The 133514-nt window shown below is 41.9% G+C and overlaps 6 protein-coding genes across 9 annotated transcripts; 5 read left to right on the top strand and 1 right to left on the bottom strand.

The window, feature by feature from the left end:
- Positions 1-16313: 16313 nt before the first annotated feature.
- On the top strand, positions 16314-25015 carry IL12B (interleukin 12B). The gene is made up of 6 exons (XM_039485888.1): positions 16314-16395; positions 18737-19021; positions 20092-20212; positions 21162-21367; positions 22620-22765; positions 24893-25015. The coding sequence occupies exons 1-6, from the start codon at positions 16314-16316 to the stop codon at positions 25013-25015; spliced, it is 963 nt and encodes a 320-aa protein (XP_039341822.1).
- Positions 25016-35464: 10449 nt separating this feature from the next.
- LOC120370754 (serine protease inhibitor Kazal-type 6-like) lies at positions 35465-42355 on the top strand. The gene is made up of 4 exons (XM_039485889.1): positions 35465-35680; positions 37880-37905; positions 40942-41069; positions 42204-42355. Exons 1-4 carry the CDS (start codon positions 35626-35628, stop codon positions 42247-42249), a joined length of 255 nt encoding a protein of 84 aa, XP_039341823.1. The 5' UTR covers positions 35465-35625; the 3' UTR covers positions 42250-42355.
- A 7327-nt stretch (positions 42356-49682) lies between these two features.
- On the bottom strand, positions 49683-56730 carry LOC120369882 (serine protease inhibitor Kazal-type 6-like). Its single transcript, XM_039483640.1, has 4 exons — positions 56620-56730; positions 55703-55725; positions 53674-53792; positions 49683-50013 (listed from the first exon to the last, which is right to left on the bottom strand). The coding sequence occupies exons 1-4, from the start codon at positions 56672-56674 to the stop codon at positions 49950-49952; spliced, it is 261 nt and encodes an 86-aa protein (XP_039339574.1). The 5' UTR covers positions 56675-56730; the 3' UTR covers positions 49683-49949.
- A 21997-nt stretch (positions 56731-78727) lies between these two features.
- LOC120369704 (ovomucoid-like) lies at positions 78728-88066 on the top strand. Of its 2 annotated transcripts, XM_039483281.1 has the most exons (9): positions 78728-78875; positions 79953-79978; positions 82613-82740; positions 83238-83286; positions 84046-84173; positions 85728-85776; positions 86783-86910; positions 87324-87375; positions 87893-88066. In XM_039483281.1, exons 1-9 carry the CDS (start codon positions 78818-78820, stop codon positions 87899-87901), a joined length of 627 nt encoding a protein of 208 aa, XP_039339215.1. In that variant the 5' UTR covers positions 78728-78817; the 3' UTR covers positions 87902-88066. The 2 variants fall into 2 exon arrangements, with proteins under 2 accessions (XP_039339215.1, XP_039339216.1); XM_039483282.1 differs by lacking the exons at positions 78728-78875; positions 79953-79978 and adding an exon at positions 81062-81195.
- A 5963-nt stretch (positions 88067-94029) lies between these two features.
- On the top strand, positions 94030-97539 carry LOC120371008 (serine protease inhibitor Kazal-type 1-like). Its single transcript, XM_039486454.1, has 5 exons — positions 94030-94274; positions 95613-95638; positions 96332-96459; positions 97209-97261; positions 97411-97539. The coding sequence occupies exons 1-4, from the start codon at positions 94217-94219 to the stop codon at positions 97252-97254; spliced, it is 258 nt and encodes an 85-aa protein (XP_039342388.1). The 5' UTR covers positions 94030-94216; the 3' UTR covers positions 97255-97261; positions 97411-97539.
- A 1513-nt stretch (positions 97540-99052) lies between these two features.
- Positions 99053-133038, top strand: FBXO38 (F-box protein 38). Of its 3 annotated transcripts, none has more exons than XM_039485490.1 (22): positions 99053-99161; positions 103916-104104; positions 105421-105554; positions 106760-106923; positions 107408-107573; positions 109267-109404; positions 109919-110056; positions 111061-111154; positions 111687-111817; positions 112160-112330; positions 113271-113413; positions 114527-114749; positions 115497-115616; positions 116858-117037; positions 119074-119796; positions 124500-124600; positions 126806-126908; positions 127996-128162; positions 129499-129644; positions 130463-130566; positions 131021-131134; positions 132381-133038. In XM_039485490.1, the coding sequence occupies exons 2-22, from the start codon at positions 103977-103979 to the stop codon at positions 132557-132559; spliced, it is 3567 nt and encodes a 1188-aa protein (XP_039341424.1). In that variant the 5' UTR covers positions 99053-99161; positions 103916-103976; the 3' UTR covers positions 132560-133038. The 3 variants fall into 3 exon arrangements, with proteins under 3 accessions (XP_039341424.1, XP_039341422.1, XP_039341423.1); XM_039485488.1 differs by having other exon boundaries at positions 119071-119796; XM_039485489.1 differs by lacking the exon at positions 99053-99161 and adding an exon at positions 99369-99668 and having other exon boundaries at positions 119071-119796.
- The last annotated feature ends 476 nt before the right edge of the window (positions 133039-133514 follow it).

Raw genomic sequence — 133514 nt, 5'->3', positions numbered from 1 at the left:
ATTCATCCTTTGTAATTTGACCTGGGACTTTTTGTAGGACTCTTTTTTGAATTTCAAAAAAGCCAGGGTGGTCTCTTGCCATAGTTCCTATCTTTCCTATGAATGGGATAGTTTGCTCTTATACCCTTAATAATATCTCTGAAAAACTGCCAACTTTCTTGAACTGTTTTTTCCCTTACACTTGTTTTCCATGGGATCTTACCTACCAACTTCCTGAGTTTGCTAAATCTGCCTTCTTGAAATCCATTATCTTGATTGTGCTGTTTTCCCTACTACCATTCCTTAGAATCATGAGTTCTACCATTTCATGATCACTTTCACCCAAGCTGCCTTCCACTTTTCTTCCCCTGCCAGGCCAGGCACTGGCTTCAGGTGTAACAGGGAAAAGATAACTGGGCCCAAAGCCTCTCTTTAACCTCTTCCGTGCTGGCAGGCAGTTTCTCCACTTCATCACAGCTCCAGTAAAGATAAGTGGAATAAAATTGAAAAACCTTATTTTTTTCCAAAATGGCTGATGGCACAAAAATGCACATGTTCAAGAACAGGGGACAAAACAGAAAGGAGGTGTGAAAAGCTATCCAAAAACATATGATGAGTAAAGGTATAGATGTATAATTACTGTTGTTTTTCTTAAAGCCCCTGTGACAGTCAGGATCCCGACCTCCCAGGAGGAGAACAGGGTGACCGAATCCTAAAGAATAAGCAATTGAATCAGTTGATTATATACAATGTTATTGTACTACAAAAGTGTATTGAGTAAGGTCTTATGAAAGCCAGTGACACACTGGTGATTAATATCATTGTGTGCTCTATGAACAGGTATGTATGTCTGGTGGTAATATGTATTTAAAAGATGTTGTGGAGGGAGCAGATCAACAAGTTTGCCCTATACAAAGGAATGTTGTTTTGCCCGTATCTCCATTGTGAAATGAGCAAGGTGATGACAGCAACAATGCAAGTTCATTTGCATCTAAGTTCACAGGAGCAACAAATTTAGAGAAAGGTGAGGAAGGCAGGATGGCATAAGCAGCAAGGGAGAAAAACCTTCATCTGGGGATTCACTTCAAAAGAATACACGTCAAACAGGGGCAGCAGGTTTGTATCATTTTCGGCGGTACCCAGAACGGGTCCAAGTCCCCCCCCCCCACGCACACGCACACCTGCCTAACGTTCTGGGAGGGAGTTTGGGTGTGGGAGGGATGCGGGTCTGGGAGGGAGTTTGGGTTCAGGCTCTGGCCTGGGGCAGGGGTTTGGGGTGTAAGAGGGGGTGCAGGCTCTTGTTACGCTTATAAGAAGCACACGGGATCTTTTTCAGGGGAAAAGGGAATATGCCGCGTTTAATGAAGATGCAACAATTAGCATATGCATTCAGTCACACCCCGCCCCCACACACACACATTGTCCCATGTGCCTGTCCCTACCTGTCACCACAAAACCATTTGGCAAAAATACATCATTGAAAACATGTGTGTAAAACAAACTAAAAAATGTAACGCGTGTTTTGTACAACGAACAATGTGTATATGTTACATCCTAAAAAACAGTATTTTAAAAAATGCAATTATTAGCCAACCCCAGTAAATAAATGTAAATGTAATACCCGGGCATTATATATTAGCACATACTATTTACCAAAAATTTAAAAAAAGCACAAAGCACTATACCGCCACGCCGGTTAATTCCTCTGTTACCCTTAGCCTAAATTGGCACAATCTAATGAATCACTTGTTGTCAAAAACAAAGGCAACTCAGTTTTTACAACAAACACAAAGGAATATACAGAAGCGTGTATTCAAATATTACATGCAAATAAAAACATATTAAAAGTCGCTAATTCTAGAAAAAAAATAGCATGTATTAACTGTATTGGTGTATAATTTATTCATATCCTGCCGCCACCCTTTTTAAATAGCTAAAAGGAATGGCCTAATGGGCCATTGGTAAAAATACATCAGCCAAAATTTGAGTCTGTGCTAATTTCAAGGCAGTAACAAACCTTGAGGTCACCAATTTGTTATAGGTTTAGCATTTTAAAATAAGCAAAAAAAATGTCATAATTGTTTTCTTTTGCATTACAACTTAATGATCCTATTCAAAATGTTCTGTGTAAATAAATTTTGTTTTGTGTGCAAATAAAAAATGTGCATGTTAAAAAAATAAGTGTACAGGCCATTGCTAAACCAGGTGGTCTAGGGAGGAACTGGAGACAGACGCAAGGGCACCAGGCGGCTGCAACACGCCCCTGTTGAAATGTCAGAGGAGGGCAGATTAACGACTCTAAAAATGAGACAGGCACCTATCAATGGGGACAAAATAACTGTAATTAAAACCAGGATGTAATAACTCCCTAAAAAAATTAATAAAAAAAGAAAAGAAAAAAATGAGAACAATTTTAAAAAGCAAGCACTCGTCAAACAACAATTGATTACAGCATGACGGTGCAAAACTCATTGGTCCCAATGAAGGAAAATCACTATATAAACAGGGTGCCTTGCCATGAACTTTGGATTCATCCTGCCAAGACTTCCCTGGGGCATCGTGTCACAACTGACAGAACCTGGCTACCCCCTACCTGTGATCAACCTAGCTGGCCACTAGGTTGATCTGGACTCTGGACTGGTAAGTATAACATCGACTGGCAGGACAGTGTGAGTGTGTGTATTGTGATTGAATGCATATGCTAATTGTTGTATCTTCAATAAAAGCAGCATATTGTCTTTTCCTCTGAAAAAGATCCGGTGTGCTTCTTATAAGCATAACACTCTGGGAGGGAGTTTGGGTGTGGGAGGGGGTTTGGTGTGAGGGCTCTGGGCTGGGGCAGGGTGGTGGTGTGGGGGACAGGGTGCGGGGTCTGGGAAGGAGTTGGGGTGCGGGGTCTGGGCTGTGGCAGGGGGTTGGGGTGCAGGAGAGGGTGAAGGGCAGCTCCCGAAAGCGACCCACACACCCCTCTGGCAGCAGTTCCTAGGCGGGGCGGCCGGGGGTGTGTCTGTGTGCTGCTGCCCACAGGCACTGCCCACGCAGCTCCCATTGGCCGGGAACTGTAGCCAATGGGAGCTGTGGAGTCGGTGCTCGGAAACACCCTCCCCCCTGGGGCCGCAGGGGTGTGCCAGCCACTTCCGGAAGTGGTGCGGAGTGAGGGTGGGCAGGAAGACGCCTTATCCTCACTGTGCTGCCGGTGGTGGCGGTGGCAGCCAGGGGCCCCTGGGCCCTTTTAAATCACCAGGGGGTGACAGGCAGGGCCGGGAGACACTCTGGGGGAGGTGCACAGGGACAGCAGGTGGGGCCGGGTAGAGACTTGGCCCCGAACAGTGGTAGATCCGGGCCCCTGGGCCCTGAATATTCCTGGAGCACGGGCATCATGGGCCCATATAACTCGCTGGCCCCGACTTCAAAGGTTTACTGGCCTATAAAAATACTGGATATTCTTTCTTGCCTGGAGGGCTGGAAATGCTAGTAACTTGATGTAAATAAGGAAGCTGCTTAGACAAAGATTCCAACTTGCTAAAGTTAAGTTTCAGTGTTACTTTTGTTTTATTTGTAACCATTTCTGTCTCTGTTACTCTTGCTTAGTATCACTTAAATCTATGTTCATTACTAATAAACTTATTCTTAGTTTTACTATAAACCATCTCAGTGCTGTTTTATTGAAGTAAAACATGAGTCCTCAGCCAAACTAACAGGCTGGTGTGTTCATTGTCTCTCTGGAGACAGCTAACTTAATTTCTGCGAGAGTCCAGTGACAGGGATTGGACACTGTAGAGAGACGGGAACTGGGGTTCACTAAATGTCATCTGCAAGGCAAGGTTAAGACTGACAGTCTTGAGAAATTTCCTGGTGAGGCGAACAGACTGGTGTTGCAAGACTGACAAACAGGTGAAGCTCCAGCAAAGGTGTCTCTTGCTGAGACAGAGGGGTAGAACAGTGGCTTACAGATCTGGATGCCCTTAGGAGAACATCACAGCTCATCTCCTAGATTCATAGAATTAAGTGCGAGTCTCAGCTTTCATTTGTAAAAAGTAAACTTTTAAGTCCTGATGGCTGCAGAGAAAAGCTTAAAAATGTGACCAAGTGCATCCTAAAGTCTAAAAACAAAACAGAAGACAAACAAAAGTGAGCCACTTTAAAAAAAAAACCTCATGATTTTTGAAGAAATCTCACAATTTTTAGGCCTGCCCCATGAGTTTCGATTACTTGGAGTTGGCAACACTCTAATCCCACTCATGACAACATCTTTAATAAAGCAAGCATTCAAAGCAATTGCACATGATAAAGTCATATCATTACAGAAATTATAATCTCTGGTATGTGCCAATGGTTTGTATGTAAAACATCTTGGCTTGCAAAATAGACTTTGCATCACCTCTTTCATTGTCATGTACCAAGGGGTGTTAACATTTTTGTTACACAGTAGAAAATGCCTTTAGCATTTTTAATGCTATTGGAATTTTCTGATTGCTTGTAAATGATGCAATACAATGCCTAGATAGATTGGTAATATTTTCATGGCAGGAACTGTTGTCACAGTTCAGGGAAACTGCACCTCTATTCCTCCTCTTTCTTCCTCAAGGACACCCACTTTAGGCTCATCCATCACCTCTTTTGGGTGGAGATCCATGTCTCTTTCCCTCCTGACTGGGTGTTTTCCCAGGCTGCATAGTTCCCTGCCTAATACTGTGATATCCCTGGCAAACTGGACTGCTTAAACCAGACTACACTTTGTTTTCTCGTCAAAGGCTATGAAAATGTAATAACCAGCAGTTATAAATTACCACAAAGCTCTTTCTAAGCAAGCACATTTCTTATTAAATTGAAAGCATTCCAGAGAAAGCACATTAAACATAATAAAAGAACATACATGAATGCTAAAAGCTTACCAGAGATCACTCATCAGCGTTATGGGGCCTCAGTAGGCCAAAGTCCTTCCAACACTCCCCAGGAAGGATTGGGGCCTCCTTGTACAGAAGGTCCTGTCTTTTTGCTGGATTAGAAAGAAGACTTTGAGTCAGTTTAAACTCCGGCTATTTATCCAAAAGTCCTTTCTTTGTCTGTTGGTCTCCAGGGAATCCAGTTGGAACCAGTATATGCTAGGCTCTCCAGGTGGTGTTGCATCTCTAAGGTGTTAGAGCCTAAGTGAATTTCTCTAATCACTGTTCTTAACTTCTGGTGGACCTGTGGTCACCATCCCCCAGGGAATTACATACAGTCCTTGTCCCACAGTGATTCTTAATACAATAAGTTCTCACAAAGATAACTGCAAGAATTTGCTAAATCTGTCACACTTACTACAGATTTGTACAGCCCCTAGCACACTGAAGTTCTGATCTTGGTTAGAACTTCTAGACACTACTGTAATATCAATAATAATAATGATAATATTGCATTTCCCTCCCCACATTCTCTTCTATCTCTGATTTTCTTATTTCTTATTTAGTTTCAAAATACCAATAAGACACAGAACGGATGTGCATTTGTGCCTTCCTCAGACTCAATTTTGCACACCTGCTTTCTAACAACCCACCAGAAATAATCACTGTACTTTGCATTGACAGCCATGCCTTACCAATGGGACTACCTGAAGTCCATAAGCACCATGATTCATTGTGTTTTCAGGATAGTGCCCTTATTGCTTGGTCATAAGGTGGTATGATGAAATTGGCTTCCATCGAGATGAAATTATTATACGCTGGGTGCAAAACTACTGTACTCAAAGACTAGTTAACAATGGTTTGTTGTCAAAACTGGGAGGTTCTGTCTTTGGTCTGGTTATTTTTGTGAATGATTCAGATAATGGAGTAGACAGTATGCTTATAGTATTTATGGATGACGCCAAACTGGGAGGGGATGCAAGCACTGTGGAGGACAGGATTAGAATTCAAAACAACATTGACTAACTGGAGAGTTGGTCTGAAATCAACAAGATGATTTTCAGTAAAGACAAGTGCAAAGTACTATACTTAGGAAGAAAAAAATCAAATGCACAACTACAAAATAGGGAAAAAACAGGCAGGATCTGGGGGTTATCCTGGATCACAAATTGAATGAGAGTCAACAATGCGATGCAGTTGTGAAAATGGCTAATTTTCTGGGGTGTATTAACAGGCATGTCATATGTAAAACATGGGAGGTAATTGTAATTGTCCCACTCTATTTGGCTCTGGTGAGGCCTCAGCTGCAATTCTGAGCACCACACTTTAAAAAATTGGAGAGGGGTGCAACAAAAATGATAGACGGTTTAGAAAACCTGACCCATGAGGACAGCTTTAAAAAACTGGGCATGTTTAGTCTTGAGAAAAGGTGACTGAGGAGCAGGGCCAGTGCGTCCACTAGGCGACCCTAGGCAGTCGCCTAGGGTGGCAGGATTTGCAGGGCGGCATTTTGCCGCCCTCAGCGGAACTTCGGCGATGGGGGGGTCCTTCCACTCCAAGTCTTCGGCGGAAATTCGGCAGCAGGCCCTTCACTCGCTCCAGGACCCACCGCCCCGAAGTGCCCCGAAGATGCGGAGCGGAAGGCGCCCCCCCCCCACCGCCGAATGCTCAGAGGAGGAGCACTGCCACCTAGGGCGGCAAAAACCCTGGCGCCGCTTCTGCTGAGGGAACTGATAACAGACTTCTAATATGTTAAGGGCTGTTACAAAGAAGACTGTGATGAATTGTGCTCCATGTCCACTGCCGGTAGAGGACAAGCAGTAACAGGCTTAATCTGAAGCAAGAGAGATTTAGGTTAGATACTAGGAAAATCTTTCTAACTATAAGGATAATTAAGCTCTGGAACAGGCTTCCAAGGGAAGTTGTGGAATCCCCATCATTGGAGGTTTTTAAGGACAGGTTGGACAAACACCTGCCAGGAATGGTCTAGGTTTATTTAATCCTGCCTCAGCTCAGAGGACTGGACTAAAATGACTTCTCAAGGTCCCTTCATGCCCTACATTTTTATGACTCTATGTATTTTATCCTCTCCGACCTCTCTATTTCCTGTCCATACATAAGAGACAATGTTGGAGCAAATGAAGTGCAGTGTCTATTTGAGCTCCTGCAGCTGTACATTACCTGCAGACTATCTTGCTTGTGATAAAGTAGCTAGTGCGTAAAAAGCTACTTGACTGAAAAAGGGGGTTCTAAAAGATTGTAGCTTCAGAAAAAAATGCAACAACCACATAAACAGAAAAAAAGAAAAAACTACACTGTGGTGTGAAATGCATACAGCTAAGAATGAGTCAATTTTTCCCCCTTCTGTATTCGCATCATCTAAAAAAATCTAACTTTAAAAAAAACACTATTTAAGCACCATTTTCATAAGTGAATGCTCTGCTGCATACAGGCCTAATGTGGACATTATAACTTGGACCTCAGCAACATGTCTAAGGAAGTCTGTGGCTGAGCGAAGAACAGAACCCAGTCCAATACCTTAACTACAAAACCACCCTTCCCTTTTGTGCTCTCATAATGACTCCAATCCAAGAAAGCAATCAAGCACGTGCTTAATTTTTAGCATGCAAATATTTCCAGTGATTTCAATGGGACCTACTTAAAATGAAGCACCAGTTTTTGTGCTTTCCTGGAGTGGGTTGATATTTCCAAAAGCAGAAACAGGCAAAACAAGAAATCTTGTGAGATTACCAGCTGAATTTTACAGATCCAAGACATCTGGGAATGCAATGGATTTCTGCGTGTTTCTTTGAAACTTTTTACATTTTCCCATCACCAGTTCTATGGCCTTTCTTGTAAATATCAGGCAGTAACACACACTTGCTTGTGGACCACACTTGAAGAAGAAACTCCTCTTACAAGTCCAAGGATCCACCTCTGCTTCTCAAAGTGAGGTTTTCCTTGAATCTGTAGACAACTCTGTCACTAAGAAATAAGAGAATTTGAGTCCGCTCATATAAACCATTTGTGGCCTTGGGTACTCCATTCATGGTGACAAATAAGATCCAACATGTGGAATAAATCAGGATTTACTCTGGGGAACCTGACGAAAGAAACCATGGAGGTTGAAGTAGTTGGCTTAACCTGCTTAGTTCTCGCCTACTGTGAGTTAAGGTTCTCTTTTGTCCATGATCAGAGGACAGATTGAATGTTAAGTTTTGCTAACTGTTAAATATTGACAGTGAAACAAACTATTATTAGTCACAAAGCCAGATCTAATCTATTATTTATCACCAAATTGCTATTGCAGTGATATCTACCCAAACATGTACAGAAATCTTAGAAAGACACTTGAAGTTTTAGAAAGTTTGGTATTATGAGCTTAAAATGACTAATACAGTGTCATAAAGTGAGTGTGATGACCGTTTTAAATTTCTCAAGAACTTTTTATTCTAACAGAAACCTCAGCAAATTGTCACAGCCAATCTGTTTTATTACATTCAAAGCTATTCTGCATTACCCCACTATTCCCATCATAACAGTTACCTTCTTTCTGCCCAAGATGAGCTGAGCTTGTCTTTCTTTACATCCTGTCAATGTGGCTTCTCAACTGGGTGAAGAATCACTGCACACCAATGAAACAGCATTGGAGGAATCCCCAGTCCATACAAATCACCCCATATGTTTCTAATTAGTCCATCTATGAACTCTCTAAATTAAAATAACATCCATATTGAATGGCTCTGTTACATCAAGGTCAATGGTCTCTTGTGGCAGCTGGTTTCTTGTAAAGATGTGCCTTTTTCAAATGACATTCTTGCATGAATCAAAATATTCTTAACCTTTTTGAATGACTGTATCTAGTAGTTTGCCCTTCCTTTTGTCCTCTCATCTTATAGATTCCACATGCAGCAGTGTGGAGGACTGCACTATCTTTTGTCTTCTACTTCACTCGCTCCCAGGAAGATCTGGAATATCCATACCCATTTCTCCCAGTCCTCTATCACATGGCATAATTCAGGGTTATAAAAGGTTATGTGATTCCATTACATATCAGTGGCTAAAACCCACTGATTCCAGGGGCTGCTATTACATACATCAGCTCTTAAATGAGCTTGAATTCCTATTATTCACAGAGAACTGTTTATACAACAAGTATTGCACTTGGTTCCCTGGATATAGGGCCAGCTGTTTAAGTTGTTCACCAAACTATTTGTTCCTGCATACTCCTGTTCTACTGGCATCCACTTTTAAAAGAATTTGTATACACTGCTCTCAGGAAGTGAACAGAAATCAGGGGTCAGGTGGACTTATCCTAAAAAGCTTTCTGAGAAACAAGAAATTACTACTTGACCCTTCAATTAAAAGGGTTAGTTCTGGGTTTTTCCCCGGTACTTTCAGTTTGATAAGGTTTTTTTTCTTTTTTGTTGTTTTTCTTCATATCCTGGTTTAAACCATTTTAACTGTTCATTTTAAATGGTTGTCATGTTACACCCTGGAAATTACTGCAGCCCACTGGTGGATGAAATTCTTACAGTAAGCAAGCCACATAAAGGTCTTAGAACTGAGAATCAAGGTGAATAGCGCAACATATCATATTTATCAAATGAGAACAGGGTCGCCCAGAGGATTGCTGCCGGAGACCCGGCACTTCAGCGGTGGGTCCCAGGGTGGAAGGACCCGCCCACTGCAGGTCTTCAGTGCACTTCGGTAGCGGGTCCCAGAGCAGAAGAAGCTCCAGGGGCCCGGGCCCCGCGAGAGTTTTCCGGGGCCCCTGGAGCAAATGAAGGACCCTGCTCCAGGGGCTCCGAAAAACTCTGGTGGGGGCCTGGGGCAAATTGCTCCACTTGCTCCCCGTCCCAGGCAGCCTTGAACGAGAATGAAAATCACAGAAAGATATTGTAGGAAAAAATGCGCTCCTTGTCCAGTAAGTTACTAACCCCTGTTCAGATGAAAAAAAGCATACTATAGATGAAGCATTTTCATGCTTCCTTCCAACACAAGAAGACTGGTGTTGTCACTAAAACTCTTCACTTGGTCCCAGCAGATCTGGGTCCAATTCCCATCTCCACCACATATTGCTTGTGGGGCCTTGGACAAGTCACTTAAGGAAAAATTTCCAGAAGTGTTTAATTGACTTAGGAGCCTCAGTCCCATTTACTTTCAATGAGATTTAGGTTCCCAAGTGCCTAGGTCACTTTTGAAAATGAGACTTGGCTCCTAAGTCTCTTAAGAGACTTTGAAAATTGTACTCCCTTTTCCTCAGTTCCTATCCATAAAATCTGGCTAACAATACTTCCTCTTTCCCATTATTGTCTGTTTACATGTAATTTATTTGGGATGGGGATTATTTCTTACTATATATGGACACATCATTTAGTACAGTGAGGTCTTGACCTTGGTTGGGCCCTCTATGCTACCATAATACTAATCAGCCTTTCTGTTTGTATACCTCAGCTTTTAATTTTGTCTTTATAAAGCACTTTGGGATCTTTTGGCAGGAAAAGGCCAATCTATATGTAGGCTAATCATACTATTTTATTCTTTACTGTAATTAGATGTTTGTTTGAAGGTTTGACCTTGGTTAAATAATGACATATTGCACTGAAGTTCAATGATACATTAAAGTAAGCACTATTTCCTGGTGGAAGCAGGGGCGGCTCTAGACACCAGCGCGCCAAGCAGGCGCTTGGGGCGGCCGTTTCCCGGGGGGGCGGCATTTGGCTCCGGTGGAGCTCCCGCCGGCATGCCTGCGGCAGGTCCACCGGAGCCCGGGACGAGCGGACCTGCCGCAGGCATGACTGCGGCGGGTCCCGTCTTCCCGCGGCGCCGGGTGAGCGCCCGCAGGCATGACTGCGGCAGGTCCGCGCGTCCCGGGCTCCGGTGGACCTGCCGCAGGCCTGCCGGCAGGAGCTCAACCGGAGCCGCGGGAAGAGGGGACCCGCCGCGGGACCGGGGAAGGGCGGCGCAGCGCTCCGCGCTGCTTGGGGCAGCCCGATTTCTAGAGCCGCCCCTGGGTGGAAGGGAGAAATTAGTGTTCAATAAATTATATAAAACGGACAAGAGTTCCTTTTTCCTCATTGTTGTATTGAGAAAAAAATGTTGTATTGATATCATCTTATCTTTGGCATTAATCCCTGAGTTGCTGGCAGTGCACCTCTAAACCAGGTATCGAAGGAAATTCCAGAAGAGGAACCCTAGTGATTCTACTGTTTACACAAGCCTCTCAGCATGTGAATGTAGCAGGAAGAGACTGAAGTGGCAAGGTACATGTTTGTATGCCATACCTGTGTGTGCCCATGTGGCACAGGTGTGCACCACAGTTGCCAACTTTCACACAGTAAATAAGCACCCTGACTTTCACAATAAGCCCAAAATCAAGCTGGGTCCATTTCAAAACAAGGCCAAAACATGCCAATCCCTAAGAACCCCAACACTCTATGTGACTAGATCCCCCCCGGCGTGCAGTCTGGGACTGCGGTGGGCCCACTGTGCACCCCTGACGCTCTCCCCCTCCCTAGCCCCTGATTGCCCCCCCTCTTGCCCCTGCTTGCTGGGAGCCGATCCAAAAAAAAAAGAAGCAACAAGCTACAACAAGCAACAAGCTACAAGCAACAAACCAAAAACTAGCCAACAAGCAACTCACAAGCCAATTAAGCCAAAAACAAGCCCAATTTCTGCATTTTTTTCCACAGATTTGGCATGTCTGGTGTGCACAGAGCTGTTCAGAAAACAGAATTTTCATCCTGAGGAAAGTTTCACTACACCTTTCTGTTCTGAATTGGATTTGTAAGTCCAAATATTCAAAAATATAGTGGAACGAAAATTCCAAAAAGTTTTTAATCAGAGAAGTTGAAACCAAATAATTGTGACTTTTTGATCAGAATGAAACGAAAATTGTTCTTTCAAACTGACATTACAACATTAACTGTTGCTTTGCTTAGTTCTTTTTAAACCAAAAATCTGGAATGAAATGACATTTTATGGCGAAACAAAAAGAAAACTGTCATTTCATTTCAAAATGCTGATTCAAAACATACATTTTTGTTTTGACGTTTCTTGCTGGAAAACTGAAATTCATCGGAATTGAGATTTTCCTGTGAAAAGTTTCTGTTTTGATGAAGCCATATTTTTCAGTGAGTAATTTTCTGTATGGAACATTTTAGCCAGCTTTATGTATGTGTTTGTGAGCACATACTGTGTGCAGATGATCCTCTTATTATGTAATACTGATGCCCCTGATATCCTATACAGGACTGATGTACATGTTTTCTAAAGGACGGATATCCTCTCTGCTTTATGAGCTATACCCCAGTTGTCAATTATTGTTGCCATGTTAGGAGATGGCTAATAGATTGAACAGATAAATTTGGAGCATTGTTTTGCTGTTTTTTTAATCTATTATTTCTTTATGCATCTAACAATTGTGATATCTTTGAAGAATCAGACAATGTGATCTGCTGAACAGTCAGACATTGGTGAAAAGGGAAATCACGTGTAAAAGAAGAATTTTAAAGCAATCTACTTGTGTCACTGAGGGAAACTTATCAGAAAGTAACCACACAGCACCTGTCTGATGACAACATAAACCCCTGACGAAGTGGGTATTCACCCACGAAAGCTTATGCTCCGATATGTCTGTTAGTCTATAAGGTGCCACAGGACTCTTTGCTGCTTTTTACAGATCCAGGCTAACATGGCTACTCTGAAACATAAACCCCTGTTCCCCTTCACATGGCTCTCTTTTTGGTGTGGTATTTAATCATCTTATTAATGTTACGTAATTTTTTTTCCCTTTTGAGTCTTAGTAAAATGCCTGCTTCACCCCATTAAGGATTAGACAAAGCAAAAGTCCTCCCTTGTAAAGGAAATAATTTTCCAATCAGCTGGTTATTTTTAATAGAAAGAGGTATGTCTGGAATATTCCTAATTGTGGAATGATCATATTTTATCGGGCTTTACTGGAAAGCAAAATAGACTAACTTACAGCTTCCACCTCCCTCTCTCTCTCTCTCTCTTTCAGTGTCATAGAGGAAGTGAATAAAATGGTGGGACCAAATGCTCTCCTCTAAATTCCCCTTAAGAATATATGAGATCATAATGGAAAAACAGACTGACATCAAGAGATATTTTCACAATAACTATGGTTTGATATTTAAAAATTCCACTCTGATGGATCACAGAAGACTATCTAGGCATGGAAGTTCCACACAGATGTATCTGTGCTTCATGACTGCGATCCAGGATTCTTGACACACCTTGGTCACTATATTTTACTATTTGTTCTGTGTTTGGAATTAACCTAGAGCATGAGTGTATTATACACATTTATGCACACATTGTACATTCTATAAACATGTACATATTTACTGTTAATACTAATTATTATTATTATTATTAGGCTCGTGCCCAAAATCCAGAACCAGGCTAGGCTGCATTGTATTAGGTGCTATATGTATAATATTTGATCGTCTCTGCCCTCCAAAATGTTAGGTAAAAAATAAATATATGATGTGCAAATCTTTAGCGGGTCAGTGGCAGTGATCCCCTGCCCAGACATTATCAGATTGCTGTATGTATTACAGCAGAAAAGGCTGTTGAGGCGAGACTGGAATGAGTACAAAATGATGCATTTACAGATTTTGACTGAGAGCTTTTTTTACTTGTCAAGGAAGGTCGGGGAGAACATGCTAAAGTGCTTGTTGGAGAAGTGGAGAAATGGATGATGGAGGCTGGTGTCACTGGTGAAGTGAAGTCCAGAGTTGACTTTGCTCAAGATATAGGTTAAATAGATAGAGCTACTTTGCCACTTGACAAGCATTGTTAAAAATTAATCCACAAAGCCAAGACATTATCCTCCTTCAAATCTGTCCTTCAACTCAGCCCTGCCACGATGCTTATAAAGCATGTGATGATGAATTGACAGTTCAAACACAGTTGATGTGCTGTAACTGCTGGTCTTTATGTTAATCATCGCTGTCCCCCAGCGACTTTGTGCTGTTCCTGCCTATTTGCTGTATTCACCTGTTGTTTTATCATGTTTTTTTGGGCATCAAACCAGCAACCAATTGCACATGGGTGCATTGCTGCCCCTGAATGGAGCCCCACTGACGTGTGCTCATGTGCTGTCAATTGCAGGATCAAGACCATCATTTGCAACAATTTGCAGCACCAGGTATCTTTTTTTTTATTATATGTATGTCCACAATATGGTTTCAGTCCCTGCTTGGGGCCTCTAGGTATAATAATTAATAAATAATAATCATATTATTAACAACTCCATGTGAGTATACAGTATATAGATGCATCACTTATTCATTTCTAGATTTTTAAGTTAACTGGAAAACAAAAAGTTTCTTTCCTTAAATGATGTATATATTGGTTCTCATGTTTTTAAATATTACAATCATTCAGGTTTTGAATTTGTTTTGGTAATAGAGCTTTTATTTCACATTGTTATCATCCCTTTAATATTAACAGCTAATAAAAGACTAAGTGCATTAACTTTCTCTCTCTTTCATAATATAAAAAATTCCAGGTCAAACAACATTGGAAGTTTATTTACTGTGCATTTTCCCCATCACATAAAACAGATTGTATATGAAAGACAGACAGAGAATGACAGCAGGAAAGGAAATGCCTCTGGCATGGAATAAAAGGTCATTGAAATAATCCTATTTCCTCTTCAAAGATTACCTGGGACTCCCAAACTTTTTCTTTTTTTCTTGTTTTACGGCTATCACTGTGTAAAAAAGGAACTTACTCCACGTGTTGCAATTCTGTGGTATTGCGGTGAAACAATGTATCTCTTTACTTTCAGAGTTTACAAATATAAAGGCAACCAGCGCCTAGCTGTTGTCAGATCCACAGAACGACCACTTCCAGCAGCATCACCGAACAAGCTCCACTGGAAAAGGTAAGAAATCCTTCTTATTGCTCTATGGTGGAGTATCTCTATACTGGGGCATCAGAGAGCCAGTAAGAGATGAAGTCAAAGGATGCTAGTTATATAAAATACACCAATGCAAAAAAAAAAAGATAAAAGCTGAAAAACTTTCAGTTTACATTCTTGCTAAAGTAAAATACCCTAGAAAGTATGTTTAAATAGAGCCAGTTGTTATTACATTTTTCTGAAGACAGGGCGGTTTAATATACTTATACATATTGAGGTATGTATACACTGTATAGATTTAAATATTTACAGTTAATAGAATTGAAATATGTATTATATATTATCAACATTTATGTTTTTGTGTATGAATTACACAAACATACAGATGACATGGCCAGATCCTTAACTGATATAAATGAAGTGAATGAAGATATGCCAATTTACACCAACTGGCCCATAAGATATACATGTTGTTCATACACCCCTAATCACAAGGGAGGTGTTCAGACTGTGATTAGAACTGATCAGAAAATGGGTTTTCTTTCTGCTGAAAATGTAGATGAAAATGAAAAAAAAAAAGAAAACAAAAAAACAGCAATGGTTTTCCATGGAAATTTTTGACTTTTCATCAAAAACACCCAAACCCAAACTCTTCTCTTCTGAAAACAGGGAAAACTTTGCAGTTTGGGTTTTTGTTTGACAAAAATTCAAAATTTTCCACAAAAACTAGACACTTCTAATGAAAAATGTAGTTTAGTTCAATACTTGATTACTCAAAACAACAGTTCTGATGGAAAAATTTCAACCAGTCTTAAAAGTGATGGGTACCAATATAAGAACCTAGGGCTTGTCTACACTGCCATCTAGCTCAAACTAGAGGGAGTGTGAATAGCAGTACACACCATAGTGCTGCATTGTAATGCCCCTGCATGGATGCTGCAGGTGCAAACATAAAAGTCCAGAGCTCAGGACTACAATAGTGTATTAGTTTCACCCTGTCTATTAAAATTACAGTACAGAGGAATGTATACAGTGTGAATCTATGTATTCAAGGTGTCTCAATGGACACACATGCTCAGGCCACTTTTGCAAATATAGTTATTAACAATTATGTGTCATTCACTTTGGTAGGATTTTTGCCTGAGGAAATGCCAAATATAATACTGATCCAGCAAAACTCTTAAGCATATGCTTAATTTTAAGCACATAAGTAGTCTCATTGGCTTTAAATGGAATTACTCACGTGCTTAAAGTTAAGAGTGTGCTTAAATGCTTTCCATGATCTGGGTTTAAATCCCAAAGGCCAAATCCTACACACTTTATTCCTGCTAGGAGCCACATTTCTGCCAGTGGGACTCCTCTCATGAGGAAGGACTCCTGACATGACTGAGTGTGCTCAGAATGGGGTCTCTTGACTGTAAACTCCTTGGGGCATGTACTGTGTCTTCCTCATACTGTCTAATGCTGAGCATACTAATAACTCTCAATCAATAATACCAATTACTAGCCTTTTTCCAAGCAGGCTTATTAATTGTTCTTTCCCCTACCCTCCACAGATGTCTCATCTACTCTTGGTCCTACTTTCGTTATTTTCCCTTGCAATCCCTCTGGAAGCGAAGTGGAAACTGAGGGAGAATGGTAAACAGTCTTCATTTACTGAAAACTATCACTGGTTGAATAGTTAAAAACAAATGTACTAACAAATATGTTTGTGAATAAAAGCAGAGTTGCGTTCACTACAATTCATGGGTTCATATTCTGAATTTTTCATGAGTATTTGGATAATTGCTGGGTGTTCATGAAAAGATTCAGGAGTCCGAAAAGTTTCATGAAGTTTAGCAACATGATTATTCATCTGCGAATTCACACCAGAAACTGCCTTATTCCCTATTCACTGTTCTCCCGTTTCAAGAGTTTCAGTCATGCAATCAGGAAGCAGAAACTGCATCTTGTGACTTAGGTGACAACCCACAAACAAGTAATGAAGAGCAAATTGTCAAAGTGAACATTTCACAAAAAAAACGAGGCCTGAAAATATTTCATCCAGACTATTCAGAGCAAATAACTCTGAATATGAATTTATTCAAAGAAACGCAGAATCAGTGAACAAATTATTCACTCACAGAAAATGGAGCCAAATTCAAGTGGTCATATTTAATCCCTTTACTCACATTGACCAGCACCTTAGTCCACAAGTATCCCCATTGATTTCAGTGGGACTTCACAGGGTGGAAGCTGGTATTCAACATGAGTAAGAGGATCACTGTCTTGCCCATAAAGAATATTATTTGTAATGAATATTTCAACCACGTCTGTTGATAGCTTTAGGTTATAAGACTATGCTGTGGTTTCCCTAACCAACATTAGGGGCACTTGAAACTAGAAGTGTTTCTGCCACAGCATAAAAATGACACCTTTGTGTCTTTGGGTACCTCTCTGGCATTTCCTGGTGCCTCTGCTTCTCGATACTCACAGGCTGATTGGCAAGCCTCTAGCTTCATGTATTTGCACATTCATGACTTTAATAAGCAGTCTCCACTGTCCGATGTGATGAGATTCAGTGACCTATTATTAGCAATGTTATTTGGCTTAAAGCCATCCGTTTGGTAATGAAAGCACCTGCCGAGAAGCTCTCTTGGCTCATTGCTGGAATTGGTGCTTTCTTCCAGCCTGTGTGGTGCACTTCTAAGTTCAATTGTGGTGCTTCCTAAACCTCCAGTAAATGTACTCTGTGTCCACTTGCAGCGAAAAACACAAACCCAGAGGACACTAATGACAACAGGGGCTCATGTGTCAGTGGTAGAAGAGAAAGGGTGGATAGGTTACGTGGGGCAATGGCTGTATTTGGGGAACTGGTGTCAGTGAAAGGGCAGATGGAGGTTCTTGACCCTGGCAAGAATGAAGTGGATTCTTGAGTTCTACTCCTCATTCTGCCCCTGATTGGCTGTATGAATTTAAGCAATTCATTTACACATATCTTTGGCCTTAATTGCTGCTCCCCACCACCTGGAAAAATCTAGCAAGAGAAGGCTGTAAGGAAGAAAAATCCACAAAGATTGCTTAATGAAGTTTTCCTAAATTGTTTCATGAAGGGGAGTTTCTCCCAGTCTGGAGCAAAGGGCTCCACAGAGTGACTGAGGAGTATTCAGAGGGTCGTGACTACCTGTTGGAGGCCCTGTACCTCTGCTTTGGGACCATCTCTCCCCTAGCAGCCACTTCATTGGTACCATGCTGAAAGGGCAACCAGATTTTCTGCAGGAAAAAATAATGCCGCATCAGGCTGTGGGGCTTTAGAAGGAGGTGGCTTTCCCTTTGCCCACCTGCCCACTCCCCAATCACAGATCCCTCACACTGCAGAGAGCTTTCCATGGAATCCATGGGAGTACAAGGCTACAGAGGTGCTTCACTCCTCGTTCTGTGAGCAAAGACTGAGATCCAGTAGTCCTTAGTCATCAGAGGAGTCCCACTGAAATCAGTGGGGCTCCTTGCAGGAATAAAGTGAGTAGGATTTGGCCTTTGGGTTCTAAACCTGGATTATGGAAAACATTTAAGCATGTTCTTAACTTTAAAAACATGTGTAGTCATGTTTAAAGCCAATTAGACTATTTGTGTGCTTAAAGTTAAGCATATGCAGGGAATTACTGGGCCTTCTCTGCCTTGATTTACCTCTCTGTGAAATGGGGATAATGACATTACCTGCTTTGCAGGGCTGCGACTATGTCAAATTCTTTGAGACTCGGGAATGAAAATGACTTCTAAAGTGAAAATAACTCGGATTGCTCATGATGGTTTGGATGCATTTCATATTTACATTTAAAACTTGGAAATCTTGCCAAAAGACAACTGGGCCTTACTGTTGTTATTCATGCCAGTGGGGTTTTGCCAATAGTTTCAAGGACAGCAGTGCTGGGCCTAAGATGTAGTTTGATTTTACCAGCACTTTAAACTTGACTAACACCCAACATTTATTTCCCTATAGTTTATGTCATAGAGTCAGAGTGGACTCAGGAGGCACCAGCTGAAGAAGTGGAGCTCACCTGCAATTTATCTGAAGACCAACCTATGTCAGTCTACTGGATGAAGGATAAGGAACAAATAGGAACTGACAAAACATTAGTCATTTCAGTCAAGGAATTTCCAGATGCTGGCAACTACACCTGTCACAAAAGTGATACCCATGAGATTTTAAGCTACTATTTTTTCCTTATTACTAAAAAAGACTCAAGTAGGGAAATATCTAAGTGGATTCTAAAAAGTTTTAAAGGTAAGTTAATGGGGCAATATGATGTTGTTTTCATGTACAGTATGCACCCTAACATTGCAAAGGAAAAAGGAACTTATTGGAAAGAACCACTGTAAATGACTAATGAGGTGGATTATAATCTTTAGCATGGTACATCTTCGAAGTGTTGTTCAGGCATTAAGGGGCAAATAATGCTCTCTTCTACATGGGTGCAGAGGTCCCCATGTGCAGCAGAACCAGGGAGCAGGATCTGGGGAGTCCAGCTGTGTATGGGGTTCCTATATGCTGTCACAAAGGATGAGTTGGGACCATGACAAGAATCTTCTGATCCTTCCCATATGGAGTGGGGGAGTAGAGGAATGCTAAAGCTACTCTAGCCTCTAGGCTGGAGCAGCAACCATGGAACAGCTTCACAACATGTGGGGGGATGACTGTTCTTCCCCTTTGCCCTCGCAGCTCTTATCAGTGCCTAGATAAGTCGTTCAAACCGCTTGCTGAGGAGAGCATTTGCCCCTAACTAATTCATCTTCATAAAGCAGAGGTTACATGTCTTAGCCTAAAACTGCTGCTGAGCCAGGATTAAAACCCAGTAGTTTGGGTTCCTAGGCTCATGGTTAACACACTGGACAAAGATACATCTCCCAGAGCAAGATATCCATCTTCTTGTCTTCCGCTTGGACCACTAAACATTGTTAGAAGGGTGGAAACTCTTCATTTATAGACATTATTCCTATCCTCAGCATGATAAAACCATCTTTGAAATGTGTCGCAAATAGCACGGTGAGCAATCAGAGAAATGAAATCATTTATTGAAGATATTGGGTTTAAGACAATTTTTTAATAGATGGGAAATATCCTATAAAAGAAGTGAACGATCTCTGGGAAAAACAATGGCAACATAATCTCTAAGGGTCACTTTTAGACACCAGCAAACTTCCAGCCACTATTCAGCTGACGTGTATATTGTGCATTGTTTTCCTGGGAACAAAATCAATACCTGCCAGCAGGATTTTGTAGAGTTACTGTTTTATCTTACTGATCAAACAATTATTTTTATAAAATATAATTTTTTTCTCCGTCTTTCAATCTAGAGCCAAACAACATGACATTTTTAAAATGTGAGGCAAAGAATTACTCAGGGATTTTCATATGCTCATGGAAGACAGAAAATGAGAGTCCAAATGTGAAGTTCACAATCAAAAATCTAAAAGGGTAAGAGCTTGTACTTTCCTCAGCCACTTCATTAGGATAATAAGTCCGGAATACCCCTCTTTGTCAGCATGTGGAAGGGATACTACAAAAATAGTTGTCCACCTATCACATGAACTGGACCGGGGGAAGGCCACTTTCATCATTTGAGGATGTGGACCAGCACATTGGATATCCTCTATAGGACAGTCCCTTCTAGGCCCACCAAATTACTGCATGGAAATCTGGTCAGGAATTAATATAGCTTAGAAGTGTAAGAATGCCTGTTGGATCTTCTCTGCAAATGCTGTAATGTAGCTGCAGAGTGATTCAGGCAGTAGAACTGCAGGCGAGGAGAGGAATTTCAACCAGACATAGAAGCAAGTCATCTTGCAGAGTCCTTCTCTCCAGATCCACTGGCTGTATGGAGTTGGGAGGTCAAACACTATATGCCCATAGCATTCTCCCTGTCAAGGACCCTGAGGGGAATACTAGGAGAGAAACCTCTTGGGGATTTCCTACCTCCCACTCCCCTCCTATGGGGTTCTCCAAGGCAGGGAGTGCTCTGGCCCAGTGTTATTTTTATTTGTTAAAAGGGGAAATAAGCACAAAGCATAATTTGCTGGATGCAAAAATACAGTCAAATTCTGGTAGTATTGTGTGGTGTTATTTCTTATGGAAACATACTCAACTTCACTGTTGCCTTCAACTGGGTTTGGGAAAGGGGCTGAAGAGTGAAGTTAGATATTAGGCCCTCCACACTAGTCAATAAATAGTGGCATTAAAGAAGAGACTGTGTTTAATTTATGCCCAGAACTCCTATTGACATGGGAGTCTCATGTACCGAGACATGCTATTTATGACACAGCAACACTATCTTGTCCAGTGACATGGTGTCATTGAAGTATCCATAAGCAGCACTTTTTTCAGCGCTCTCCAGCGTTTCCATTATCACTCTCTGCTTTAAATTCAGAACTCAAGAGGATGCGTCTGGAAGTGTAATCTGTGGAAGCCCTGTGCCTCAACGCCAAGAACTAGAGACAACGTACACAGTCAGTTGTCAGAAAACCAACCACTGCCCATTTGCCGAGGAACACCAGCCCATTGAGATGTTCCTGGAAGTTATTGATGAGACTCAATATGACAACTGCACCAGCAGCTTCTTCATCCGAGATATCAGTGAGTGGATCAGAAATCAGCTTTTATTTTTAAGTGTATAAAGCTTGTAGTGAATTCAGTGATCCTGAGGGACAATAGTACTGATTAATGACTTAACTGCTCTAACAGTAACTGCTTCCCCACACTACCTCTATGTCACCAGTGTTTCTCCGACCTCACCTGACCTGAGGGGGATTAATGCTGTAGCCCATGATAACTGTATTCTAGGCTGTAGGCTTCCCTCCCCTTACCGGAGTAAAGAACAAAACCTGGCAGAAACCAGGAAGAGGTTGCGGCACAGGTGCCGACTGTTGGTGCTCTGTGGCTCAAGCACCCACTGAAAAAAAATAGGAGGGTCTCGGCACCCATGAGCCACAGCAAAGGCGGCAGGTATAAGAGGTTTGAAACGGGGCAAGAAATGCTGGATGGGGCACACCGCCCCTTGGATGCCCACAGCATTTGGAGTGCTGCTGCTGCCAGAAGCTCCTGTCAAGTCGGGGAGCCACCAGCACCCGGACTGTGGCCCCTCCTATGCTCCACCCTGAGGCCCTGCCGCCACTCAGCCTCTTTCCCCCGCCCATGCTGCACCTCTTCCCCCCCCCCCCGAGGCCCTGCCCCCACTCCAAAAACACCCACAGGAGCCCCTCTAGTCCTTTGCATGAATTGGGAGTGCCACAGTACTAGAAGGGCCAGGCTGGGGAAGGCAGAGAACAGAGCCAGAAAGCAATCACTCTCTGTGGCAGGCTCCCCTCTGAAAAGTGCAGATTTCCAAGTGAATATCTGCATGGGTGCTTGGAACATCACAAACCACAGACATCTACTCCTGCATATCACTGCCCCAAAGGGGAGGAGGATCTTGGGTACACCGAGATAGGCAGATCAACGGGAAAGTTGCTGCTGAGCTCGTCATGCTGTCATGGGAGAAAGGGAGGTTGTCCAGCACTCTGGAGAAACAGACACTCTGCCAAATTAACACTTTCCTTCCCTGTGCATTCTAAAGGTCAGCAGAGTTTGAGGCTGGGTCCCTTCCCTTTGTCTTCTGCAGCCCTCTAAATCCCTTCATCCTTGAGGGGTCTTATAAGGGGAGCTCTGTGAATGTATCCCTCTTCCACAGGAGGGTACAATATAGTCCCTAAACCTCAAGCACATTCTTGGCCCTAATTTACTGCGGTTTCCAACAGCTGTTTAACTGAATAATTGGTACTAATAAAGCACAAAGAGCTGATACTACCTAGCTAATGAATGCTAATGCAGTCTTTATTTTCTCTTGCAGTAAAACCTGACCCACCCGCGTGTGTGCATGTGGTCAAAAATGGCACAGTGACTTGGAAATACCCCAGAACATGGAGCACACCGGAGTCTTATTTCCCTTTGACATTTAAGGTCAATGCCGAAGAGACAAACCCCAGCAAAACCAAGGTATTTTTAATGAGGAGTTCTCATTACTCTTAATGTGTGTATGATGCGGCCTTTTAAGAACTTGACCCATTCCCATTTCATCTACACAGTAGCATCCAAGTAACATGGATTCAAACACTGTGAAGACAAATCAGTCTCAACATTTCAATAGCAGGTTCAGTGATTCCTCTATGTATCTGATCTAACCCTGTTGTCCTAACTCAAATTACCTAGTGATTTCAGTAAGGAACTTTGTCAGAGTAGGATTGGAGGGTTTGTAGTTTGGATAATGCTTTGGGATCCACTGCAATGAAAAGTACTCTGTTAATGTAGGATATTATTAGTATTTAGTGATGTTTTTCCACTGAAACACCCCAATGGCCTTTAATTACCCATCTCAGTCATGTGCCTGTAGCCTAGATGTTTTATGATATAACTCTCTAAGCCATCCTGTTATCTCTATTATGCTTTCCTCTTTTACCCTTCTTGCCCAACCAATTGTTTGCTTCACCCAGCTGTTAACTTGTAAGATCTCTGGGGCAAGGTCTCTCATAAACATCCATGCAATGTCTCTGGGGCTCTAACCTAGTTGAGGTCTCTAGATGCTAACCTAATATAAATACATAAATCTGCTATTGACATATTTTCCAAAGAGCACCATAGAAGTCCTCTACCCCAATATGACCTATCTCTACATATGAAAGACAATTATTTGTATTATGACTTTGCTATTTGCCCAAACTTCAGGTCTCATAGTCAAGGATCTTTCTGACTATGAGACACAGTCAAAGTGAGTGCTCTACTTCAGGATTGTGCCAAAATGACATGTCTACTATCCAGCACTGGAGAAAGGGAGATCTTGGTATTGAGGTGGAGGGAGGAGCGAAAAACAATGTCACACCCAGCATTGGACCGTCATGTTAACATGAGAAAAAAGTATCTGTTGACTTAGGATTATTAGGCTTTGTGGATCCTGAGCTAGGGAAAATCCACAACCTTTTCCTACATCAAGGACAAAGGCAGTCTAAGTTTTGCCACACTGAGTTGCATGTAGTTTGGTTGCACGTACACAGTTCAAATTTGCACAGAAGAGCTCTTGCTAATAGAGTGAAAATCCAGTGATTCATGCTCTCACACTACCCAAGAGGCCGGAGGATACTTTAGTCTTTGCCAACTGCTTCCCAATTTCCAGCAGCATGTTATTAAGCAATACTAATTTTTAGGGAGGCATAAAATAGATTTGTTTGCATTGCTAATGCACCCGTGCGGGTTAAACACAACAACTACTACGTGGCAACTTGCCCACAGGGTAACACCAAAAATCAGTGGCATAGCTAGGAAAAGGACTTGCCATCTTCTGTCTCCCAATCCTGGGCCTTGACCACAGAGATATACACTTGTAGGCATGAATTCACTTAAGAATAATTCATCAGGAAATACACACAAAGCTATAATATAGAAGTATTAAATAAAATCCAATTATATAAAATATTCAAAGAAATAAAAATTGAATATTAAAATTAAAGTATATGGTCAATCAATAAACTAAGGGCCCGTTCCCACATTCCCATTAACTTCACTTACAACAGAACCCTAAGTGCAAAGATTAATAACAAGATAATATCCATGGGGGGCTGTGAGTATGAGTCTACACTATGGCTTTTATCCCGACATTCTGACTTATAAGCTTATAAGAGAAAATAAAGCAACCTAAATGATGCTCATTCCACTTCATGAACAGACCTAACAGGTTAAAAGATTACTTTGTTAAGTAAAAAATGAAGAAAGTGTATACCAGCAGATGGAGCCATCGCCTTAGTTATGGTTCTTGGTACTGAGGAAAGGCCTCACGAAAAATATAAAGATACATGCTAGCTTTACAAGAGCTCTTTATAGAAGCTGCATGTCCACCAATGGTAATCACACTATGTAAGGACATGCCAGGGTATTTCAGACCAGTTTGATTCTACTTGTAATATTTTCCTTTCTGCAAAAACTTCCTCTTTGCTCTGATACAGCAGCGATAACTAATATGAGCACATTTTCATTTTTGTCACAAGATCAACTAGATAACTTTAACTTGATGTTTGAGTAACTTCTGCTTGACCACTTACCAATCCATTGACTGAACTATGTTTTTGTTCACAGTCTTATGATACTGATGAACAGTTCATTCACTTGGCAACGACAAGCAAGCTAGAGAAGATTTACGTCCAGGCCAGAGATCGGTATTACAATTCATCTTGGAGTGACTGGAAACTCTGCAGGTAAAACTCTCGGCACCATTTATCACAGTAGTAGATGTGACTTTTGACATGGAAGTAGTGGAGCTATGCTAGCTTATTTTTCTCAGATATTGGGGGTTTTTTTACCCCCTTACTACTGCCAGGGGCAGCTCTAGCCATTTCGCCGCCCCAAGCACGGCAGCACGCCGCGGGGGGCGCTCTGCCGGTCGCCAGTCCCACGGCTCCGGTGGACCTCCCGCAGACGTGCCTGCGGAGGGTCCGCTGGTTCCGCGGCTCTGGTGGACCTCCCGCAGGCGTGCCTGCGGATGCTCCAGCGAAGCTGCGGGATCAGCGGACCCTCCGCAGAGACGCCTGCGGGAGGTCCACCGGAGCCGCCTGCCGCCCTCCCAGTTACCGGCAGAGCGCCCCCCGCAGCATGCCGCCCCAAGCACGTGCTTGGTGTGCTGGGGCCTGGAGCCGCCCCTGACTACTGCCCTATTAGTAGTCCTGAATGAAAGAAGTTGTTTCTTGAAATATCTTTGAGGGAACAAGAGTCTATATAAATATGTGACTACAATGTCCAATACAGGCTATCATTATCTTCCTTCAAAAGCCCTGGAGAAATAATTAGAATTCATTTACACTAGACAGGAAACATGTATCTAGGGTTCACCTGAAACAGTTAATGATTAAAAGTACTCTCTGCCTAGCTAGGTATTTGTACTGTGTCCTTCAATGAAGTATCTGAGTATATGACTGCTGCTAATGCACTGCCAGAACATTGATCTTTTGTCTCCCTCTACTGACTGGTCTATATAAGAGTGTAAGAGACTGCACTTGTGAACTTAGCAGGATCAAGTTACATTAGTAAAGTGAACTGGTGTGAGACAGATACAAGCTGCCTCAGTCTAGTTCTTTTGGGTTAATCAATGATAGTTTTCCAGTAGTAACAGTCCTAAGGAGACCCTGAAGTAGAGTTTCTTGTCTGTTCTAGGGGGATTCTAGTTCTAATTATTTCCCCAGATAATACCCTTTGTTTTGCTGAAAATGGAAGGCAACACTGTTGTCTTTTCTGAGGCAGGACAAAGACATGGGAGTGATGGCTCCCTCAATGGACAAATAGAACAGGCTGGGGAAAAAATGGGAAAACCCTTTTCCTATTTTTAATTGAAAAACACCAGGACTTCAAGGTGTTTAGGCCCACACTTCTGCATCACATGTAAGCACTTGTGTAACTTTGGTCACATGAGTAATTCCACTTAAATTAAATAAATAAAACTACACTGGTCACGAGCCAGATTTTCAAAGGTATTTAAGCACCTTAAGATACAGATAGGCACTTCTGAAAATGTCACCAAGCACCGAAGCAAGTTAAGTGCCTAACTTAAATTGAAATCAATTAAATTAATGGGAGATAGGTGCCTTGCCTACTTAGGCACATTGAAAAATCCTACTAGGCATCTACCTGCATCTTTCAGCACCCTAAATACCTTTGAAAATCTGGCTCTATCTTGCAGAATTGGGGCCTTGGTGTTTCAGCAGCTGAGCCAGACTGGCATAAATTTAATGGGAAGTGGACTGAAAACATATGCCTGGGGAATGTTAAGATAATTTTTGTCTCAATTTTCTTTGTCTTACTTTGTAGTAACCAGTAAGAGATTTCAGGGAAATGACAGAGGGAAAGCCCCCAAGAAGAAAATGAAACAGACAAAAGACAAGAAGTTAAATACGAATGGGAGGAAAAACTGCATCTGAACATTATTAGGAAGCCAAGACGCATATATATACATATATTGTATTAGATTAATATGATGACAATGATTGACCCAGCTCTTTTATGGAACACACCAAGTCAAATTAAAATGTACATTTATAATTTTTTTTAATATATTGAAATACTGTCAGCTACAATGCTTTTTTACATATTATAATATTGCATCTATATATTTATTTATGTATTTATTTATTTATTTGCTCAATATGAAATGTAATTTCAGATGATGGTATTTATTAGCTGAATATTTTTGTGTATTAATTTATACAGAAGGTGACTTACTGTGAGGACAATTTTTGTTATTTAAGTATTTATTATTTATAAAATCTATTATTTAAATTAAAAATGCTTTAGCATGGAAATCATTGGCTGCATGAAGCAGCTGTGTATTATTATATTTCATGGCCATATCCATCATCCAAGCTGATGGCACATATTTTAGCTTACAGTCCTTGAAATATTAGCTGCTGCATTTAGTCAGTTGTATTACATGTTCCCTTACATCATATTGGTGTTCCGCTGGAGAGCATGGTAAATGCTGATGATGTTAATACTGTCAGAGTAGTAACCTTAGAGCCTGATCCAACTCTGACTGGAGGCAACGACTTCATTTGGCATTGGATCAGCCCTGACCAATCGGTGTTTGATTATAAAGAGTACTGCTATTGTCTCTCATGGATGGAAATGTGAGTTTTGTACGCTATACTGCCTGCCCCAATAGTCCCACCTCTGCTGAATACAATAATTTTCAATTATGCTTTGCTGGACAGCCAATGTATCATTTTGAATAGTACTTTTTTGATGGCAGCATTCATTCAGATTTACCACATAGTAGACAATTAACCACAGGGCACGTGGCTAAGAATCTGCAATCAAAATGGATGTCAAAATAGAATATTTAAACATTTAATTATGATGCATCTGATATTTCAGAAAGTTACTGCTAACAGATTTTATATGCAGCTATTAAGTGTTTGACTAATATTTGGAGATTTGTAGAATAGTATTTTACAATATTTTTATTTTTCATCTTACCAGCATCCCAAGGTGTGCTAGGCTTCTTCACAGAACCCAAGGGAAAATCTGATCCCTGTCCCTAATTACTTACTGTGTAAGCCCCAAATTCAGGAAAGAATATAAGCACATACTATATTCATCCCATTTAAGGCTTCTTTGAAAGCCTGTTGAAGTCCTAGAAAGGACTCCGTTTGTGCACATGCTTAATTTTTGTCTGTGTTTGAAATGAGTGGTGATTTAAAATATTTAAACATTGAAATGGGGGGTATCTGATATTTCAGAAATCAGTTTCTAACAGTTTCAGGTACAATATTTACTGATGTTGAGGGTATATATTTTGCTTTTGTTACTAATATTATTGATTTTAAGGTCTGCTTGTAAATTTTTGTCCTACAAATGAATTAAAATGCATTTGAAAAAAATCTTGGTTTATTTGTGGTCTTATAGTATAAATGGTTAACACCATACTTACCATCCTAACACAAAATACAATTTGTTTAAAACAAACAAAAGGAAGTACTACTTCACACAACGCACAGTCACCCTGTGGAATTTGTTGCCAGAGGAGGTTGTGAAAGTCAAAACTGTAACTTGGCTGAAAAAATAACTAGATGTGTTCCTGGAGGACAGGTCCATCAATGGCTATTAGCCAAGATGTTCAGGGATGCAGCCCCATGCTCTGGGTGTCCTAAGCCTCTAACAGCCAGCAGCTGTGAGTGGACAACAGGGAATGGATCAACTCAATAATTGTCTTGTTCTGTTCATTCCCTCTGAAGCATCTGGCATTGGCCACTGTTGGAAGATAAGTATACTGGGCTGGATGGACCATTGGACTGATGGAGTATGGCCGTTCTTACATTATGTTCATTCACTACCAGTGCCTCCAAAACAGCTTTTGTTATTTTACTGCATCAAAGACCCCATTCATAGCCTACAAGTTTCCACAAGACTCCACAGTACAGTGACTGCTGGTAGTTAGCAGTCTGCTCGAGGACCTGTTCTGCAGATTGAAAAATTACTTCTGAATCTGTCTCTGAAGTTCATAGGCCTCTCTGGTCAGATTTGTGACTGAAACCAGGTTGATATAGATCTCGAGGTTTCTCTTGTTACACTACTGTAGTGTTCCAGCTTGACTTGACCTTTGTTCAGCAGATAGCAGGGATAAAACTCTGGCCCCATTGAAGTGAATGGGAGTTTTTCCATTAACTTCACTGCAGCCAGTATTTCACATATGGAGATTAAGGGCTTGATCCCAGGAGGGCCCAGACAAAGGTTATGATACTGTACCACTGAGCTGGTGAGCATCCAGAGTTATGATCCAATAGGGTGAATTAAACTGAGGGGTCAGGCAGTCTAGGATGCTCCTGTCCCAGCTTATGCCACAGAAGAGTGAATAGCTGGTTGTGAGGAATATCATTCAAATGCAGTTATGTCCGTGACTGTTCATCACAAGGCTCTTAAGCACAACTTGAATATGCCACTGCTTCTGGATATAACTAAAAATTCTAAAATGGTTGCTGTGAATATAATGGACCTTATTTTCAGAAATAACTGAGTAACCCTATCATGTTGAAGTCACCGGGCAGGGTATGTATTCAGTACCTCCGGATATCAGCTCTATAATTAGTACCATGGTCACTGATGACTCATCGATAGGGTGACTATACGTCACATTTTGGCCGGGACGGTCCCTTTTTTAAGCCTTGTCCTGGCCGTCCTGACTTTTTTGGCAAAAAACTGTGCATGAGGCGATGACTCACCGACGCAGTGCCTCCTGCTGGCCATCTCGGGAATTAGCTCTTTCCAGCCCGGAGCACCCTCTGCAGACCAGTGTCTCACCTGCCGCTGGCCCCGTGTCCCTCCCGGACCCCGGTGCCCCTTTATCTTGGGGTGCTGCCCCCTGGCAGTGCCCCACACTCTGGGTCTTCCCTCCCAGGGGAACCCCCAACCCTCTAAACCCACCTTGCCTCAGTGGCTACTGCCAGTCATCATCTAGCCCCCACTCCCTGGGGCTGACTGCAGTTGTAATCCACTCATCATCAGCAAGGGGGTTAGGGCCTGCTGCCTTTGCCTATCTCTGGGCTGCCCCTCTGCAGCCCCAGTACTTATTTGTCCTTTTTAGCAAGGCCTGCAGCCTGGGGTTTTTCCTGGCTGAAGCTCCCCAGCTCCCTCTGCCCTTCCCCAGCACTGCTCCACCTCAGGTACCCTTCTCAAGTTCCAGGCAGCCAGGTCCTTCTCTCTCAGGAAGCTAGAGAGAGAAAGTGTGTTAGCTTCTGGCCCACAGCCCTCTTATAAGGGCCAGCTGGGCCCTGATTAAGCTGGCCACAGTTGTGGCTGCTTTCCCCATCAGCCTAACTTTTCCCAGCTGCAACCCTCTGCAGGGCTGCTTTAACCCCTTCAGGGCGAGAGCGGGGTGTCTATCTCGCTACAGGCCCATTTCTTCTTGCCAGCTGATCAGTTGGTAAGAGCAAATGGGAAAAATGCGCAGTTTTGCCAAAAAAGTGGGTTGTGACCCCTAGCAGGGTGCAGAGGAATGTGTGCGGGGAGGGAGAGGCAAGCGGCAACACCAGGCCTGTGTGGGAGGGAAGGCTTGGGAGAGTGGCTCAGGCCAGGCCAGCCCCACATGGGCGGGTGGCAGGGGGTCTTGGGTCAGCCTTGCATGCAGAGTGAGGCCTTGGGCTGGCCTTGTGCAGGCAGGTGTCCCATTTTCCCTTTGGGAAAATATGGTCACCCTAGTCATTGAAGCTCTTTCCAGTTTAAAGAAGAGCATTGTTAAGCAAAAATGTCTGAGACTAGAAAGTGTAACATCAATAAGAGGCACACCCTAACTATATGTAATACTTCTAGCTCTACTTATAATGCTTGGCACTTACATGGCATCTTTTGTCCCAGATTCACTGTTAAAATATTAGTATATATTGGTATCCACCAAAGCACGATCAAATCATACAGAAGCATAACTAATATAATGATAAATAAGTATGTTAAAAGAATTTACAGACCAGCTGCACTATACTGAACTATTCACCTAGGATTTTATCTTTAAGGGAATCAGAAAATACAAAAATGAAATCAAAACATCAGCTCTTATTTCAGGTGGCTTTGCTCATACTGAAGGGCCAGCACTATACTGAACTATTCACCTAGGATTTTATCTTTAAGGGAATCAGAAAATACAAAAATGAAATCAAAACATCAGCTCTTATTTCAGGTGGCTTTGCTCATACTGAAGGGCCAGCTAAGCCTGCCATGGATGGAATCCTCTTCTGTCTCTCACAGAGAAAGGATCCTTTGATCCTCCCCAGGGTGTGGAACCAGGGAAAACTGATCTTCCTTTAGGCAAAAATCCAAATGATTCAGTACAGGCCAGTTTCTTAGGAAATACATAATCGGATTCTCAGACCACTCTGTTCCTAAATCTCTTTGAACAAGGCTTTGCTTCTTAAGGCTCTGATCCTGCAATTCATGACACATGGGTGGACTCCTGTATCTACTCACACGCATCAAAGTGCAGAATAAGAGCCTATGCTCTGGTCTACACAGGGCCGGCTCCAGACCCCAGCGCGGCAAGCACGCGCGTGGGGCGGCCCTTTCCCGGGGGGGCGGCAGGCTGGGCCGGCGGACCTGCCGCAGTCATGCCTGCGGGAGGTCCACCGGAGCCCCGGGATGACCGGACCTGCCGCAGGCATGACTGCGGACGGTTCGCTGGTCCCGCGGCTCGGGTGGATCTCCCGCAGGCACGCCTGCGGTAGCTCAAGCAGAGCTGCCGGACCTGCGAACCGTCTGCAGCCGCGGGAGGTCCAGCTGAGCCGCGCGACCAGCGGACCCTCTGCAGTCATGCCCGTGGGAGGTCCGCTGCTCCCGCGGCTCCGGGGCGCCTCCCGCGCATGACTGCTTGGGGCGGCCAAAAAGGTAGAGCCGCCCCTGGGTCTACATACAAACGTGCATGAATATAACTAACTGAGTTTTAACTCACATCATTTGTTATTCCTGAATGTTCTCAGTGTACCTGGGTGCACACAGACTTACGTTAAAACAACAAAAGCTATTAATACAAACTGATTTAGTTATTTTGGCACAAGTTGAGGTGCAGACAAGTTGTAAGTTTTTATTTGCAGCACGCCGCCAACTCCTTCAAGCAACTTGCTGTCCCCAATTAAAGGCACAGCCACATGGGTGGGAAGCATTCAATACAAATGGACTCTTTCTGGAATGCAAGTAGACAACATCCTCCCACGTGGAACAAAAATACATGGAGCTGCTAAATTAATGTTTGTAATATTTGACTTGGCGTGTACAAGAACATATATTAACTATTATGCAACGTGCCACTTATATGATGTTCCATCCACCTATGTTGTGTATATAAAATGATGACATACATTCATTATATATGAAATACATACTTCCTGTCTATGTGGGTTTGTCAGATCATATCAGACCTATTAGAGGTGATAAGCTTTCAGTCACTGAGTAATTCCCACCCCCCCACCTCAAGATAACAAGACACAGGGATAAGAAGGTGGGAATAGGTAATATACGGTAACAAAAGTATAAAATTATGAGACAGGTACACAATTAAAATAGAGCTACATATATTCAAAAAACTACTTAAGGTAAAATCTTGGCCTCATTGCAGTCAATGGCAAAACTCCCACTGACTTCTGTGTGGCCTGGATTCCACCCCTAGAATCTAATACAAATAGTATATTTATCATAAGTTTCAATGATAGATATGCTAATGAGACCAATTCCGATACTTCTAAGAAACTGTACCAAATAAATATGAACTCTCATTCATCTACAAAAGATATTTCTTCCCCTGGCTAAAATCCCCCAACCAACCTCAGATCTCTCAGACCTTTCTAGGTTTGTAATAGTAGTTAATGCGAAAGAAATATTCATTTTTATCCAGCTAGCAAATGATAAATCTAAATGACAAATGTCAGTAGTAAGATCAGGTTCACACAAAGCATACTGCAGCAAACAGGAGGCCTCTGCAAAGTTCACCTCCTGCCTAAGATGAAGCATTATTTGAGTAACATGAATATACACTGGTTGTTTTTACTGGCATTGATTCTAATAAATCTTCTCATGTGCTTAAAAGTACACGTGTTGTACTGAATCAGGGCCCTAATGGATGCTGTTTAGAGTTAGCTTGTAGCTGTATTAAATTTTGAGGTTTTGCATCTTGACATTATCTCACTTCAGAAAGTGAAAGAGACACAGACCTGCTTTAGCAATTGTATTTCAAAATTCAGGGAAACTCCAGAACTTAGATGATCCCTCTAGATTCAGTTAAAAATAACTAAGCCTTGCCAGTTTCAGAACTTGTACTGCAGGCATGTATTGCAAAGTGGCATAGAACAAGCATATGGAATTTTTGCTAGGGTAAGATAAATATCCAAACACTAAAAACAAATCTTTAGAGGAAACCCCCACTCCCACCCTCCAAAATGATCCTCTCTTTCCTTCCTCCTTTCCCACAAAGAAATCCCCACCTCACTTCCTGTCCCAGTTCAGAAGATTACAGACAAGTAAGAACATTTGTGATTTCCCCCCTAGGTTCATTGGATTAATGTTGTCATTGCAGCAGCCAGAAGAATCCAGAATTCCATACACGGAGCAATGAGGCAAGAGGACATAATGAAATGGGATTGAATTAGGGAGATTTCCTCATGCCCAAGTGCCGGGGAAGCGGTGCATTCTCTCAAGCTGCAATTTCAAAGTTTCATTGCATTCTTGAGTGCCTTAGTCTTGCTTAAAAACTAAGCATAAAATGACCACCTCCCATTTTCCCCAGGCTTTGCTTATGTTGCCTAATGTTGCCACGTGTCAATATCAGAGAGGAATCAGAGCAGAAAACATTGATTCAGAATTCTGCCCAACTTTGAGAGATTCAGTAAAAAAGGGACCCAGAGAAGTATCCACCCCCATTCCACCTTTTCCAAAACAAAACCTGATTGACAGTCCAAACCAGCATCAATTCTAGTCAAACCCTATCCTTTGAGAATGTACTTTACAGGGATGTGCAAAGAGACCAAAACTCGGAATACAGAAAACTTAGGACTTCTGAGAAATTCAGAATGTTTAAATGAAGATGAAGCAAAAGCAGCAGAAGCAAAGCAAATTTTGCCTCCCTCTACCTGCTGTTTGCTACGTAGTGTTTCTGTCCTTCTCCCCTCTAAGTAGGGAGTTGGGATCTGACAGGGTCTTTTACTTGATCCACACTTTCCTAAAATAATCAGGAGCAATAATGTCAATTCACCAAACAAAAGGCCTTCAGGCAAAGCAGACAGCTTGCTGATCAATACTCCTATCGATCTCTGTGCTCTGCGTATGAGCACAAGTCAGTAGGACCCATGGTCATCTTCCACTTAGGAGTATTTTCAGTTTGGAAACATATCCTGGGGTTTCTGTGAACTAATGGCAAACTGACTCTTGCAATGGTAAAATCCCAAGCCCTACTGTGACATTCAGGGATTGGGAAGGTCTTCTTTGGATTATACTGAATTTGTGATTGTGCACAAAGACCTCCTGTTTTGGGATGATGTGCCCATGCCAAATGTCAAGTCCTTTTTTTTTACTGCAGATGGGCTCAAACCCAAATATGGGACCTAAACACTCAGTCCTCATTGAGCTTTGTGGAAGTTCAGATCCAGATCTCAACTCTCCAGCTCTGTTCCATCTGGAGTTTATACCAATATCGTAAAGCGAAGGGAAAATGATACCCATTCACCACCAAATTGTTACATTTTGATTTGTTTTAAGAAACCCAAATTATACCATTTGTTGCACTGGAAGTATTGAAGATTCAAGGAAGTGTGAGGGGATGCAGAGAGAAAGTTACCCTTAGTTTCCCCCAAAAGACAACACTAGATAAGATGGTGAATACTGAATAATTTGGACAGTTTCCAGCAACTGGCCACTTCATCTATTAGCTCCTCTTTAACGTAGTGTGTTCCTTCACCTGACTCACATAGTGATGTTTCTGGTCCTTGATTTGGCAACTGAAACTTACTAGCATCAGAATAATGAAATACAAGTATAGAATGGCGAGTACTTCTGTGATGCTCTTGTTTCCATGCAAATGGTGTATTTGTGTGAAAAAAACAAACAGTCTTTTCCCAAACACCCAGGAAAACATTCCTGAAGAGTGGATAACAAGCAACATGAACAAGGTCAAACCAAACAGCTGTTCAGAATTCAAATGACTGTTTGTAGGCCGAATATCTGCAGCATTCAGCCAACATACCAGGCTTCCCAAGCTCAAAAAAACTGAATGCATGAAATTTACAAGCCAAGAAAAAGGGCCACATTCCATCATTTCTATCCACAGCTGTTGAATTGAACTCATTTCTCAAATTTGGAGACGCCAAATAATTTAATCATTAAACTCTCTTGGTGTGAATCATCTTGAACATGCCCAGTGGGAACTAGTTTGTTCCATTGTAAATTCCCCTTCAGGGACTTGTGTACACCCATGGGCGTCAATAAGGCACAAGCAGCCACCAATAATGAGCCACCCTATTGAGTCACTGCTTTAAAGGTGCAACATGCTGGAAATGCAGTGGTCAGTTGGGAAATGGAGATTGTCTAATGTGCAATACGTCTCCCTTATCCGCAAGATCCAAGCTCTGACTCCTGTGATGAGTATAAGTATAGGGTAAACACATTCAGACGAGGACATTGCTTACAAACTGGCACTACCTAACAGGCACCACCTCTCTGCTCATGCCAATTACCATGTCAGGGTGATTTCACAGTCATGGTGACTGCTGCATATATATATGTAAGCTTTGGGTAGGAGATTTACTTAGCAAAGCACTGACAGATGTGAAAGAGGCCAGACACCCAGCTCCACCATGAAGATGACAGGAGTCTTTTTACTTCTCACTCTGGCAGTTTTCTGCTTTTCCAGTGAGTACATTTTGTTATTTCCTGATATTCTGGAGCAGCTGGTGGTGGCCTAGTGCATTATCCCCTGGATGATGTAGTCAGCCCAGCTCAGTTTCTAGGCAGAGAAAAGAGAGGGAGCCTTAAGGGACAGATGCACACACTGCTCATGGGAGTTCCTCTTTCCAGGTATCAGTGCAGTGGCTTATTCTCTTTCCATGCATGTGGAAGGAATGGAGCCTGACCAAGTGTCCATGTTTAGATGCTGGAAGGGAGCTGCACTAGCAAGTGAACTCTTGTGCACCACTTAACAAGCAACATCTCAGCATCTTTAACAAATTTGAGCAAAGGGAATCTATTTCTTGCTGGTGGTGCAAACCAGGGATGTCTCCCATTCTGTGGTTAAGGGGTGAGTCTGGCAGTGAGAGCTTGATTGATAGAATCCTCTAATGGTTGGAGATATATTTGAGAGACCAGAGGACTCCAGGCTCCAGTATGGCAAAATATAGAGCTGGTCTATCCCGCAGGAAATTCCAACATTTCAAAATTTGTTTTTATCCCAAATCGGGACAAAAAAGTTAAAATTTCCAATTTTTTTCCCCACACAATGGAAATTCTTAACATTTTTAGTCTGGAAACATCAAACTGACCTTATTAAAACATTCATTTTGAGACTGTTGAAACATTATACCATGAATACTAAGTATAATATTTTTTATAAAATCTTAACTTTAGTATTACATTATATTTATATATGAAAGTTGAAACAAGCCAAGAAAATCAGAATGAAATACTCCATTTTGATTTTAAATTTATTTGATATTTTTCTGTTGAAACCTTTCAGTTTTGACAAAACACTGTTTTCTGACAGAAAACTGTGTCAATTTTTTTTGACTGGGTCCAGTAGTTTACTACTGGCATTCTAAGATAAAAATAATGATTCTCTCTTCTGGATTTCACAGTGCATCTTGTCTTAGATTGCAAGGTTTTTGTGGCAGGCAATGCCACTCTCTTTGGGTCTTGTTCACAGCCAAGTACACAGTTGGCACTAAACAGTTAATAAAATTAATAACGTCTTGCCTTTTAGGGGAGGTGGCCTGAATCTGATTCAGTTCCAGGATGATGCAGACATGGGATTTGGTAGTATACAGGAGACTGAAATCGACGCAAGGACTTTGTGTAACTTTTGCTACTATATATTTGATCATAGGTTGTGCTAGACAACAGAGTTTCGACGAGATCTAAGGGTATTAATTAATGTTGGGTCACACCCAACAAACGCTATGACATTGTAGTTTGTGAAAAGCATGCGTACAGGGCACTTTGACTTCTCTTACCTTTTGGAAGCCATGACTGCTCCAGGAGATGCCCAACATATACACATCCCCAGAGAAAGAAAACTGTGTCATCAAAAAGAACTGCTTTATTCCAAGAACAGCTGATTTCTTCTCTATAGTGTTATTATTTATATCAACGTTTCACTTGGAGGACCCAATTGAGATCAGAGGTGCTGGACATACATATAGTATGAAACAGACCCTGTCCCCAAGAGCTTGCAGTCCATATGGACAGGACAGATCCAGAGTGAAAGAAATACTTTATTATTATCCTCACTAGTGACCTTATTACTAGACCTCACTAGTGAGGATAATAATGAGGAAATCAAGGCTCAGAAAGATTAAGTGACTTAAGCAAGGCCACAGAATGAGTTTAAAGTAGGACTAGGAATTGAGCCTAGGTCTCTTAAACCCCAATCTGGCATCTTAACCATTAGACCATCCTGAGTTAACTGAGCAGTCAGCATAAAAGTGACTCCCTGGCCTTTAATCTTGCTTTGATGTGTCCATTTGACTGCAAGGGGCTTCGTTCCCTCTGATAGGCAAAGACTGTGCTAGATGCTGACACAGAATTCAAATATCCAGAAGTAAATAAGATTTGTTAGCAGTTATAATAAGTCTTGATAAATGTGTTGTATTCAGCACTGAAAAACACTGTCATTATTTACATCAAAGGAGGTAATATTTCATGAATGACCCACGAATACAGGAAACCTCTCAGTAATATTTACTAGCTACAGTTAATCCAAAGTAACAGTGGCTGTGCGTGGCTAGCGTGGTGCAAAGCAGCCAATGTGAACTGGTGAATCTGTCCCCAGGTGTTTAACTGAATAGCCTTCAAACATTTTCCTTCATTTGATCTTTTGTGTCTGTGATTTTGTTCCAGGTGCTGCCAGTCAAAATGGGAGCCAGGTGAGTCATTTTCCCTTGATCAAAAATAAATGGTTTGGAATGATTGCAGAGTCAAGATCTGTGGCAGGAAAAACACTAAAAAGTAAATGGGAAGTATTTGAAAGGGTAAAATACAGGAATGCTACAGGATCCAGAGAATAAATCCCTAGGATTCAGACATACAGTTTTCATACAGTCAGACTGATAGCATTCAGGCCCAGATTTTTTAAGATATCTAGGCATTGCTGCACTCAGCATTGCAGTTCCAAATAAATTAAGGTCCTAAATCTCATTTTTAAAAGTGACTTAGACACTTAGGAATCTAAATTCCATTGACTGTCAAGTGGTTCCCATATCCCAAACCATGTGCCTGAGAGAACTCCACTTACCTCCAATGATGCTCCAACCCCATTGAGGAGGCAGGAATAAACCCCACAAACAAATGCTTCACTCAACAACAAACAACATTTTCATCTGAGCAAAGACAAGCCCTTGGGTTTTACTGGGGATGATTCAAAGATGGGGCAGCTATAGGGAGTCAGCTATACACATCCTCCAGCAATATAGTAAAATGTACCCAGTCCCCAACCCCTGAATATCCAAAATAATGCTCTCCAAAGTGATTAAGAGTCCAAACAGCCACCCAGTCCCAGTCCCAGTCCCAACCAGAATACCTTCCAACCCATGCAGTGGTGCTGGGGCTTTAGTCCAGCGTGAGTTCGGACTGCTGCTGAGCTCTGGTCTCTAGTGTGTGGACTGGTGTCTGTCTCCTTAATCCTTGTGTTGGCTGGGACTCCTCTGCTGCGTCCGGGCTGCTCCATCAGCCTGGCTACAGCCTTGGGATCCAGGTCAGCTCCTCACAGCCATTGCAGCAGTTCCACACCACTCAGTTACAGAGGACACCCCCGCCCCCATATGCCTGCCAGCTGGCCCAGAACCAATTAGTTGGCCTATAGCCAGTCCTTCATCCTTGTTGTGGAGTGACAGTTCTCCCCTCCAGTGAAAGGCAGGCTGGCGGCAGGAGGCCAAGGGTGGAATTTCCTCCCAGGCTCTAACTAATCAGAGCTCAAGAAGGTGGAGCATTTCTGGAGAGTGACTTCTTCACAGTTATAAAAATGTTTGGGTGAAATCCTGGCTCCGCGGTGGAAGTCAACATAACTCTTGCCACTGACTTCAACGGGGCCAGGATTTCATCCTTTGTCTGCATATTACCCATTAACTAGGATCTTGCATTGTTACAGGTAAATCCATGTTAACTGCATTTAAGGCTCTGATCCAGCAAAGCACTTAAGGACATGCTTGAGCTCAGTGGGACTGCTCACATGCTTAAAGTTAAGCATGTCCTTAACTGCTTTACTGGGTTAGTGTCATACTGAGACTTTACTTCTTGTCAAGTATCAGAGGGGTAGTCGTGTTAGTCTGGATCTGTAAAAGCAGCAAAGAATCCTGTGGCACCTTATAGACTAACAGACGTTTTGCAGCATGAGCTTTCGTGGGTGAATACCCACTTCATCGGACGCAAGACTTGTATTGAAGTGGGTATTCACCCACGAAAGCTCATGCTGCAAAACGTCTGTTAGTCTATAAGGTGCCACAGGATTCTTTGCTGCTTTTGCCTCTTGTGGCTCTCAACTTGTGCCAATAAAGCACAGCTAAGTCATCTGGTACCAATCATATAGGAAAGGGTGATGGGGTCCTCCATCACCGCAGCTGTCCTCCAGTTGGCATCAGCAGATGAGTAATCCAGAGAGGTAGGCGGAAGAGTTTTCTCCTTAAACAGAGGCAATACAAGGATGAAATATTTAATAATCACGAGTCTTTCCTAGCGTCAGACAAAAATCCAGTTTAAATTGCCTGACCTGACAAGTTACAATTGTGAGTCAAGTTTGGCAGACCCAATCTAGGCTTGTTTCACAGGTTGTAGGGCCTGCTGTCCTCCTGGGCATTGCACCATTGCTCTGAAAACTAATACACTTGGATTCCAACCTTCAAAGAAAAGGCACTCCACCATCACAGGAACTCCCTTAAGAATAACCTGCTTCTAATCCCTAAAAATTCATACCTAGGCATTGTCAGCAAAGTACCTCAGCTGGGCGTATCTATCACAGTGGGTTTAAGGATAGAAATGGTTCCAAAGGTAACCAGAAGCCAAATCACATGGAGTTTTCAAGATTAAAACCATTACCTCGAATTCCACATGGGAGTAGATGAGAAGCCTGTGGAGTTCTTGTGTTTGCAGAAGTAAGATCAGGAATGACACTTCGCTTGGTTGGAACCAGTATGGACCTGGAAGCTGGGTCAGGAGCTGTTCTGGCTTGGGAAGGATAGTTCTTTTTCCAGTTCTGCCATCCTCAGTTTTATCCCCTGGTCCATAACTGATGCAGCAGTAAGGTAGATTTAAATTGGGATTCTTCTTTCTACAATTTCTTTTTATGTTTAATAGCTGCACAGTTGAACGAGGTCTGCCTGCAAGTTTGCCCAGCTAGTTCTTCTCACAGTTATAAGATGAGTTGGAAGCTGCTACTTTCAGGGATTCAAGAGGCTATGATCACCCTTTGAATGAATCTAACATGTCCTCAGGAACCTGACCTTCTCCACAATAAAGAGCAACTCACAACTAGTGTTGGTCAAAAACTTTTATAACTCACATTTTTTCAAAGAAAAAAAAGATACATTTTTCATGGGAGTTTTCACAAAACATGTTCCCATTTTCCCAACAGCTCTACTCCCCACAGCCCTCTGTGTGTCCATCCCTTCAACACAGACAGGCTCAAAGGGATAGCAAACCCTAGAAAGATGTCATACACCTGGCTCTGCTGGTGGCAGATACTTCTCAGTGGGAAAAAATGGCTTGTTGTTTCCATTGTTTTAACTACTTCTGATAGATTGAGAGCCAGATCCTCAGCTGGTTTAAATGTGGGTAGCTCCACTGACTATGCTGGTTCATACTAGTTGAGGATCTGGCGCAGGGAGTAGGCAACCCCATTATTATTGTAATTGTAGATGAAAGAAATGAGGAAGGGAATTTTAAATAAAATGGCATTATTTTGTTTATAGGTTGACTGCAGTGAATTTAAGAATGTAGAGAGAGGTAGAGAGACCTACTGTGCAAAGATCTACCAACCTTATTGTGGCTCTGATGGCAAAACATATACAAACAAGTGTTCCTTTTGTGCAGCAGTCATGTAAGTACAGAAACAAGGAACTGCTCCTGAGGCATTAAAACTTTGACAAGAATTGATTTATCTGTCACTTCTATAAATCTTATTATCCCATAGGGTTGCCCACATGTTCAGAATCTGTATCTGTTTGCCTATTTGCTCAGTTTCTATAGAGTTTCTTTCAGTAATGAGGCCAAATTGATTGAAATACTGATCACTAGAAGTCAGTGGAGAGCTCCCTATCTCAGCAGAAATTAGAGACTAGACAATCAAAAGGTGAGTCCACAGAGCTACATCTCCCAAATGAGGTGTTTGCTAACAAGAAATCTGGGACCCAAATAACTTTGTATAGGATTGAAAAGTATTGAAAGTGTCAGAAGAGTTTACTCATGGAATAAGAATAAAAAGTCTAAACAAAAAAGAAATCCACTGTAGTTAGGAGCCCTCCTGTTTCTATCAAGGTTGATGCCATGGCAGAATATCATTCATGGATATAGTACTGGTGGTGGCCATCTTGCTGAAAAGTAGTGTCAGGCTAAATTCTGTGGTCCTTTATTTAGCAACATCCCCATTGATTTCCCAACAGTATGGCAACCCAGGCTCATACAGATAGTGAACAAGTTACCTTCTGGGCTGTTGAAGAACTTGAACAGGAAATAAAAGCATTAAACATTAGATATTTTCCACCATTTGTGAACCCAAGATGGCAATGTCTTAATTCTAGAGATAGGCAAACCAGCTTGTCTGACATATGGAGTGACACAACCTGTGTGCAAAACTTGAATCCCAGTTTCCACATTTAATTAAATTATAGTATATTAATTTAATTTTCTTGCAACTCTGGGCATTTTGGCATAGAATCCTAAGAGAAAAAATTCTGCAACAAAGCAGGCAGTTTTTGCAATATTTCTGGTTCAACATCATAAGAGGAGATCCCTCTCTCATGAGATTTCCCATCCAAGTTTGAAGGCCCAAGAGGTTTGATAGTTCACATGAGCACCTATGCTATAATCTGTGAGGGGAAAATAGCAAGGAATGGCTCTATCAATCTAGTAGAAAACTACAGATTCTCTGTTCACAAGTGGGTCAGTTGGGGACTTTAGTCTATAACATCAAGTTTACTGCCTCTAATTTCTCTGTGTTTTCATTTTCTCCTAGGAAAAGTAATGGGACACTGCGTCTGAAGAAAACCGGTGAATGTTGAATGAATCCCCATTGTATCTGAGTCTGATTCCTGATTACACTATCTGTATCCATTATCAGTTTGGATCATATCACTGTCTCTTGAGTTTACTTTATTAAACAAGCAAAGCAGGAGAAAGTTTTGTCCATTGTTTCTTGTCAAGAAGAAGGGATTATGGACTGTAATGCTGTATATGAGTTCTTTCCAGTGTATAGAAAATAATTACAGAGCAGTAATTCCAGAGAACAAAAGATATAATACTGCTGTGTTCATGATATACACGCAGAGAAGTTAGATAAAAACATAAAATACCCTTTCTGGAAGGCTGCAATGTAACACTACTTGATTTTTTTAGAAATCAGAATCCTAGCACACAAGAACCCCAAAACAGAGAGAGACAAAGCAGGCTGCTTCCTAAAATAGATAGGCTCACTCAACCTTTCAAGGACGAGAAATTAAAGTGATAGCTTTGTCAAACGATCTCCACTTAAGTTTGATCAGTAGTGGCTCTTTTTCACTTCTGATAAGCTGGCTTTATATATCTCATTTGTAGCCCTGAACAACTGTCTGTTTTGCTCTTATACTTTGGACTATTACTGCTTTACTGGGCTCTTGGATCGCTTGTTTTGGCTTTGTTTGTTCCCCTTTTCATTTGTCTTCTACGAATATTCCAGGAAACGGGTTCACTAGAAGAAATGTTCATGAAAACTGAGAATGTTTAGCAGATTTTTGCGAGTGTTAAGGGAAAGCAAATTTTGAGCTTGAAACATATCAGTTTGGTTCAGAATAAAGCACTGATAAAAACTGCCACAAAATGAAAAAGGAGGAAGAGATCTCTCTGCCCTTTTAAAGGTGAATGAATTTGGAAGACAGACAAACAGACAACACACCAAACTCCTCATTTATCAATCCAGACCATCATATTGGGGAATCGGCTTTAGCACACTGTACAGTGCAACAGAATGACCGATGGGGAATTTCACAATCAAAGGGAAGGGTTACAACTGGGCTTTGTGAATGGGGTTTCTTCAGATGGCACCTACTGAGCAGAGCACTAATAGATATTGAACACAGATCTGACAACCATCCCCATCATGAAAATAACAGGTGTCTTTGTTGTCTTCACTATGATGCTAATTCTGCTTCTTGGGTGACTAAGTTTTGGTCCCCTTTGTTGTGACGAAAAGGCAGCTGGCAGTGTAATCATCTGTTGCCAACAAGCCTCAATTAACCTCTTCATGGTCCCAGACAAGGAGAAGGAGAGCACATTAGTGATGGGAGCACATTTTATTCTACTCTAGGGAGTCCTCTCTGCTGGTTGGTGGGTCACCACCTATTACCTTCTGTATTCTGTTGTGAAGGCTGGAGCTAATTGGTTCCCAGGTGTGTTAGACTTAGCCAGAAAGTTTGGAGGTTGACAGGGAGGAGCATCACTAGGACACTAAGCTCTGGATACCATATTGAGCCCTTGCAATGATTTATCTGTAAACTAAGAATATGACCAACTTCTTCTTAATCCTTTTTTAAATGATTGGTGCAGAAGGAATGTGTCCCTTGTTGGTGCTGTGGTTTTAGGGTGAGGCTACTGGGCCCAAGGGGTGAGAAAGGAGGTTTATCAGATGGGTTTTGGTAAGTCATGCTTTCTTGTATTGTACCAGTTTCTTTGTTTGGGGGCATATTCCTTGGGTTCTGTTTTAGCCTCTCCAAGCTTCCAGCCTCCACTAAGGCAACATCTTGCATTTTAGAAAGTGTGAGCTAGTGCAAGACTGTGCATAGACATAGGTGCCAACTCTGTGGGTCCTCCGGGGCTCAAGCTCCCACAGAAAAAAATAGGGGGTGCTCAGCACCCACCAGCCACAGCTGGGCGGTTGATCAGCTGTTTGGTGGCTGGTAGGAGGCGCTGTGGGGAGGGAGGAGAGCAGCAAGTGGTGGGCTGGTGGCAGGCCTTGGGGGAGGGGGCAGAAAGGGGATAGGAAGAGGTGGAGTGAGGAAGGGGAGGAGCAAAGGTGGGGCCTCAAGGGAAGGGGCAGAGAGGGGTGGGGCACCCACTGGGAAAAATTAAAGTCAGCACTCGTAATAGAGGAAAGTGGTAGCTCAGCGTAATATTTACCATCATCTATGGGCTTTTTTGCTTCTCTTATGGTTTACAGCTACTATATCCAGCCACATATGAATAAAAAACGTTCAGCTGAGAATCGAGGGTGTTCATTCATTTTGAGTCATACACAATCTGTAGTATTGCACGTTGTGGAGATCATAAATATACAGAGCCCTTTGTCTGACATCTGGAACCTTCTGGAAATCCAGATTATTTAAGGGAGAGTTCCGCGTCATGTGCAGCCTTAGACATTAGTGCTGAAACAAGCTGAATAAGTGGCTAATTCCAAGAAGAACTGATTCGTCTCTGGAAGATGTTGCTGAGGACGTTTGAGATCAAGTGTTAATTTCACTCCCTGGCGCATATCTTGCCTATGATTAGCTCACTCCAGCAGAGAGGACATCCAGGAGAGTGCTGCTGTAAGGCTGTGGCATTCTGGACACTGCTTTGACATTATTTCAGACGTGATTGAAGTGAAAAATAAAACCTAAATCAACATTCTGAATTCTTTGAAAGAAATATGTTTAGGAATCCACAGCTGGCATAAATCAGTGCAACTCCAGTGAGGTCAACAGAACTATGCTGTTTTATACAAGCTTGAGTGTGTCCTCAGAACCAGCTGAGCAAAAACTTCTAGTGGAACAGTAAATCCTGGAGAATGTTCTCTGTCCAACAATAAACAGATCCAATCATTATGTACTAGAGTCATTTACAGTTCCATTCTCATCCCATTAGGGCAGAAATGTCCATGCCATGTTGTTTGCTGGGATAGGTTTCATTCCATTTTTTGATAGATGAGTGTTTTGAATTTAATTTCTCTCCAACATTGTATCATCCATGTCTGTGTGTTTGTTCCATGAATTGCCAGTCAGGATGATAATATGAGTCCACTTATTACTGCTACTCATCTATCACATTTCCCAGATCAGTATAAATGGGTTGCACCACACTTTGGGTGAGATCTCTATGTCTGAGAAACACTAAAACCAATAAGAGAAACTGGAAGGAATCAAGCAGGAAAACTACCCCAGTGCCATCAAACCAAGGGAGTAAACCGCTGTGGTCCAGCTATCCATGTAGTCAATACAATCTGTACTTAGACTGTATGAGATACAAGGCCAGATCCTCATCTGTCATAAATAGACATAACTCCATTAAAGTCCCCAAAGCTACATTGATTTCCACTAGCCAAGAATTTGGGCCACAGAGAGCAACAGAGAAGGGCAATGGGTACTGTTTGTCTTGGATTTTCTCTTCATCTTACACAAACTCTTCTGGAGCTTTTATTCAATAGCTCTGCATTTCAGGGCCAATTTCTTGTATGCGTCAGCTCTGCTAGCTAGTTCGTACCAATAGAGTTGAGCCATATCAGATATTACATGCAACAGAAAAGGCTGTAGGGTCATCCCCTCCCCAACAACCTAGATAGTATCATATAATCATAGAATCATAGAATCTCAGGGTTGGAAGGGACCTCAGGAGGTCATCTAGTCCAACCCCCTGCTCAAAGCAGGACCAAACCCAACTAAATCATCCCAGCCAGGGCTTTGTCAAGCCTGACCTTAAAAACCTCTAAGGAAGCTGAATAAGTGGCTAATCCACCACCTCCCTAGGTAACCCATTCCAGTTCTTCACCACCCTACTAGTGAAAAAGTTTTTCCTAATGTCCAACCTAAACCTCCCCCTCTGCAACTTGAGCCCATTACTCCTTGTTCTGTCATCTTCTACCACTGAGAACAGTCTAGATCCATCTTCTTTGGAACCCCCTTTCAGGTAGTTGAAAGCAGCTATCAAATCCCCCCTCATTCTTCTCTTCTGCAGGCTAAACAATCTCAGTTCCCTCAGCCTCTCCTCATAAGTCATGTGCTCCAGCCCCCTAATCATTTTTGTTGCCCTCCGCTGGACTCGCTCCAATTTATCCACAACTCTCTCCAATTTATCCACAATTTATAGTACCGAAACTCTTGTCCGCCATGACCATCAACGGGTGAGTTAGTCAGACAGGCAGGAGGCCTTTGCTTTCTCCTCATAGGCAGAGAGGAAATGAGGGAAATCCTGAACCTGAGTGTATAAAACTGAACCAGAATGAGAACCATTTATCCACTTCTCTGAACTGTGGAGCCATAGAAGAAACAGGTGGTAAAAATAATCTAAAATGTTATAATATTCTCTAGCCGGGAGGTGAGCAGGGGGACCTGCAAGCCGCCACTAGATGTCACTATTTGCCCAATGGTCTACCAGTCTGTTTGTGGCACTGATGGTAAAACATACAGCAACAACTGTACGCTTGGTGGATCTATCAGGCAAGAGCAGAAATAAATGACTAATTCTGAATGAAAAAAAAAATACTCTCAGAGCTGATCCACCCTGAAGCATTTATTTCCCCAACATGTGGCCACAAACCAGATGGTATATTTATTGGTAGCTTTTTGTGGGTGGGTAGGTATGTGCTAGAGGGTGCAGGATTCAGCAATTTCTGTGAAGTTGAAGCGCTTCCACCAGAACAAAATGAGGCTGTTTCAAATTCATTATAGATCATTCCCAACCCAGTTTATGAAGCCTCTGCAATGAGCTGTGTATCAGTTTTGAGCAGGGAGACAAGGAGACTTGGTTTTCCATCTCCTACATCTTGTGGAGTCACTTACACCAGTAAAAAGTAGGGCTGGAATGCTGCAATTTTGACTTGGTAGCATTTTGTACCCACTTTGCACTGGCTACATGACTATACAAGGTGCAAGGCAATGGAGAATCAGGCCAGGAAGAGGTGGCCATAGGGAAATGAACCTTTTAAAAATGAGTGTACAGGCCGTTAAATGCAGAGACTCATAGGCCAGCCATTTTCAGATTTATTATAGAAAAGTGTTAATAGAGCTTGGGCAAAACTTTGAAAAACATCTTAGAGATGTAGGAGACTAAGTCCCACTGACTTTCAAGGAAACTTAAGCACCCAAATAACTTTTGAAAATAGGGGCGAGGCTCCTACGGCACATAGGTGCTTTTGAAAAATATTACCCCTTGACTAATTGTATTTTGGTATAAGATCTTGAAAAGCCTATTGTAACATATTTCCCCAAGAAACCATTGCTGCTACTCTTTTCTTAAAACTCTTTTTAATCTCTGCTAGCACTACTGTGTTGATGACTGCTGGTGGTTACCATCTTGCTGAGAAATGAAAGCTGTGGTGACCTTGGTTTTGGTTTTTGTCAGGCAGATTGTAGCTGGCTTTAGCTGAAATTGACTAGTAGAACAAAAGATTTAGGGGGAGACTTCCAGAGGAACAGAGTGGAGTCAGGTGCCCAGCTCCCACTGAAAATCAACATTAGCTAGGAGTCTAACTCCCATTTGTACCTTTGGAAATCTCCCTTCTAAATATTAAGCCATAATATCCTAAGGCTTATGATACTAGAAAAACTAGATAGGCCTGTGGCAGGAGACCAAAGGAAGAGCACCATCAAACCTCTACATTGAGATTATTCAGTTGTACAGTATATAAATATTTGGGGGTGGAGGGAGAGCGGGGGATGAGGAGAAGAGTGAACTGTTTTAATCTGAAATAAATTTTTCCTTTATGAAAAAGTCCAGTAGAACGGTAGTAGAGAATTTTTAAAACCAGTCTGTAAGCTTCTGTACCAGAGATATTAGCTATCTGATTGTATGGACTGGTTTAAGATTCTCTAGAAAGGTTCTCATTCTAATTCTGTGGGGTTTTAGTTCAATTTCTACAGAACTCTATTAATTTTATCCCTATTAAATTGTATAGGACTCTTCTATAAGGGTTCTACCCTCAAATACATGTGCACAACTCTCATGAAAGTCCAGTTGCATATCTGAGGGCAAAATTTGGCCCATCATGTATGAATAACTAGCATCTATTGGATTAGTTCACTGGAAAACTTGAAATGTTTAACTTCCAGGTTATACATTTAGATCATTCTCTCTCTCTCTCTCTCTCTCTCTCTCTTTCTTTCTGTGTTTCTTCTGCAGTGTAAGTTGTGCAAAAATTAACATGAGGAACCCTGATGCAGGTCTGAGGATGAATGAAAGTGCTTTCACTTTCCACAAGCAGATCACCGCACAGAAACACTTCTCTGCTCTTTTCAGGCTGATGGTGTCACTGTCTCTTAATTTGCTTGTTCAATAAAGTATACTAAGCAAAACCGTTTGTCCGTTTTCATTCAGAAAGAGGGAATGTGGTCTTTGATGTCTCATACAAACTCTTTCCAGATTATTGGAAAAGCATAAATTAGCATGGCTGGTCAAGAAATTATTTTCTTTTTACAGTGAAAAATTTCAGGTTTATGTCAAAAAGCTGAAAACCCAAAGACTCTCATGTACATTGTTGCAGATGCTGCTTATTCTCAGTCTGGTTTCCCTACAGTGGAAGGGCCTCTCCTGAGGAAGCTGTGGAGCCAAAGACAGCAGTTGTCTTTTCCAGTTCTCCTGATGTTTGCTGCCTCTGTCACAGTCCTAGCTACAAGGCATCTTCTAAAGCAGGCTAGTTACCCTTATCCCTTGCCAACACCCAGTATGAACCTGGCGGACCTTACTGTTCAGAGACACAACTCTGGTACTTTTTGTCGCTTATGAGGTTCCCCCCGTCTTGCCCCAGCCTAAAGTAGCTTTGTTATTACCTTGTCTCTAGTCAGATTATACGCTTGCCTTAAAGTGGTTCTGGCCGACAGACCACTCTGCCCTGCATCTGTGGGCAGTTATATAGACTCTGCCCCCTAGGCTGCGCTGCCCTGAACACAAGGGCACTGTAATTGATTCGGGCCAATGGGCCGCACTGCCCTAACTGCAAGGGCAGCCATATTGTCTGCGGCCTCTGGGCTGTGCAGCTTTCAGCCTAAAGACAGTCAGGTAGACTGTAACCATGGTGGTATCACAACTCCGCCATGCCCCAAAGGAGGACAGGGTGTGCATACCGTGTGACACGCTTCCTCACTTCCCTAGCCCCTCATCAGATATAACTTGGTACTGAAGAGAATCTGGCCCTGTATGTGTAAAAACAACTCCATGGAGTTCTATGGGTCTAAGACTGGTGAGGTGGAGAATAAGGCCCTTTAGAGCTTTTTTAATTCTCCCACTATCCCCTCTAACCTTTTAAAAATACTAAAAGGCTTTTCTCTTCAGCAGGGCCAACTATATAAATCAAATGCAGAGTTTCCAGGCCAGCCCACTTTGGAGATGTTATGAATCAAATGAAAGTTAGGAACATTTTCAAAAAGGAAATGGACAGGTCAGTTTTCAAAATACCATAACTTTGATACACCTTTTTTATTTTAACCAAAATTACAAGGAAAATGTTACCCCAGGATGTGCTCTACATGCAATATTTCAAGATCAGATTCCTGTTTTGAGAAGGGACAATAAAAATCAAGCTTATAGTGGGAATCTAGCCTCAACCTAATGCTGCTTCGAAGCAAACAGGAAGGGTGTCATGAGAGGCCACAAATCCCCCTTTAAAGAAAAAAGAAAAATAAAGAACTTTACAGAATTTACTTTACCGAACAAAGAAACAGAGATAGTGATGCAAACTGCAACCGCTATATAGAAGAACAAATAGAGAATGTGTTTCTACATAGGGACTTTCTTGTGGAAACTCAAAACAAGAAATCCACTTTTATGCCTTCTTTTTCTCATGGCATGGTCCAGGGTGTTTTAAGCCAAGTTTTCCACATGCTGCCCTAAAAGAGAGACACACGGACAAAGAGATAAGATAAGACACAAAGATTTCAGTGGCCTAGCCTTGGAGGGAAACCCTCTAACCTTTCCCACTAAACTTATGCAGATAACAGTAGTTATTCACATGGGCTAGATCAGATTCTGCCCTCATGTGTGCACACTGGCATTAAGGGGAGTTGTGAATGCATATCGACTGGAAGAAGTTACATTCATTCAAAAATGCACTCTTTCCTCAAAACTACCACATTCCCAAAGCAAGCACACACCATGTAGGAAACAATCATGTCAGCATGGCTAAGCCATGGACTGTCTTTGTGTTTATTGTACAGCTCCAAGCATAGTGTAGTAGCTAAGCTAATAATAATAATAACATTTACAATTTGCGCTTTTAGAGAGCAACACTAGAGGCACCCATCCTGCTTAATATTGATGCTTTATAAGAAAGCACTACCATAGTAGAATAGCCCCAGGCACTACAGCTAGCACTAGTGATATTTCACTGTTTGGGTGGGACTATTTCTGTAGGATTTGGTGAAGTGGTGCCTTTAAAGGCTCAGTTTTAAGCATGATGGCTGCCTCCAGTGTTACTTTCTAAAATGCAAATTGTAAGTAAAACTTACTTTGGAACTATTAAAGAGATGCCATTTGCTTTCCTTGCGATACTGGACTCCATTTTAAGAAATGGAGTTTTCAGGGTATAGAAATTTAGTCTGCTGAGTGATAATAAGTCCTGAACTATGAAAACCTCTTGGCGCTGCAATAATGGGCTGGAAATGTCATGAGAAGAGGCCATCTTTAGCTCCCAGGGGAGCTGAACAATATCAGCCTCTGTCAGGCTCCTTCAAAAGTTTTGCTTTCAAATAGACTGGGAAGGGCAGAGATCATAAAAACAAAAAATTATTGTGAATTAAAAACAAACTTTCTCAGTAAGCTGATTGAAAGTCATGGGAAAAACATTTTCCAGTGAGAACAACTTTTTGTTCTTTTTCATAGAAAGTGGTCTCTATACACTTGTCAATATTCATTGAAAACCCCACATTTTTCAATGAAAATAGAATTTTTTTTCTGTGAAAATGTTCCAAAAAGTCATTTAAAAAAAGTTTCTGTGGAAAATTTCCTACCAGCTATTACTCTGACCTTCAAAAAGTTTGATTCAGTTTTTGTGGAGGTTTGGAACATTGCTTATTGTCTGATGAAGAATCAAAGAAAGAGCCGATATCTTCTACCACTGAATAAGAAATAGAATTTATGAGAATAGAAAAACGTTTTTACCCCAGAAATTACTCTACCCTGTCAACTTCACTGTAGAGCTTCTGCTTAGAACCTCTTCCAGTCCCCCTATCTGGCTTCCTTCATTTTTAAAGAAACTGTGCTGATATTCTCAGTCTCGAGCTGGCCAAAACCTTTCTGCCAACACACATTTTCAATAGAAGGGTCTTCATTTTTTTTGACAACCCCCCCCCCCCCAAAATCAAAATAAATTCTTGACAAAAATTGTTTTCACTAAGAACTTTTTCGGGGGGGAGGAGGGGAACCATTTTCCAACCCGCTCTGTCTCATTTTATTCAGTTAGGTTTGCTCATTCCCAGTGCAAAGATATTTCCATCCTGAGCGAAGAAGAAGAAAATGTAAACATTTAATATTTTCATATTTTGAACTATTTTGTTCAATTACTTTAGTTCTTTTAAAGCCAGATGGCAACTGATTACAGTACACCGCTACCTCGATATAACGCCACCTGATATAACATGAATTTGGATATAACGCAGTAAAGCAGTGCTCCGGGGGGTGGGGGGGCTGTGCACTCCGATTGATCAAAGCAAGTTCAATATAACATGGTTTCACCTATAACGCGGTAAGATTTTTTTGGCTCCCAAGGACAGCATTATATCGAGGTAGAGGTGTATCTGGTACTGAGCTCCCACCAGGGCCGAATTTCCAATTAGGCACAGTAAGCATGTGCTTACGCGCCAGTGTTAACTACCGTATATATTCGTTCATAAGCCAAAATTATTTATTAAAAAGGGAAGCATCAAAGAAGGGGGTCGGCTTATGAACGGGTATAGAGAGGGGGAGAGGTAGGACACAGCCCCTGCCAACAGAGGGGGCAAGGAGAGGCAGCACAGTCAGCAGAGCCAGAAGGGGAGAGGTGGGGTCAGAGTCTCTTCTTCTGGCCACGCTGCTCTCCCCACAGCCTCCGAAGCAGCTGCAGCTCTGGGGCTGGCAGGCTGCAGCTGCCCTGCCCAGCCTGCTGGAGCAGCTCTGGCTGGGCCAGAGACATCCTTCCCTGGCCTGCCCCAGGTAAGGTGGGAAGGGATGGGATGAGGCGAGTGTGGGGGTCCCGGGCTAGGGGGTGGGACAGGATGGGTTACACGGGGAGGGGTCATGTGGAGAGGTCCCAGGTTAGGGGTGGGGTCATTTGGGGAATGGTCACTGGGATTACTCCCCTGACCCTCAGCTTCTCCCCCCCAAAAAAATTTCCCCACCAGTTGCTGTCCTGGCCTGTCAGGGTAAGCTGTTGGTGGGCTGGAACATTTTGTTTTCTTAGATTTACCTCCGTGCCTACGGACGCGCAAGGTAAACCAATCATCTCGGACCACCAGAGGCTTATCCTGATGGACCAAGAGCAAAAGTTTGCCAACCCCTGAATTAAAGGGTCGGCTTATGAATGGGTCATAAAAAATTGCCATTTTTACTTATCCATCTTGCGGGGGTCGGCTTATAAACAAACTGGCTTATGATCGAGTATATATGGTATGTGATTTTCTAGCCCAGTTGGGCTATTTTTAGCTGTCAATTACCGGGGTTATTTAGCAGTTGTGAGTTTTGGTATTTTGGGCTGTTTTGCTGCCACTGTCCACATTGCCACTGCTCGGGAGTTCTTGGGAAGGAGGGAGCCTGGCAGGTGCATTTTTTCCTTAAGTGAAAAGCCACAGCATTCTTCTTGGAGCCAGGTTAGGAGGCAGAGTGGGCCACATAGAACTGCTGGGGGCTCCAGGCAGGGCCACATAGGAAGGCAGAAGGGGCACTGAAGATGCTTTGCCTCGGAGCACAAAAAGTATAAATCTGACTCCCACACAGCTGAGTGCTAATAACATTGCTTTTCAGCCAGATGACTGCCAGCTGTACATTTTAAGAAAGCAGCTGGCCAGATTCTGACCCGTTTATACCATTGTAAGTTCAGAGGAGCTCTATATGCACTGGTATAACTAAGATCAGAGTCTGACTCAGTGAACTTGAAGAGAGAAGTGGAAAACTCAGGATCATAGCAGGTTTTCCTTTATTATTCCTAATCAAAGAAGAATCTGTTCTGGTCATCAGTGGGCAGGATTGAACCTCGGGCCTCTGGAGCTAAATGCATGAGCCTCTACTCCATGAGCTAAAAGCCAGCTAGCTGTTAGCTAAGGCTGTAGAGCAGCTGGCTAGAGCTCACTCGCTCTCCGTCTTTCTCTCTCACACGAATTTGAATCAATTTGGCTTTGTTACAGGACAGCTTTTCCATGTCAAAGCAATTGCAGAAGAAACTTAAAAAACCTGGAAGCAGATGAGTAAATTGAGGGGTGCTGCTCCTATGGGAGGAAAACCCTTCTGGAAAAAGCAAATAGATTAGCTCTGAGTGTTGTTTTTATTACTCTGCATAAGTGGTTTATTTCAGTACTCACCTCATGGCTCTGCCAAAGTAACAGTAGTTTCTATAAGTTCTGCCATCAGTGGCACAGACACGTTCCCGGACTGTGGGGCACGGGATAGGATCATTCTTTGGGTCATAATCACATTTTGTCTGCAAATATAATATATCATTTTAATTCCCTTTGCCATCTTTTCCTCCTATGGCTCTATACTGACTTGCCAGTTCTCCTCTTTCTACCTCTAACCCTAATCTTACCAGGTCCCGTGGCCATAGTGTCAGCCTAACTTGGGTTGCTAGCTCTTTGAGACATGGGCTCTTGTCTTCCTCTTGATTGTACAATGCCAAGTACATTGACAGTGCTCAGTAAATAATAGTAATGTCGGGAGGGAGGGGAGGTAAATCCAACATCAGAAGTAAGACCCGTTTCCCCAGTCACCACCAGCAGAGCCAGGCCTGTGAACAGAGGAACGACTCATGAACCCAGTCCATGCTGAGGGTGTATTTGGAGGAGTGAGGTAGTGTTATTTTTGTGAAGTAGTTCAGGTTCCCAAAGATGCATTTAACTGGGTTTCAAAGAGTTAAATACTGAGGCTCTTCCCACATCTCTAAAATTGGCGGCTCTCTGTTGGACCAGCAACTGAGGTGGCAAAATTGAAGGGATTTTTCAGTTACAAAGGTTAAAAATCTGAAAGAGCATAAAGGCAGGAGAAGCCCAATTCATCCTTTTCTCCTAGTGCACCAGCTGCAGACCGTTCCTGTAACTAGGGATGGGGAGTTAGTTCAACCAGAATAAGAACCAGGCCAGACTTCAATCTAATCCCTTATCGAGACTGACCCAATCCTTTAGTAATGTGTGTAGTGCTTCCAATTAGTGACGGGCTCCTCTTAGCCCGTGTCACTGGGAGTTAGTCTGGAAAGATCTCCCACAAATTTTCTGGATGCTGGGATCCTACTGGGAAGGGAGTTGTAGGAAACATTACCTGGTTGCAGGGGGAGGGTTTGAGGGATCAGGAGTCTGATGGGGAATTTGGGTTGCAAAGAGGAATACTCTGGGTCTTTGGGGGGAATTGTGTCACATGGACAGTGGGGATGCAGTCAAGGGAAGGAAGGAACTCCACACAAGCCTCTGGGAGTATGTATGGGGTGACACAGGGAGAAAAGAGTGAGCTGGGGCTCTCAGGGAAGTTGCTGAGGAGGAGGAGAGCACTTCTGAATCAGACAGACATCCTGAATTTTTTATGCGTATTGACTGTGTACTGAAGTGAGGGACACAAGAAATAATCTTGTCCATTGCTTCTAAGGTCCAGTGGATAGGGCACTGGGCTGGGAGCTAGAAGACGGGTTTGAGTCCCAGTTCTACCACTGACTGCAAATCACTTCCCTTCTCTGCGTTTCATTCAAAACTCCTGCTCTGTAGGGCAGGGGGATATAAATGGTCCCCAATATGCCCCACCTCCACAGATTAGGATTAAAGATTTTACCCTTTCTTTCCCTACATAGACAAAGGAAGGGAAAAGTTATTATTCTGGCTGTTCAGATTTATCTGCTGCTGATAGAGATGTAGGAGAGAGAGACTCTCATCGCCTTCTGTCTGATTTGTAACATGAACTGGCAGTAACTGGTCATTTGACTCAATGAACAGAAGAAGTCAGTCGCCAGTATCCAGAATCGTCTGTAGTGGGAAAAGATTCTTCCTAATAAGGTATATAGGCAAACAATGGTTTGAAATTTCAAACTCTCTCCTTGATATTTTCCCCATCACTTCCCTTCCCGGTAGCTCTTTGATTCTCAAACAATCCAGCCAGGTATTGTATCCCATCGAATTATGCACGGAAAACAATGGTCTGACCATGTACACCCAGTGTAACTGAATCCCAGGGATTTACTCTCTCAGTTTATGGGCACCAAGGTAGTCCCTTTTTGATGATCCCAGCCTCTTCATTAGCTATTTTGGAGAGGGGAGATGATTCCAACACAGAGTTCATGATCCCATAGTGCTTACAAGGGTCTCTTGAGACAAGGGAATGTGAGGGTTCAATAACAATAAGAGCTGGACTCACCTTGCCATAGTGACTGGCAACATCTGGAACAAAATCACAGATATATCAGATAAAAATGAGGGAAAACATTGGAAAGAAATTAAATGCAAAACATTCATCTGTCTGGAGCAAAACTGAATGCAGCTTCTAACCCAGCAAACACCAGGGAAAGCAAGTTCCCTGCACTAATGGGCCACACATAAAGCTGTACGTCTTGTTAATAAATAATGTCTGCATTTAACAGAGTCCCTTCTTCTGGGTTTGGTGCTCCATAAAACGTTGCATTCCTAGCAAAATGCTCAGAAAACAATAACAGTTGCTAAATGTTGTGTATTTCTTGGCTACTTGGATCATTTATTGAGTCTGAATATTTAAAATGGATGCTGTCACTGGTATAGTCTGTGACATCACAGCAAGTGGAGCAGGAACCCCAGTGATGCCCTTTTTCAGGAGAATGGGATCATCACACGCCACTAATAAGGGGAACCTGCAGGATAGTAATAGTCACACTAAATCTATGTTACTCTCTGCTTTACAGGCATCTAACGCCCACTGAGGTCAATGAGAGGCTTTCCATTGACTTTAGTGGAGCTTGGCTCTGGTCCATATATTTTTAAAATGACATAAGGAGAAGATGGAGATAGTCTATGCTAAGACACATAAATGCAAGAGCTCACTTTGGTGCCCAGGACCCCGTGTCCTGTTGAGGTTCCAAAACCTGGACATACTGTCAAACACCAGCAGCCTTCTCAACAAAGTGTAGGAGAAGCCTTAGACTGAAGAACTAATATATCTGAATGAAGAACTTCAGAGTGAAGTGCACTCCCACAACCTCTTTCTCCTTGCTTTTTGAGGCCAGGACAAGATTAATTAATGCTGGCAGGTGGCAGAGAATTGGGCCACCCCTCTCACTACAGGGGTTAGTAAAAGTTACTCACCAGAGCAGCAGAAAACTGCCAGAATAAGAAGCACAATGACACCAGCTATCTTCATGGTGGAGACAGTTGCTGTCTCTCTGGTTGAGTCTCTGCTTAGTGGATTTCTCTTAATAAATTCCATGAGTTGAGCTCACATACATATATATAGATCTGTGTGTAGAACTCCAGATTCTTCTGTTTGATTATGAAATCACCCTTGTGGCTTGGTACTGCTAATGGAAACCAGAAGATTTTTGAGGAGCAGTTCCCAACTCTCAGGAATGCTTCCTTATCAATATGATTTCCAGAAAATCAGGATGAGCATAAGTTACATTCTTGATCTTTGCACCATGGAGCTTGTTAACAAGATTTATTGTACAATCAGTAATCCTCACTTCAACCCCACCTGAATATTTTCATGGAGGTACATTTCAAAAGGAGCAACTCTACAGAGAGGACAGCAATTTCTCACCATATTTACATCTTTATTGAGTCCTAGCCTCATGCACATTTCCTTGCAGTGCGGGGTTTACACTGGATTGAGTTATGTTCTGATGGATTTATTCAAAATAATTTAACCATGAGAAATGGTTACCAAAGCAATTTGTTGGTATGACATTTATTTTCAAATAAAATTAGGATTTGGGTCAGCACTGGTGTACGGATGAAGTACAAAGCAGCAATTCTCTTGTATCAGTGAACGATGTATTCTACAAAAACATTGATACAACAGTTTGTGGTATATTAGGATTTTTCAGATCGTGTCAGTGAATGGATAAGAATGTGTTTGCGCTGCATGGGTGAACGTGTTGAAGAATACAGATGAACAATGATTGTTTAACATCCCATAAGCATCTAATGGAGACTGGCGATCAACAAAGGCCCTTCCAGTACAGTCTAATGTCACATAATGTCTAATTTTTTTCAGCTCTTCTACCCTGTAAAAAGACGTAATGGAAGTGCAGGTGAAGAATGTGTTAGCAGGTGGCTGAGTCTATCATGGGGGACTGAATCCCTCTCACTCTTAGAAGCAGAAATGTGCAGACAAGGGAACATTACTTTCTGTAGGAAGCAGAAATACATCAAAAAGACATGGGAGGTTTGAGGTGTAAAATAAATATAGTAAATCCCAAGAGCATAAAAGCAATGAATGGGGAACTCCTAGAGGAACAGGGGTAAGAGGGAAGAGTGCAAGGCAGGGAGCTGGAGGAGCCTATCACAGCTCCCTGCTTCCCTGCCTTAGCCCTCGTCTGGACATAAATTAGAGCAGTCTTAAAGATGTTTCAACTTGTGGCAGCTGGAAACAGAGCTTAAGGGGCCATCTGCCAGCTGAGCAAAGCTGGAGTGTAATGCATGTTGCCCCCCACCCCCTTACCCCTCCCAACCTCCCATTGTTAGGAGGGTGGCATAATGGATCCAGACACACCAGTCCTCCCCACACTGGAGATTCCCTCACGCTGACAGAATCACCAGGAGAGGGGTTAGGGCCAGATTCCATCCCCTTTGTGCAGAGCAATGGCATTCCAACATTGGCAAAGAGATCCGAAAGATATCTACAATTCACATAGTCATCTTCGTGCCAGGATCCAACTCAGAGTGAATTTTTATGGCTGAATAATAAACTATTTGAACTGTGGCATGTAGAATGAAAATACCAACCTAACTTTAACTGCTGGTATTGCAGTAGAGGAAAGTATGCCTTTTGTCCAGAAACAGAGGGGTTAAAATTTATAGCATTGAGGTCTTTACCGAAATTCTTTGAAAATCCAGTAAAGTTACTACCATCTCCCCAACCTGAGGGTGAGATACTGTAGATAAGGCATCTGTCCAGGGGAGAATTACAATGAAAAGTCCCTCCAAGTGCACCTCTAGGCCAATAACTCAATACTATTTGCCCTTTTTGACATTCCTTCTTAGTTATCTTGATCTGGTTACAACAAGTGACACTAGCTGGATATACACTTAGGGGGAAATCTCCCCAATCACTAAACACTAAAATAATCTGTATAGAGAGAGTGTGTCAGTCAGAACCAATAATGTCAACAAACCCAGCCAGGCACAGGAGAAAGACTCTGTAACAACCTGATAGCAAGAACTAGGCCTACATTTGTGTGTACATTTAGATCTCATGAAAGATTGTCCTTTGGGCCATACCAGAGCAGGATCCCTCTCTAGCTGCCTTAGCCTTGTCCTAGAGGCATGACCTCTAAGAGTGACAGAATAATTCAATTCCTGTGCCACAGTCTGCTGTGCTGAGATTGCCAACCAAGGTGTCCAATAGTTTTAGTTGTGCTGGCATGCTGGTAGTTTCTGTGACGAGGACACCTGCCCTCTAGGACGTGGTCTGAGACTCACCAAACTTATTTCATAATGGTCACAGAACAGCCAGCACATGGTAAGAACTTTGGGTCACTACTGACCTATGCTGGATTTAAACTGGGAACTAGGATGTAAATAGTTCAATGAGAGACCAGGCACTGAAGGAATAAACTGGACTGTGACACAGAGAAGGGTTACACAGATCTGTAGGCACAATGTAAAAATCCATGCTAAACTTAAGGAAGTGACTTTGCAGAAATCCCCAAGCAGCACACTAAACAGGTGCAGAAACTGGGGAACATGCAAATATTGGCAGGAAGGGGTGTTCCTTCAGAATTCTCCTGAAGAACTGAGCTGTATTTCAATACGTAACCATGAACTCTATACTCAGAGCTGAGCTTGATTTTCTGAAGTGTTGAACACCCAAAACTCACACTGACTTCAGCAGGAGCAGTGGATGCTCAGCGCTTCTGAAAAGTAGGGCAGTGTAATGTGGCACTGTCCTTTCAACCAACTTAAAGAGTTCTAGTGACACTTCATGCCTTGGTAGAATCTTAGAATCACCTAAAAGCAACTAGAGACAATGGCAGCTAAATGTAGAGGCAAGTTCAGAAGTGCATGTAATGGAGACCTTTAGTATAGCTTCAATGCTGAGATGATTGGAAGAAGGAGTACATTATATCTTCTTAGATGAACCTGTGTATTTGTCCGAATAATATTAAGCAGATTTGTTTCCATTTTAGGTTTCTAGACATCATTTATATTGTCTGACATGACCCTGGTTCAGAATCCTCACTCTCCAATCATTTCCCTCTTCAATTAGTGCCATTCTGTTATATTTATCATATCAAATCCTCCTTTTCTGAATCTTCTTTATCCCCATTCTCCTCATCCCATTGTTCTCTCCCTCCCTCCAATCAATCCTGATACATCCCCTCCCACACCTTTCCCTTACTCTGAGCTCCTTTTTTTCTTATTATTGAGCCCAATGCCAGATCCTTCTTCATGCCCTCAGATCACAATCAAGTTCTCAGATGATCTCCTCCATCCTGAATTTGGAGACTCCTTCTGTTCTACCAGTTGTTCGTTATCATACCAGTTCTCCTACCAGCCTGTTGATGCTATCTTATCACCGGTTGCCAGCAGCAAGAGGAAGCTTGAGACTTCATGGAGAAATATACCTGTGATTGTCACATACAATAGAAAAGATGATAACCTGCAAACCCCTATAAGTGTCTGTTGAAAAAAATGTTGAAGCAGCAAGATAATCTGGACAATCAAGTCTGTGGAATGGAGCAATCACTTAGAAACAAAGGACGGCGGGAAATGGAAAAACTATAAGTGACATGGCCGAGCTAATAAAACAATCTGTCAACAGATGGAGCCCAATGGTTCCTGTTCCAGGGTTCAGACACTGGAAAATTAACAGAGAGAGACAGAAATGGGCCTATAATAGAAGACAAAGGAAATCCCATTGTACTCAGAGGGTCTGATCCTAAAGTTTTAATACTGTATATTGAAAAAGATCCCATATATCACTGGGGTATTAAATTGTTGCTTCTCACACTAATAATTTTTTTTACAGCTATCCTAGATCTATAAGATAATACAAACACATAGTAAGAGACAGTCCCTGCCCAACGAGATTAGAGACGGACAAGAAAGATAAAGGGTGGGAGGCGAAAAAGAAGACTGGTAAAGTGACTCGCCCAGATTCACCCTGAGGACAAGAAGCTGACTCAGAACCAGAACCCCCAAGTCTCCTGACTCCCAGTACACTGATAAGCTCCTGAAAGTCAGCAAAGGCAACAAGAGACGTTACCTACTTCACCACAGGACTGCTGCTCTGTAAAGTGTTCTTTTAATCAGACCTCAGTCCCACGCCTCAAGCTACAAGCTAACGAAAGGAGTTAGAATGGAGTTAGAATGGTGAAACATAATAGTATGGTAGTAATGTTCATTGCTGAGCTTGTAAAAATAATATTTTGGGGTTCCTTAGTTCTCAGTGACCCCAGCTCAAAGGCCTGATCCTGCTTTCATTGTCATCCATAACAAACCGTCCTGTAAATTTAAAGTTCTGGGATACAAAGTCCCTCCGTTTACAACAAAATTTGTTTTTACCTAATTGCCAGTGCTGCAAATTTACTGTGGGATCTGAAAATTGAGCTGTATTCCTTCTAGCTCATGCACTGTGGCCTGTAATAAAGACTTGATAGTTGCTCTCAGTTACACCCATTGTCTTCATCTTCACTCAACTACAGCTCTGCAACCCCGTTAACTGTAATAGGTTGACACAGCTGCTATGAATAGTGGATATTACTCCAGCAATTGGAACTTGATGAATATTTCTCCTGATGGTGTTAGAGCCAGCATAGAATCTAGCTGTGTCTCCTATAGCTGTACTAGCTCTGCTGTGCTAATAGGAGTAAAATGTAGCAAAAGCTAATTTTTGTCAATAAAGACAACATTATTATTTATTATTAATAATTATTACTACTACAGTAGTGTCAAAAATGTGCTAGGCACTGTACAAATATATAGGCAGATAAATCCCCTTTCCAAGAGTTTATAATCTAAAAAGATTGAGCAACAAACAAAGAGAGAAGCAAAGTAGTCAGGGTGATACAGGCATAGGTCTTGCAGGACTGCTTATACACATGCATATTCACATGAGTATGACATCTAGTGACTTCAGTGGCCTTTGGATCAACCCGAAAAGGAGCTGATTTAACATAAGAACGGTTCATCTAGCCCAGTATCCTGTCTTCCATCAGGGGCCAGTGCCAGATGCTTTAGAAGGAGTGAACGGAACAGAGCAATATTGAGTGATCCATCTCATCCAGTCCCAGCTTCTGACAGCTGGAAGTTTAGGGATACCCAGAGCCAGACCATGGGGTTGTGTCCCTGACCATCTTGGCTAATAGCCATTGATGGACCTATCCTTCAGGAACCTACCTAATTCTTTTTTGAATCCAGCTATAATTTTGCCATTCAGAACATATCCTGGCAACAAGTTTTATAGGTTGACTGTGCGTTGTGTGAAGATGTACTTCTTCAATAAAAGTTTGCTATTTTTACATAGTCATTTTTTCCAAGCAGAACAGCTTAAACCTGCTGTTCAAATGCTGAGAGTGCTCTGACGGAGCCATAGCAACTGGAAAACACTTCTGATAGATGAGGCATTAGGTCAGCACCTGTCATTGCTATAGGCAGAGCATTATAAGATCCTGTTTTCAGTTGTTCATAACTTTGCCAAACTTTAATCACTTGTGCTGAAATTAACTATCCTAGATGTCTGCCTCAGGCTGAAATTATCTGGAAAGTTTCAGATAAAACACATTTGCCATTTACAAGGGAAGGGATGTATCAGGATTGATTGTGTAGTTTTGTCCATCTTAAAAAAATTCATCGATTTCATTAAGAAGCTCCAGCTCCTCCATACTTTGGAGGAGGGCCTGGTAATTTGGTCGGGGAGGGGAGTGGGGAGGTTGCCCTGGTGTCAAGGATGTGCCTTTTGCTGTTTCTGTGAAAATCTGCACAAATTTGACCAAGTTAAGAGTGTCTGAAAATCTAATTTTCCACATGCTCAGAAGAGGCTTGTTAGGTTTGGCAGCTAAATTCACCAAAGATTTCATCTGCACTGAGTATGCTCTGTCCCTTCACAACTCCTACACCCTGAATGGACAGCACATGTGCCATCCCCACAGAGTGACTGAGCTTGATATTCCATTCAAAGGCTATGGAGCTGAGCAAGACTTTCTCTGCAGTTGCTGCTCCTCTCCGCTCCAGTGCTGGGCACGGGAACTGAGGTAAGGAATATTGTCTCTCCTGTGTTCTCAGTGCCCCACTTGCTGGTGCTCAGCATGTGGAGAAGAAACAGCCATACTCCAATGCAGAAGGGTAAGGAATGCATATGGTGAAGCATATGGATAAGAGCTGCAGGAGAGGGGAAACTTTAGGGGCACAGAGAAAGAATGGGCTATAACCACTAGAAAACCTGTCCTTCCAGAACCTGGAATTGAAACTTGAATGCTGAGTTTCACCATTCCTTTGCTTTCAGCAAATAGCTGTGAAACCCGCTGGCAAAACATCCCATTCCACACTACTGTTAGTCCACATCAAGGATAACAGCTTACTATTTCTACCAGTGACTCCTCTAGCTCAAAAGGTAGAGGTTTATGCTGTAGATTTAATAGTCCTAATCCTGCAGATGACCCACATTGGGAGTTGCTATGGTTTCATATGATAGAATTTTTTTTTCAGTTTGTATTTTTAAAATTAGTTCATTACACTGAAAGAACAACATTAACAGACTGTTCAGATTGCTAAGTCAAGCCCTTAGAAGCTAAGATATGCCAGCATTAAGGTTCCCTGTGCAACTTTAATTCAGCTCCCTCGTGTGTATGCCTTATGATGCAATCTCTGATTACATGATCAGATATTTTTTCCACAGTACCCTGCCTGATTTAGTGCATGGAATGGACAGTATTCTGGGAATGAATCAGGGTTGTGTGGTGAATAAGGCAGTTGTCTGGAGGATCTCAGCCTTGTTTGTCCAAGAAGTTCAAAGGTGTGGGGTGATTGATGCAGGGAACTTCAGGAAGAGAAAAGATGGTCTCGTGGTTTATGTAGTTGAATGTCACCCTAGAGAATTGAATTGGATCCCTGTGTCTGTCACAGAGTTCCTATGTAGTGCTTGTCAAACTGCTTAAACCAATCTCTTCACAGGAAGTTACTAATTTGTGTGTTCCTCATTCTCTGGGTGCCCAATATGAGATGCCTACAATCCAATTTGAAGAAGTGTTCAGTGTTCACAGCTGCAACGGACACTGATTGGAGCTGCGTTTTGAACATATAAAGTACCATAAAAATGCTAAGTACTCTGAAAAATCAGGTCCTAGGGCACCCCAATTAGTGGGCACTTGTGGCAATATGGCCTGAATTTCTCAGTTCCTCATCACATGGGGATAAAGATACTTCCTAAACTCACAGTGATGTTGTGAAGATAAATTTATTAACATTTGTGAAGCATTATAGTGATAGTCTCTGTGAAGCCCATGGCCTACATCCCTTGCTTCATAGAAACACCCATCAGGAGATTAAAAAAATGTTATTCAGCGCAAGATTTGGATTGTGTGCTTTAAATAAGGCTACACACTTCTGTGGAGGATAAAAAAAAATATTGCGCTTTCATTGAATAAGGAAGGCCCTTTGGAAAATGTAGTATGTGATCATGTAATTAAAGATTGCATAGGCAATCTTAATTCTGGCATTTGCTAACTTCTAAGTGCTTGACTTTGCCACTTGAACATTCTTTTATTATATTTTTTGGCTGTGATTATATTAATGCTATATACCTGCAGAGTGTTCAGCCTCATTCAACACTTGAGAGTGTTGCATGCTGAATTATTGTAACAGAGCGGTCTGCCTCTTTCAGGTCCAGGGAGCAGCCAGCCCTGTTCTGGAAAAGGAGCCAAGCAGGTGTGGGGAATCATCTGATCCAGCTGGACAGCATTTAGTGATTCGGGCTAATGATTCCCAGCTAGGGGATGTAAAAAGAGCTCCAGGATACAAAGAGGGCTTGGATCAGTGGAAGGGTGCAAATGTGCTTTCCTATGGCTGCAGCAGAAGGTTGTGAGAGGGTAGAAAAGCCCATCTACAGAGTTGTATTCTCCAAGGCTAGATTACAGCACTCAGATCTCCCTCACTGGAACACTCCCAATTAAGTTCAGAGGCCTCTCACCTAGAATAAGGTGCCTACACTACTAAATACCAGTTCAGCAAGGATTCCCCAGAGCTGGTAAAAAAAGTCTAGTTAATGAATCAGGTGCAGAGAAAAAGGGTCATTTTTAAGAATGGAAAACAACTGGAGTCTTGAGGATTATCTGATATTCCCCTCTCACTATTTCATTTCCTGGTTGTTCTCTGTATTTCACACTATGTCACAAACATTAATCTCTGACTGTATAGAAACCATGTATCTGGATCCAAGGGATTTACAATTTCAGTGTCATGGCACTTGATGAACCCATGTTTTTTCCTGGGTTTTAGTGTTTTTCCAAAACAGAGATCATGGCACAATGTTATCACAAAACATTTATCTTAAACCAAAGATTGGCAGAAGGTGATAATTAACAGAAAAAGCCATACTGACCTTAGCCCTGGGTGTTTGGCAGCATCTGCAAGCAGGGCCGGCTCCAGGCACCAGCTTATCAAGCAGGTGCTTGGGGCGGCAACTCCGGAGCGGGGGCGGCACTTTCAGGTATTTGGCGGCAATTCGGTGGAGGGTCCCTCACACTCCCACTCAGAGCGAAGGACCTCCCACTGAATTGCTGCAGATCACGATCGCGGCTTTTTTTTTTTTTTGGGCTGCTTGGGGCAGCAAAACCCCTGGAGCCGGCCCTGTCTGCAAGAAAAGCAGCCCCAAAAGCTCAACAGAAGTAAAGTTTTGGACAGAAATGAAACTAAATCTACCTGCAGAATATCCAAATGTAGCTGCCTAATTCAGTACATTTATTGTGTGACGGTTTACTTCTCTTAAGACCATGTGTATGGAAATTTAAATTGTAAAATAGTAACTAATAAGAGCATAGTTGACTATTTAATAAAGCAATTTCCTTGACTTACTATTTAACTAAACAAAAAGGTATTCCTGGAAGGAAATTTTCAAAAGAAGTTGGTCCAATAAAAGATATTTCCTCACCCAGCTTGTCTCTCTAATCTTCAAAAGAACACATTTTTGTAACATTTTGTCTTGCACCTACTTACACTGCATCTGGATTGATTTTTCAGTTACACCTTAATCTGTTCAAAGATATTCATTATCCTGAGTATCTGTCTTTGATTTGAGAGGGTTAGCAAGTGTCAAGACAGGACTCTTTCCAGGGCCGAAAAGCAGCATCAACAGAAAAATACCAGAATGGAGAGTATTAAGACCCTGATTTCCTTCATGCTGGAGATAGTGGTTTAATCTGTGTTGAAGATTAGGGCTCAGCTCTATTGATGCTCTTACAGTAAACTCCACAGATGGAGTACATGTATATAGACACCCAAGAAGTCAGATGTTTCCCCTTTGATTATGAAGGTGCTTTCTAATTTGTCATGGAAAATGAAACCTAGACAAAGTTTGTAGGGGCTGTCCTGCCTAATGAGGAATGCTTCTTTCTCAACTGCATTCCCTGAAAAATGGAGAAAATAGGAGTCAGACCCTGAATCTTGTAAATAGCGGAGACCAGGGGCGGCTCTAGGCACCAGCAAAACAAGCTGGTGCCTTGGGCGGCAAAATGTAGGGGGCGTCCCCTGCCGCCGGGGAGGGCGGGAGTCTGGGCCATGGCTGCGGCAGGTCAACCGGAGCCCGGGACGAGTGGACCTGCCGCAGGCATGACTGCGGAGGGGGCGCTCGTCCCGCGGCTCGGCTGGACCTCCCGCAGGCATGACTGCGGCAGGTCAACCGGAGCCGCGGGACCACGGCGCCCGCCGCAGTCATGCCTGCAGCAGGTCCACTCGTCCCGGGCTCCGGTCGACCTGCCGCAGCGGGAGCTCAACCGGAGCCGCGGGAAGAAGGGACCCGCCGCAGGACCGGGGAAGGGCGGCGCAGCACACCGCGCTGCTTGGGGCAGCGTGATTTCTAGAGCCGCCCCTGGCGGAGACTAACAATTGTCATGACTTTACCCAAACAGGCACATTTGAGACTGACTACAGAGGGCAGGGAAATTTAATCACCAGATTATTTTGATCATTACAGACTACCATCTTGCCACAAAACTCAGTTGCACAGTGGTGGACCCGTGACCAGTTTAGGACAAAAATTGGCCACACCCCTTTCAGACAGTAGCCCTTTTCTCAGGGAGCAGTATAATCCCTAAGATAAGTAAATTAAAAGAAAAGAGAAAAGAAAATAATCAAAAGCAACAGTGTTGTTCCTCATTTAAGATTGCATGGCCTTTAGGTTTCTAATAGTTTAATGTACTAGACTTTCACCCAGCTGGGGTGGTTGTCCTGCTGGTTGTCCTCGGGAATTAGCTCACAGCCAGCCAGGAGCACCCTCTACAGGCCAGTGATCCACCTGTCCTCTGGCCCCATGTGCCTCCCTGGACCCTGGTGCCCCTTTAGCTGGGGTTCTGCCCCCTGGCAGTACCCCACCAATCTGGGTCTCCCCTCCCTGGGGAACCTCCAACCCACTATCCCCACTTTGCCAAAGTTTTGGCTACTGCCCAGTCTCCATCTAGCCCCCATTCACTGGGGCAGACTGCAGTATCAGCCACTCATCACTAGCAAGGAGGATTTGATCTGCTGCCTTGGCCTACCTCTGGGCTGCCCTCTGCAACCCCCAGTACCCCTTGGCCTTCTACTTGTTAGCTCCTCTGCCTTTCCCCAGCCCTACTTCACTCAAGTACCCTGTCTCTAGCTCCCTCAAGCTAAACCAAGCCCATCTCCCACTACAGGCAGAGGAAGACTATCTGGGCTTCTGGCTCATTGCCTCTTATAGGGGCCAGCTGGGCCTGATTGGGACCTGACCACAGCTGAGCCTGCTTTCTCCCAATCAGCCCAGGCTTCTTGCCCCAGCCACAGCCCTCTCCTGGGCTGTTTTAAGCCCTGAAGGGCAAGTGTGGTAAACTACCCTGTTACAAACTCTTATGATGTCTAGGGAGAGAGGGGCTTCCAGCCAGGAGATACAGGGAGTGCATACTATAGGCTCTATCTTGGGTGGGGAACTGAGATCCTGGTCAGGGGAGTGGAGGTTGCTTTGAGGAACTTTGTCCAAGGTAGGAGCTGCTGCTAGAAAGCCAGAAGCTGCTGCTGAAAAACTGTTGAGGCTATTGCTGGGTTTCATTGCAGCCAGGGCAGAGACTACTACTGTGCCCAGAACTGACTGAAGTTGGCATGTAGTGAAGGTAGTGTGAGTAACCACCCGTTGTTTAGGAAAGTGCTTGCAGGGGAAGGAGGACAGCAAGGCTACTGTAAGGGGTCTGATAAGAGAGGGCATGGTTTTATTGGATCTAGGATTACTGACTTCTGGTTAGAACAACTTGTATTTTGCAGCTAGGCCCCTTGTTGCCTTGGCTGGACTGCTTTACTGGACTAACTGAGTGCTGTCTGCAGCTTCAGGATCTTCAAGTGCACCCATGCAACTAGCCAGTGCCTAGAACTCTGACATTAAGAGGAGTGCGTGCACAGGGGTGGGGTAAATTGTGCCAGAGTAAATGTGAGTTGGATATGTTTCAATTTACTTCTGTAAATGCATGTATTAATTGACTTAGTGATGTGCCTCCTACTGAGTTAAAGTGGCTGAGACATTTTAATTAATCTGTCTGTTATCATGTTTTTCTAAATTAAGTAAACATGTGTTATCTACTGGCTATCTATTGTTTATAATTGTACTTTGGGATTAGATCCATTGCCTAGATTAGCTCAGTTTACCAAGGCATGCCAGGACCCAGCCAGCTGGAAGCATTGACAAAATTGATGTCCTTTGTAAGTGAAAGGACTGTAGCAGAGGGGTGGATAGAGGATTCCCATCTATCCAACATCACCACTGGGATACTCAGGATCTCCTTTACTCTCAGGTTCCCCGGGCACACACGTGAGTGCTGCCTGCTCCCGAGTAACCAAGGAAGGAAAGAGGGACTGGGGCTTATAACAGTTTTGCTTATCAGGGCTGATTTCTTGTATTTACTAGCTCTGATGTTAAGTGAATGCCAATGAAACTGAGCTGGGTCACATGTTACAAATTATGACCCTGATCCTGCAAACATTTCATATGACTAAAGTTATACACATGCTTGTGTTTGCAGGATCAGGACTTATGTATGAGAGGCTGAGAGGGTCCCTCCCTTATGATAATTCAGCAACTCCTCTCCATTGTCACCAGCTGATGATCAATCTGGATACACAGGAGTGTGACTTCCCCTTTTCCCATTGTGATCAATAATAGTGAATAGGTGAATTCTAAAGTCACTTCCCGTCTCAAAAAGTGGAACTGTGGGGAGATGTATACCAGGCTGCAACCCAGTTAAATATCTCCCAGCAAGTCAGACAAGACGTAAACCTTTTGGGGGCAGTCCAATCCCTGCCAATAATAATCTTGCTCCCAGTGATTCCATATGACACCCAACAATAACCTATTGCTGACCTGGAAGAGTACTGGGTGTCCCATATTGAAATAGGACACATGCAGAAAATTAGTATTTATTAGATCCTTGCCTTCTGAAATAAGTCCCTTGTTCCAGAATACCTGTTAATGTCTATAGGAAAACTAGGCTACTTGGGCTCCTAATTGAAGTACTTGCATACCTGCTTAATGTAAAGCACCTTAAATCCCATTGACTTCAATTAAACTATATTCAATTACACCTGCTAAGACTCTAGATCTCTCTAATCTGTCCCCCTATTTCCCTCCAGGTCAAGTGATAAACTCCGTTTTAAGCATTATGGCAAATGTTGAATATTTGATACTGGTGATCACTGAAAGCCCACTAACTAGCACCCGACACAACTCTAGTCTACCTCATCCTTCCTTGCTTCTCCATTGCTTTTCAGTTGGCCCAGAGCAATGAACCACGGCCACTGGGAGCCGCGATCGGCCAGACCTGCGGACGCGGCAGGTACACAAACCGGCCCAGCCCACCAGGGGCTTTCCCTGCACAACCGGCAGAACAAGTTTGGGAACCCCTGCTTTAGCAGATCCACGAACAGACCGATTCTCTGCTCATCCTGTGCTTCTGATAGTATCACTGTCTCGATCTACTTGTTCAATAAAGTAAATCCAGCTGAATTTTTTGTTTTGTTGTTTTTACTAGGGTTTGGGGAAGGGATATTGTTTCTGACATCTCATACTAAGTGTTTACAGTTAACAGGAAAGAAAAAAGTTCCCCTTGTAGGATTGCCCTCTCTACTCTAGATGCAAAGTCTTTTTTTTTTAATTATTAGTCAAAATGTGTTAGCTAACATGCTTTAAAATGTAACCTGTTTTTCTAGTGTAGACATGGCCTGTGTATCCGAGCATAGTCCTGAGTGTTCCTACTAGATATGCAGCTTTGTTACTTTCCTGGTTCCTTGTTGGCCCAAGATAATTTTGGTCTCCTTTTGCTTTTCCACTCCATTTCTGCAAGATGGGTTCTGTTTGCTGATGTGATCATCTCAACTGTTCTTCAGTTCCATTCTAAAAGGAATGGATCTGCCTTTTGATACATGGATGGTTCCATTGGGAGAATGACCTTGGGAAAGTCATTTCACTTCTATGTGCCTTGGTTTCTCCATGTGTACCACAGGGGTAATAACACTGAGGATAATAAATCAGTTATTAAGTTTTTTGTTTTAGGGTTGTATTTAGAGTGACCAGATAGCAAGTGTGAAAAATCGGGACGGGGTGGGAGGTAATAGGTGCCTATATAAGAAAAAGCCCCAAAAATCAGGACTGTCCCTACAAAATCGGGACATCTGGTCACCCTAGTTGTATTAAAAATAGAAATGAGCAAATGAATATCAGCAATCCCTGCTGGCTACCACTATCAGTTGACAGCTAAAAGTTGCTACAAGTTGGGCAGTGTAAACGCTGTTTGTCGGCACTTTTGCGGACAAAATACTTCCACCCCCTAGAAGCAGGGTTGCTGTTGTTGACAGGAGAGCACTCCTGCGGACAACGAGCCATTTACACTGCCAGTTGCCCCAGCAAAACTTTGCGGGGGGGGAAAGAGGGGGGGATTTTAAAGCACTTGTGAATGACAAAAGTGTTGTTGTTCAATTGGCACCATAGACAAAGCTTAAGGGCTAGTCTACACTGGCTTGTGTAGTCACAGCACAGCGCTGAGAGAGAGCTCTCCCAGAACTCTAAAAAAACCCACCTCCATGAGGGGCGTAGCTCCCAGCGCTGGGAACGTTACACTGGCGCTTTACAGCGCTGAAACTTGTTGCGCTAAGGGGGGTGTTTTTTTCACCCCCCTGAGCGAGAGAGTTGCAGCGCTGTAAAGTGCCAGTGTAGACTTTAAGATACACAGAGGTGATGAGGAGGGATTTGAATGAGAAGAGGATAATTACTTCATAGATTAGCTCGGGAAGGGTATTCCATGTGAAAGGGGCTATGTGGACTGGAAAGCACAAAGATGTTTGCAAGCGATTAACTGTCATTTACCTTTTACATTTTATAGAAATGTCCATGTCTTTAGTCTTCACCTGCGGGAGAATTTCTGCGTAACAAGGCCTTGTTTAAAGGCATTACCCATGCACATTTTAAAGTTTGAAGAGTTAACATATATTTGAGCACCTTATGACAGAGACTCAGAACATTCTGTCCTTACGGGTTAGGTGATTATTCTGTACTGGAGAGACAGCCATGGTATTATTACCATTACATTTTCTGTGTGTACTTATATATCAAGTCCAGCATTAATCTGTCAGAAACTGAAAACACAAATGCAGTTTACACCGATGAACAAGAAAAGGTGCTTAGATCCCACAGCAATAATCTTGGGGGGAACTTCAAGTCTTTAAATCTGAAGGAAACCAAATGCCAACAACAAAAAGTGAAATCTGGTAGTATAAATTCTCTCAATCACAGGTCTCTGCTATGCAAGGCAGCATGTGGGGGTGCCATCTTCTTGCAAAGGGTCCCACAGCAACAGGATACCCTGAGCCTGACAGGTCTCGCAGGGGATATGATTGCCACATATAGTAACCCAGTGAAGTGAATAAGTTGCAAACTCCTATAGCATTAGCTAAAGAAAAGTCTGAAGTGATGTCAGAGAAAGTAGACAGTTGAGTGAAGCAATAACGGTTGGTTCTGATGAAGGATGCTCAAAGGGGAAGGCTCCTGGTGCCCTTCTCTCCCTGTGCATCAGCATAACGTCCAGATTCAATCTGGCCTAAAAAGTCCTTATCCATCTAAGGAACGACATACTGTAAGAAGGATGAACTGTGAAACACAATTGAAGGGCATCACATCTGTCTTCCAAAAGCCAGGAGTGTGTCTTGGTGCAAGAACTGGAAAGCACTTTTGATGGTGAGGACATAGAAACACTTCAGGCCACGCTGTCCTAACTACCATTCAATACACTATATTTTGCTAAATTGTAAGCCCCATGTCAGAGGGTGACTGAGCTTTCAAGAAAGGTGGGATTAGTCCCCCTTATGACCAAACAGTTGTGCCCAGGTTATGCCTAATGAGGGGTGGGGTAATGCCTAGGGTTGTAAAGAGACGTGTGGCAGGCTCATAGTAAGGGAGTGCGGGGGAGAAAGAGAAATAAAGGAAGGAATTACAGAAGGGAAACTAGTGTCAGCAGTGGGCTATTGCCATGTGGGGGTACTCTGGATGTGGTGACCTGGTTACACCCCTCTATCTGCGTGTGAGGCATAGATGGAGCAGATAATGGTCTCTATACTTTGGCCTCCCTGTGGAGCCACTGTAAGAAATATGCCCACTGGGGGAAATAGTCTAGTTTTTACTAACGTTAATGTCTGTTTTTTAAATATATGATTTCGGGCATGTCACACATTTGATGCAGTTTTCAGGGAACTTGGCTGAGAAAGAAGCATTCTTCTGAGACTGGGGCAGCCCCATAAATAGCCTTGTCTGGGTTTTATTGTCAGTGACAAATTAGAAAGTCTCTCACAATCAAAGTGGAGAATCTGACTTCTTATGTGTGTTTACATAACCGACAGCTTAATCTGTGGTGTAGACTGTGAGAGCCTCTATTGAGCAGAACAGTAACAGACCGAGCTCAAACTAAACAGCCATAAAGATAACAGATGGCCTAGTGCCCCTCTCTCCAGCACTTTTCCTCTGTTTCTCAAGTAAATAACCATTGCTGCAGCCTTACAGAGCCCTCTGTCTGACACCTCTAACCCAGGGATCGGCAACCTTTGGCACGCAGCGCACCAGGGTAAGCCTCCTGGTGACCAGCACATCCTTTGGCCTGTGCCCGCAGCCTCCATTGGCCTGGAGTGGCGAACCGTGGCCAGTGGGAGCCGCGATCGGCCGAATCTGTGGATGTGGCAGGTAAGCAAACTGTCCCGGCCCGCCAGAAGGCTTACCCTGGCAGGCCGCATGCCAAAGGTTGCTGATCCCTGCTCTAACCCTTGGGAAGGGTTTGACTATTAAAAACAAGTTCCATAGAATGCTTATTGCTAAAGAGAGTCTGATTTCTTTCTGAAAGATGGGTCTGATTTTTAAAAGGGCCTCAAACTGACCTCCAATTTTGCATCCATAAATAATTGCATTATCAATTAATTGTGGATGCCAATTATGGCATTTCTGTGTCTGATTTTGGGACTGAACTTAGATAGATTTGAACAAATAACTATTCCTGCAATAAACTTTGGATATAAACGTATCTGTAAAATTGGGTCCTAAGCATAAAGCTGTGTCTCTGGCCAGTAACTCACCAGCAATTATTCCAATCCCTCATGGTGCTGAAGGGTCCTGGCTCCAGGTGCTGTGTAGTCACATGTGAGGGGAGAGCTGACTCATTAGTTGAGGAATGGTAAACAATCAAAATGTCAATAGGAAACAATTAGAATATTATAGTAAACAATCAAAATTCCCTCCATGGTTTACTAAAGTGACTGCAAATCTCCATAGCAACACACTGGGCTCCTTTTTCCTCTCACATTGCTATAAATCAAGAGGGATGCCAATGAAGTCCATGGAGTTACACCTGTGTGAAGTGGGTGTATATAACAGAACAATCAGGCCTCTGGTGGATTAATGCAGGAAACCTTCACTTGGTCATGTTTATTGGGTTACAAAACTTCATTCAATCTTCCTACTGACAGATTAATGTTTTTAACTCAATGTCCAACTGATATTTTCTTTCATTTTACGTCTTGTCTGTGTTTTGGTTCCAGGTGTTGCCAACCAGGATGATGAGTGAGTCCAGCTCCTAGTTGTTTATTAATTTATGCTTTTCCTCAATCTGTGGTTGGTGACAACACTGACCATTATATCTGTGTTGGAAAAACACTAAAACTCACGGGAAAAGTGAGATGAATAAAGCAGCCAAAACTAGCCTATTGCCATAGGCATGAGAATAAATTTCTGGGATTCAGATATGTGGGTTCCAGATATGTGAAATTCATGGACAGTTGTTGTATGGGATACAGTCTGTGGTTAGAGTGTGAAGTACAGAGGAGGTGAAATGTTAAGAAATCATGAGGTTGTTAAATGTTTCTAATTTCTGAATCTTGCTTGTTAACCAGAATCTTTCATCATCACAAGTGAATCTTTCTGAAACGGACATTTGATAATTATGCATATGAGGCATATCTTCTGAGTTTATGAGCTCTGTTGTCCAGTTACTGCCAACATCTGGGTCACACAGTACAAATCATACACTGTAGGAAAGGCTGTGTGCATCATATGGAAACTCTCCCATCCTTCAACTCCAACAGAGAATGATGAATCCATAGCAGTAGGAGGGGTGACTTGTCCCCGACGCTGCTGGGAGACCCATCTTTTCACACACCTTGTTATACTGGAAGAATATCTCAACCCAAGAAAATGGGATTTGTTGTTGCTCGTATTTAACTCCTCCTCCTGGGAGAGAGGAGTGGGGTTGACTAGTCTGTCTCAGAAAGAAAGTGTGGGGGGATGGACGGATGTTTTGGTCTGACAGATACTGAATATACAGAGCAAGATCCTCAGTTCAAAGGGGTCTTAAACCTGGGGCTTGATCTGTGGTTAAAAAAAAATCTCTTCCAATGGGAAGAAACCAACAGAGCTTGCTCTGTAATATCCACTCCTCTCCCTCTCTCCCCCCAGTATGGTGGCCACAGGCTAACTTTCTGGGTACTCTGAATTCTACTTTGGCATTGTGAACGTTCCATCACCTCTGCTCCTCCGTTGTTCTTCTGTGCACAGCTCTTTTACCCTGGCTTTGGTCAGTTGGGGCCTAACATTTGTCCCACTGAAAACTACTCATAGTTTGACAGCAGACAGATGCAGTAAATATGTCAAGTGTTCCTGCATTGCTTCTCCTCTAGCAGGGGTTCCAAAACTTGGTTTGGGGCTTGGTCAGGGTAAGCCCCTGGCAGGCCATGAGACGCTTTGTTTACCTGAGCGTCCACAGGTCTGGCTGCTCGCAGCTCCCAGTGGCCGGGCCACTGTTCCTGCAGCTCCGGGAAAGGCAAACCGTGGCCACTGGGAGCTGGGAGCGGCCGTATCTGCAGACGCTCAGGTAAACAAAGTGTCTCGCGGCCTGCCAGGGGCTTACCCTGAACAAGCTGCAAACCAAGTTTGGTAACCCCTGTCCTACAGAAAAGGAATCCAGTTCATGTTAGCAGTATTGCACTTTGTTCTCAAGCTGTGGTTTCCCCCCTATAAACTGGGAAGATTGTGTGAGACATTGGAGACCAACCTCTCTGTTTCTCATATTGATAATTAATAGTCAATATGTAATAATTTGTTGATCATCAATAGCCAATTAACCGATAGCCAGTAATTGATAACATTTTAATTGTGGTTATAGTTTTGATGAGAGTGGTTGTCTTGAGTTTAGTTTTGATTAATAATAAAACTCAGATACGTCAGCTTTTGATTGGATTTTATTGATGAAAAGATAGTAAAGACAGGACATTACACAGAGAGGTCTACAATTACTCACAGCCGTAGAATACCTTCCCCTGTAGTTGTCTCTGACAACGTGCTTCCAGTCTGCAAATGATCTCTTCCCCCTTCACAAATTATTTCCTTGTTACCCCTTTTTCTTTACCACAATGACCCTTAACTACTTCCTCCTTTTGGTACATACTTCTTCTTAGCTTAGGTTATTTCCTAAGTCCTCTGTTCCCTTGTAACTTTCCAACTGTCTCAACACCTGGTAATTAGTCATTGTTTATTCCCTTATTTGGATCATTTTATTCGTTATACATTTTGCACATATTTCGTGGTTAGTATTACTAAAATATCTGTTACAATAAGTTCAAAATACACGGTTACTGCTTGGTACAGTTCCAGTCCTCATAGTTAGCCAAACTACAAAGCATCATGGGACTCTAGCTCCCAGACAAGCCGTAGATTTTTCCTTTGGCCTTAGATGGCAGGCCTTTTTTATGTTTAATCTCTCATGGCATGTATCAATAAGAGGAAACTGAAAAAATAGACACTTCCCTTTTGGCTAGCAATCCCCATGTAGCATCCATTGAGTTTCTTTCTGTCACTTAAAAAAACAAGAGCAAGAATGATAATTCCCAATAAAGGTTGGTATAGTATGATCTTATGTTTATATTAGGGCTGTCAAGCAATTAAAAAAAATTAATCGGATTAATCATGCGATTAAAAAATTAATCACAATTAATTGCACTGTTAAACAATAATAGAATGCACTTTATTTAAATATTTTGGATGTTTTCAACATTTTCAAATACATTTATTTCAATTACAATTCAAAATGTACAGTGCTTACTTTATATTTTTTTTATTAGAAATATTTACACTGTAAAAAGCAAAAGAATAGTATTTTTCAATTTTTCAAAGTACTGTAGTGCAATCTCTTTATCATAAAAGTTGAACTTACAAATGTAGAAGTATGTTTAAAAAAAGTATTCAAAAACAAAACAATGTAAAAGTTTAGTGCCTACAAGTCCACTCAGTCCTACTTCTTGTTCAGCCAATCACTAAGACAAAAAAGGAGATACTGCTGCAGATATTTGCAGGAGATAATGCTGCCTACTTCTTGTTTACAATGTCACCAAGGCATTCACATGGCACTGTTGTAGCCAGAGTCGCAACATATTTATGTCCCAGATGCGTTAAAGATTCGTATGTTCCTTCATGCTTCAACCACCATTCCAGAGGACATGCATTCATGCTGATGATGAGTTCTGCTTGATAACAATCCAAAGCAGTGTGGCCCCACACATGTTCATTTTCATCAACGGAGTCAGATGCCACCAGCAGAAGGTTGATTTTCTTTTTTGGTGGTTTGGGTTCTGTAGTTTCCGCATTGGGGTGTTGCTCTTTTAAAACTTCTGAAAGCATGCTCTGCATCTCATTCCTCTCAGATTTTGGAAGGCATTTCAGATTCTTAAGCTTTGGGTTGAGTACTGTAGCTATCTTCAGAAATCTCACGTTGGTACCTTCTTTGCGATTTACCAACTCTGCAGTGAAAGTGTTCTTAAAATGAACATGTGCTGGGTCATCATCCGAGATTGCTATAACATTAAATATATGGCAAAATGCAGGTAAAACAGAGGAGACTTACAATACTCCCCCAAGGAGTTCAGTTACAAATTATTTAACACATTATTTTTTTAACAAGTATCATCACCATGGAAGCATGTCCTCTGGAATTGTGGCCGAAGCATGAAGGGGCATACAAATGTTTAGCATATCTGGCATGTAAATACCGTGCAATGCTTGCTAAAAAATTCCATGCAAACTCCTGTTCTCACTTTCAGGTGACATTGTAAATAAGAAGTGGGCAGCATATCTCCCATAAATGTAAACAAACTTGTTTCTCTTAGTGATTGGCTGAACAAGAAGTAGGACTGACTGGACTTGTCGGCTCTAAAGTTTTACATTGTTTTGTTTTTGAGTGCAGTCATGTAACGAAAAAAAAATCTACATTTGTAAGTTGCACTTTCAGGATAAAGAGATTGCACTACAGTACATGTATGGGGTGAATTGAAAAATACTATTTCTTTTGTTTATTATTTTTACAGTGCATATATTTGTAATAAAAAATAATAATATAAAGTGAGCACTGTGCACTTTGTATTCTGTGTTGTAATTGAAATCAATACATTTGAAAATGTAGAAAACATCCAAAATATTTAATAAATTTCAATTGGTATTATATTGTTTAAGAGTGTGATTAAAACTGTGATTAATCGTGATTAATTTTTTTAATCACAATTAATTTTTTTTAGTTAATTGTGTGAGTTAACTGTGATTAATCAACAGTCCTAATTTATATAGAGAGTAATGTCTAGAGAACCTAGAGAACTCTACTTTCATGAAGTGCTTGATGAGAGAAGACTGTGTACATGGAGGAAGGAATAAAGCCTGAATGTTGAACTGTTTTGGCTCTCTCTCTTCTTATACTTAACACTGAACATATAGAGAGAGATTTAATCAGGAAAATAATATAACCTCTGAGGTAAGTGAATCTGGGCAGTGATACTTAGGGAGGCAAGAACCTGAGAACTGCTTAGATAGGATCCATCATTTTCCTCATCTGTTTTATTTGTCATCATTTTAACAGCTGCAGCATCCATGGGTATGTCAATGCTGAATATCTTGAAATAGTGCCAGATAGACAAGGATCAGGTCCTGTAGGACTATAAATCAACAGCAACATGTTGAATTGAACCTGGAGCAACTGAATGTTTCAAAGGGGGATTAATTCTGAGCTATGAAGGAAAGGTAACTGTCATCTTGGAAACTGGTGGTTGAAGTTGAACAGTCCATTTTAAGAGATTTGGAGTATGGTAGGAGATACACAGCTATCAGCCAATACATGCTGCATTTCTACAGTGCTGTTGTAGGGGTGTGAAGGAACCTAAAGGGTTTCTGCAACAATGCAAAGACAGTTTACAGAGTAATTTATGGGGCCCATAATGAAAATTTCCACAAAAACCTGTACATTATCAGACTCACTGTGGTCAGTAGGTTTTTTTTTTCTTGTCATGCATCAACCCACAATGCTTATGAAAATGCAAAATTATTTGGGACAAAAGATCAAGAGGCCAAAGGGGAGGTTGAGAAAGAATGTATCATTTCAACTACACTGGGACTTCCTCAAAAACAACTTGTTCTGGTATCCAGTATCATTGGTGGCTTTTGCATGTGATTTCCTAATCAGGATGGAGGTTCTGGCCTTGGGGATAAATATATGAGATCTCCCTCTGTGTGTACTGCATCTACTGAGCAGAGCAGAGCAGCTAACCTAGACTGAGCATCTCCACCATGAAGACAGCTGGTGTCTTCATGGTCCTCACTCTGGTACTTTTATGTTGCTTCTCAGGTGAGTACTCTTTGCTGTAGCCTCTATAGAGCTATGTGTTTGCTGCTTCCTAGTCCTCTGGAAGCCTTGACTATTAAGGTCAATGATATTCTTGTTTTTATTAAGAATCCTGAGATCTGGTCTGTTTTGCTTGGACAGTAGACAATCCAGGGAACCATAAGAGTACAGGATAGTGTTAATGTCCTTTAACAAAATCTCCCCTCTCCCATGGTGCTGTGAAATGTTCCATATGACAATTGGTTGCAATTAGAGATGGTGGTAAAACATTCAATATCAAAATATCAATGACATTCAAAATTCCAAAAAACTTGGGGAAAAAATCAGCAAATTTTTTTGGGGAAATTCCCCACCACCACCATCTTCATTTTTCAACCAACTATAGAGAAGGTAGACATTTTTCAAGTTTTTGAATTTTCAATTTTGTAAAACATTTCTTATTAAGGCAAAGTTACCATAAAATGTTAACATACTACATCATACATTATTTATTAAGGATTAGGGTAATATTCAAATAACTTGGATACAGATGCCGTATGTATAACTGGGACATCAAATTTGTGAAAGGACTCATTTCAAAAAGAATTGAAATAATTCTGTAAGATGTTACTGAGAAGACTAAATATTAAGGACCTGCTTAACATCCAATGACTTCAATGGATTCCTAAGCATAATGTTAACTTCCTGGCTTGTAACTTTCCTGCCTTATTCCCACTCCTGTGCATGACACATCATGTAGAGCACTGGATCCAGGTGCTGAGAACTCCTAAATATTGCCAATGACTGAAAAGGTTTTTGAATGATCAGGCTTCATAGAAGAAAAAATATTTTCAAAAATTGTAAGGTGCTATTAGTTACCCTGCATCTTCAATGGAGCAGAAGACCTGAAAAATATATAGTAATATTAAGCAAATGATAAGCCCCTTATTATATTTTCAAATGGTGCAAAACACCACGTATGGCCCATTTATTGCAGAAAAAGAGTTCAATGGACATTTTTCTTGAATTAATGCTTATAACTTGATTTCCGTCACAGGGATTTGTCTTATTGTACGTTGAGTATCCATATTTTTGCTCTAGGTGTTGCCAGTGAGTCTTCAAATCAGGTTAGTCCATCTTTTTCTGTTTAGTAATTTTCACTTTCCCCTAATCATTAGTTAGGAATTGCATTGTGGCCAACTTTTCCATGTTGGAAGAAACACTAAAACGAGCGGAAAGTGCTCAGATATTAGTGATGAGTGCAGTCTAGGAACCTACATCCAACAGAGTAGTGGGCAGGGCTGGGTTAATCAAAAATCAAAATGACCCCAGATATTATCATTATTGGTATTAGTTATTATATATTGGTATTGTGGTACTGATATTTCCAGCTGGGGGATAGGAATACTTATTTTGGGGGTGGATTAAAAAGTTCACTTACTATAGGAAAGAGGATATCCCCATGTGTTTCATATGGTCAGTTACTGAGTTTACCACATTGATAGTCGATAGTTCCAAAATGGCCAGCATTCCTAATATACCCCTAAAAGAATTAACAATAACGGTTATCATCATTCATTCACCTGTATGTCTAGAAAATTATATATTTACAGTTGCAGAATGATTGTAGTGCTTTTCCAGAACCACCAAAGGGCAAAACCCTTTGCCGCACATAGTGTTTTTCCTTCCATATGCTTTGTTAACTACACAATATTTATAGAGCATCATGGAAATGCAACTCTCACTTGGGCAGAGAGTAGTTCCAAACTACAGAGCACAGTACACCAGAGGTAGGGAGGAGAGAAGTACTAGCAAAGACACATGGAAAAAATCTACTTTCACCTGTGTCACAACTGTTCTGCATATAAATGCCAGGGCTGCCATTAGGGGGTAGCAAGCACGGCAGTTACCTGGGGCCCCAGGCCAGAAGGGTCCCTGTGAAGCTACATTGCTCAGACTTCAGTCCTGGCTGGCAGGACTCAGGGCCCTGGGCTTCAGCCCAATGCAGTCGGGCTTCGGCTTTCTGCCCTGGGCCCAAGCGAGTCTGATGCTGGTCCTGCTTGGTGGACCACCTGAAACCTGCTCATGGCTCCCCGTGGGGGCCCAGACTCCTGATTGAGAACCACTGCTCTAATACACCCCAAAAGAATTAACAATAATAGTTATCATCATGTATTCATCTGTGTGTCTAGAAAATTATACATTTATAGTTGCAGAATGATTGCAGTGCTTATCCAGAACCACCAAAGGGCTAAACCTTCCTCTGTAAGACAGAGTACAGGCCTGTCTGTGGCACCAATGGTGTGACATACAACAACAAATGTTTTTTGTGCCTCGCAAAATGGTGAGTAAATAGATCAATATTTTCTATTAGCAGTAATTAGATCTACTCCGGCAAATGATAGAGGAATGCTGAAAACATAGTGTGGTCAGAGAAGATTAATATCAGGGGTAGGCAACCTATGGCACATGTGCCAAAGGTGGCACACGAGCTGATTTGCAGTGGCACTCATGCTGCCCAGGTCCTGGCCACCAGTCCGGGGGGGCTCTGCATTTTAATTTAGTTTTAAATGAAGCTTTTTAAACATTTTGAAAACCTTATCTACTTTACATACAACAATAGTTTAGTTCTATATTATAGACTTATAGAAAGAGACCTTCTAAAAATGTTAACATGTATTACTGGCACGTGAGACCTTAAATTATAATGAAATAAATGAAGACTCGGCACACCACTTCTGAAAGTTTGCCAACCCCTGATTAATATGAATATATCTGTCCCAATCACATATTATACATCCCATGTACTTCTGTGTAATTCCACAGTGATCTTATAAGATGTATAGCTATGTAGGGACATTCATTTTGGACCTCTTTTTGTGTTTCAAGGCAAACTGGAGGCAGGCTTAGCCTACAGAATGAGGAAGTTTGTATGAAAAAAGTAAAACCAAGTGTATTCTATTTTTCATTTGCATAGTGTTTTTCCTTCCAAATGCTTTACTAACTACACGATATACATAGAGCATCATGGAAATGCAGCTCTCACTTGGGCAGAGAGTAGTTCCAAATTACAGAGCACAGTACCCCAGAGGTAGGGAGGGGAGAAGTACCAGCAAAGACACATGGAAAAATCCTACTCTTACAAAAAGTCATGGGATCTGTAATGCTGACTTAGAGGAGACAGAAACTTGGTATGCCAGATCTCATCACCCCCAACATAAACCCCGCCACTCTCACTCCTTCCTGCCCCCACCTCTCCTCCACACACACATTGACTGTAGGCAAGTGATTTGTCACTTTTGGAAGAAAGAAGGGCTGATCTAACTGATAGTATTTCAGCCTCTGATTCCAGGCAAAAAGATGTATTTCAGGGTTTCAGTTTAGAACACAAAGCCATCCCCGCCTCCTGAAAGCAAAATATATTCCTAATCCCAAGGCTGCCAACACATTAAAGGGGAGTAAACCAAGATGTTTATAAGAAGGAATTGTAAAACTCTATTAGTAGTATCCATGTAGTCTCTCTTTAGATTCTTGTACTAATGAGAATGAAGTAAACAGTAAGTGAACTTTTTAATCCACCGCCAGATTAAGTATTCGTATATTCCAGCTGGAAATATCTTTACACTGTGAAGTGATTGATAGCAGTTGGCTCCAACCAGGTTCAGGGCTTCACTGTCTTATGGCACCACATAAGGAGATGCTGTCCCTGCCCTGAAATGCTTCTAAATCTCCACTCAAATAACAACTTCTTTGTTTGGCAGATTGATTGCAGTAGATACCAACGAACAAAAGACCCACGCAAGATAGCCTGCCCACGGATCCATAAACCTGTCTGTGGAACTAATGGTGTCACTTATAACAATGAATGTATGCTGTGTGCAGCAATCTTGTAAGTTCTTGGAATAACGGAATCAATGAAAAGAGATGCTAAAAATAGTTCTCTTGTATAAGCATTTGCTTTAAGCAGGGATATATCAATGTCCTGAGGTAGGTGAGTAACCTCCATATTCTTTTGACCTCTCCTAGTTATCCCTCATATTCCCAGGACACCATACCTAATATGATCCACTATCCTCTAGCTTATGGGTTTATCTTTATGTATGCACAAAACCACAAATCCCAGAATGCAGTGGGAATCCATGGTTGGTTAACATCAGATCCATGCTGACTTCCATCGAGATGATGATCCTCACACCCCCAGTAACTTCTGAGATTGTATCAAAGAGAGAATTTGATCATTGAAAATCGTCCCTCTGAAATATTCCATATGTTCTTAACTGTTTCTGTAATTTCATAGTGAATTTTGAAGTGTTACTCACCAGGTAGACAATTTTATTAATTCACTGACAATAATTGTCTTCTCTCTTTCAACTTTTCATCCTGTAGAAATGGGGCTACCATAGACCTGGCACATACAGGAAAATGTAGGGAGAAGGTAGGGGCACATTTCTCTTTTTTTGGTTATCACTAAAATTTACACTTAGCACAATCTAAATACTGGTTACAAAAATGAGATAATACTTGAGCCAAAGATACATGGAAAAATCCTATTCTTACAAAAAAGGCCTTGGGATCTGTAATTGTCACTTAGAGGAGACTGGACCTTGATTTTCCAGCTCTCATCACCCACAACACAAACCCCACCTCCTCTTCCTCCCCTCCACACCACACCACACCACAACACAACACAACACAACACACACACACTAACTATGGGCAACTGATTTATCACCTTTGGAAGAAAGAAGGGCTGATCTAACTGATAGTATTTCAGCCTCTGATTCCAGGCAAAAAGATATATTTCAGGGTTTCAATTTAGAACACAAAGCCATCCCTTCCACCTGAAAGCAAAATATATTCCAACCCCAAGGCTGCCAACACATTAAAGGGGAGTAAACCAAGACGTGTATAAGAAGGAATTGTAAAACTTTATTAGTAGTATCCATGTAGTCTCTCTTCCTATTCTTGTACTAATGAGAATAAAAGAAACAGTAAGTGAACTTTTTAATCCACCGCCAGAATAAGTATTCTTATATCCCAGCTGGAAATATCAGTACACTGTGAAGTCATTGATAAAAGCTAACTCCAACCAGGTTCAAGGCTTCACTGTCTTATGCACCACATAAGGAGATGCTGTCCCTGCCCTGAAATTCTTCTAAATCTCCACTCAAATAACAACTTCTTCGTTTGGCAGATTGATTGCAGTAGATACCAACGAACAAAAGACCCACGCAAGATAGCCTGCCCACGGATCTATGCACCAGTCTGTGGAACTAATGGTGTCACTTATGACAATGAATGTACGCTGTGTACAGAAATCTTGTAAGTCCTTGAATATTACTTTTGGAATAACTGAATCAATGGTAAGAGATCCTAAGAATAGTTCTCTTGTATAAACATTTTCTTTATACGGGGATATATCAATGTCCTGAGGTAGGTGAGTCCCTGAGTCACATCCATATTCTTTTGACCTCTTCTGGTTAACCCCTATGTCCCCAGGATGCCATAGCTAATATAATCCACTATCACAGGGGTGGGCAAACTTTTTGGCCTGAGGGCCACATCTGGCTGGGGAAATTGCATGCAGGGCCATGAATGTAGGGCTAGGGCAGGGGGTTAGGGTGCAGGAGAGAGTGTGTGGTGTGGGAGGGGATCAGGGCAAGGGGTTGGGGGCTCAGGGCAGGGGGTTGACGTGCAGGAGGGGTGTGGTGGGGGCTCAGGGCAGGGAGTTGGGGTGCAGGAGGGGTGTGGGATACAGCAGGGGGCTCAGGGCAGGGGGTTGAGATGCAGGAGGAGTGCGGGCTGCAGCAGGGGGCTCAGGGCAGGGGGTTGGGGGACTCAGGGCAGGAGGTTGGGGTGCAGGGTGCTGGAGGGTGCGGGCTCTGGCTCTGGCTCAGCGCTGCTTACCTTGAGTGGCTCCGGGGTGGCAGCAGCATGCAGCGGGACTAAGGCAGGCTCCCTGCCTGTCCTGGTGCCGTGCCGCTCCCAGAAGTGGCCAGCACCATGTCTCTGCCGCCCCTGGGGGATGGAGGAGCAGAGGGCTACGCATGCTGCCCTCGCCTGCAGGTACCTCCCCCACAGCTCCCATTGGCCGCAGTTCCCCGTCCCTGCAGCCCTCTGCCCCCTCCTGCCCCAGGGGCTGCAGGGACGTGGTGCTGGCCGCTTCTGGGAGCAGCACAGGGCCAGGGCAGGAGTTTGCACTATCCTCTAGCTCAGGGGTTCTCAGTCTTTTACTTTCTGAGTCCCCCTCTCCCCCCAACATGCTATAAAAACTCCATGGATCAGCTGTGCCAGAACTGGTTTTCTGCAGACAAAAGCCAGGGCTGGCATTAGGGGGTAGCAAGCAGGGCAATTGCCCTGGGCCCCATACCACAGGGGGCCCTGTGAAACTAAGTTGGTCAGGGTTCAGCTTCAGCCCCAGGTGGCAGCCGTCCTGTGTGGTGGGGCTTTGACTTTCTGCCCAGGGTCCTAGTGAGTCTAATGCCAGTTAGGCTTGGTGGACCCCCTAAAATCTGATCATGGCCCTCCAGGGGGACCCAGACTCCCGGTTGATAACCACCACTCTAGCTAAGACGTTTATCTTTATGTATGCACCAATCTACAAATCCCAGAACACAATGGGAATCCATGGTTGGATAACATCAGATCCATGCTGACTTCCATCGGGATGATGAGCCTCCACATTTCCAGTAACTTCTGAGATTATATCAAAGAGAGAATTTGATCATGACAAATCATCCCTCTCAAATATTCCATATGTTCCTAACCGTTTCTGTAATTTCATAGTGAATTTTGGAGATTTTTACTCACCAGGTAGACAATTTTATTATTCACTGACAATAATTGTCTTCTCTCTTTCAACTTTTCATCCTGTAGAAACGGGGCTACCATAGGCCTGGCACATACAGGACAATGTAAGGAGAAGGTAATGGCACATTTTTATTAATTATCATTAAAATTGACATGTCTCATAGTATAAATACTGGTCACAAAAATGTTGATAACACTTGATAGATGGAAAAATGCTACTCTTACAAAAAAGGGTTTGGGATCTGTAATGGTCATTTAGAGGAGACAGGACCTTGATTTTCCAGATCTCATGACTCCCCAACACAAATCCCACCTCCTCTCCTTCCTCCCTGCCCTCACCACCCACCCTTCCGCACACAGATTAATTATAGGCAACTGATTTATCACCCTTGGAAGAAAGAAGGGCTGATCTAACTGATTATGCTTTTTTCAGTGAAGCAGATGGTGTTTCTTAAGACGGTGAATATGGTGGTGCTTGGAAACCATGATGATTGGGGCATTTTAATTATTTATTATACATCGAAGAGATGGGTTGGAAGTATGTCCTTTGTGGTAAAAGGAAAGCTGGGGAGATAAGAAACATGGGTTCTATTCCTGTTTATGTCACAGACTTTCTGCATGACCTTGGGAAGGTCTTGTAATCTCTCTGGCCCTGATTCTGCTTCATGAAGTGGCCAGTTCATGCCACAATGGCAGCATAATAGAGATTAAAGATCCCCACAGAGTACTCCTGTCTAAACGTTTTCTCCACACCCTTCTCCATTGTCAGGAGGTCTTATAATATCTATAGCCCCGATTATACTTCATGACATGGTCCGTTTATGCCACAGTGGCAGCATAAGGGGGGTTAAAGAGCCTCTTTACTCCCATCTCAAAGTTTTCTCAGTATAGTATCATAATAAAGTAATAACTGTGGGTGCAGAAAAGTAGGAATGGAGAATCTGACCCACTCTGACTTTCTTTCCCAATATGTAAAATGGCAATCAAATGAACTACTTCCTAGAGAAGCCTCATTACTTAAAGAAAGGTGCTATGTTAGCTCAATAGATGAGTCTTACAACAGATGACTTATTACTCCCAACAATAAATGTGGTTAGAACGTTATATAACTACTTTTGCAGGATGACTGTCGTGAGTATCCAAAACCACAAAAGGGTAAACAGTTTGCCTGCGCAACGATTTACAGACCTGTCTGTGGCACAAATGGCATCACATATAGCAACAAATGTAACTTGTGTGCAGCAAGATGGTGAGTAAACTTGTAAAGAATTTCTTGTGTAAAAGTCATTGCACATTTGGTGCAGATAATGTGAGAAAGCAGTTCCCAATTATGATGATATCGGGAGACCAGGTGTGAGTGAGACAAAGCACTCTTTAATGCTTTTTCTATAAACACAGGGCAGGGTTTTCATTGAAAGATCTGACTAGGCCAAACCTGTCCTGCAGATGCCAAGGAGTAAGAATATGATGGTTTCAAACTGGAAAAATTGGCAAAACATGCCAGATAACTGATCAAGATATTAGAGAGGATTAATATGAATATGTCTGTCTCAGTCAAATGTCTTGTACTATACAGTCCATTTCCTTTATTTTTTTACATGTGACAATGAGATGTTTTACTTTGAAGAAATACACATTATGCTTAATTTTTCTCTTCTCAAGGAAAACTGGAGTCAACATTCGCATAAAGCATGAAGGAAGATGTAACCGCAAGGTAAATCTACACATATTATATTTACATTAATATAGTGCTTTTCCTCCCAAAGACTTTACAAACTACAGTATGTACACATAACACCAGTTATGCAGTCATCACTTGGGTGGAGAGCGGCAATGAATTTGCACACAGCAAACTAACCAAGTAGTGGGGGTGGAAAATATTGACTGAGGAGATATGTAAAATCTTACTCTGACAAAAATTGTCATAAAAGCTTAAATGTTCATGCAGAGGAAACAGGACCATCTGCTGATTCTGAGAGACCTACGCACAGTAAATGGTGGGGGGAACTGAATTTATCTACCCTGCAAGAATGAAGGACTCTGTGGAATTTTATCTTGTGAAATCTGAATCAAATAGATAATGTTTAGATTAGAAGGCGTTTTGGAGAAGTTGCTCATACAAGACTGTTGCATTGAGATCATTATCTCAATTTTCCCCCTGTTCTAGTTAAGCTTTTCTACGTCACTCATCCTAACAACTGTAAATATTGTCTCTCTTTCTCTCTCTCTAGATCAACTAACAGAAGAATTGGCATAACATAGAAAATATTCTGCTTCAGTATAAATGATAAATTCTTCTGATTCCTTTATGTAAAGATATAGTTGTCATTTGTCCTGTCCATCCAGCACTCCTGATGGCATTACCATCTTGAATTGGTGGTTCAATAAAGCAAACTTAGCAGAAATGTTTGCCTTTGTTCTTTTATCAGCACAAAACATTATGGGGTTGCTTGAGGGAATCATTGAATAAACAAACTTTTCTCTTCATTCTCTATAAAATGAATAATCCAAAATTAAAAGAATCAATTTGATAATAAACGGGTTCTGGGATTGGATTCTAGGGGGGAATCCACAGGAAACACACACAGTGGAGGACCTGAGTTAATATCAATCTTCCCCTGGAATCAATCCAGGGAGCTGCTGATCAAATAGTAATCCAGGCTGCACCCATACATTCACCTTTCCCTCCCCGCCATCCCCTTAGGTTGCTACATGGGCAGCTATCAGGATTTTCATCATTCCCTTCATGCTGGGTAAATGCTTTGAAGGTATGAATGGATTTCTGGTAACGCAAAGCTGTGCCTCCAAGATACATGCAACACTACTCATCCAAATGTACTTGCCAACCATCCTTAAAGGTGAAGTGTACATTGCATATGCTAAGGGGTATATTTTCATAATCCAAGAGAAATTAGATCTGTTAAATTGTTGATGTCCTAAGCAAACATCTAAAGACCAAGATTAAAATCTTAGCAAGATACTTTCCTGTTCTGTCACAATAGAACTCGTTAAAAATCTTTTATTTCCAACATAATGGTCTTAGATTTCAGTTTTTTTAACGTTTTGAATCTACTTTATATAGTTCTTGTATTAAATTGCTGTGGAGGTGGTTTGGGAATTGAGTCGTTTGATTCTGAAATGAACAGTGCCAGGAGCACATCAAAAGAAATGACCAGGGATGAAACTAATATTAAATTCTTACCGGTACGGGGGCCGGCTCCAACCCCCAGAAGGGGTGGGGCCTCAGGTGGAAGGGGCGGGGCTAGGGTGTCAGCCTCCCCCAAACAGCCCATCCATGCTGCCTGGTCCCCGCCACCCAGGGCTCCGGGGGTGATTTAAAAGGGCCCAGCGCTCTGGCTGCTGCCGTGATAACGGCGGCCAGGATCCCTGGACCCTTTTAAATCTCTGACTCAGGGCAGCTGCTGCTTTTGTGCCGTCCATTCCCCCCCCCCCCCCGCCAGTGGCCGGGGGGGCAAAAGGGGCAATGACGTTAAAGTGCTGCCTACAGGCTCATACAGACCTGTACCAGCCCACTTCCACTCCTGGAAATGACACCTTGTTCCATGATGCTCTTATGCCTTTATAACAGCTGAGGGATTCCTGCACACAAACAACTTCAGTGATGGGAGACAGAGGTGGGACTAGTTGAAGATACAGTACTATGCAACCTCAATTCTCCAAATCTTATAGGAGGCCTGGAGTAAGTTTTGATAAGCAAGGTTGTGGATTTTTTATAGCATTAGCAATTAAACAGCTATTAGGAGATATGGAATTCTGAGTAACAGATGTTCAGAGACTCAAGATTCTACAAAATATGCAGAAAATATTCTAGATTTTACCCCATGCAAAGTTCTGACACTTCTATCCCTCCATAGTAATTAATACTAATCCCCTCACGGAACAATCCCATTTATCATTAGCAAAGGAGCTCTCCCCTTCTTTAGGTCTATGTATTCTTCCAAGAAATGGGAAGTCAGAACATGTCATTCATAGGCAAGGGAGCTTCTGGTGAGTTTTCTCTGTAGACTCTCACTCTCACACATTAGTCACCCTGAATTTCTGCCAAGAAGCTAGGCATGCAAATTTTGTTTGCCAAGTAAAGTTTGGTTCTTGTCCTATGTCTTTCCACATATTCAATATCGTAATATCTAGACACTAGCTGTATCTGTGCTTGGGAGACAGTTAGCATGTATGCTACGCTGGTGCCATCTAGTGCTGCAACTAATGTTCTGTCAGCAGGTTCTAGATTTTAAATTTCTACAGAACCGCAACAAAGAACAGATTTCTTTTTTCAGCAGAGTCTACCAGCTCCTCACTGCTGGTTTTCACCGTTCAAAGGAGAGGCCCTGCCAAGGATGGCTGGATGCAGATACCTCCAGATCAGACCTTACATATCAGTGCTACTTCTGGGTTCATGGGAGCATTGTGAGTAGTGTGAGATTGTTTGTCTTCATGGGAGACTGAATGCAGGTTCAACCACAAGTTTTCCCTCTTAACCCACTCAGTAAGCAGGCCCCAACTCATCACTGTCATCAATTCATTTTGGCACCTCCTCCTTATCCTCATATACATGGTGAAGCACACAACATACCCCAATCCCATATAGAGAATTAAACATTTTATTAAAGCTAATGTTTAAAAAATTATGTAATACATAGGTTGAGAGAAGAGTGTCTGTACATCTGGGTATAGTGCTTAGATTATCCACAAATATAAAGTTTGTTTTTAGAAGTCATGTGATACATGGAGTACATAACCAGCAATAACCCAAATTTAGGTGAATAAATTTAACAATACAGTTTAGATATTAGAACCCAAACACTCAGGTATGTCACTCATGAAAAGTTGTACAGAGATTTGGTTGTGGAAAGCAAAATATATCAATGAGTGGAGATTGTCCCTCAGTAATCACATGTAGGGAATTAAACATACCACAGTCTAAATGAGTCTGTACCCAGCACTATTTTGCTTGCAGTCAGCCAAAGGTACATTCCACCGTCCTGCACTTGCTCAATGTGTCATTAAGGAGAACAATGGACTAGCTCGCCCAGATGGAAAGAGGCCAGACATCTAGAGCATCTCGCCAGCGCATCCTGTATAAGTGTCCATGAATGTACCACGGTGTCCACAAGAGCTTATGTAATGATGGTGTCATATCCTTTCCCATTAAGATACTCACTTGCTTCAATTGGCATTCAGAGGATGGGTATTTAGGCATGCCACCAATCACCTGCACAGCTCAAGAACACATCAATTATTTCAGGGATATTTCCAAATTTTACAAACCTGGCCTCCAGCACAGCATTAATTGCCTCATGAACTTCCAAGACTACTGAACCAGCCATGGATTTGCAAAGCCCGAACTGATTGCCAACAGTTCTGTTAACAGCCTGGAGTTGCCAGCTTCCACAAGGCAATAACAACACGCTTCTGGACCATTACTAACTCTTTCATCTGGATGTCCTGCCACTCCAGGACCAGGGCAAACTCCTCACATTTTTGGGTTCCTCATGGGAAAATCCTGGGCCCCTACTGGTCATCCCATGTTTCTAGCACAATGTAGTTCACCACTCTGCACTTGCAGTCCTGGTCCAAAAGCAGTGGTCTGCATGGCTGGGGAGAATCCACCTTGAAATACAGTATTGGTTCAGTCCAAATCTCCATGCCCACATGGTCCCGATCTGTTGCTATACTTCCACGTGTTACTGCAAGTCACTGCCTCTGTCTTCTCCAGGCTAACAGCCACCTCTGAAAGGCTCACTACCATTTCCTGGCAGCACCTTCTGCGGAGGCCCACCAAAGAAACACTGCCTTCATAAGAATCAGCAGCTATTGCTCCCAAGCAGAATTCATACCTTCAGCATTATCACACCACCTTAGGTCCCACCAGGAAATGAATTTCCCAGGCCTAGATCATTTCCACCCACAACCCCCAGAGTGGGCAGATAATTTGTCTCACAACACCCTGTGAAAGCAAGCATAGAGTGACACAGTGAATTAGGGCCTGGTGACATATTGGATATGCACCTATGTATCTATATTATCTCTCACAACTAGACAGCGCTCTAGTGCTGATGTGGGACATGACACTAGCATTCAGTGCAGATATTGTGGTTGCGCTCTAGTGAGTGAGGCTACTGTGCATAGACTAACTTGCAATTGCTTAACCTGTGGTTAGCCTGAGTAAAGACATAGCCACAGGCTTTCCTACTGCACACCATTAAGTCTGGATGTTTTGGCCTTCTCTACAGTGCTTAATTTGTGCCAGAGCTGAGCCCTGGCACTTCTAGGCTTGGCAGTTCATAGCCCCAGCACCTCTGGGCTTGCCACGTCACTTATGAAAGTAAAAAAGTTATTTGAGCCCTGGCACCTCTTGCATTACAAATTAAGCACTGCTTCTCTAGTGGTGGCTGGTCCACACATAGAGGTTGATGAAGGTGCTACAGCTGTTGCCAAGAGTGATGAGCTCTTTAGTTCTGGTAATAACAGCCCATGCTTTTTAAATCCAGCGATCCCAGTTCAAGTCCCACTGCTGATACCCCACCCAGGAGCATCATATTATACATGCAACATTTTCCCAACCTAGCCAGGTCACAGTTTTCAAAAGTGGACAGTGATTTATGCTCCCTCGTTTTTGGGTGCCCAAATCTGAGACATTGGGTCTTATCTCCAGAAGTGAGGAGCACCCACAGCTCCCATTGAGTAGGCCCAATATGACTCAAATTGCACACCCAAAATATGAGGCACTACCCAAAATCAGTGACTGCTTTTCAAAATATGGCTGTAGATTTTTAAGCTTTCCAGTGGATTATTTTGTATTGCGTGCTACCTAATTTAACTGGTATTTAAAGTAAAATAAATACTCAAGTTGTTTGTGAAATTCTTGTAGGGCAGAAAAAAACTGATGTTTGCAAACAGGAATAAGAAATATCTATTTATAGAATCTCACAGTGCTAGGCTAGCCCTGAGGATTTTAGGAAAATTTGCAGAAAATAATCATTAAAATCTTCCAGTGTGTAAGGGGGAGAGCTGCAAACCTTTGAAAAATACAACGTATTATTTTACTTTGGTTTTGCCTTAGATGTTACTGAAAAACAGAGGAGGCTTTCAGAGCAGTGAAATATATGAACAGAAAATTGAAACCTGGTGGGGCTACCCTCTGTGAATTTTGGAGAACACCTTGTATGGCAGGACTCTCTCATTGCCTGACTTTTTTAGAAGGTTTTGGAGTACAGAGGGGAGTTGCAAATTCATTACTGCTGATTCATTGGTTCAGATGTGGCTTGTTAGACACCACTTTTAATATAAAGGAGATGGGAGAAGGCTTCTAATAGAGAGTCCAAGTGTTTGGGGGCAGACAGAATCCCAGAAGCTGCTAAACCTGAGGAGTAGATTTAGGCTGGAGTGGGGGAAGTGCTTATGGTATTAGTTTGCAGTTGCCCTTTTGTTTATAAATCAGCCCTCAGGAGGGTGATTTTTTTGATTGAGTATGTTGTTTCTATCTGGAGCTCGCTGGGCACTTATCTAGCTTATACCCCAACAAGGGGGAAATGTTCACAACTGATTTTTTTTTTTACCTGCACAATGTGTTTTCCCCATTATACTTAGGGCCAGATCCTGAGATCAACTGGAGTTGAGGATGTTCAGCAGCTTGCAGGATTAGAGCTCTACAGCACATTTTCTTAATTTTATACAAGACGCACAGTAATGATTATACTATGGACACGTATAATCTTAAGCCCTCCAGGGAGTTCCTGAGGTATCAGCACTACCCAGGCTCTCTCTCTGAATTCATTCTCTTGATCCATTTCCATTAGTTTCTGAGAGATCTTACCCCATTAGTGATTGCTCGCTTCCCCCTTATCCTTATATGTTGTGAATGCCTCACATGGACTCTAGAGTTCTGTACAAAGGACTATGGGACAAATGACATTCATTGAGTCCACAAATCCCCATGGCAGCCAGTCAATACTGAACATATTTTCACCTACTGTCCAAACACTGGTCACACCAAATAACAATGTTTCACAAGCCATGACACACTCATAATGTGATTCATTTTGAAAATGTCCTTTAGAAACAGGGGTCTTAAATATAAACCCATCCTGCTGAGAGTCATGTTTTGATGTAGGACCAAATCATAGTCTACATAGACTGGCTACTGTACTTCACCAGCCCATGCCAAGGAATCGCTGATAAAAATGTGGACAGTAGCAGAATGTTCCAGTTTTGTGGCAGTAAACTGGAGATAACTGAGTGTAAATCTCTGCTGTTGATCAGAGGCAGGGTCACTCTGTGACACAAACTTTCCTCATATTTTCTGCAAATTATGTTTTGAAATAAACATTCCTCCCTGCCGGCAACTGCCTGCAGAGAAATTCCCATGTCAGTAATATCTTTTGCAGGTGATTTGCTAATCCAGGTCACGAACCTGATTGCTTATATAGATATACAGAACTATATATATCTGTGAACACGGTCGGGGGTTAATTGCAAGGATACCTACTCAGCAAAGTACTAACAGAATCAGCACAGACCAGACACCTGTCTTCACCATGAAGATAAAAGGTGCCTTTGTGTTCCTTTCCCTGGCATTTTGCTGCTTCATTTTAGGTGAGTAATTCTCCCTACTCTGCATCATGTATTAACCCTATGGCAGACACCTCTGGCATCAGAAATCTTCACTATTAAATGATAATGTTGCTTTCACTTATTTTCTTAAAGAGAAAATGAAGGTAAACATTTTGAAAATTAGGTGTCTAAAGTTAGGCACTCAGTGCTAGATTTATAAAGGTTTTTAGATCCCTAAAGATTCAGGTAGGTGCTTTGAAAATCTCACTAGATATATCTGCATCTTTAGGTGTCTAAATAACTTAAAAAATATGGCCCTTAGGGCTTGATTTTCAGAAGTGCTGTGCAGCCTAAACTCCTATTGAAGTCAATGGGAGCTGCAGCTACTGAGCATTTTTGAAGATCAGGCCCATAGACCCTAAATAAGTGGTCTGATTTTCAGAGGTGCTGACCAGATCTCATTGAAGTCAGTGGGAATTACAGATGGTCAGCACCAATGAAAATTAGGCCAGTAAGTTTGAAACTTTTGGCCTACAGCCCTGTCGTCTATGTGAGGTGTGGCACTTTTCCTAACATTCAGAGTTTGTGCCAGTGATCTTGGCCAAAATTTTCCCTCCCCTTCTTTGTGCAGTGTGATGTGCACCAGGTGACTATTGCTTTCCACCCTACAGGTGGCTGCACTTCAGCACTAGGTATTGCTTGTAATGCTTCTGGGGATTGTATGGGATGAAAATGTAATGACAGGAATTTACATAGACTTAAATAATTTAGACATAACAGAAATCAACAATTTGCATTCCGCTATGGCTAAGCTAGTTTTTGCCACGTTTTAAAGGTCTTTTAGTTTCATTCTGTTAGCTGTTTTAGTTTCACTGTGCTTCTCCTTAGCAGAGCATAACTCCTAAAATAATCAGCTATGTGAAATAATAAAAACTGCTTATTAATGAAATTAATACACAACCCATAAATGCCAGTAATATTAGGTGATGTTTGCTAAGTTAAAGTGCATTCTATTTTTCTACACACGGACAATTGCATTTAATCTCCTTCAAAGATTTTGTCTTATTCTTTCTTTCCTATCCTATAAGCATCCTTACAGCTCCATAGTTAAGGGTTAATTGAAATTTGCAACTAAAGCAGGAATAAAATACCTTTGTTAGACACTTAAATGATGGAAATTATTTTTTAAAATTTACACACCTGCTCTTTTGGGATCATTTAAATTTTTTATAATAACTTCTAAGACACATTCTGGTAACTTTCAAGGGTCTGTTTTAAATATTTCCTCTTGTAAAGTCCATATTCAATACAAACAGACATCTAGAGACAATCTCAGATCATTGGCAGTATTCATATTTGTCTATTGTTGTTTTTTTTCAGGAGTCACCACTCAAGGTGGGAGTCAGGTCAGTACAGTTCTTTGTGTTTATTAATAGTAAATTTCCTGGGATCTCTGTCTACAGACAATATTGTGGCCAAATTCTCTGTGTTGGGGAAACTCCTCTCCCCTAAAACTATGGGAAAAGCTGGTTGCATAAAAAACTAAAACTGTCCCATTGCTATTAAAATTAGAGGGTTTACCTGCAATTCAGATAGATCTGGTCTCCACACAGTCAGACTGATTACTTTCATACACTATTTTAAATGACACACTCTCTGGTTAGAATGTGTGAGATACAGAGAAAGAATTGGGGAAATATTTTAAAATATGACATTTTAAAATTTGTCTGTTGCAACAGCGAGAGAGATTTCTTTCTATACCATATGTTAATTAAAATTATTTACTTAACTGACTTGAAACTGTCACATATTGAGGTTCTTCTTAGATTTTAGCTCTGGGTCTTTGTCTTCTGGTTTATTGTCATTAGTCTCATTATGGCAGTGACTTGTAACTGTGAAAAAAACAACAATGACCTTCTCCTGTGAAATATCTGCAGTATTTTCCTTTTCTTCCAGCACAAATGAACTACTTTTTCCTCACCCCATTCTAGATTTAGGAAACTATGAAAAACATTGCCCCTGTGTGTGCTTTCTCTTCTCAAAAGAACAAGTGAAGAGTGAAAAATGTCCACTCAAATGTCACCTTATTTATTTTGTAGCCTGACTGCAGTAAATACAAAACTCCAGATGGAACCTGGATAGGAGGCTGTCCAAGGAACTATGAACCAGTCTGTGGAACAGATGGCATCACTTACAGCAATGAATGTTTGCTGTGTGAAAAAATCTCGTAAGTACTTTGTTTGTTTCTTTGATAAAGTGAAATCACTGGTGTGAGCTACTAATAACAGCTTTTCTATTTAAGTATTTTCTTCATAGAGGGAAACATCAATTTCCCAAGGTCTCTTATCTCTTGATTATTATTTAATATTGATGTTTTTCTAATGCACAGATCAGGATGGACAGCCCTTTGTTTTGATTGTGTTTAATACCCGTCTGTCCTCTTCCACTTACTTTCCAACATTGCCCAGCCCAGATCCCCAAAGGGACTTTTATGAATACTTAAAATGTCAGTCACTGGGACAGAGCGAGTAAGAGAATGAACCTATAGACTGGTAGTTAGGGCACGTAGCTGGGAGACAGAGGATTCAGTCCCCCTGCTCCAATGACTCTTTAATTTTTTATCTACAGTGGAACAGCTTCATCGGGGGGACTGAGGGAGCCTTTATCAGAATATCCCACCCCTCTGTAGTTAAAGCACCTCTTGAGAAGTGTGGGAGACCCTAGCTGAAATCCCTTTTTCCCCCCTCAAGCAGAGGAGGGATTTAAACATGGGTCTCCCACATCCCAGGTGAGTGCTCTAACTAAAGGGTTAAAAGCTATAAATTGGGGACCACTACCACTCCTCCAGATTTTGAATGGGACCCAATCCCAAAGGCAATCTAACTAATTTAACAGCATCCTTATAACAGTTTTTACTCTTCAGGGTGACAACCAGGTACTTACTCATAATGGCTAATCTTTCTTCCTCTTTTCCAGGGAAACTGGAGTCCCCATTGGCATAAAGCACAAAGGAAAATGTTAGCGCAATGGTAAATCCAAGGCTATTATTGATTAATTCTGTGTCAGTTTCCTTTGTTTAATGTGTGGAATAGAGGACTATTTGGAACATTTCAATGCTCTGGACTAAGGCATTGAGTTCATTTTGTCTGTTTTATAACTGTCTCTTCTCCCCCTCTAGGATTAATAATGGATGAATTGGTGTAAAGCACAAATAGGAGGTGTTGGAAGACCTCTGAGCAAAGACAGTCTCAAATCATCCTGTGCACCAGGGGTTCCTATTGGCTTCCCCGTGTCTCCTTATGCTTGTTCAATAAAGTAAATTAAAAAGGTTTTTCTTCTTATTTTATTTTTCAACACAAAGCAGTATATGCTTGGGGGTGGGAAATCATTAAATCAACAACTGATTTTACATATCAGCCTTTGTAACATAAATAAACCACAGATAATAACGTATGTTCAATAATGAATAGGCTTTGTGACTGGATTTATCTAGATCTGTAGGAAACACACATAATGGAGATCTTGAGTCAATAGCAAGTTTCCACTGGGATCAGTCCACATGGATTGATTAAAATAGATATCCTGAATGAAGAAACACAAATTCCACCAACACACTTTGGCACAGACAACTATTAGGATTGCAGTCACTGACTCTGTGCCTGTGTTAAAATCTTTGAAGATAATGTATGACCATTTTTCAAGTCAAAGTTGTATGCTTGATCATGATTTTTACAAATGTGTTCATTATAATTTTTTCAGACATAGCTTATATGAAGAAATGTTATAGTTCTAGCTATTCATTATTCAAAATTTGCTGCGAACTTGTGAGAATGGTCACTTAAGTCATATGTTATTGTTTCTGTTCCCATACTAGTTAAACAAACACTTTGGAACTACTTCTGCTTCTCCTCCAAACAAATGTATTGTGTCACAAACTGAATTTTGTTTCTTGATTAAAAGACTCTCTAGAAGCCCCAAATTCCTTTTCTGTGAATAGTCATATGCATAAGACCTTGCTCAGATGAATGCTTGTGGCAAATGAACAGAAAAGGGCCTGTGCATGGGTGGATTAAAATCTGTAAGGGTACTGTGCACATGCTACCAGCTGTCCACTTTCATGGGCTCAGTAATAGCGTCTCTGCATCCAGTGGACTCTCACAATGCACAGGTGAAAATCATGCACAAGCACATGATTAGACCCAAATTCTCAAGGTATATAAGCCTCCGAAGAAGTGGGTATTCACCCACGAAAACTCATGCTGCAAAACGTCTATTAGTCTATAAGGTGCCACAGGATTCTTTGTGGCTTTTATAAGCCCCTAGCTGCTTTTGAGGATCTGGGCCTTTCTCTCTCTCTTTCCCTCTCCCTAACCAGCCTGGGCCCGGCCACTGGGTATAGATGTACAACACAATTGTGAGACATCAGCTCTGCGCCTGGTGCCATGCTCCAACCTGGTCACCTGCCTACTCCCTGCTGGCCTTGGGCCCCGGGGAGCTGCCCTGCCCTGCCCTGTACAGAGTGGGGGCTGGAGGCTGAGCCTGGCGGGGATGATACAGGGGACAGATAGGTTTGCTGGTGGCTGAGCCTGCTCGTGCAAGGCAGTAAACCTGGCCTCCACAGACTGGGGTGGTGCTGGGATTTCCCCCAACTCCCTCCCCTCGCCCACACAGAGACGCCATTCGCCCGAGGGCAGAGAGGCCACACCCAAGATGGCGGCGATTGGGCTGCAATGGGAATATCCTTGAGGTGCCACATCCAAGATGGCGGCGCGGGACGGCCACAGAAAGGGTTGATTTCCCCCGTTCTGGGTTCAGGGACCGGAAGCGCGGCTGATGCTAGCGGAAGCGGAAGCGCTGGGTGGCCGGAAGTGTCTGTCGGGATTATCCCTCCCCCCCGCAGTCACAATAACAGGCGGCACTGGCGGCCAGGTAAGGGGCGGTGGAGGTTTAGGGTTACGTGCAGCTGCCCTGGCTCGCTGCACACGCACCCCCGGGGGCAGGATGGAGGCGCCGGTCCTGGCCCTGTGGAAGGGAAGGGGGAGCGGCGCGTGCCCCCCTTTCCCGGTGGGCGCCGCGGGCGGTGGCCGGGGCAGCGATGACCGTTGCGGGCGCTGGGGCGGGCGGCCGTTGCTGCGGGGGTTGGCTGGCTGACTGACCTCTCGCCAGGGCCTGCCGCTGGGAATGGGGGGAGGGGCCCTTTCCATCCCCAGCGGCCTGGCAGTGGGGGAGACCCGCGGTCTGGGTGACCTTTTCCCCGCTGGGGTGGGTCCCCTCTGCCGTCTAGAGGGAGTGTCCTTCTCTCGCTCTCTCCCCTTCCCCGTCTCCCCACCGGGCACGTACTGCGCTGTAAGTGCATGAGGCTGCCCTGGGAGACCCTGCTTCACCTCTCTTGATGCCGTGCTCTGCCTCATCTTTCCAAACCTGGGGCAGGTGGAGGTATTTTCTAGTTACTCTCCCCTTTTCCTTGTTTTTCTTCCTAGTCACTTCAAAGAAAGGGAATTTAAACTTGAGTAATGTAGCATCACAACATCAAACAGGCCTGAAAAATAGTGATGTCTCTTCTAAAGTACCACCTGGAAAAGGGTGGAAAAATCAACTTAGAGACTGGATGCAATAGAAAACTAAGCTCACGCAAAATAACTTATAGGAGGATGTTTACCCATTCTTCCCCTCCCCCCCAAAAAAGTCCCCAAGCAGCAGACATATTTAATGTGAATATCAAAGATACACTAGGAGATGGGGATTGGTGATTATCTATCTTGCATTGCCTTTTGCCTACTGCACTAAAAAAATTTATAGACATTCTTTAGGATCAGCTTACCCCATAATAGGACTATCATAGTAGATAGCATGTGGTTATTGTCTCAAGTGGTACTCCTTAAGTAGTCCCTGGTGTCAGCATATATTTGCTCCCCTTGTCTTCCAGGTCAGTGCTACTATGTCTACTGATGAAACCAAGTTTTACAATACTTAGACCAGCAGTTTGATCTGGGTTGTATTCTTCTTTTCAAACTGTCAACAAAATTGTCAGCTCACTGATTCCACAGTTACTGTTGTGTTTGAAATGGCTCAGTTTGTTTTCCAAAAGGAGGCTAAGCTGATAGTTCTGGTTGTTACAAATCAAAACAGGAGTTTTCTAAACGTCTCAAGTTGAACACAGAAGTCACTAATTGAGAATATAACCCATCAAACCATTGTTCATGTATCATGTTTTTTACCTTAACTATATTAAAATCAAGAAGAATAAAATTCTCTGCATTTTCTGCCTGCTTTGTTTAAATATCGAAGGAATATGTATGGATTATTTAGAAGAGTCATTTGTTCTAAAACAGCAGAACTAAAATAGTGAGAATGCATTAGGTTTTAAAACGTGTATGTAGAGACTTATTCCCTACAATCATTGCCTAATGGCCCACATGCTGCTCTATGAAGATTACATAGTTCTGGGTGACCAGGTATTTTGTGTCTCAGTGATGAGATCTAATTCAAAGCACAGTCATCCCCAGAAAAGTCAGGAGCTGCTCATGTAGACTAACTCATATCTTTATATATTCTGCACTGGACTCCCACAGGTGGAGGTGGCTCCTTTACTTCTCTATGGAGCTCTTCCCTGTTTTCCTCCTCCACTTCAAACCACTGACTTACCTTCTACTTGACTTAAATCTTCCTTTTCATGCGTTATCTTATATCAAAGCAGCAGAGAGTCCTACTTATAGACCTTATAGACTAACAGATGTATTGGAGCATGAGCTTTCGTGGGTGGATACCCATTTCGTCATATGCATGTGCATGCATCCGACGAAGTGGGTATTCACCCACGAAAGCTCATGCTCCAATACCCACTTCGTCGGATGCATGCACATGCATATGACGAAGTGGGTATCTACCCACGAAAGCTCATGCTCCAATACGTCTGTTAGTCTATAAGGTGCCACAGGACTCTTTGCAGCTTTTACAGATCCAGACTAACACAGCTATATCAGACACTCTTTTTACCTTGAAATATCTTAAACTCTGTATAAAACTAAAATGTTTTTCCATTCTCTGCTGCTGTCCGTCTGTCCTCTAACTGGAGGAGTATGGTGAAATTCACTTGGAATCCATATAACATAGCAAAACTTGGATACCCATTTATAAAAATCTGTACCAAAACCCCCCAGTGTCTCTGGATCCTATTTGGGAAATCTTGTCTTAAAGATGTTCTGGGTGGCTCAGTTGGGATCCTGATCCTTGCCTGTTGGTTGGTGATAAAATATTTAGTTGGCCTGTGTGTTCCTCTTTTTATGGAGGTGTAAAGAGTGTGTAATTTTGTGGGCTGTTGTGACAACAGTACTGTGATCTTATAGTTACAGAGATGCTTATATTTAGAGGCTTTAAAAAAGGATCCTGTCATGTTAAAAATCATACAATTAAAGTAGATTTGTTACAAACAACCTTAATATTAATCTGACAGTTCTATAAACCTAATCTTCCTTGGTTATGTTATGTATTTACTGCATGCAGTAATCTACCAGGTTGGGCAAAATAAATAGAATAATCTCTCATTTGTTTATGGGCCATTTCTAGTTAATTTCACTCTTGTACACTTGAACAATGCTGTAATATTTCAATTGAAAATATTGTAACAGATGGATATATAAATAAACATTTCTGTTGATACTGGGATTTGTAAAAGCTAAGTTTTGTAAAGCCTACAGTATATGTAGGGCAAAATATGACTTAATATCTCTTGAGGGGAAGGAGGGTGGTATTAACTTGGTGTGTGTTGTATGATTTCAAAATTTAGAATGCTGACAAATTAGCTATTAAATAAAACCCTTTTCATCATTAGATCTCAGTGACATTCATAACGTCTTGAGGTTTTCTGTCTGATGCAAAATTTACATTTGGTGAACACAGTTTTTATCTAACCTGTTCTAAAATGCTCTTTATATGCCCATCAACCTGCCTTTGAAATATACTTACTTCAGGTTAGGACAATGTATCGGTGCTATACCCTTCAGTCCTTTTTAAATCTATTCTCCTTCATCTACTACTTAACCAAAGAAGGAAGAGAACCAAGATCAGTTAAATGAACTGGTTGTGAGCAGCTAAAGACCCTGGGTGTTGGGAATATAAAGAATGAGGGGAAATCATGTAATGTACTATTTGTATTGTGTCTATTGCTAGAATCACAGAAGAAATACAATATGTAGTTAAATGATAACGTTTAACATCGACAACATGTAGTGTTTCGTAACATTAACCACAATGTTTGCAACAGATGATTTTGATAATAATTTCATCTTTTTACACACTCCTTGGTTGCAATTTTCCATGTTTAGTCTCAACCAAAAGATGAATTTTAGTTTGTGGAAAACTGAAGAAAAATCTGTTGTTGCATATTGTGAAGCTAGGAAACACATTTCCTACAAAACACTTATCACAGAGAAATGATGAAAGTTCTAACTTGACATGTTAGAGGACACAGTCCACTTAAAATCTAGTCAGCTTAAAAAAGTTAACTCAAAGTATTTTAATGTTCACCTGCCCTGAGTCTTCCTGCCAATTATTTGTTCTACAATCATTTTCTTGTTGTGGGAAAGACCCCTACCCCCCAAACAGTTTTGTATTATTTGAATTAAATGGAACAAAATATTTCATAAAAGTAATAATTTGCCATCATGATCAGGAGAAAATATAGGCCATCCAAAACTTGTGTATATCACAAGTTTGGAGTTTTTACACAATTTTTGTTGTCGTCTGGAAATTCTGAACTATCATTAGTAAAATGTTTTCATCTCTTTTTGTTGAAAGTTAAATCCATGACAGAGTTAACTGGTTTAACAATGCTCTGTCAACGTAATCATCCAGAAAACAGTCTTGAACTAAACAGCAGCAATAGCAAGGATGTGAACTCTTCCTACCTCATGCCATTCATCTCTGTGAGGTGTCAGCTTAATTAAAGTTATTAAACGTGGCACTTTTTCTTTAAAACCAGACAAATTAATGCAAAAACCGCTAACATTTGGTTTGGATTATTTCAGTAGCAGAAAATGCATCATCATTAACTCAGCCATATTGCACATTAGATATAAAATTATGGTGAAATTGAAACAACATTTACAGAAATATAATAAGGTACAAATTTAACAATAAAAATAGAGATTAAATGTATGCAGCATTGCTGAGTTAAGAACTTTAAGCAAGATTGTAAGAGCTTTTCCTTTTTAGGACAGAATAATTTCCTTTTGGATTGGACCTAGTACACTGAAATGTGTCCACTTTGGTTAGTAATTGTATCTATTTTTCCATGAGATGTCTTTGCTCATTGATATGTGGGTGGCAATTCCAGAGACATTTTATTGTTTTCTAAATTAGAAAAAGGCTATACTACAGAAGCGACTTATAATTAAATTACTGGGATATGTACATAAGAGATCCAGGTGGTATTCTGTTTACTAATTTTACTTGGTTCAAAGAGACTTTCTAGTTAGCCTTCATTCATTTGCCTGGAATTTTTTTCCAGCTTCATACACAAGGCAGATTGATTTATATCTTTCCAGAACAATCCTTCCACTTTTTAGTTGATTCTTTTGGATAATAACATTCTAGAGTTAATTTTTAGTGGCAGATTTTGTTGAGTCCTTCTGTAAACTAATGTTCATTACTCTGTACCCTTTCTCCCACCTTTTGTCTTTCAGTTGCACTGAATTTGTATAACATTGTAAAAATTGATCCTTTTAATCAGAAATCATTGCAAATATGGGGCCTCGACGGAAAAATGTGAAACCGTGCTGCATGAGTAGGGAAATCTCTGAAACTACCAAACTAGATGAGCCAAAAGATTATATGAACCAGCTCTCACATGAAGTACTTTGCCATATCTTTAGGTAAGATGCTACGGTATATTTTTTGTCTCCCCATCCCTTCCACTTTGGTATCTGTGAATAAAAATCAAATGACAGGCATTCAGAAAATACTAGCTGTACCACTGGTAGTTAGATGGGTATTAAATTTAGACCTCAGTATTTGCGGATGAGGTTTTGCTGGACAATACAAAGGAAGTGTATGGGATTTCTTTCTTGTGGAACTCTACCTTTATTTGTTTTGTTAAAACTAAGCACATGGGTGACACTATGTAAATAAGTTACCTCTCCAGAGAAACATGCTTCATATTCCTTGATATAGTCATGTACCCTGAAAACTAACTTATGTGAAAATTGCTATTAGGATCATGTAGCAGCAAGCAAAAGAGCAGAGAAACATTATATCTTTTATTTTTTATTTTTTAAGTTAAGCTTGACTAAAAAAAGTCTGCAAGCGTACACTGATGACAGATAATAATTTGCCTTAGAATGAATATTGTATCTTTTTATACCTTGTAGATGCATGTCTAAAGTTTGTCGCGTAACTTTGTTTCACTCGTACAGATTCCTGTTCTATTAGCACTGCAATCTTGCTGTTCAATCTTTCCTTCAGGTTTTAAGCATGATCGTGCTCCAAGGTGTGCAGCCATGCACTACAGTGTCTCTGATAAATTCAGTTACTGTGCATACATTACAAGAGATGCAGTGATACATGTCTGGGTATATTGGAGCAGCATTGACCCTGCCACTGAGCGTTTTAGTCAAATGCTTCATTCCATTTAAAAAATAAATGGAATACTCTAACTACAATTTTACAGATACTCTGACTTTGGATAATGTGACTGGCATGTCAATATCTTCCTGACAAGTTTAAAATGTCACACAGATTGCAAGTATGTTTGTGGGGCTAATGCAATGGCAGCTGCTACTAAACAGATCCCAATTTACAATGAACTAGAGAATTAAAATGCACACTTTAAAGCTATAAAGTTTCCAGATCTTCATGTATGGCAACTCTGCAAGAAAGGAAATAGGTCCCTACACATTCTAAAGCATCACAGAGTCTCCCGTCTCTACCTCAGACCCGTATCGACATGGCAAGGCTACTGTTCTGTTTTTTACCTTAAGTGCATTGGCTGCTTGATGAACAAAATGCTGTCCCTTCTGCCTAGCCACTTTACATAGGTTGCTACAGTACTATCTGAAAAATCTCATTTGAATCCATTCTTTTCTAGATGTTAGGAACATCTGGGTTTGTATAGTAATTCTTTGGATGTTCTTTGGTGTGAGAGAAAATGAACTAAAGTCTTTGATGAACAGAGTTTCTTTCCATCCCAAAGGTACCTTCCCCTGCAGGATATCATGTGCATGGAATGCCTCTCCCGGAAGCTGAAGGAAGCAGTGACTCTGTACCTGAGAGTGGTGAAGGTCGTGGACCTCTGTGCAGGCCGCTGGTGGGAATACATGCCCACTGGTAAGTAGTACACTTCATGTGGGTATTATGTTAATGGGGTATTGATGAGACCTAGCTGAGCTATGATATCATTTATACACAGACATATGGGATGTGCTTTTCGAAAGCAGCCAAGAAAGGTGAGTGCTTACCGCTCACTGACTTTCAGTGGTAGCTGGTGCCTTCCTCCCTGCGGTACTTTTGAAAATCCTGCCTGCATGAGTGTTGAATACTACAGTGATGAAAATGGGGCGGCTCTGTAACAACTTATAAATAATGTATGTTTGTTGTAAGGGGGTTTACTGTATGAATACGTGAGGTAATTCAAGAAGAGGCTGTTTGCATGCAGGTAAGAAAGAGTACGACTTCATCTAGCCACCCATCTGCCAACACTTCAAGGTCAATGCAAGAGCCATTCACTTGGAGGTTCTACCTCCAACCCCTTGCTGAGCTCACCCATTGAATTTGTCAAGGGTGGGAAGAGCAAGCTTCTGAACAGCAAGACCTGCACTGGATTTAAAGATACACTCTTGGCGGCGGGGTCGGGGGGAGGGGGGGGGGGAGCGGAAGGAGAGCTATGGTGAGCAACACTCCAGAGGTTGCAGTGTCTGGGAAGTTAGACTTACAGGGGTTACTGTCAGGAGGATGTTGAGATAAGATATACATGTATACAGGCTCTTTATTGTTTTTAAATCCTTTTTCTCTCGTATTTTGTTCCTATTGTTATGACTAATCAGTACTTTGGTTTAAGCAGGCTGTCTGATTACTGTATTCACTGCTGTTCACAGATTCTCAAAGGGAAGAACCACAGGTACCAAAACCCTCAGACCTGCTGGGTTAGCACCATTGATACATGGGGTCCTGTAGACCAGGGCCTCATCTAAGAGTGAGAGAATAATGAGATTTCCTCCCCCAGGAAGGTAAATGGATGAGGCCTGACACTCATGGAGGTGCACTGCGAGAGACCTGAGAGAGGACAGAAATGCAGCTAGCCCTGTAGTTTTGACAGCTGCCCTGAAGGATATAAAGGCAACAGAACATGTAGAATATTAGTTCGTAAAAGCTGGGGATGGAACCCATCTGTTATATCATCTAATACCTCTTCTGGCATTGGAGGGCTGAGAATTATTTTTTTCATTATACACAGAGAATTGCAGCATAAGTTCTGTCCGTACAACTAGATGTTTACTGTCACAAGAAATTCAAAACTTGTGTCCTCCTCATAGGTTTCACTGATTCCAGTTTCCTAACATTGCTGAGGAAGATGCCAGACATTGAACAACTCTATGGTCTTCACCCCAGGTACCTTGAAAGGCGCAGAGTCCGTGGTCATGAAGCTTTCAGCATTCCTGGAGTGCTAGAGGCCTTGCAGGCCTGCCCAAATCTGCTGGTAAGTGTGCAGGTTCCAAAGATAAATGCGTTTCATCAGTTGATATTATGATCCTTGATAAGGCTGCAGAGGAAATAGATGGTTGGGATAAAAAACTCGATGTTGTATCGTCTTGCTAGGATCCAGTAGTGTTGTGCATTTAATCCTTGTCTTGAATTGATGGCAGCTGAAGTAAACGTTTACAAAATGTGCTGCTAGTTTACAAATGGGTGCAGTTTTTTTGTAGTCGCTTCAATGGGAGTTACAGATGCTCAGCATCTCTCAAGATCAGGCCATGAATTACAGCAGCATTGCAGCTGATTAAGTAGTTTCCTATGACCACTTCTGCTTTTAAGGCAAATGGCTCTGCAAATTTCAAATGAATTAGTGCATTGCATCAAGCTCTGGGCATTACCGAGATGTTTACTTGGTTAAGAGAAATATTATTGTTGCTTAATATGGTAATTTGAGCCTTGCCTTTGCTTATTGTTGTACTTTTATCCAGGGTGTTGAGACCTCTCATTTGGAGCTGGTGGAAGCCATTTGGACATACATGCCACAAGTTCATATTTTAGGGAAGTTCCGTAATCGTAATGGTGCTTTTCCAATCCCGCCTGAAAACAAACTGAAGATTCCTATAGGAGCTAAAATTCAGACATTGCACTTAGTAGGTAAGAGTTTATTGGTGAAGTAGTTGCGTTAGATACAAATGAACTTTAAAAGATTTGAAATGCTGCATAATTTGGAACTTATGTTTGACTCTAGGCCAGCAGAGGTCCAGAGCACAAACTCCGGTGTGACTGTGTTGACAGATGGTGGTGAACATAGGCACCGACCCTGTGGGTTCTCCAGGGCTGGAGCACCCACGGAAAAAAATTCCCCGCCCTGCCCCAGCTTACCTCCGCCTCCTCTGTGAGCGCGCTGCCGCGTCCTGCGTCTCCCCCCTCCCTCCCAGCGCTGTTTCGCGGGGCAGAGAGGGATGGGGGAGGAGTGGGAACACGGTGCGCTGGGGAAAGAGGTGGGGCTGGGGCAGGGATTTGGGGAAGGGATCCAATAGGGGCAGGGAGGGGGCAGAGTTAAGGCGGGGAAAGGGGTGGGGGGGACGCGGGTACCCACCTGCACCGGAGAAAGTTCGCACCTATGGTGGTGAATTCCCAGTTCAAGGGCCCATAGTTTTTGAACTGTTCCATTTGCTCTTGGGGCGCAGTCTATAGAGATGGGTGTAAGTGCCCCCCATCAAAGTCAAAATCATTTACCCTGAGAGATGTGTTGTTAGACAATAAAAATCATGGACTGATTAGAGACACTGTATTAATGATTTATTACAACAATCTATAACCCATTTACAATCCCTACCCTCCTGCTTCTCCCCCACCCTTAATGACTGGAAGGGTGTTAACAGGCCACTTCACTTGTATGGTCCTTTGAAATATGTGTTAACTACTTATGCTAAACAATCTGTTCCATCTTGAATATAGCTGTGACCACTCTGAGGGCTTGTCTACATTTAAAAAGCTGTAGCAGTGCCACTGTAACACTTCAGTGAAGATGCTACTTATGCTGACGCTAGGGTTTCTCCTGTTGATGTAGGTAATCTACTTCCCCAAGAGGCAGTAGTTATATCGACCAGAGAAGCCCTCCCATCAACATAGTGCTGCTTACACCAGGAGTTAGGTCGGTATAACCGCGTCACTCCGGAGGTGGATATTCTGCACCACTGAGTGATGTAGTTATACCGACGTAAGTTGCTTGTGTAGACACAGCCTGAGGAAGTTTCCCAGACCTGAAGAAGAGCTCTGTGTAAGCTTGTCTCTCAGCAACAGAAGTTGGTCCAATAAAAGATCACCTCATCCATCTGGTTTCTCTAATTACCCTGAGCCCTGGTCTACTCTACAGAGTTAGGTCAACGCAAGGCAGCTTATATTGACCAAACTCTGTAAGTGTTTATACTAAAATTTCGCTCCCGCTGACGTAACTCTCCCACTACACCAACTTAATAATACCACCTCCATGAGAGGCATAGAATCAATATTGATGTAATTAGGTTGACACAATGTCAGTATAGACACTGCATTGCTTACATTGACTGTTCCTGGCTTTCAGAAGCTGTCCCACAATGCCCCACATTGACAGTTCAAACAGTGCAAACGCTCCTGGTGAGGACGTGCACAGCCAACACAAGGAGCAAACTGTAGACATGCACAAGCGATGTAATTACTGTGACAGCTGTATGCCGACCTAACTTAGGTTGACTTAATTTTGTAGTGTAGATGTGCCCTGAGAGATTCATTCTACAGTTGACATCTGAAAGTTTGTTTAATGTGGGACCTGATTTGATTTTGTTGTTGTTGTTCTGTATTTTAGGGGTAAATGTTCCTGAAATTCCTTGTATCCCAATGCTGAGGCATCTTTATTTGAAGTGGGTGAGGCTCACCAAACCACAGCCCTTTAAAGATTTTCTTTGCATCAGTTTACGCACTTTTGTCATGAGGAACTGTGCAGGTAAGAGACAAGAGAATCCTTCTGGGGAAGGGATGCATGTATATAGGAAAAAACTAGTACCTGTACTAATGATATTGCAACTGCATTAGTACTAGACTATCAAAAGACACTAGCTCAGAACAGTTTTCATAACATGATGGTAAAAATGCCTTAGCCCTGTCTACCATAGCACTTACACCTGTACAGCTGCACCATTGCTGGCAGTTGCTGTAGTAAGTTTACTAAGTTTTCTAATGCAGAGAAGGCCTTGGGATTGCCCATCATGCAGTACTCCAGAAGCAATCAAAGGCTTTATTTCATGTTTCATATTGAGAAAAAAATATCCTGTGCTGTATTGAGTTGTTACATTAATAGGAGAACACCTCTAGTTCTAAGTTCTGATGACTTGGTGAACTGAACACGTGCAGGTCAGCGTATCTGATGGCTGCATTATTTGAATGATGTATTCAATATAATTAAATAAGCAACTTTCTGTGTATATGTTCCCTATCAGAAGATTTTTTTTTCTCTGCAGGACCCACAAATTCTTTGAAATATGTCCCTTTAGTGACGGGTTTGGCTTCTGCCCGAAACCTGGAGCATTTAGAACTGGTTCGAGTTCCTTTTCTTGGAGGACTTATCCAGCATGTTGTAGAAGATAGCTGGAGATCAGGTATACAACTTCCTACTGCCTGGAAGAATAGAACAAAATTACCTAGGGCACCTGATGGGTAATGCTCTTATTCTACAGTTGGTTCTTTTAGCTGTGTTCAAAGGGTGTTAATAATGGACTTCTGTTTTATTTTGGGTATTGTTTTAATCTTATATGTATAACTATATGCTTTAGTGACACATTTTTGTATACTAATACTGAAAACAAACAAAAGCTAAGTTAAATTGAAGTTATATATTTCAATAACAATGGAAACTATTAAACAGTTGCTACCTTTTGACATGGCAACCAAATGTCAATATTTACTGTCATTTCACTTTCTAGAGCAGGGGTGGGCAACCTGTGGCTCTGGAGAAGTTAATATGCAACTCCTTGTATAGGCACCAACTCTGGGGCTGGAGCTACAGGCACCAACTTTCCAATGTACTGATGAGTGCTCACTGCTCAACCCCTGGCTCTGCCACAGGCCCTGCCTCCACTCCACCCTTTCCCGTCCCCTCCCCTGAGCCTGCCATGCCCTCACTCCTTCCCCCAAAGCCTCCTGCACACCACGAAACAGCTGATTGGGAGGTGCAGGGAAGGGGAGGCGCGTGGAGCTGCCAGTGGGTGGGAGGTACTGGGAGCCGGGGATCGGGGAGCTGATGGGAGGCTGTATTACTGTGGCTCTTTGGCAATGTACATTGGTAAATTCTGGCTCCTTCTCAGGCTCAGGTTGCCCACCCCTGTTCTAGAGGATAGAACTAGCAGAAATAATTTGGAGGAAAGTCACTTTTAATTTTTTTTAAAATAACTTCTTGAGAAACTTCTGTTCTGGTAGTCAGGGCTACCTCCTACCAGTAGGTGTCAACATAAGGAAGCTTATATTAATTTGCTTAAAAATGGCATGTATTCTTGTTGTTAATTGCAATAGTGCATTGGTAAAATAACACCAGGAAAGTGGGTAATGTTTTAATGCCACAATCCGTTGACTAAAGTGAAATTTTGCTTTTCTTTCCCCTTATCAGGTGGTTTTAGGAATTTGCACACTATAGTTTTGGGAGCTTGCAAGAATGCTCTTGAAGTGGATCTTGGCTACCTCATCATAACTGCTGCACGAAGGTACTTGCCTTCCCCAGCCGTTGTCTTTCCTTTCTGGTTTCGCTCTCTTCAAATCACAGTTGTTTAGGTAACTTAATAAATTCCCAGTGTTTGAAGAACAAGAAGTTTTAAATGTTTAATAGAAAACCCATGTGAACTTTTACAATCTATAACAAGAATACCAAATGGCTAGAGGAAAGGACTGGGAATTACCATGCCTGGGTTCTGTTATTAGGTCTGTCACTGACTTGTTCTGTGGCCTGAGCCAAGTCACTGCACTTTGTCATCTGTAAAATGAGTATATTAGTATTTTCCTCACAGGTGTGTATGAGGCTTAATTAGTGTTTATAAATTGCTTGAAGTTCCTCGCTGTATAACTGCAAAATATTGTCACTGAAAGATGCAGGTATCCATTGGATTTCACCATCGTCAAATAAATGTTTTCATTTTACTGCCTAGAGTGGAACAGAGGCATTCACTCAGATGTTTTCTGTACTAAACAGTGCTTTGTTGCATCTCACCTTGAATGTGAACTGTACTTGATTGCTTTTAGGTTGCATGAAGTGCGAATTCAGCCTTCCCTGACCAAAGATGGTGTCTTTTCTGCACTGAAGATGGCAGAACTGGAGTTCCCACAATTTGAAACCCTTCATCTGGGATATGTTGATGAGTTTTTGCTACAATGTATGAACATTTTTTTAAAAAAAATCTTAAATTACCTGCTGAGGGTTAGGGTTAAGGATAGTGCAAATTGATGGTTTGGGTGTATTTTTCCAATGCTTGCTTTTAAAAGAATATAAATAATTATTGCTCTTGTATGTTGTATCGTATAGTCAAATATGTTTTTTCTGTACCCCCTGCAACTTCCATTGTAACTGGGACAGAGATTTTGCTTTGTCTAATGAAAGTAATATTCTGGTCTTTGTGTCAAATGGGATTACAGTATGGAATTCAGAAAAGGCTTATCTAAAAGGCTGCAACTTCTGAAGCGGCAGATTGCTGAAATCTTCTATTGTCTTTCTATAGGCAAAATGACTAATGGGGACTTGGTAAAGTATGGCTTGGCTGATGTGGTTGAAAATCCAGGAATCATCACAGACATTGGAATGAAGGCTGTAAATGAAGTGTTCTCTTGCATCAAGTATCTGGTCGTGTACAACTGCCCACATCTGCACAACCCAAACAATTGGATCACAGGTATTGAATGCTTTTGGAATGCTGGAGATACAGTGTGAATGCCTCATATCAGGATGAAGATTTGTAGTTAAACTCCTTTCAGTAAATGAACATCATAATCCTGTAATTTAAGGAAACATTTGAGACCAAGAAATGGTCAGATTTTTTTTAAAGATTTGGTAGTTGAATGCCATGCCTTCTGTGTGTGTATATAATGTATACACACAAACAGAATATTGTTAATTTGCACTGTAGATTGGGATAGTAGTTAGGAATTATTGATGTTTCCAAATTAGTAAGTGAGAAATATAGTTGAATAGTGCATCATATAAAATAACATACCCATTTAATACAGATAGTCCTATTCAAAAGTGTTCCCGATGCTTCATTGTGCTTGAACTCTGACTTTCCAGGACTACTACTGTTGATGAGTGTATTTTCGTGTCTATTGCCGATTCTACTCTGGTCCCCTTTCCCGAGAGTTGACGAGAGTGCAAATTAGTGCTGATTACGATAGTGATTTCTGTGATGCGGATGCTTGTCTATTATGAGCTAGACTGAGACTACAAATGCTTTTCATATAGGTTGTGAACAGTCATTATAGATGTTGGCTGTATTCAGACTTGTTACAAAAAGATGAAAGTAACACAGTTAGCAGACACCTGAATTATCCCTTTCCCCAGTCGGCGACATTTTAAAAAACAGGTAGGGCAAAGAAAACCCCAAACAGAGAGAGAGCCCTAATAATGAAGGAAGGTTTTCCATAATTCTGCTAACTATTCTGTCCCATGATAAACAAATATGGAGATGCAGACATTTGGAACCCCAATGATGCTGATAAATTTCAACTGTCAGAGCGGTGGTAATGGAAGGCTAACAGTCTCAAATCTGCAAAAGTTCTAATGGGAGATAAAAGAGGTGTGAAATCCTTCAAGGAGCATGTATCTCTCTCCTTCCACAGATCATTCAAGATGGACCCGGCTAGTTGACCTCACCCTGGTGCGATGCCATGCAATAAAGCTAGATTCTTTTAGTCAGTTCATTGAATTACTGCCAAGCTTGGAGTTTATCTCTCTGGACCAGATGTTCCGGGAACCTCCTAAGGTAAGTTTTGAGGTTTGTTTTTTGAAATTGTTGCTAGGGCATCTGAACTATACCAGAGTTCTGTTAAGGTACATGCTTTTTATAGTTATAATTAATTAAATAGTTCAGTGAGTGACTTAGGAATACGATTTCCATGAAAGATGTTTCTCTAAAAGATATGCTCTGAAGTTCTATGGCCTATATTATGCAGGTCAAACTAGAGTATTACAGTTTTCCCTGCTGGCCTTATGATCGATGAATCTGTGAAATGCAATGAAGAACAGTTGTATCCATTTGCAGACAGCAGTAGTGGTGGAATGTAGTACTAATGATTGAATATTTTGTTGTCCTCAGAAAAGAAGGTTTAGATGTACTGTCCAAATTTTTATTAGGGGTTTTCATTGCTCTTTTGGGGTTGGTTTGATTTGGTTTTATTTTATTTTATTTTTTTTTTGCATGAGACTTGTTTTTGTATTGAGAGAATTACACGTTGTACTAAGTATTCTTATGATTTTGCAGCATGGTAAAAATGTGGTACTATTCCTTCGTGTATGTGAATACTTTCATATATAGATTCTCTGATTTTTGTCTCCCTTCCTCATTCCCTCCCCCCCCAAACTGTTAAATTACTTCTAATAACAATTTTCACAACTGTGGCAACGTACTAAATACTGCTTAATGATAAGATTATTCCAGAAACCTTTATATGTTTTTGTTTTTTACTAGAAAATCAACAATAGCATCATCTTAATATCTGTCCTCTGTCTAGGGCCCATCTTGCTCTGGAAAGGAAATACAAACTCTTCTACTAGATTTTCTTTCATTTCTAGCTTCTCTGATCCTATGACCTATGCATTACAACTTCTTACCATAAGAGTGTGCTATTGAACTTTATGTTTTTAATGCCAGTTTAAAAGAGGAAAGGGAAAGGTGTAAATTTGGCAACCAAATATGCAATCCGTGCAATGTAAGTACAGAAAGTTTTTTGAGCAGATTCTTCTCCATATCTACACACATACTGCCCAACCACAAATATGACAGTATTGATACAATGGTTTTGTATCAATGTTCTGATACGTTGTTGAGATTTGACATCAGCAATTGAGAATCTTTTTGTGTTTTTGTTTATTTCAGGGCTGTGCTCGTGTGGGCCTGAGTGCTGGCACAGGGATTGGTGTTTCATCTGCCCTAGTCAGTAATCAGAACTCCAACAATGATAATGACAACAACAACAACCACCAGAACAACAACAACCCCAACATCCATCACAACAACCATCAACACCCAAATGACCAGAACGAGGAGAACGAGCTGCGGCAAGATGGGCAGGTGGAAGAGCAGCAGATTGCAGCTGAGGGTAACCACTGATCTTTTGTGAGCCTCTGAAAGAAATGGTCACATTTTGCATTGCCATTTGCACAGGACTGTAGGCAAAAAATGAGTGTGTATTGAAAGACACTCTTAAACTGTGTAGCCTTCAAACTATGGAGTTAATCTCCTCTATTTAGTATCTATCCATAAGACCAAACTTGATCTGCATATTAAATCTAATGGTTGATCTATGCTATCCTAACAAGAAGTCATTTAAAGATAAACAATAATATAGATACTAGCCCAGCAGTTCAAAGATTACATACTGTACTGCTCCACAGAGAAATATTAATTTGTGATTTGAGCTCACTTGGTCAGGGTTGGAATTGCATCAAGTTACTTTGTAGCATACCATCCAGTTTACCCAGAAATTATACAAATGTTCTGGGGAAAGCAGCATAAAGACCTCAAGCAGATGGACTCGTCATGGTAATGCAAGGAACCTTTTCAGGGTGAAGAATGGAGAATCCTGAAGGAGCCACTTCCTTCAGCAAAACCAAGAGTATAGAATTGGGCCCGAATCCCCTAGAAGTTACAGAACCAGTAATCTCTGAGAGGCTTCAGCATGACTGAGTGAGGAAATAAGGCAGTTACTGTTAGTGATATCACATCACTACAGTGCCTCTCTGTGACTTCAGTGTGATTATCACTTGAAATCCTTCTACATATATTGAGCTATGTGCTTTGGCTTCTTTTTCTTGACGGTTGATTTTTATTATCTCGATCTTTTCAGCACTGAATGATATGGAGGAAGTGGCACAGGATGATGGAGTGGCTGCAGGGGATGGTCAGAATGAGGCCTCTGCTCATAATCCAGCAGTTATTCCTATGGATGTTGATGAGGAGCAAGCAGGTAATTCTGATCCTGGAAAGTACTCATTACTTCAAGATCCTTCGAGTTGCAAGATTCATTAGTTCAGTTTGATTCTATTCTGACTTGACTTTTCTTCAGTTAGGACATGTGAGACATTTGAATTAATAGCTCTGGTATGGTGGGTTTTGCTGCAAAGAAACTTGTGATTTATAGTCTGCTCTACAGTCCCCACTTTTCTGCAGTTCATTTGGTGAGGGATTATGCTTTTAAGGCCTAATTTTCATACTGCAGTGTAATGAGAGTGTCAGAAGGCATGAATATTCTTACTTGCTTTGCCTTGTTCCAGCCCTTGCATTTATGGTCTCCCTCCTCCCACTGCAGGTTATGGACTCTTCCCCTTTGGGTGTGTTTTAGCCAGAGCATCTTGTATAAGCACTAATTTAAGTTGCATTAATGAGTCGCATCAGACAGTCTCAATTACTGATGCAGCACGTTGCACTGTAGATATGCCAACAGCTTAAAACAAAACCAGGGTGTCTGTTCACTGGAGTGTTTTTCCAAAAAGCCCCTGGAAATTTACTTCCATGCTGATGTTCATTTCTTGAATTATTCACAGGTACCATATACTGTGCCAGTTTGGTACAGCTAGCAGCACTCTATCCCAACAGCCAGAAGCATGAGAGTTGAGCCCCTCAGAGAGCATGGGTTTGCACTCAGTGCGGACACTCTGAGATGTTACTGAGAGGAAGACTGCTGCACCACTAGGGGTCTTTTCTGCCCATCTTTGAGGGGTACCTGGGTGGAAGTTTGACATCCCTGGATGCTCTTTCAGAAGGATTTGAGAATAATCCCAATGTCCTGGCTAACATTTGCGCTCCCAGAAACACAGATTCTAAGGGATCAGCACAAAATGCCTTTCAAATTAGCACCTCAGTTACTGCATTATCAGTTTCTCACTGTTGTGGAAGATACTTCTGGGATACTTTGAGTGTGAGGCATGTCATAGAAAACCAGTATTCTGGCCTATTGTCAGCCCTTTTTCTGATAGATTAGAACATCTTTGATTGTTTTAAGTGTGTTTTAATGCTGCATCTTTAAATCACTTTTGCAGCATTTGAGTTTTTATGCAGGATCCACATTAAAGAGTGCAGAGTTGGGCTTTCTATGGTATTCCCAAACTGCTGGAGAACTTCACCAGACAGGAACTATTGCATTATAACACTCTACAATCAGTGCTTGCCTTGCGTAAATGAACTGTCAGCATTCTTCTCCTGTTTCAGGACCCAGTGGCCTTCAGCCTATCGTAAAAGCTACACCTATTACTGTCCATGACTCGGACAGTGAGGATGAAGAAGAGAACATGGGGTCCTCAAGAGCCTGCATTACTAACAGCATTGCACAGAGTTACTCTGATGGAGAAGAGAAAGTCAGAGATCCAGTGGAAACCAGAGAGCCGTCAGGTCTGAAAGATTTTGTATGGGTTGGCTTATTAGTAAGGGCTGGATTACACTAGGCAAAGTCTCCAAGTTTGGAGACTGAAGCTTAAAAGAACCCATTTTGCTTCTTTTCCATGCCTCAGGTAACGACTAGTCATACAGATTCATTACAACCTAGAATGGAGCAGTAGGATACATCCCCATAATGCTGCATTCACATGTGTAAAATGGGGACACACACCATAAATGCCAGAAGCATAGCTGCAGATTTTTGCAGGCACAGGACTGCTCGTACATATTTGCAGGTACATTCATTGTGTCAGTGGCTTACAGTAGACATCTGTATGTCCAGATTCGCAACTGTGTTGCTAATAGGAACTCTTTATCAAAGTGCCTACAGTCACAGGTTGAAAAGCTATCAAGCAAATGCTTAGGAGAGGAGTAGGAAATGCTACTGCCATCTAATGGATAATGTAGGCTTCCTGGGAATGTCCCAGAGAAAGTAGTCCAGATCCAGTCTTCTCTTTAAAGAGAATGTTATAGCTTAGGAATGAAGTGAATCCTCCCTTTTTTCAGCTGTCAGGCTCCTCTGCTTTGGAACAAGGCTCATTATTGTTACTGTCATTGTTTGTATTACAGTAACACCCACAGGCTCCAATAAAGGTTGAAGCCCAGTTGTACAATGTGGAAAAATACAGCAAGAGACTATCACTTTCCTGAAGAGCTTATAGTCTAAATAGGCAAGACAGACAATGGATAGAAAGGGAAACTAAGGCACAGAGAGGTAAAGTAATTTGACAAAAGTCACACGGTGGCTTTGTGGCAGAGATGGGACTAAAACCCAGGTGCTTTATCCTGGGTCTGTGGTACCTCTCCAGAAAAACAGATGACTTGAATAACATTTCTGAAGTCTTCATCTGCTCATTCTGAGTAGGACATTGGTCCACGTGTGTATGCAAGAGGAGGAAGTAAACGTTGAATTACACTCTCTATACAGGAAGCCAGATAATTGACATGAAGTACATATAGCCTGGTTCTTCTGGGGCTTGTAGCCTACAAAGGGTTTAGCTAACTGAACAGTATAATAATAATAATCCTATATTGGATAGAGCTGAGTGGTGTGTTGGCTTAATGTACTCTACTAGCCTTTCATTTCTGCAGATCTGAGCGCACATCAGCCTTAGTTCAGAAGTGAGATTGAATTTGGTGGCTTCACACTAGTAGTTGGTGTGTATCTGCATCTCAAAATTGTTAGTGATTTAGTACTTTTTGACAGGACTAGTAGTTTCAACTCAAAGGAAGTCCCAGGCAAGCTACAGTGTAGCAATGAGGTCGGGGACCCAGAGTTGAAATAGCAGGGGATAGCTACAAGTCAGAATTAAGATACGTTTGGAGAGCTGTTTGCAGAAGCTTTCCCAGTGATACCGGTGCCGTTGGGAGCTATCTGGTCTAGTACACTGAGCAGGGGGCTGGGAGCTAGATATTTCTGAGCTTTAATGCTGGTTTTGACGTTGATTCTGTCTCTATCCCTCTGTAAAATGGGAAAACAACTTATCTACCATACCTCACATGTAGGTGTGTAAATTAATGATTGCACAGTGCTTAGAACGGATAGTGCTTCAGACTTTCAAAGTTGTCATTTAATTCCTTATTTTCAAGAGAACTAAGAATTGCTACAAATACATTCTCATATCATGTTCTTGCACATTGGACTTTTTAACCAGTGAGCTGCTTCCAGAAAGCCCTAGGGCACATCCAGCAAATGTGTACCTCTTGATGTGCCTGGTACATCAGTTCAGATGAGCAGCTCCAGGACATTAGAGAGATTCAGCTGCCGATGGGATAAGTGTTAACTTCCCACCACTTCAGAATAAGTCCTAATTCAAAATATTGGTTGTCACTGACCTCCCCACGGCCTTTGCTGCTGAACTCCTGGCTGTCTACACTTTTAGGTGGTGTCCTACCGCGTACTATTCTGCAGGTTGTCCATATGCGTTTATTGAAACCTTGCATTCGCTTGCTTTGTTGTTCTTTCATGCTTAATGTTACTGTATCAGCAGTGAGCGGTAAAGGCAAGACGCCGTTGCGGAAGAGGTGCAGTGCCAACCAAGTGGGCCAGGTGAAGCAATTCCATGCTGAGGAGAGCAGCTGTGAGAAAGGCTGTCAAGTGACCAGTGAGCAGATTAAAGCAGATATGAAAGCAGCCAGTGACATGCCTGAAAGGAATAAAATCAAAGATTCTTACCCAGGTTGCACCAATGCTGCTGGATCGACAGGGACCTCCAACTCTTGCAGTGCTGCTTCTTCAAGCCCTGATTGTGCAAGGACAGCTAATAGCCACTCTGCTGGCACCAGTCCAACAATTGCAGATGAATCCAGGCAGTGTGTCTGCTCCCCTTGTAAGAGCGAAGGCTCCAATGAGAGAGACAGTGAGGAGGGTGCCATTTGCTCCAGGTGCTCCTGCTACAGGCAGCAGGAGCCACAAAGGAGGATTAGTGGGTGCTCTGATGCGGAGTGCCCATCCACTAGTGGTGCCTGCACTAGGAATGGACCAAATAGCACTGGGTCAGATTTTTCACTTAGGACGCTGCCAAACAGTGGGTCTCCAGGAGAGGCAAACACTGAAAGGACTAATGGGAGTGTCTGTGGGATTGCTGGTGAGGAGGAGAGCGCTGGCTCACAGCCAGGGAACTATGAAATGGAGTATAATGAAGATTATCCCCGCCGGCCTCTAACAAGAGCCAGAAGCAAACTGTCCCATGTACCTCTGTTGTCTGAATCAGGTATGGCCTACACTTGTATATTTTACTTCAGAGTTACTGTTTCATACTAAAGTAGCAACTATCAAATAAAAGAATCACCCATATTTTAATAACTCAATAATTCTGCATGCTTGTAAATAAAAAGTTTTATTGATTGACAGAAGAGCCAGAGAGTTGAAATGACTGATTTATCAGTTTCATAGCTGCTTGTGGTCACACACATCTTTCTGCAAGCGTGACCATGATCTCCATATTCTCTCATATGTTTTCATGTGTGTCATGCATATATGGTAAGGTTGGAACAATGATTGATTTATTATTTTGAAAAACACTTACAAAATTGTTGACAGCTCATCTTGGTGTTTCTGTCTTTATAAGCTATTATTCACTGAAACATAAGAATTGCTCCCCCATTCAAGAATTTCTTCTGTTAAAGAGGAAGCAGGGGTGCTCCACTCTTTGCCAGAGGAAAAAAGTTGATGAAACAATTGTGATAATTTATCAGCCAGTAGGGCAAAATGTAATTATTACCCAACCTTAGTAGTATACAAACACACACCTGCATAATGGGTCCCACTTCCAATTGCTGCGGCATGAATAAGAGACTTTGAAAATGCATTTCTCATGAAACAGTTTGCATGATATCCAGAATGCTAAAAGAACCCATCTAAAGAGATGAAACAAAGACTAAAATTTGGGATGGAGGGAGGGAACTTGCTGGCATCTTCTATTACTTCACTGTACATTAAGTAAGGTTTCTCTGTCCAAGCTGCTATTGATTCCACTTGTCAGTCTGGGCTGGCACTTTTCAAAAATATTTTCCACATACCCAGAATTCCTGTCTGGAAGCATCTAACAAGTAAAATGGGACAGAAAAGAAAGGTGTTAATTATAGAATCATAGACAGTGGAGATGGAAAAGATTTATTCAGTCATCAAATCCATATCTCTGCCAATGCAGAATTGATTTTTACAGTACGTTTTCGAGTGTCCAGTCAAGTTCAATGTCCCAAGTGCTGATGAAGCTTAAATCACTTCTCTTAGGAGACTACTCCTTCGCCTAATATATCTCAGATTGAAAACATTATCCTGATATTCATCTTGAATTTTCTATTTCCTAACTCGCTCCATTATTAATAGTAATGGAATGAAATCATTAAAGTATACAGTGCATTGTGTGCATGCCAGACATTTCCTGAAAATAGTGCTGCTCTCCTGTCTCAGTTAAGGAAAGGGTCTGTTTCTTCTGCATGTTAAGTGTCTTCACATTTTATATTTCATGGCATAAGCTGATTGCCTGCAGAAGTCAGAAATTATCCCCTCCCCCCCCCCCAAAAAAAAAAAACCCACCACCACCAGCCACACAAGTGTGTGCACATCTATGCCCTTGTGCAGCAGTTGCCTGCTCTGAGGCATTAGGTGTTGGCTAATGCTGGAGGCAGACTCTGTCTTGATGTACCAGTCTAATCTGGTGTGGCCCAGGCCCAGATTCATGCTGTGTATGCCTGGACATATACAACAGTGAGGCTCCATCTGTCTAGCCATTATAGTCTACTTCCCTCCTCTTCCCCCATGCGGGAATGTAATATTCATTTACACTCAGTGCTAAACTTGAAAATGGTTTGTTACAAAACTGAAGAGATTTTCCTGTAATGGGTTTGAATAAACGCATTGAGATTCATGGCTCTTTATTGTTTTGCCTGTGAGTTCCAGAACAAAGTGACATTGTGGTTTTTGGCTTTTGTAACAAACTTTTATTTATGAAAGTGAATCTTCTATAATTGTTTGTCTTGAGTAATTGTTTAACATTTTCTCAGACATCCAAGTTTTAACTTTTTCTATTGCTTAATATGGTAAAGAGTGAAATAATCATAAAAATAATTACTAATACCGCAGATAAGATGGCAAAAGGGAAGAAACCTATTGACTTGTATGATATTCTAATTACAGTAAAAAGCATCAAGCAAAACTGGTTTTGTCATTTAATAAGCATTTTATTTGAAGCTTGTCTTAGGTTTAACTTATAGCTGAAGGCAGCATTTTGGAATTACATCCATGGTAAGCCCTTTGAAGAAGAGAACTTTGCCTGGAGCTGTACTGTGCACAATTCAACATACATTTGGGATGTTTTTCTTGTATTACAATAAGTGAATATATTCCTGGTCACATATGTTATATGTACTGTCATTAAATCATACTGGATGATGGTTCATATGTACAATGATTTGCTTATTCCAATTGTAGAATACATTTTTTCATTGTTATATTTCATCTCCCACAACTACTGGTCCTCTAGAGAGGATCCTGAATGCTGCAGGCTCAGTTAAAGTTTGAGTGGCAATTGTAACTCAAACTCCTAGTCTCAGCTGTAACATTATCAAACAGGCCTTTGTGTTCAACTTCCTTTTTTGTTTTTTAACGGCAGTATAACTTTCCTTGACATTGTCTCAATGTCATAACATCATGTCCACGGACTTGCATTGGTATCACCGTGAGAACTTTGTAACAGTGCCACGGTGAATAGAGAGAAAGCCTTGTCACAAAAGGGTAACTTACAGGCCATCCTCATTAGCAGGTTATCCAACTTTAGGGGACACGCTCAAGATTAGTCAGCTAAAAATCTGTGCCTCTGTAAATGTTAAATTCATCTCTTCATAGTATCCTAAAAGTAACTTCATTGTTTTTCCTAAATGGAGGCAGTAGAATATTATTAGATTAAAGAAAATCTAACTAACTTTGACCTATAATATTAAAGTGCTGCCCAGGTTTTTTCCTCCCTCCTCTGATTTCAGGAGTCATATTAACTATTTGTCCACATTCTGCCACCTTCAGTTCTTATTGGCTGTACTCTTGTAGGCATTCATTGAAGTAAAATGTACATATGTCCCATTCTCCTGAACACTTAGAAACATAGGACTTGCCAGAATGGATCAGACCTGGGGTCCATTTAGTCCAATGTCCTGTCTCAATAGTGGCCAGCACAGACACTGCAGAGAAAGGTACAAGAACCATGGAATAGGCAGATGTGGGATAATCTGCCCTTCCTCCTCCCCATATTAGTTCTCATCCTGATCTAATAGTGAGTTAGGTATTGATTTAAACCCTGGGTAGGTCTACACTACCCGGATTGGCGGGTAGCGATCGATCTATCAGGGATTGATTTATAATGTGTAGTGTAGATGTGATAAATCGATCCCCAATCGCTCTCCCGTTGACTGCTGAACTCCAGCAGTGCAAGAGACGGAAGCAAAGTCAACGGGGGAGCCGCGGCCTTCAATCCAGCGCCGCGAGGATGCGAAGTAAGTAATTTTAATTCGATCTAAGATACGTCGACTTCAGCTATGCTATTCTCGTAGCTGAAGTTGCGTATCTTAGATCCGTTCCCCCCCCCCCCGCCCCCGGTGTAGACCAGGCCCCTGAAGCATAAGGTATAAGCTCCATTTTGAAATTTGTTAGCTTTAGCCATTATAACCCTTACAATATTCTTGTCATCCATATAAATGTGCAGTCCTTTTTCGAATATTGCCAAGTTCTTGGCTGCAACAAATAACACAGTTTTATTATGTGTTTTGTGAAAAATGCTTTTATCAGTTTTGAATTTGCTACCCATTAATTTCATGCAGTGTCTCATTCTTGTGTTTTGAGACAGAAGCTCCTGATCTACCTTCTCTAGACCGTTCATTATGTTATATACTTTTATCATGTTCCGTCGTCTTGGTCTCCTTTTTCAAGTAAACAATCCTGCTTGTCTAGTCATCTTTCTCCAAGCCTTTCTAATTCTGCAATATCCCTTTTGAGAGGATTCTTGTAAATGTCACTTTCCTGGAGATGTGCAGGCCTGGGAAAACACTAAACTTGAGAGTATGTGGGAACAAAAACTCAAACATTTGGCCTCTTTGGCTTGACAGCATCCCTTTTAAACTTCCTATCCATTACTAAATATCAAAGGGTATTTCATCCTCAGTGAAATATTAATCTGTTTTACTTAACTATCTCACAGGGGTGTTGAAAAACAATCTTTATAAGGTATTCAATCCTGGGATGGAAGGTGCTATAGAAGTGCCAAGTGATGGTAGGGTCATTTGTTATTACTGTGTCCCTGCAAAACCTTGAATTTTAAATTGCAAAGAGAAACCTGCCAAAGCGTGAGGTCAGTGTTTCCTCTGAAATACTTGTCACTACTGAACCAGTGTAGGAAGCTGCTGGGCTTCAAACTCTGCTTTATGTGTTAGTGTCATCTGCAGCATCAGAGATGTGGCCAGGAAAATGAGGTGAGAGCAAGCTTTCAAATAGTTTGTTGATTTGTACAGTTAATTATTGAAAAGCCTATTACGGTTCTTATTTTTCCAAAAATTTCCAGTTCTCTGTGGGGAGTGGCGCATTGTCTAGTTGTTACAGCAGAGGACTGGGATGTAGGGTTCTAAACCTGGCTCCCTGTAAGACATTGGACAAGTGATTTCAGCATCCTTGCCTGTGAAATGGGGAATTATATTTACTTTTTTCATTTGAACAGACTTGGACATTACATCTGAAAGTGGTGATGTTGCAGTTGATGGGTTATGACCCCAGTTGCTAGACTAGAGTGGTCCAATGACTACACTAGTGGGGCTAGAGCATATGAGGCTATTGGAGGTCCAATTAGGAAATGCTTCTGCTTTTCTCCTGGCTGTAGCTTAGTACAGAGGAAAGACTTCACTTTAATTTTCCCTTTTTGTTTTTTTCCAGAAGTGGCCAAGCCGAAGCCTCGACAAACAATGAAGCGGAAAAGGACCGCTGACAAGTCAACAAGCACTAGTGATCCTGTTATTGAGGATGACCATGTTCAGGTGAGGCCTCTTTCACCATCTGCCACAGGTTCCCAGCCAAGAGGCTTTATGAACATATGACTCACCACAGGCTTGTTTTCACTGCAGAGCTCAGATTATAAATTGAGTTTGGTCCCCAGCTCAAGTCCCATCAACACACACACATCCTTAACTCAAGTGCAGTGGTGTTTGTAACTCAAGTTGGCTGGCCTGAGAGGGAGTAGATGCTAAAGCTCAAGTTAACACAACTCCTCAGCTGCCCACACAATTGCTTTGTAGTGTGGACTCAGGATAGAGTGCTTCTATCCCTCCAGTGTCTTCCCACAGTTCCTCCCATATGCCCAGAAAGGACAGACAAGCTCTCCCACAATTCACTGGGAAAGCATTCTTAGAGCAGTTCAGCTCACTGCAGCGCTAAGAACCATGGGATAGTGCTGCCCATGTGTGGGTGCAGTGCCAGGGTGGACACAGTAGCTCAAGTGTTATTTTGTAATGTGATGCTCTTACTCAACCTAGACTAACGTGAAGAATAAATTGAGTGTAGATAAACTTGTTAATAACTCTGCCATGAAGATGTAGTGTAAGGATACATCTATACTACATACTTCTTTCAGCAGCATGCAGTGTACATGCTCAGCCCCCTTAGCATGGGCATAAATAGCAGGGTAGCCGGTGAGGCACAACTTAGGCAAGTAAAGGCATGCCTGAAGGGTGCAGGTATATATACAAGTACATACCCTACATGGCTCTCTACTCGCCCAAGCCACACCTCCCCATCTATACTCTATTTTTAGCAGTGTAGTGTCCCACTGCCTCCCCTCAGCTGGAGTCTTTCTCTGCTGCAGAAAAAGACGGCAGCAATGGGGAAAACCTCGGGCAGCTCCCTGCTGCTGGAGCCCTTCCGTGCCACAGGTAAAGATTGAGGCAGCTCCCTGTTGCTGGATACTATCCCCTTAGCAGGGAAAGGCTCTGGCAGTGGGGTTTCTCCATTGCCTCCCCCTGCCAGAGCCTTTCCTTGCTGCAGTGAAAGGTTCTAGCAGTAGGGAGCTGCTGACGGTTTTCCCTGTTGCCCGAATCTCACTGACACGTATAGTTACACGTCACAGTGTGGACGCACACATGTACACGACACTCCTCTGACTCTGGTGTGTTGTGTAGACATAGCCTCAGTGTGATTTCTTATTTCCTCTCTTTTATAACTAGAGGTTCTGTAAAGGGCATAGAAGTTACTTCTGATTATGAGAGTTGTTCCTCTCAAAATAGGCTCTGTTTTAAAACAACACTGTTATGCTGAAAGTCATTTTTTGTTCATTCTGCAGTTACAATTAATACATTAGGTCACTACAGCTGAAAAGTTACCAAAAACCTACTTTCTCTTTTTTTCAGTATGCTTACTCTGTGCATTTGACAGCACTTTGTATGTCATCTGTCTGCCAAACAGATTCTTCCTTGCTATAAAGGTCATTACAAAATTTGCTGGATTTCTTTTTTAAATTCAAGTTGTCTTCCCTTAATTTTATATTGTTAGTGCCCTTCTCCCAGTCCCTGCAGTGTTAAAAGTGACTCTGCTCCTGTCCCTTGAGATATCAGAGTTTACATTTGCTTTTTCTTTAGTTCCCTAACACTAATGTCAGATGTACAGGATTGCATGAGCTTCAGAGACTAAATTTTCTTCTCACCATCTGAAGTTTTCCTCTTAGAGGCTCCTTGATGAAAGGTAGTGTATATGGGAATGTCACACTGTGATTCTCTGTACCATATCTTTCTGTATTTATACAGAAGAATAAAGCTCCACAACTGTGAGTCCCAAGTCAGCCCAGTATTTAGAATATGTCTCTAAAGCATAAATACGTTTTTAGATTGTTTGTGAGAGATAATACAATGAGATTTTGGGTAGTAGGGAACTTGAGGTATTTTCTATCAAGTCAATGCTGCTTATAGGAATTGTATTGATGCTTTGTGGGTCTCAAAAATCACTTATTTTTAACTCATTTTGTAACAGTGCTGATCAGCCACACAAGTCCTGCTTTTCCCTTGCCAATCTGTTCTGGGCAGAGGCCATTATCACATTGGACAGTGTCCCAGAATGAATTTTCTCCTAGCATATTTACAACAGAGCTGCTTTTCCCATTTTTGGCATGATTTTTTATTTCTATTCCGACTTAATCCTTTCAATTAATTTTGTATTAATCCTATCCTGTGGATTATTTTTTAAATCTTCACCAGGTGCTGACTTTGAAATCCAAAAACCTTGTTGGAATCACATTGACCAATTGTGGAATAACAGACCTGATCCTGAAAGATTGCCCCAAAATGATGTTCATCCATGGTATGTTATTAATGTCATTGGTACTCATAGCCAAGCCTAGTCTTCCATTCTGTTTTTCCCCAAGAGCTTGCCACCTTTTCCATCCACACTGAAAATACTGGAAACATTTTAAAATATTCTCTTAGGAGCTATCCACCAGGCTTTTGCTTACTCTGTATTCATCAGCAGCTAAGCTACATGCCAGTTTTACTCAGAACACTGAGTAGCTGTAGGAAGCATAATGAAACATGTCATGGCGTCTCAGTTTCTGAGTTCCTTATTTCTCTAGCTGTAATAGATTTAATAAAGGTTAACACTACAAACAAACAAACAAACAGTATTAAATAACAATCATAAGGAGAGACCTGTCCAGTAGACAAACCTTTCTTGGAGTTAATCAGATAACTGAAAGTTGACTAAATGGATTTAGAGTGTTTTGTTTTCCCTGTCACTTCTTCCTTGTTCCATATAGCTCTCCCTGCAGTTATTTATCTTAAACAATAGTGTTTCCTTCTTGAACTGCTGATGAATGATAAAAATCTGTATTGGCTAATGGCACTTTGAGTATATTACATGCCGCATTCCAGTCTTCTCTGATTAGTTCTCCCTAAATCATCAGGTCAGTTGTTCTGTTTCCTTCAACATCTACAATCAGTAATAGTGTTGTCTATCTGAACTGGTGACTCTCTCACCAGTCTCCATGAAGTCATATAAAACAGGAACGTGTTTAATTGCAGAGATTAGGTTATCTCAGAAGGCTAATCAAAGCTCACATTTTATTTTAACTAATCAGCTAAGTACTGATGGATCCTGACATGACAGCAAGGAAGAGAACTATATAATCCCAGTATATAGTGCTTTGCTTTCCTCCATATTACAGGTGGCAATGTGATGCCATGATTAGAGGTAGATTGCTCTAAAATAAGCACACCCTCAGCTGATTAGCTTTGCACACCCTTCAGTAACTGCCCTTTACATATATATGGCTCATTTGCCTTATGTACCAAACAGTCTGCTTTTGGAGATCCCCTTAGGAAAATTCAAAGCCCTTTTATGTAATATCTTGTTTGCTGCTGCTTTTATAGTTTTATTCATTTGTAATTTGTAGCTACGAGATGCCGTGTACTAAAGCATTTAAAAGTAGAGAATGCACCGATTGTCAATCGATTTGACTATGCCCAGTGCAAGAAATTAAACATGGATCAGGTACTAGATCAGATACTGAGGATGCCACCAGAGAGAAACCGGATCATTTACCTTCGTCCAATGCAGCAGGTAGTTTTCATTTAACCAAGACAAACTTTGAAGCTGTGTTCTTATTCTTTCACCTATGCTTGCTTTATTATTTCTACTTCCTGCAAGATAAATAAGTGTGAGCATTACAGGAAAATCATTCTCCTAAGACCATACCACCATCAGCTTCTTTCCTTTTTAATGCTTTCATTGCAGGATTTGATCGTCACTGCTAACATTAATTAGTGAATTTGTTACTGTCAAGTACTGTCTCCAATGCTAAGTTCATTGCATTAGAAGACTATACGTCAACTAAGCAAGGTGCTGAATTAATGCTGTACTAGTAACTAGAGGTTACATAATACACTGCAAAACCAACTAGTCTTTATGTACACCGCTACCCCGATATAACACGAATTCGGATATAATGCAGTAAAGCAGTGCTCGGGGGGGGGGCTGCACAGTCCGGCGGATCAAAGCAAGTTTGATATAACTCAGTTTCACCTATAGATTTTTTTGGCTCCTGAGGACAGCGTTATATCGGGGTAGAGGTGTAGTTGCATAGTCATTTTCCTTTATGACAGGAAGTATGCCATAAGCCCTGTGTGTCTGGAATAGTTTGGTGGCTACTCTGCCCTCTCAAGTTCAACACCTCTGCTTAGCATTTATATACTGTTTTACATCATCGAAGCAGACTTTCATCAATCTGCCAACATTGCATGGTAGTTACCGTAGTATAACCTGTGTTTACATGTGGGGGAACCAGACAGAGAAGTTAAGTGACTTACCCAAGGTCACAAAGTGAATAAATAGCAAAGCTAAGACTACAACTCAGAACTAGTTCTTTGATTAGTTGATGTGACCATGCTGCTTGCTTAGCAGGAGCACTCTGAATGTCAAGTAATGTTCCCTCTTATCCGTGGTGTCAGAATAGTGGAACATTGGTTTGTACAGAAGACTATATTCTGAAAAACGAGATCACTGTTTGCAATCCAGTTCTTGGTTGCAGTGTGATGCATGATAACACTGTGTATAAAAAAAACTTACACCAGGGCCACTTTCTGTAGGAATGAAGGCATCTTTGGCCACTGTGTTAATTAAACTAGTAACATGCAATTACTAAATCAGACCGTTTTATTGATTTATTCCCTACAAATCCTGCAGTGCGGCATAAGATGCATTGGCAAAGCTGTGCTAAGAAAGTTGTATAGTGGATCTTCCCACTATATTTTAACTCTTTGCTAACATTCATATTTTTTCTCCTTATACTTTGCTTCCCCCTAAAGTGGGGAGTATTGGGCAGATATATACTGCTGACTCTAAAATCACCTCTTCTCCTTTCCCTTGGTTGTAAGTCCCTGTCTGACTTTTTCCACAGGTCGACACATTGACTCTAGAGCAAAAGATATTTAGCGGTCCTTACCCATACCACATTTGCATAATTCACGAGTTCAGCAATCCTCCTAACGTCCGCAACAAGGTGCGCATTCGCAGCTGGATGGACACAATAGCCAACATTAACCAGTGAGTATCCATCTCTCAGTGCTGAGCCAATAGACTAACATAGACTCAGTACATTATATTGGCCAGATAAAGGGGAACCCTAACATGTGGGATCGCTAATGTATAAATGATGGGATGAAGAGAATTCAAATAATATTTAATAGTTCCTGCACTGGGTTGTTTTCCATATGTAAAATAGTACAGTATTGTGCATCCATCTCTAATGCTACACCAACACAACTGTAAATTGTAGTGTTTTGCATCTTTGCTTTAGAAAGCTGTAGCATTCTCTTTAAAGGAGGCCGGGGGGATTTCTTCTAAACTTGTCTCTCTCATTGTTCAGTTCATTTTTTTAAAAAAAGAGAGGCAGACGCACGCAGACTGACTCTAGTAGATAGAACTTTAGTTTTGGGGGGAAATAGAAATAATGTGCAAGGTTTCCCCAGAAACAGGAAATTATATGTAGCAGCACCTGTCCACCATTTCAGGCCAAGTTTCCTTTCTTCTTACATTTCCTTGGCAAGATTAAAGAGAGAGAATTTGTTTAGCTCTAGTTCTGAAGGACAGTCCCCTACAAACGGGAGGCGTCACAAACAGTTGTCTTACATGCAGCAGACATAGACGTGATCTTTTACCTAACCCCGTGTCACATATAGTTGCACTCAGGCACGAAGGGATTGCATACTGCACCCAAGTGTGTATCTTACCAGTGTGTTTCTATAGGTTCAGCCCTATTAAATCAGAGGTCATGTTGTTTCAGGGTTTCCAGTGTGATTCCTGTCCCTTTTTGTAACATTTCCCATTACTGCCACCTGTATTTTCTTCCTTCCTGTCTCCAGAGAGCTTATTAAATATGAGTTCTTCCCTGAAGCCACACGAACTGACGAAGACTTGAAGAAATACACCAAGTACCCTTGGGGGCGGGATATTTATACTCTAGAAGGTGAGTATTATGGAGGATTGGAGGCTAATCTGTTGCAAAAGCAAATTATTTTGTTTCCTCACGAAGTTGCTGGGGAGAGTAAAAATAGCTGGGGTAAATATGCCTTCTGACTGAATACTGGAGGTCACCTGCACACCACGAACTGAGACTGGCCCTTGTCTTGCTGCCCTCAAGCACTGCAGTAGTTGATGTGGAATTAAAAACGTAATTGGGAAGTGTTTGAGATGACGGTGTGGAAATGGATAATAACTATCTCAGGAGATGACAGAGTTCTGGCTTGGATAGGTGTTGAATAGAGCATTCCCAGGCTGAGGAAGCTCTTTGCCTGTACCAGCGTGATCTGCCTGCCTAATAAAATTGGATTCTTCCTGGTGAGACGAGAAGCACTGGCATTAAAAGGGCAACAGTATTTCCCCAACAGATCTCGCCATTTCCCTGTCTTTGTTTCTTTTAGGCATTGTGGATGGAGCCCCTTACTCTATGATTACAGATTTCCCCTGGCTGAGATCGCTTCGAACAGCAGAGCCAAACAGCTATGCCAGATACGATTTTGAGGATGATGAGAGAAGTGAGTAATTGCTGCCTTAACATGCAGCTTGGATTCAGGCTGTCTTTTTTTTAAATAATTTTCTAAACTTTGCATTGTGCAGGAGGTTGGACTAGATGATCATGGTCGTCCCTTCTGACCTTAATGTCTATAAGAAGTATTGGGCATAGAGCTGTTTCTGCACCTCAGAGACATTGGGAACCCCTTGCACCAGGGGTATTCCCAGACAGCTGGTTCCATCCCTTCTATACCCCTAGTAGGTGTTAAGGGGACAAAGTCTGGCCTTCGGTCTGGAAATGAGTTTATCATCAGTTATGGAAAAGAAGGTTAATCCAACTATAATGAAGACCATTTAACAAAATAGAGTGACTCTTAGATGCATGACTTTACTTTATAACATGGACACATGGGAAAAGATCACCCTGTTCTAGTTGTACAGAATGCATTTTAAGGCATCTATAAAACATGTATAGTTAAATGACTTGGCAATTTTTGACAGCCAGATAATCTGTGGTCTGTCTTCAGCAAGTTCCTGAGTTCTCTGGTGCCATATCATTGGCAAAACTGATTCACCTGATAAATCTTAATAGTCTGAATCAAAGTAGATCTGTATTGTTTTTAACTGAACAATGAGAAGACACCTTTTAACATCTGGTTATACATCTACAAAACATTCAAAATTGAGGTGTAACTTCATCTTTAATTTACCCCTGTTGTTTAGACATTTCAAAATATATGATTTTACACCATGATCTACAACGTCTAGGCACATTGGGATAAGTTGTTGTTAAAACCTAGTTTGTATAGTGCTTTTCATCACTAGATCTGAAAGTGCTTTACAAAGGTGGTCAGTATTATTTCTATTTTACTTCTCTATCCCCTCAGAGAAACTGAGGCACGGAAAGGGGAAGTGACTTGCCCAAGGTAGACCTGGATATTGAACCCAGTCTTCTAGGTCCCAGTCCAGTGCTCTAGTCATTAGGCTAGGCCAGAGTTTAACTGCAGTAGCATTTGTGATTGTTTTTCTACTAAACAAGAGTTCCTGTACAAAAGTTCAATCTTAAAACAATTGACATTGGGGAGGTTTAATCAAAAAGAAAAACCTCAGACACAATTTCATCTTCTTATGCCTGACTAATGGTTCTTAGACTTTCATGCCCAAAGGGACATTTTCTCTGTGCATGTTTTACTTTCCAGGTAAAGGTTCTTTACATTCTGACTATTAGTTCTAACACAGAGATTGCTCAATTTGTGACTTTCTTCATAGCAACTATCTATGCTCCCCGGAGGAAAGGACAGCTATCTGCAGACATCTGCATGGAAACAATAGGCGAGGAGATCTCAGAACTGCGCCAGATGAAAAAAGGTGTTTTCCAGCGGGTGGTGGCGATCTTCATTCATTACTGTGATGTCAATGGCGAACCGGTAGAGGATGATTACATTTGATTGGATCCCCGAGCAAATCCCTGGCCCTCCCTACCTTCCAGTTGGCACTGCCAGCAAAGAAAGCAGATGGATCCATTCCTACTGCCTTAGTACACTAAGGTGTCTTGGAAATTGTGTACTTCGCAGTTGGCCTGACTCAGTTTGGTATAGAATATGTAGTAAATGTATAATGAAATATAAAAATTGTATACTAAGGTTTGTACATAGAGGAAACAAAAATATTCCTAAAGCTGAGACTTTATTTCATATGTTTATACAATTTAATTTAAATTCCATTTTAATGAAGGCGAACAATTGGGACAAGGTGAAAAAGTTTGAATTTCTTAGCCCATGCAATTCATAGCAGTACATTTTTTTTGTTTTTTACAAACATAACCCCATTTGCTGTGTTCAAAAGAATCGTTGGAGTCTCTCTTAATCTGTGCCTTTTTCTTCTTGAGCATCTAAGAGTCCAGTCCGAGTAAATCTGTTGAACACAGTCTGTGTGTCTTGTGTGCATTTTTGGGAGCTTGGGGAGGAACTAACAAAGGGGCTGCAAAGAAGGGCAAAAGCTGAACGGGAGAAGCCATGTCACTGATCCATAGGAAGTTGTAATTATTCATTTCCTTTATTAAAAAAAAAAAAGCTGTGAACCAAATTTCATGTTTGAGTGATAAATTCCAAAACATTTTCTATCATTATTTATTTCCTCATTCAATAATGTATGTGGTGCCTCTTGGAATAGGAAAATAAACCTTTATTAAACATTGGGTCCACTTGCTTTAAATATAAAGCTGCATCTGCGATATCTAACTGAAATCTATAATGTTCCTGTAATTCCAGAAGGTAAAGAGCCATGTAATTACTGGCAAATGGCTGACAGCACAGGGTTCAGCTGGCTTGAATTATGGAATCAGAAGCCCCTTTTGAATCACTTTGAACTAATCAGCCCTCTGGCTGCTTCATGCTTGCCCTT

This window comes from Mauremys reevesii, linkage group 8 (assembly GCF_016161935.1).
Source record: "Mauremys reevesii isolate NIE-2019 linkage group 8, ASM1616193v1, whole genome shotgun sequence".
In the NCBI taxonomy this organism is placed as follows: domain Eukaryota; kingdom Metazoa; phylum Chordata; order Testudines; family Geoemydidae; genus Mauremys; species Mauremys reevesii.
This window is presented reverse-complemented; position numbering and strand designations above follow the sequence as displayed.

What these genes read in the sequence shown, in the direction of transcription:
- LOC120369882 (XM_039483640.1), bottom strand. Translation starts at nt 56,674, where the DNA reads ATGAAGATAGCTGGTGTCATTGTGCTTCTTATTCTGGCAGTTTTCTGC. An exon ending in GGCAGTTTTCTGCTGCTCTG is followed by an intron (nt 55,726 to 56,619) that starts GTGAGTAACTTT and finishes ATTTTGTTCCAG; the next exon opens with ATGTTGCCAGTCACTATGGC. An exon ending in TACTTTGGCAGAGCCATGAG is followed by an intron (nt 50,014 to 53,673) that starts GTGAGTACTGAA and finishes TCTCTCTTTTAG; the next exon opens with GGCAGCATGTGGAAAACTTG.
- LOC120370754 (XM_039485889.1), top strand. Translation starts at nt 35,626, where the DNA reads ATGAAGATGACAGGAGTCTTTTTACTTCTCACTCTGGCAGTTTTCTGC. An exon ending in GGCAGTTTTCTGCTTTTCCA is followed by an intron (nt 35,681 to 37,879) that starts GTGAGTACATTT and finishes ATTTTGTTCCAG; the next exon opens with GTGCTGCCAGTCAAAATGGG. An exon ending in CCAGTCAAAATGGGAGCCAG is followed by an intron (nt 37,906 to 40,941) that starts GTGAGTCATTTT and finishes TTTTGTTTATAG; the next exon opens with GTTGACTGCAGTGAATTTAA.
- LOC120369704 (XM_039483281.1), top strand. Translation starts at nt 78,818, where the DNA reads ATGAAGACAGCTGGTGTCTTCATGGTCCTCACTCTGGTACTTTTATGT. An exon ending in ACTTTTATGTTGCTTCTCAG is followed by an intron (nt 78,876 to 79,952) that starts GTGAGTACTCTT and finishes TTTTTGCTCTAG; the next exon opens with GTGTTGCCAGTGAGTCTTCA. An exon ending in CAGGACAATGTAAGGAGAAG is followed by an intron (nt 85,777 to 86,782) that starts GTAATGGCACAT and finishes CTACTTTTGCAG; the next exon opens with GATGACTGTCGTGAGTATCC.
- LOC120371008 (XM_039486454.1), top strand. Translation starts at nt 94,217, where the DNA reads ATGAAGATAAAAGGTGCCTTTGTGTTCCTTTCCCTGGCATTTTGCTGC. An exon ending in CCACTCAAGGTGGGAGTCAG is followed by an intron (nt 95,639 to 96,331) that starts GTCAGTACAGTT and finishes TTTATTTTGTAG; the next exon opens with CCTGACTGCAGTAAATACAA. An exon ending in TTGCTGTGTGAAAAAATCTC is followed by an intron (nt 96,460 to 97,208) that starts GTAAGTACTTTG and finishes CCTCTTTTCCAG; the next exon opens with GGAAACTGGAGTCCCCATTG.
- FBXO38 (XM_039485488.1), top strand. Translation starts at nt 103,977, where the DNA reads ATGGGGCCTCGACGGAAAAATGTGAAACCGTGCTGCATGAGTAGGGAA. An exon ending in GTGGGAATACATGCCCACTG is followed by an intron (nt 105,555 to 106,759) that starts GTAAGTAGTACA and finishes TCCTCCTCATAG; the next exon opens with GTTTCACTGATTCCAGTTTC. An exon ending in GGATATTTATACTCTAGAAG is followed by an intron (nt 130,567 to 131,020) that starts GTGAGTATTATG and finishes TGTTTCTTTTAG; the next exon opens with GCATTGTGGATGGAGCCCCT.
- IL12B (XM_039485888.1), top strand. Translation starts at nt 16,314, where the DNA reads ATGTCTCATCTACTCTTGGTCCTACTTTCGTTATTTTCCCTTGCAATC. An exon ending in GTGGAAACTGAGGGAGAATG is followed by an intron (nt 16,396 to 18,736) that starts GTAAACAGTCTT and finishes ATTTCCCTATAG; the next exon opens with TTTATGTCATAGAGTCAGAG. An exon ending in ACAATCAAAAATCTAAAAGG is followed by an intron (nt 20,213 to 21,161) that starts GTAAGAGCTTGT and finishes CTTTAAATTCAG; the next exon opens with AACTCAAGAGGATGCGTCTG.